Source organism: Anolis sagrei, chromosome 3, assembly GCF_037176765.1.
Source record: "Anolis sagrei isolate rAnoSag1 chromosome 3, rAnoSag1.mat, whole genome shotgun sequence".
NCBI classification, from domain to species: domain Eukaryota; kingdom Metazoa; phylum Chordata; class Lepidosauria; order Squamata; family Dactyloidae; genus Anolis; species Anolis sagrei.
Genome location: NC_090023.1, coordinates 214,428,635 through 214,556,607, shown reverse-complemented (window position 1 = coordinate 214,556,607; position 127,973 = coordinate 214,428,635). Strand labels below are relative to the sequence as shown.

Genomic DNA, 127,973 nt, shown 5'->3' with positions numbered 1-127,973 from the left:
TTAGTGACACTAATTCCCGTAGGAAAAACAGCCCAGCAAAGCCTGCCATTATCCATACAAGCTGTATCTGTAAATGTATCCAAAAAGGCTGCATGGCCTATCATTAACAAGATAGTACTTGAAACACACTGTTTGTGCCAGTGGTATTTCAAGTTGATGTGCCAATCCCAGGGCTGCATGACGCTGATCAGCCAGCTTGTTTACAGAAACTTGGCAAATACTAGTTTCATTGTTGGTAGTTCTACATGACGGGAACATTTCCTCAAGAACTGGAAGCTAAAGCTTGGCAAATTGGATTGCAGATCAATCGCGGGCAGAAATGCCAAAGTGGTGTCTTCATCTATTGCAATCCTCATAGACCCAATAACCCTGTAAAGAATTTTATTTTAGAACAGAGATAGGAGGACCAGCTTTGTGCGAATACCTAAAATTCTGTATGTATATTTGATAGACTTCCTATATCCTGCTACTGTGTTTTTCTTTTACAAATCAAACATCTTTACATTCTTTAGGATATCTATGAAATGTATAGCATCAATGTGAAATAATGTAGAGCATCCAAATGCTTTGGATGCTTTCAAAATGTTATCATATAACATTGACAATGATCCTGCAATGTAGATCAGTATTCTCCCTATACTGTCGATCAGGGACAAAAGCCTGAAAGAGTGGATTGCTAATGGGGTTGTTGAGGAGGTCAGATTTGAACTGGGGCTTTCATGCCATAACATGAAGAATTAATTAGCAGTAGGTAGATGCATTAAATAGAATAGGATGGGAATTCTGAAACCCTCCCAATGTTGATGAACTAAACAATTGACTATATTGGACTATTGGACTACAACTGCTGCGAGTTGCGGTGCAACAACATCTAGACCAGTGGTTGTCAACCTGTGGGTCCCCAGGTGTTTTGGCCTACAACTCCCCCCCAAAAAACCCAGCCAGTTTACCAGTTGTTAGAATTTCTGGGAGTTGAAGGTCAAAACATCTGGGGGCCCACAGATTGACAACCACTGATCTAGACAGCTGTATGATCCACACCTTTGATCCCATTTTTCTATTTATATGTCCTGAAAATTCCCAGTAGATAACATCTTTGGGACCAGAACAATGATGGAGATGTTCAAGCAAGATGGAGTAATAGACTGAGATAAAGACCAATTAAAGATCACAGTAAAAATCCAGCCAATTGGTTAACAGAGTCTTTAAGAACCCAACCAGAAATGCCATCTGATCTAGCAGCCTTCCTAGGATACACAGCCGTCAAAACACGCCTTACCTCATGTTCCTCCACAATGAGTTTAGAATTGTAACTGCCCCATGGCTGAATTCCCGCTACTTCTGGTGGACTTACTTCAAAGCAGTCAAAAAAGTGATTCTACTCCTCTGTCAATGAGGCATCCTCATCAGAAGGAATATAATTGTTTAGTTTACAGTTAGTAATTTGTTGAATCCCCTGCCACAATTGCCTTGCATAATTACTGTGGAAATTATCCTTGACCTTCCTCTTATACTCCATCTTGGCCTGCTGGATGCCTTTCTTGGGACTTGCTCTGGCATCACTGTATTCCACCTCATCCAGCAACACAAATGTTGGGTTGTTGTAGGTTTTTCCGGGCTATATGGCCATGTTCTGGAGGCAATTTTTCTCCTGACATTTCGCCTGCATCTATGGCAAGCATCCTCAGAGGTAGTGAGGTCACCTCTGAGGATGCTTGCCATAGATGCAGGCGAAACGTCAGGAGAAAAATTGCCTCCAGAACATGGCCATATAGCCCGGAAAAACCTACAACAACCCAGTGATTCCGGCCATGAAAGCCTTCGACAATACAACACAAATGTTGCTGGACTTCCTTGGTCATCCAGAGTTTCTGGTTAGGATAAATCCAGATGTGTTTGTCCACAGTGACATTATCTGTGCAGTATTTGATGTAGTTCAGAATAGTTACAGTATGTCCTTCCAGGTCTGGATGATTAAAAAATTAATATTCTTTCTAGGAAAATTGGGATATTTCAAAATTAAATATTAATGATCTGTGCCATAAATATAATTCATGTGTGCCCATACCAATGTCAGGAAGAAGAAGAAAAATACTTAAACAAGCCTTCTAATGCTTTTTCCATCCATACAGAATCGGATTTGATCAGTAATATGGTACTTGGAAGGGTTGTTTTACTCTTTCTCCCATGTCTTCCTACTCTAAATTTCCCTTTCCTCCCACTTTTCTTTCCTTGCCATGACATAAAGCTGCTAACCCTCAGAGATAGGACAGTCAGTAAAAAAATAGTAAACTACATAATCTCATTGAAGTGTGTTTACGGTATATTAGAAGGAGGAATTTTAACTATTATATTTACATAAAATTGCCTTTTAAATTTAAACTTCAATTATTTATTCCATTTCTCCCCTCGCAGTTCCAGCTTGGAAGAGATTGGGGCAACTGCATTAAAATCTGAAAACTTCACTTGTCACCCTCCCCAGCAAACTCTTTTCTTACATTCCATTCCTCCATTTCTTACAAGCATACGTTCTTATGTTCCTTCTTTCTCTATTCTATTGATTCCTATATGAATCCCAGCAAAACCCTGAGGGTTGAGAGCATCCAAACACAGGGGAAGGATGAGGAACTTATAAGGAGTGTCCAGCACAGAACATCGGAAGAAAATGACCTCCCTTTCCAAGCCACTTTTTGGTTTAAGAATTTGTAACCTTGGAATTAATTAATCCATTTTACTCCAAGCTTGAACAAAAACATATCACTATAGCCATTTGAGTTTGCAGTGGCTTTAGCCTTTTGAACTAAACATTGTAATTTCCAAACCCTGAATGACCAACAAAAAATAAGAAGAGCTAGGTTTGGGATAAAGAGAAATGTGTTGGTTCTTATAATGGTTCCCCATTTAATTCGTGAACTCAATAAACTTAATTGCAGAATTAAGCTAATGTTCAAAGTCTAATATAATAATGTAACTTTAAATACATTTGTTTAAGTTTCATTTTTTACTTTTAACATTTCTATCTTAGTTTCACTATGTTCAATAAAGGTAGAGGTGGTGGTTGTGTACCTTTTGACTTATGCACCTACAAGGGGCTTTAATTAAAGATTTCCCCTGACCCACTTCCTGTGGACTGAGAGCAATGAAAGTTGGCAGTTATTCGTCCTTGTCTACATAGGTGCTACCTTGGGATACACAGTTCTCCCATCTTTTTAAGCAACTGTAAACATCTCACTTGTAGAAGTCGACAGGTTGCTCCAAAAGCCATATTGTGACTTTGGAAATCAGAGTCCCGTCATCTGAAAAATGCTTGCCCTTCAAAAATAACTTCATTGTTGGAAAGAGGTGGAAGTCCGATGGTACAAGGTCAGGTGAATAAGGGGGGTACGGTAGAATTTCAAATCCACAGGAGCATGCTTACATTTGGGCAACATGTGAATTGTGAACTGGTGCATTGTCTTGCAGAGGGCGAACATCTTTGGTGTGCGTGCCACGTCTCATGGTTTTGATGGCCTTCTGCAATTTCTGCACCAGTGAAGCATAGTATGCCCCAGTGATCATGGTACCCTTTTCTAGGAAATCCATCAATACTACTCTGTGCTGGTCTCAAAATACTGTGAACATGACCTTGTCTGCAGAGAGTTGGGCATGTGCCTTCTTTGTAGGCTGTAAATCATGATGCTTCGATTGCATCGACTGGACTTCTGCCTCAGGATCATAGTGATGGACCCAGCTTTCATCCTGTGTGATCAGTCTGTTGTAAAAGTCCTCCTGGTTTCCATAGCACATCATCAATCAAACCTGAGAGCATTCGACTTGTTCCTGCTTCTGAAAAGGTGTGAGCTGCCAGGGGACCCAGCGAACTGATATCTTATGCATGTGATGATTGTCTTGGATTATTTTTTTCCAAGGACACCACATTAATCTTGACATTTTGAGCTAGGTGGCAAATGGTTAGGCAGCGATTTTCCAAAATGCCAGCCTCCACTTGCTGGATGGTGTTCATCAATAGGAGTGGGGTCACCATGGAATTGGAGCTGTTTGCACCGAAGTCTGACCACATTTGAATTGATGATGCCAGTTCATTACTACATCATATGATGGGGAATCATCACCAAACCTCTTTCATCTCATCAAATGTTTCCTTTGGTGTGCAGCCTTTCAAGTAAAGGAACTTGATGACTGCTCTGTATTTCACTAGGTTCATTATCATACATCACACCACTTCAGCACCTGTAAAATCAAAACCATCTGAGTTGTAAATTGGCATGTAACCTATAGAGCAGTGCTTCTCAACCTTGGGTCCCCAGATGTTTTTGGCCTAGAACTCCCAGAAATCCCAGCCAGTCTACCAGCTGTTAGGATTTCTGGGAATTGTAGGCCAAAAACATCTGGGGACCCCAGGTTGAGAACCACTGCTATAGAGGCTTACACATGTGCAGTTTCAGCATCCTGTGATAAATAGAAGTGGGTCAGAAGAAATGAATGCTCCTCGTATGGTGGAGATTTCTCTGCAAGGTTTCTTCAGAGCGGGTTTGCCATTGCTTTCTTCTGGGGCCAAGGCCCATCCTACACTATCATATATCCCAGTACCTGCCCCCAGATTATCTACTTTAAACAGGATTATATCAGTCTCCACTGCTAGATAATCTGGGATAAGAAGATAATCTGGGATCAGAGCCTGGGATATAGTGGCAGCGTGGAAAGGATCTGAGATAATGTGACTTGCCCAAGATCACCCATAGGACAAACCATAAGGTAGGAAGCAGTTATAGGCCCAAGGTGTTTTTTTTTTTTAATTATACAAGTACATTATCTATTTTCCCCACTAAATCAAATTGATGTCTTGTGGTGGATAAAATACTGGTGCCTCCCACACCTGGAAGAGCATTCCACAAACAGGGTATCAACATTAAAAGTTCCCTCCCTGGTTGCTAAACTTTTCACCTATCTAACCTCACCCAACTGGGGAATCTAAAGCAAGGGCCTCTAAGGCAGATCATACATTTCAGAAAACCTTATGGGACTGAGCAGCAACTATGCTTTGAAACTACAAAAACATCATGCGGTTTGCTTTTCCAGGGCTCAGTTGTTTTATTCCGCACTTTACAGAAGTACACAAGATTCGAGTATGGTAACTGTGTTGTTTTCTCACAGCTGAAGAAACAATCTTGCGGCACCTGAAAAACTGGAGGCCCTTCCACACAGCCCTATATCTCAGAATATCAAGGCAGAAAATCCCATATTATGTTTTGAACTGATTTATCTGAGTCCACACTTAGATAATGTGGGATTTTCTGCCTTGATATTCTGGAATATAGGGCTGTGTGGAAGGGCCCCCAGAATTTGAAAGCAGAAAAATCCCACAATATCTGTTTTGAACTGGGTCATCTGAGTCCACACTCAGATAATGTGGGGTTTTCTGCCTTCAAATTCTGGGATATAGGGCTGTGTGGAAGGACCCTGTGAGATGTTAGTTGACATAATCTTTTCAGCAAGTCCATGAAAACATATGACAAACAGACTATGATATTTTTATGTATTATTTAGAAGCAAGTTGTACATTAAGATGTCTTAATCCAAACCAGGACTTGACATTTTAGAAATTTATTTAAATCCGGAATAGGACACAGATTTTTCTTTAATTAAACATGAAAAATACAAGTATATACTATAACTGAATCCAGGAGTTAAGCCTTTGTGAATTATTAAGAAATGTCTGGATTTTGGATGGGTCTGTCAGTAGATGGGTTGTGTGTGTGTTTGTGTGCAGCTAGCCTCAATTTCTCACAGCTTTCAAGCACTGTATTCCGATTTCCCACATATGGGTTTAATCCTACTTTCTACATCATTACCTTTTCCCAGAAACATAACTTCCAAATCCTTTGAAGAGTCAGCTTCTTAAAAAGAAAAAAAAAGCCCAACTGCAATTGACATCTCTTGTTTTCAAACAAAACCTGGCTTGCAAGTGCATATTTGTGTCTTTGACTCACTACATTTCATTGCAACCAGAGAGGAAAAATAAACCCAAGCACATACATATTGCTATCTGCAGTCTCTGGTTTTGCAATGCCCGAGATATCTGGAGTGTTAAAGGAAACCGAAGCCGCCTAATACCATTGTAGGGAAAAACCCAAAAGATAGTGAACATATGAAACGATATGCAGTTCAACTACCTGGAATATACTTTTTAAGTATATTCCAGTTATGCAAATGCCTCTGAGTCCCTAAGAGTCCACCCTGGGTTTGGTGGAGTCTCTTCTGGAGATTTTTAAGCAGAAGCTGGATGGCCATCTGTCGAGACTGCTTTCATTGTGTATTCCTGAATAGCAGAATGGAGTTGGACTGGGGTCCCTTCTACACTGCCATATAAAATCCAGATTATCTGCTTTGAACATTATATGGTAGTGTAGACTCATACAGTGTGTAATCCACAACCGGGATTGTGGTGCAGCTGGCTGAGTGTCAGCTGCATTAACTCTGACCAAAAGGTCATGAGTTCGAAGCCAGCCCGGGTTGGAGTGGATTTCCAACCAATTGTGTAGCCTGTTGTCAACCTTTGTAACCCGAAAGACAGTTGCATCTGTCAAGTAGGAAAATTAGGTACTACCTTGTGTGGGGGGGCTAAATTAACTAATTTATGAGGCCATAAAAAAGACTCCAGCAAAAGCATGCGGGGAATGCAGAAGTACATCATCAGCCTTGCAGATGGACGATGAAAGCGACAGCTCCCCTGGCAGCCAGAAAAAGTTAAATAGCCTCTGTGTATGTCTGTATACGTTGTATGTCAAATTGGCATTGAATGTTTGCCATATATGTGTACACTGTAATCCGCCCTGAGTGGAACAAGGCCCAGGAAAAGCTACTTGGGCCTCTTCCACACAGCTGTATAAAATCCACATTGAACTGGATTATCTAGCGGTGTGGACTCAGGCCCTTCCACATAGCCATATAACCCAGATTATCAGGGCAGAAAATCCCACAATAACTGCTTTGAAGTGGGTTATCCGTGTCCACACTGCCATATATTCCAGATCTAAGCAGATAATGTGGGACTTTATTCAGCTGTGTGGAAGGGGATAGAGTTGTTCCTCCTCTTTTCTGTGCACTGTCTCTTTAAGAGCCTTAAATGACATCAACGCAATGCCTCTCCCTCACTCCTCGCACATTTCTGCCACACTCAAGAGGGCCGTCTCCTAGAGCCTTCCTCCAGAAGGCAGGAAGCGGCCCCAAATCCTCCAATCCTGACGCCCCGGTTTGAAGAGCAGGGGCGAGATCCAATGAGGGCGCGGAAGTCCCCTTTGCCGGCCAATGGCAAGCACGGGGAAGGTGGGCCAAGCCAAGCGGGGTGCTCCTGTTCCCGGGCCGGAGTAGCAGTGGCCGGGCGAGGCGAGCTGGGGAGCGGGGGGTGGGGGGGATGGAGCGGAGGCTGCTCCAAGCCATGGCGCTGCTCCTCTTCCAGGCCTTGCCCGAGGGGCTGCCGGCCAGCGTGGAGCCCGCGAAGGTAGGCAAAGGAGGCCGGGGCTGACACAGGAAGACCAGCAAGGCCTCGAGTTGGGATTCAGGTCCAGGGGTTGGGGCTCAGTTGTGAGGCTTTGCTCCACAAGGCCTTGAATGGGATGAGGGGGCTCTGCTTGGTGTTGTTGTTGTGGCCAATCATATATATTCTCCTGGCCTGATGCATTTAGTCAAGCCTTTCATTTTCATGAAAGATGGAAAGGAGATTCCATCTGAACATTAGGAAGAACTTCCTGACTGTGAGAGCCGTTCAGCAGTGGAACTCTCTGCCCCGAAGTGTGGTGGAGGCTCCTTCTTTGGGGGCTTTTAAACAGAGGCTAGATGGCCATCTGTCAGGGGTGCTTTGAATGCAATATCCCTGCTTCTTGACAGAGGGTTGGACTGGATGGCCCATGAGGTCTCTTTCAACTCTATAATGCTGGGAGATCACCCTGCCCACTTCATTATGGGGCCATCGTGTTATGGTCCCCATGGAAGCCAAGGTTCTTCCCAATTGGGAAAAAGGCACAATTGACTATTATGGTATGTATTTATATGCTGCTTTTTAACTCCTAAAAAAGACTCAGAGTGGTAAACAATACCAAAATAATGTAATGCACCACTTAGCGGTAGTTCTCAACCTGATGTTTTGGCCTTCAACTCCCAGAAGTCCTAACAGCTGGTAAACTGGCTGGGAGTTCTGGGAGTTGTAGGCCAAAACATCTGGGGATCCACTGACTTAAAGTCTAAAGCAGCGGTCTTCAAACTAAGGCCCGGGGGCCCGATACGGCCCTCCAAGGTAATTTACACGGCCCTCGCTCAGGGTCAACCTAAGTCTGAAACGACTTGAAAGCACACAATAATAATAACAACAACAATAGTCCTATCTCATAAGCCAAAAGCAGGCCCACACTTCCCACTGAAATACTAATAAGTTTATATTTCTTTAAATTGTTCTCCATTTTAATTATTGTATATTTCGAAGTGTGTTTTGCACTACAAATAAGATGCGTGCAGTGTGCATAGGAATTCATTCGGCCCTCCAACAGTTTGAGGGACTGTGACCTGGCCTTCTGCTTAAAAAGTTTGAGGACCCCTGGTCTAAACCGTATAGACCAGGTACAGGGAGACTTTGGTCCTCCAGGTGTTTTGGACTTCAACTCCCACAATTCCTAACAGCCAATAGGCTGTTAGGAATTGTGGGAGTTGAAGTCCAAAACACCTGGAGGGCCAAAGTCTGCCTGTGCCTGGTATAGACTACTGGACTGTTTGCCTTCCTCAGGAGGCAGGTGAAAGGCTGTTTTGAGTGAAGTCCGTTTGACAGATAAAGGCTTCCATGTAAATCAGTAATTCCCAACCTTTTTTTGACCAGGGACCACTTTGACCAGGGAGCGCTCTCCCAACATTGGTACCAAAAGGGTTACGAATCAGTTTTTGGTCAACTTCAGATTTGGTTTGGTTATTTGGGGTGCTGATTCAGCAAATTGCATTGGATAGGCCACATCAGCTCTAGTTTCCGATACAGAACATATGCCATCCAGTAGTCGCCCTCTGCTCATCCACAGAAAACCATATTTAATAATCTAGAGCTGATGCGGTCCATCCAATGCAATTTTCTGAATCAGCACCCTGAAATAACCCCAGGAACAGGCCTAAAAAACAAATACACCAAGACGCCCCCGTTTCCAGGCACCACATGGAACGGCTCCGCTCAGGTGGACGGAGGAGTAGAAGAAGCACCAGTCAGGAGGATTGTTGTCGTGCCTTTTGTGAGTAGTCAGCCTCTCCCCTCCCAACATCCCCGTTGTCTCAGCACTATAAGAGGGTTTCGCGAGACCAGTCGCTCTCATTGCAGTGGTGTTGTAACGGTGAGGCTGCGGACCATATTTTACTTCTTGTGACCACCGGTGGTCCATGGACCACAGGTTGGGAACCACTCGTGTAAATTATGGGAGGTCGTAAAGCCATCAAAGAAGAAGAAGCATCCAGAGTCAAAGGGTTTTCTCTTTCCTTGACTTGATATATCAGCTTTCCAAACATTTCATATAGGTGACACACTTTTTAGACAATTCATCATTTCATGACACGGTAATTCAGTTTTACTAGCAAACCAGAGGTTAAACTAACTCCTTATGAGAGATACAGAAATATACATAAATTGTAATAGAAAAATGTATGGGGACACAACATATCTCATGAAAACTTTTTAATTTTTTTAAATGCATGATTTATTGCTTATTTATGAAATACTCAGGTTTTTCATTATGTTTGTGCGACACACTTATGTGCAACATCTGACACACTAACATGTGACACACATTTTGGAAAGCTCTGTCCTATATATTGATCCATCAAAATAATAGGAAAAATTGAAATTCATATTATCATACCCTTCACTCCCCAGTGTGGGGCGGTTCTGCCCTTTGGTATGTGATTTAATTGTTCTGATGAAAATCCTGATTGGGTTTATTATTGTGTTGTTGAAGGTTTATTATTGTGTTGTTGATGGCCCGAATCACTGGGTTGCTGTGAGTTTTCAGGGCTGTATGACCATGTTCCAGAGACCTCACAACCTTTGAGGATGCCTGCCATAGATGTGGGTGAAACGTGAGGAGAAAATGTTTCTGGAACATGGCCATACAGCCCTGAAAATTCACAGCAACCCAGGGCTTATTACTGTTGCATGCTTGCAACAGTCTTGTAGAATAAATGCATTTGATCACTTTAACAGTTATGCTTCAGTGATACGGAATCATGGGAATTGTAGTTTTACAAGATGGTAGCCTCCTCTGCCAAAGAGTGCCTCTCCAAACCACAACTCCCATGGTTCCATAGCATTGAGTCTTGGTAGCTAAAGTGGTTTGAATTACAAAAATAATTACAATAATCCCACAATATAAGATGTACCAACTTTTGGTGATCCTAAAATGAACCTGCCCTGGGGTATTCTTGGCAAGATTTGCTCAGAGAGGGGTTCTATTTACCTCCCTTTGAGGTTGAGAGAGTGAGAGTTGACCAAAGTCACCCAATAGTTTTCCATCACTGAGCAAAGAGTCGAACCCTAGTCCCTAATCATTCCAATACTAATCACTACATTATGCTGACTCTCCCCCACCAACTGTACACTTACCCTTTATTTCCTCTCCACTTCTTCACTTTCACTTTATATCTTTTAAATGCATAAGTGTGTAGTCACATATTCAGCTTTTCACATAGCAATTTCCATGTGGGATGAAGTATCAGTACACACAACATTTTTATAACTTCAGTTATAAAGCACACACAGATATTACGAGGTTAAAAATCATACTTAGTTGTTTCTATGATGCCTGATAGCAATAGTTCAAGCCTTGTCCAGATGCTGCTGCTGTGAATTTTAAAAGATGTGAGCATGTGCCTTAAAGTCACCTGTTGACCTATGACAGATCCATAAGGCAAGGAATACTCTAGTGGTTTTGGCAGTTCCTGCTCAGAGAGAAAGCCTACAGTCCCTGGTATTCAAGTACTGTCCAGGCCATTCATAATGAAAACTTTCTACTGAAAAGCTGCTCGAATTACAAAGAATGACAAAATATGAACCGCTTCTAAGTCCAGAAAAGTTTTGTCTGTGGTAACAAAAAATATCACACAAAAGCATTATCTTACTGAGGCCGTGAAGCTTCCATAGCGACAAGTTCATCAGGTGTATGAAGTGGCGTGTAAGCCAAATGGGACGGTCTCTTTGTGAATGAATGGATATGGCTTTGATGTTGCAAATGGAAACCTACAGACAGCACTGGGAGAACACTGTGTTCTCGGAAGGCATTTTATCTCTGACCTTAAGGTCACTGTGCTTAAATTAAAAATGCTACATGGAAGCTTCAGAATGAGTGTCAACCTTGTTCATGGTTGTAATCTCATTCTCTGTAACAGCAATGGCACACAATTGTTTAATATTTGTGCCATTGTGTTCTACTAAATGCAACCTGCACATTGTATCCTTACTTTAAGAATGTGTTTCTTGATGAATTCAGCTCCCTTGCCATTTTCCTTCATGGGCAAAAAACTTTTTTTTACTAATATAACTGAGCAACGTTGGATTCCTATAGAAAAGTATGAGGCCTCAAACTTAATTGTAACCATATTTATGGAGAACAGTTGGCTCTTCACTTTTGCAGGTTTGACTTCTGTGGATATTATTATTCATGGATATGATTAAAATATTTTTTCTAGGAATCTCCAGGTCCTCCAGTGGGATCCTTTGGAAACTGTTTGCAATTCCTAGTGAGAATATGTCTTTAGGAATCTTTCAATGTGATTCTGTGGCCAGCATCCAGTGAAGGTTGACTATAGAGCCTTTAATTTAAGCTGCTTATGATTGTTGGTTATATGATATGTCCTGTCTTTTTGCTTTTGCTTAGGTATATGTTATGATTTTAATTTTGTTGTAAGCTACCCCAAGTCCTTTTGGAGAGGGGGCGGGATATAAATAAAGTTTATTATTATTATCTAGGAATTCCTAGAAATATGTTCGTTCAGCTAAAAAGATATCAGCTTTTTTCTTTCAATTTTTATCCAGTGCCCTCTGCAGGTGTGTAGGGATGACTGTCTAAAATTATTGAGTGCTGGAATTATTTACAATATGCAGTCTGATTCCACTTTAACTGGCATGGCTCCATCCATTAGAATCCTGGGATTTGCAATTGGGGAAAGGCACTTAGAGTACTTAACTCAGAGGTGTCAATCTTGTGGCCCTTCAGTTCCCAGAAACCCTAGGCAGCTTATCCAATGGTATGGAAGTTTGGGAGTGAAGTCCAAAAGTCCCGAAAAGCCACGAGTTTGACAACTCTGGGTTACCAAGAATGGTAATGGAACTACCAATCCCAAAAGTCCATTGAATGGAACCATGACAATTTAAAGTAGAATCATAGTACTATACAGACAGTCCCTGGGTTACAAACATTCAATTTACAAATGACTTAAAATTAAGAATAGAGGCGAGACAACAAGAAATCTACTCCTAGGAAGGGACATTCACTCTGGAAAAGAATTATCCAAATATCATGGGGTCAGAAAGTGAGGTGAAATCTTCTGAACAGGGGCACAGACAGCAAAACAAACACCACAGGGATGTTAACCCTTCCCTGTGCTATCTAAAGCCCCCCCCCCCTAGATATGAAAATTAATATAAATGCTGTCATTTTTGAAGATTTACAATCTAGAGCTGTACGCATGAAGTTGGTAATTATGATACGAAAACACTTAACTTAGGCTAAAGAGGGATGTGTCAAGGGCAGAGGGGTTTTTGTGATGGAATCAAATGCCAGTTATGCATGTCTGAACAATTGTGTTGGGGGCTAGTGAGCCATCCCTCCCAATTCCCCATGTGGTAATTTCCCCACAGCAAGCCATAATGGCAACAGGAAGCAGTGTTGCTTTGGGTGATTGGTGGGGACTTCAGGGTTACAAAATGAAGTTCATGCAACCTGTAGGTCTCAACCCTGGTATTGTAGATCCATTTACAACTTTTAGCAATGTGAAATGGAACTAGAATATTCCCAAAGGAAAAAAAATCACATAAACGGTAGAGAAAGTTCACGTAAGAGCATGGCCTGGTTTTGTCCCATTGATACGAACTTTGAAGTCAAGACCGAGCTTTAAGTTAGGATAAATGTGTAGGATGTTTAGCTGTGGAAAGTTGGAAATCGGGGCAAGTTTTCTAAACAATAGGATATCAGAAAGGTTGCCAGTGAGATAGGTGGGAGAGACAGAGAAGCAAGATGCCATTTTTTTTTAAAAGGAGCTCTGGAAAAGTATAGGAAGAAAGGAGAGTTTGTATGCTGTTATTGGGTGTGAAAGAGGTCTGGCAAATGACTTGGCAGTTAAGTTCTATATGCTGAAATGAAATAAGTGGTTACATTTTTGGCTGTAAGTCTCTCATGGAACATGCTGCTTGGAGTGTTCTTTATGCAAACTGTGAAATAACGTAATCTGTTGCAGGATTTATACTTTGTAATTTTGCTTTGCCATTGTGTTTGAAAACACAGTTGATTGTTTAATGTAAATCTGCATGCTGATTGAATTAAACAGTATGGCCACAATTTTACATTATAATGAGTTATGTATGTGTAACTAAGAGCACATCTACACTGACAATTCAGTGTCCTGAAGGAAATGGTTTTGCCATGCAGAAATAGTGGAACCAGTTTAAATACAGCCATTTGCTGGGGTTAGGGGCACAGAACCTCCGTGAAAGTGGAAAAACCATGTACAGTCAGTCTGTGGGTTACAAACATCTGACTTATAAAGGACTCATAGTTAAGAATGGGGGTGAGATGACAGGAAGTGAGAGAAATTTACCCCAGAAAGGGAAATTCACTCCTGAAAAGAGTTATCAGGGGAAAAGGTATCTCCACTGAAGCTTTCTCGCAATTTGTTGTTTCCACAACAAACTAAATTTTTCAATATCCAATTATCCCAGTAACAAAAAGTCAGATGAAATCTTCTGAACAGGGGCACAGACAGCAAAACAGAGAAGGGTAATCTGTCTGTAAGAGTGAGTACTGAACATGGAATGAAAGAATGTGAATGAAGGTTTGTGGTAGTGATTCGCTCCTGATACGTTAAATAAATAAATAAAATGTTCTCAGAAAACATTATAACGTTCTTCTTTGTATAAGAAAATATGAATGAGATGAGTGGAAATCACATTACAGAAGAATACTACAATTGCATTATCATAGAAAACTGGAATACAAAATAATAAAACAGAAATTTGTGAAAAATATAGAAAATCATACATTAAAATTTAATATATTTAAAAGTAATATATAATTTTGCAATTCAACAGTTAAAACCAATACTAAAATACAGTAAAATTACAAAATGTTGAGACTATAACATGCATAGACACTGCAAATGAACCAATATTAGCAAATGCCTGCCAAAAATGAAAATCATTGCCACATTGTCCTAATGTTCACTGTGTCCATACAGCATGCTTTGGAGTATTCTTCTAAAACTAGCTCCAATTTTGAGAACCTATTACTAAGAAATCAATCTATTTAGCAATGTCAACCTTTTACGTAAAGCTGTAAACCAGCCTAGTTAATCCTGTCTTCTTCTGAATACCACTCTGTGTTTTTGGTCATGTCCAATCTTGCAAGACAAAGTAGGGTCAAAAAAGGTCAGTCTTGAAATGCCAGGATCCAGCAGGTGGCATTCGTACTTTGGACTGAATTCTGTCTGGTCCTAGACAGGATCATTTGTCGAGATCTGTCCCGACCACCTATTTATAGATGACTATTTCTTCAAAGTAATGGGAACACCCCCTCCCCCCAAATTTATTTACTCGCTTCAGGTTTGCTATTTCTGGGCTCGAGATGCTAACAGATCAGAACAAGTAATATCAACATTGGCCAAATAACAAGACAGAAAGTCAGAACAGTAGAGTAAAACAAATGTTAACATCTTTCTTTCCCTAAAGTAAAGCAAAATATGTCATGGTTTAGAGCAGGGGTGCAAAACATGTACTCTTTGAGGCCTTTTGAGATTACAACTCTTAGCATTCCTCACAATTAGCTGGGGCTCCTAGGAATAGCAATTCATCAGCCTCTGTAGAGCCACACAGTTTCCATTCCAAGTCATAGTACTAGTTGATTTTAGAATTTTATAGGAAAACAGTTATATAACTGTGAACAACAGAGATATCAATGATTTTAATGAATTAATTGAGTTTGAGACCATGAGAAAGAGTGGGCGATGAAACAAAAGGAACGATTCATGGGAATTTATCAGTAAAAATAATACTGTAAATTTGTAAAAGTTTCATCCCTACCATTTCTGGAGTAAAGTTGTTGAAATTGACTCTTAAGAAGAGACCTATACATGTGAAAGATTTATATAAAGGCTTCTCATTTAACTCAAATATTGAGCTGAGAAATCAGTTGCACAATTTGCCAGTACAATAGCTGGAGGTCTTTCAGATTTCTTATTTTATTTTTCATTCAGAAGTGAAGGCAGCTGCACAAAGACCTAGCCTGCTTTGAATCAATACTTTCAAAGTGTTGTGGCTATATCAGAAGATGGATTTAGCTTAAATATATTAATTGAAGCTACCTTTGGTAGCTGCTCTGGAATGAGCTTAGTTTGGGAAAGGGAACTGGTGTGCTCATAGAGGAAGTTCTGTGGAATAATGTCATAGTTTCCATCCTTTGGTCCTCCAGGTATATTGGACTTCAGCTCCCAGTCCAATGTACCTCCAGGTGTATTGGACTTCAGCTCCCAGAATTTCTGACAATTGGCTAAGCTAACTGGAGCCTTTGGAAATTGAATACCCAAACACTTGGAGATATAAGAAAGATATAGGGTCTTGCTTTTAGCTATTAGTTTTTGCTCTAATGTCCACTAATTCTGGTTGTTGACTTTCAAGGAAATCTCAAAAAATACCATGTTCCTACAAGACCTTAGGTGAGCATATGTTCAAGGAGATCTAGTCACTCTTACAAATAATGGTCTGACATGTTTCTTGTGTGTTGCAACTACACTACAGTAGAGTTTTGCTTATCCAACCTTCATTCATCCAACATTCTGTATTACCCAACGCAGTCTGCCTCCTGCCTGGATTCATAGCTGTTACAATACATTGCGATGTTTTGGTGCTAAATTCATAAATACAGTAATTACTACATAATGTTACTGCTTTTTCTGTCAATTTGTTGTAAAACATGATGTTTTGGTTCTTAATTTGTAAAATTATAATGTAATTTGATGTTTAATGGCTTTTCCTTAATCCCTCATTATCCAACATTTTCACTTATCCAATGTTCTGCTGGCCTATTTATGTTGGCTAAGCGAGACTCTACTGTATTGATATTAAAAATTGGAGGGAAGAGGGCCGACAACATGGCGATTAGTACTTATAGAGAATTTAACTGCACAAGTCAAAAAATAAAAAGTGACCAGATAAATGGCTTATTTAATGAAACCTGATGGCCTTTTATTACATATCCAAATAATAATAATATAAATTTACTATCCCTGTGTAACTCACAGTAACCTTCTGTTAGCCTAATCTACTTTATACAGTATTACCAATCTTTCTTGTGATATTTCTGCCTTGTTCTTCGTGTTCATTTATTTTATATTTCTGCTGTTACTTGTTCTGTCAACAGAATGCAGTCATAAAGGATTGATACAATAAAGATTAAAAACCTACTCTTTAAAATCTTTTTCGTTTTCTCCTACATATCTTACATTCATCTTGCTAGTAATATGAGTAGCAGGCAGTGTTTTCATGTTGTGACGAACTTCAGTTTGGTTTGTTCAAGATGTGTGGTGTGTTAGACTGGGATCTGAAGCAAGGTCCAGGTGTTCAAAGGGCAGACCCCACTGTCCCTGTGCTTTGTCTTGCTTAAACAACAGCCTAGCTTTAAATGAACTGGAGGTCATTTGGAGTCACAGAGAAATGTGAAAACTATGCTTCTTTCTGGGTAATTCTAGACTTAGGAAAACTAACATAGGAAAATTGTGTTGGGTTACTTTATCTTGACTTTCTTTTCCTTGTCACACAGGTTTGGGCAGGCAGGTAGTGTTTGTGTTGATCAAGTGTTCAAGGTTGCATTCTTTGAGCGAACAGAATCGCACAGCTCTGTATTTAGTGGGCTGTAATGAAAAGATGATATAAGATGAGCAAATGTATTGTCTAAGGCAGTGTTGCCTAAACTCTGATCTTCCAAGTGTTTTAGACTTCAACTCTCAGACTACTTGATCATTGACTAAGAGAGCTGAGGTGGCTCGGGGCTGACGTCCAAAATATTTGGAAGTTTAGAGTTTGAGTATCATTGGTCTAAGGAACTTTGATTTCAGAGATATTTAGGGGTCAGAAGGGGAGACAGTGGAATATGACCAACCTATTGCTATTTTAGCATATAATTTTAGAAAGTGGTTTTTAAGCCTCTGGAAGCAATCTTTACACACAGATTCACTATTTATGGTTTTACTTACCCACAGTACAAAAATATTCCCCCCCTGGAAGTGTTTGTGGGTCTTTGTAGGCCCTCCAATATGATTCTGTGGTATACTTCAGGCCCAAATAAATAAAAAAATACAAGGTTTGCTATTATCCATAGTTTCAGATATCCTTTTGCCTTGGAATGCATCCCTCATAGAGATGGGAGTAATACTATATTTGCTTTTGATAAAAATAATAGAAAATTATGGGTTGATTCCAAAGCTCTAGGGCAGTGGTTCTCAACCTGTGGGTCTTCAGGTGTTTTGGCCTACAACTCCCAGAAATCCAAGTCAGTTTACCAGCTGTTAGGATTTCTGGGAGATGAAGGCCAAAACATCTGGGGACCCACAGGTTGAGAACCACTGCTCTAGGGCATTGCTGTTCTGCTTAAAGAAGGACTCTTTGACACCATTTATCTGAATGTTGTGTGAGAAAGGTGAAATGCAGTCTAAGTATGACATCTTGCTTATGCGTGAGAAGAAGCTTGGGATAGAAGGCACCTTGCTGGAGTTTTTAAATATTTGCAGAACATTCCTAGTGGCTATTTTGCATATACTTACTGGTTCTCAGTGTTATATTCAGTTTTGGACAGCGCAACTGGAACAGATTTTTTTTTTTAAAAAGAAAAGGATAGTGTGAGACAAAACAGTAATTTCTGAGAGAAGGCTAAAAGGATTAGAAATATCTAATTCCTACTAGCATCAAATAAATATTCTGATTTAGTGTGATAAAATTCTGCAGCTTATTTTAATTTGCATTTCAACAAAAAGCAATCAGTGTTCCATTTTTTGTAGTTATGCAAATTCTAATCATATAAATTTAGATGACTGCCAGTGCTTTCCCTAGAGAGTGTTGGCATCTAGTCTGGCTGCTGAAAATTCTTCATCAGGGATTCCTGTCCCTTTTAGAAAATCCAAGTGCTTAGTGTCCTTTGGCAGGGAGCCATAGCAATTTAAACATCTTTAAAACTAAATTTATTTTGTATGATGTCCTGCCCAAGTACACTTTTTTTTTTTTTACAAAGGCTGAATTTTATCTGCTGAGAGAACTTTTACATATCTGGAATGCTCCCCAGGGACACAGCACTGTACTGTAAACAAAAATAAACATCCCACTGTGCTTCAAAAGTTTAGTTTGTTTAGTCAAACGTTGGACAGCATGGAATATGTCTTCCTCACAGTAGTAGTTGAATGTAGAATTGAAATATCTGCTTCCCTGCAGTTCGTGTTTATAACCTGATCTTGAAAAGTAGTCAAAAGGCTAAATTTGATTAACTTAATTATCCTTTTCTCTCTTTTAATGAAGCAGATTCCACAATTAGAAGTTAATTTAGGCTACATGGACTTTAAATCCAAGTTACTTCTTTAGCTCTTTATGTTGGATTGTTAGTCTCAACAAAGAACTTTGATTTGTGTATTAGATACTGTGTAATATGAAATATGAATATTTTCATTGTGGAGGATAGGAGTGTATTGTCATTTGAGGACACTGCAGTTAGAAAAAAACTAAACATAAACCAAGTAGCAGAAATCCCAAATTCCAGACTGTTTTATAGTTTTAACAACAAACTAAGTCCTGTTGCTGTTTTGATCATTTAAAATCTCAACTCTTGCAACTTTTTATTGTATATGCTCATATATGATTTTTTTTTAATGGTCAAAAATTGACTGAGAAAATCTGGTTTAATTTATACATAGGTTAATGTAGTACCTCTGTCCACTGCAGTGCCACTTTTAACCTTCCTTGAAAATATGACAGTGGATATTTCTGGCTTCCTGGCCATGGTGGAGAGGACAATATGAGTGACCATTTCTTCTAGGCTTTTTAAGTGCAGACTATGTTCTCAGACTCCCAAGAGTTAAATCCAGGTTAGAAGACCCTGAATGGTTCCTACTGTTCCTTTTCTGGAGGCTCTGTTGCAGCTTCCTAGCTGCAGTGGAAAGAATTCAGAGGAGGTAGATGCGTCTACTTTCATTAGTCTTTGGTCTGGTGTCACCAGTATTGTTCCTCCTTTCACCCAATGGACTCATTCTTGGAGCATGGTGGGCTGAATAGTTCCTCCTCCCTTTGATGAGTGAATGAGAAGGTGGAACATTTTGAATTCATCCATCCAGATTAGAATCACATGATCAATTTAATGCTAAGGGAAAGGGGATTATCCACCCAAGAGTCATCTGAGTCTCCTTCCATTGGTGTCTGGCCTGTTGCTGTTTTTCCTGTTCATGAATCTGGTAGACTTGTTCCTGGAGTGGACCTGGAGTATGGAGGGCCACATAGTTTCCCTTTCTACTGGTGAATCAGGTAGAAGATGATTTAATTTGAATTTGTCCCTCTGGGTTACAATCACATGCATCGAGGGATGACTTTTCCTTTCACTAAACTCCACTTTGGCTAGAGAAGAATCCTGTTCTTTTTCCAGCTCAGGTTTACTTAAGATAACACTCTTGCAACCCAATACTAAACAGATAACAACCCTCCTTTGCTATTCTCTCAAAGTTAATGCTCCTACAATTCTTCTAAATAGAAACAGGATGTGAAGGAAAAGGGGACTTGATGAGGCAAACAAGACTTTATGAAAGGAGCTTCTATGTCAGCTGGGGTAAACCTGTATTTACTTCAATCTAACAAACTCTTCCTCAGGTGCTTCATGATCAGCTCCTCCTTCCCAGCTCCCAAATATCAGAATCTTCCCAATCTGTTCTTAATTCTTTCTATCTGCCCCCTTCCTGATCACATCCTTATATCTACCTGTTCTCCTTCTTTCTCTGACAATTAAATACCAAACCAATTCATTTAAATAGCCAAACCGATTAAACTATCAAAAATCTAATCTCTTCTTGTGTACTGAAGTATGGCGGGTCTGATTTTTTTTCTAGAATCACGAATCTCCATGTTGAAACAGCAAATGGCCACCGATTTAATAATAATAATAATTAGAATCATAGTAGCAGGAAAAGCACAATCAAACAGATGGGCATCCAGCCTCTGTTTAAAAACTTCCAAGGAAAGAGCTTTCACCACACCCCAAGGCAGAGAGTTCCAGTGCTCAATATCTCTTACAGTCAGGAAGTTCTTCCTAATGTTCAGGTGGAATTTCTCTGGACACCTTCCAGCTTGTTAATATCTCTTTTAAACTGTGGTGCTCAGAATTGGACACAGTATTCCAGATGAGGTCTAACCAAAGCCGAATAGAGAGGCACCATGACTTCCCTCAAACTAGACACTACCCCCTTTGATGCAGCCCAAAATCCCTTTGGCTTTTTTAGCTGCTGCATCACACTGTTGTCTACTCCAAGATCTTTTTCACATGAACTGTTGTTGAGCCAGGCATCCCCCATTCTGTATCTTTGCATTTCATTTTTTTTCTGCCTAAGTGTAGTATCTTACATTTCTCCTTGTTGAAATTCATTTTGTTCCCTCCCAATTTGGTGTCATATGTAAACTTGATAAGCATGCCCTCTAAACCTTCATCCAAATCATTAATAAAGATGACGAACAGCCCAGGACTGAACCATGTGGCACTCCACTAGTCACTTCTTTCCAGGATGAAGAGGAACCATTGGTGAGTTTGGTTGCTTAACCAATTACAGATTCATCAAATTTGCTAAGTACTTCCTTAATTTTTTTTAAAAAATCTGGACCTGGTTCCTTTGAAGAAAAAGGCAGATGGAGCTGCAGTATATGTTTCTCACTATTTTCTAGTTATGTGGAGAATCTGTCATGAAATTGTAAACATGGACATGGAGTTCTCTTCTACCAGTCTCAAATAACATCAACTCCTCATGGAAAATTCTGCTGTACTCGGTCTTGCTACTCATGCCACCTTCCTGGCAGAACTGATGTTGTGAAATGAAGTAGGGGGTAAATCTAAATTCTAAAGGTAACAAGTTGATTTCACATCTTGAAGGTATTACTTGTTAGCTGTGGATTAGATGAACCAATTGAAGCTGTTTCTCGCTATAATCTGGCAGAACAGCTGGAGAGTCATCCACACAGAGATGAGAGACATATTAGTTATATGCTGTTTCTACTTTACCCAGTGTAAAAAAATTGGGTGGGAGTGGGGCACCTGTTTATGAGATGAACTTTCGTTCATGAAATGAAATCTGTTCAGTAAATGATGACCTAATCTCACCCAAAATTGAGTGTAAGTCTGTTGCTGTAAAGCAAACATGTGGACTGCAGATCTAGCACAAATCTTGTACCTCTTGATACTACTACTTGTCCTTCAACTTCCACATAAAGAAACTCTGTATAATAATTCCACTAGCCATCTCATTCCCTCTGTAATGCATCATTAATAACAAAAAGTTGCAATGAAGGAAAAACTTTGATAGTACCAACAACTGGTGTAGCTGTGTGCAGTGTTGCATGGTCTCTTATAATTTTGTATAGTGGATCCCTTCCCATCTATGCGGGCCTTTTGTCATCAAAGCTAATGACATCTGTGCTACACTTTGCGCTACCCTACTAGTCAACGTCCTCCTCTGGAAGATTCAAAGTCATGCTTCCTATAGTTTTTTTAAGCAGTGATAGTTATATTACGCAATGACAGCCCACAATATCAGAGAATGGAGGAAAGCTCTTATCTTACTTAGGGTGAAAATTTAGCAAGGTGCAAGTAAATGAATGTCCTCGTGCTTTCGAGGTTTGTGATGTATAGTCCTATACAAGTTGTGGATAGAGCCTCGCAGCCTTAACTCTGGCCCTAAATCAGACAGGTTTTTCCCCTTTATGGTCACCTCTTGTGTTTATTTGTATGTGTCTTCAAGTTACCTATCAACATGTGGGCCAAGGAATACTTGCCAGTTCCCTCCTCTAAAATATAACTTACCGTATCTGGTATTGGAGTCATATTCAAACATATGTCCATGTTTTGAATGAGTTGGCAGAGTTTATCTCCAGGCCAATTTCCATTATTCCAGCTGTCATGTTTTGTTTTCAGTCAACCCTTAAAGAATGAATTAATCTTTAAGACATAAAAGAAATACCTTACCTATATTGTAAAGTTACAACAATAACTCACCCTGAAGACGCAGGTTTGCAGCTTGGGTGTGATCCTGGATTCATCGCTGAGCCTGGAACCCCAGGTTTCGGCGGTGACCAGGGGAGCATTTGCACAACTAAAACTTGTGCGCCAGCTGCGCCTGTACCTTGGGAAGTCTGACTTGGCCACGGTAGTCCACACTCTGGTTACATCCCGCATAGATTACTGCAACGCGCTCTACGTGGGGTTGCCTTTGAAGACGGCCCGGAAGCTTAAAATGGTCCAGTGTGCGGCAGCCAGGTTGCTAACAGGAGCGGCGCTCAGGGAGCACACAACTCCTCTGCTGCATCAGCTCCACTGGCTGTCAGTTTGCTACCGGGCTCAATTCAAAGTGCTGGCTTTAGCCTATAAAGCCCTAAACGGTTCCGGCCCAGCCTACCTATCCGAACGCATCTCTTCTTACGAACCCTCCAGGAAGTTAAGATCATCTGAGGAGGCCCTTCTCTCGATCCCGTCTGCTTCGCAAGCATGCTTGGCGGGGACGAGGGACAGGGCCTTCTCTGTGGTGGCCCCTCGGCTGTGGAACTCCCTGCCTAGGGATATTAGATCAGCCCCGTCCCTCCTGACTTTTCGGAAGAAAGTAAAAACCTGGCTCTTCGAGCAAGCATTCGGAACGCCAGAATAGATAGTCAAGCTTGAGATAGAGAATGACCCAGGAACGGCCAAGACGATGAAACGGATGAGGATTGGAATGAGAGGATATAGCTCTTTTTAAATTGTTATTGTCTTTTTTGTCTAAATGCACTTAATTGTTTTTGCTGTTGTATTGTATTGATGGCATCGAATTGTGCTGATATGTAGACTGCCCTGAGTCGCCTGCTGGCTGATATGGGCGGGATATAAGTGATGTAAATAAATAAATAATTAATAAACAATAAACAAAACATATAGTGAACAGGAACATAGCATTTCATTTTGCTTCATACAGAGAGCCTCCCAGGAATTTTGGACTGATCTTTGAGGAAATCCAAAGATCTTTCACAGAAGATATTTTGTTGGTAGATCTCTGATGAAGGCAGTTGTAGTCTTCCAGATCTGGCTTTTGTAATGATAGGAAAGATACATCTATGCATGGCCCTGACCTTCAAAAGAACATTTTGCTAGTGGTAATAATGATGGCATTTTATACATTTATCTAAAGGCTTAATCACCCAGCAGAGGATCAAAGGGAGTTAGTGTTCTCTCTGAGGACAGTTGGCTGATAAAACTAGTGATCTGGAATGCATCAGTACTGTTGGATACAAAATGCTGGAAACCTCCACTCATTTTTATCATGCAAGTTTCCTTGCAGCGGGGTTGTTCTCCCTCTCCTGCAAGATCAAAGGAATTTTGCTGAAATTTCTTTTGTAACACTTGGCCTTCTATTTACTAAAATGTGTGTATTTACCTCGAAATGTATCTGATCGGGAATAATGTTTATTCTGTTGCATTCTATTTTTATATATATACACAAAATTTTATTTACATACATTAATAGCTTACAGTATAAACAGAACACGAAACAATAAACATTTTACAAACACATAACCCCACCACCAAGACCTGAATAAGTATGATTTCCTTTGCTGGAAATTTATGAATCAACCAGTAAACAAATGTCATATCCAAAATTCCTGACCAACAAAGTTGTATTGATTTCCTTTTTCACTCTCTAAAACATATTTAATAAAAACCTACCAGTATGAATCAAAATCTGATCTGTTAGTTTCGCCCCCGAACGCCTTCATTTCCATTGATAGTTTATCATTTAAGACTACGTTCCATACTTCCCCATACCATGCTTCCAGCGTGAGATTGGTTACTATCTTCCAATTCCTTGCAATTCTAAGTCTCATCATTGTAAGTAAAATAATCACCAGTTCTTTCTTTTCCATTTCTAAATTCAACTTTGTGGCGTCCATTAGTAATGCTAACATAGTATCCGGAGTGATGCTTAGTCCTATAATGTTACCTATTTTCATAATTAGGTTGTTCCAAAAACTTTTCAATTGGGGGCTTTCCCACCATAAATGAAAATATTCCCTTTATACGTGCCACATCTCCAGCAGATGTTACTTTACTTTCTATCCATCTGGTGTAGTTTAACCGATACCATCACCATATGACTTTGTGCACTTTTTCTTTTAATCTTATTGACAGATTCTTAAACTGCTGTCCACTTTAGAACCCTTTTCCAATTGAGATCCGTTAGAGGCCCTAGGTCTCCTTCCCATACCTTTTCTAACAGCTTCAGCCCAATTTCTTCGCCTATTAATCCATTGTATATTTTCCGAGTTAATCCTTTCCCACATATTTCTTCCTTTTTAAGTTCACTTAGCCATTGTTCATATTTATTCAACTCTCTACATCTAGGATTTTTACCTAACCAATTTTTTCCAATTATATAGCTGTTGCCTTTCAAACCAATTTAGGACACCTTGTTGTTCTAACTTGTTAAGCTTGCCCATCAAATTTTGTATCCATTCCTTCAAAGAAAGAGCAGTTTCTACCTCCAATTTTTAAAAGTTTAATTCTTAGGTCTTCTGGGAAATTTTCCAAGAAAACTATTGGGGTTAGGGGAGAAATTCCTGGAAATATATTGTTTTTTAACTTAATCCATGTCCCTATAACATCTTTAGCCAGGTTATGTTTTACACCCCTTAATTACTTTGCCTGTTTTTGACATGAAAAACATTTCCCTATAATCTCTTTGCTAACCTTTATCTCTCAGTTCTCACCAGATTAATTTAGGGTCCTAGAGTAGCCTAAACACTGTCTGATGGTAGGTTTTTAGTTCTGTTGCATTCTATTCAGTTGCTTGGTTTGGGCAGTTTCATCCTCTGATATACAGTATAGACTGCAACACCTAGTATTCACTAGTGGCCTACCATCCAAATACTAACCAGGCATGATACTCCTTAGCTTTCAAGATCAGACAGGATATCTTACCATTAGGCTATTTTAGTAGGCTACCCCATCCATACCTAGGAGATCTTTTTCTGATGCCAAATCTGATGGAGCATTAACTAAAGTAAATCATTCAGTAACTAGCGAAGAGTCATTTTTAGCACTCTCCCTACAACAGAAAGGTATGGATTATTTCCACTACTTGTGATCACTGGACCTGTGCCTAGTTTGGAAACTCCAGTTGGTTCAAAATATGGCAGCCAGATTGGTTACAAGAACATTCAGAAATAAGTTTTAATATGCATTCATATTTTATAGAATGTTTACAATGATTATGTGTTTTAATCATGTCGTAACCCGCCTCGAGCCATGAGGAGAAGTGGGTAAGAAATACTATTATTATTATTACTACTACTACTACTACTACTACTATGTCCTTTAGGGACCAATTTTGACCTTAATGCTGTAGCACGATCTTTCAAGACCAGTTGCAAGTTTATTATTGGCTAAACTGTGGTTCTTTTCCCTTGGCCTAATTTTCAAAATCCTCTTACATATTCTTGAGAATGTGCTTTTTTCCCTAGCAGATGACTTTGATGGGAAGGAAGGGAGGGACAGTTATTCTGCTTTGTTTCTACCCCCATCTACTGCTGGCATGTGGTCCAGGACAAGGAATGCAGCACTTGGCAGAAGAAAAGGTCATCCACCTCTACCCTGGTTCAGAAATATATAGGGAATTGCGTTGCATAGTTTCCCCAAAGTTATGGAACTTTTTCTACAAATTTTTCAATACTTGTGTTTGTTTAGAGCAGGGGTCCTCAAACTAAGGCCCGGGGGCCGGATGCGGCCCTCCAAGGTCATTTACCCGGGCCTCGCTCAGGGTCAACCTAAGTCTGAAACGACTTGAAAGCACATAACAACAACAATCCTATCTCATCAGCCAAAAGCAGGCCCACAATTCCCATTGAAATACGAATAAGTTTATATTTGTTAGCATTGTTCCTCATTTTAATTATTGTATTGTTTTAAAGTATTTTTTACACTACAAATAAGGTATGTGCAGTGTGCATAGGAATTCATGTGTGTTTTTTTTTCAAATTATAATCTGGCCCCCCAGCAGTCTGAGGGACTGTGACCTGGCCCTCTGTTTAAAAAGTTTGAGGACCGCTGGTTTAGAGCTATCTTGTTATGGATTCCTATGCATTCTACTTTGTATGTGGTCCAGCAGATAAGTCATGTGTAGCAGTGAGGAACATGTACAGTCCATGTACTGTATCTCAGAGGATGTGTCCTGGATATTGCATGGATACGTCAAACCTTGGATAATAGTGAACCCTGTTGAAATGAAGGACTTTAGGCCCCAAAATACCATAGAATCATGATGGACTGCCTAGAAAATGTTTGAGATTATGTACTTTTGGATGTGAATAAATGAAACTGCTGATACCAGTCCTACAGTTGTGTGTGTGTGGGGTGTGTGTGTGTGTGTGTGTCATACTGCATACAGGCAGTCCCCAAGTTACAAACAAAATAAGTTGTGTAGGTTTGCTCTTAAGTTGAATGTATATGTAAGTCAGAACAGGTACATTTTTAAGTGTACCTCCAGATATAGATAGATAGATAGATAGATAGATAGATAGATAGCTTTGGATAGCATAGGGACGGGTTTGCATCCCTGTGGTGTTTGTTTTGCTGTCTAGGCCCCTGTTCCGAAGATTTTGCCTCACTTTCTGTTCCTGTGATTATTAGATTTTGAAAAATTTGGCTTGTGTGGAAACAAGGATTGGTGATAAAGCTTCCGTGGAGACACCTTTTCCACATGATAACTCTTCCAGGAGTGAATTTCCCTTCCAAAGGGCATATTTCTCTCACTTCCTGTTGTCTCAGCCCCACTCTTAACCATGAGTTAAGTCAGATGTTTGTAACTTGGGTACTGCCTATATAGGATAAGACATTTGTAATGTGAGTTGTCTATATAGGGATTTAAACCATTATTGTCAACTCTTGGTATATTAGTAAGCTTCTTCCCTCTTGTGCTTCAGCTTACTACATAATTCATAAAAAGGTGCTTTACATGTATAGGATCATTTGGGATCAGAATTGTTTACAAGCAGTGTTTCTCAAACTCCTCCTCCTCCAGGTGTTTTGGGCTTTGAGTGTCAGAAATCCCTGCCAGCTTACCAGCTGATAGGAATGGTGGGAGCTGATGTCCATAACATCTGGAGGAGCACAGTTTGAGAAACACTGGGTTACACAAAAGAATGTGTTTAAGATATAAAATGAAAGAATTCTGGGGGCCTATCTGCACTGCCATGTAATGCAGTTTGAAACTGCGTTATATGGTCAGTGTAGACTCCTATAATGCAGTTTAACTAGAATTAACTGCATTATATGAGTCCACACTGACCATATAATGCAATTTGAAACTTCATTATATGGCACTGTACATGAGGCCTGTTTCTTGCCAAATAATTGTGGTTCTAATAGTGAACAGGTGTAAATCAGGGAGCAGTGTTTTGTGCCTGTGAATAAATGCTGGAATAAATGTCTAGAGCAGTATTTCTCAACCTGCTTAATTCTGTGACACCTTAATACAGTTCCTCATGTTGTGGTGACCCCCAAATATAAAATTATTTTCATTTCTACTTCATAACTTGGCACTTGGAGTGCTTCTGTGAACTGCCCCGGGTATTGTTGTTGTTGTTGTTGTTGTTGTTATAACTGTAATTTTGCTACTGTTATGAATTGGAGTGCTTCTGTGAGCCGACCCGAGTAACATCATTGTCATCATTATCATCATTATTGCAATTTTGAATTGTAACTTAAATATCTGCAATTTTGCTACTGTTACGAATTGTAATTTAAATATCTGATATGCAAGGTGTATTTTCATTCACTGGACCAAATTTGGCACAAATATGCAATATGCCCAAATTTGAATACTGGTGGGGTTGGGATGGGGGGATTGATTTTATCATTTGGGAGCTGTAGTTGCTGGGATTTATAGTTAACCTACAATCAGAGAGCATTCTGAACTCCACTAATGATGGAATTGGACCAAACTTGGCACACAGAACTCCCACGACTAACAGAAAAGCCTGGAAGGATTTGGAGGCCGTTGACCTTGAGTTTTGGGCGGTAATTCACTTACACCCAGAGACACTGTGGACTCAAACAATGATAGATCTAGACCAAACTTGGCATGAATACTCAATATGCCCAAATATGAACACTAGTAGAGTTTGGGGAAAATAGACCTTGACATTTGGGAGTTGTTGTTGCTAGGATTCATAGTTCACCTATGATCAAAGCATTCTGAACCCTACCAATGATAGAATTGGGCCAAACTTCCCACAAAGAACCACCTTGCCTCCCTCCAGCCTCACATGCTCTCCCTCATGTGCACATGTGCAGCACGCCTGCTCCCCTCTCTTCTTGAAATCTCAGAAACAGCCCCCCTTGCCTGAGAGGCTGGCTGAGAGGCTGGCCAATCACAGCAGAGGAGGGCTTTTGGTGAGAGGATTCATCTGTTTCCAAAAAGGAAGCGAAGGACAGGTGGAGAGATCTTTAGCCTTCTCTGCCAAAGGGGTTCTAAGACCATCAGAAATATATGTTTTCTGGTGGTCTTTGGGAACCCCTCTGAAACCCCCTCACGATCCTCCCAGGGGTCCTGACCACCAGGTTGAGAAACTCAGGTCTAGAGAAAGGAATGTAAGCTGTATGTTTTCTTTCCCTTGCACAACAAGCTTGAGCCTACTTTGTATGATGTGGGTATCTTCTATTTAACAAAGGTGCATACGTTTTCCTATCCTTTCCTTATTATAGCCTGGGCAGTGTACAGTACTTCAAGTATTGGGAATCTCTAGAAAGAAGGAATTGCTTACTAAGTGCAAGCAGTGTCCTGACTTCATGCACAGGTTTCACACCAGGTTTGTAACTTCTTGAACTCCCTTTTAAAAAAGTTGGCCTGAAATCTCTTTAAAATTGAAAGAGAAGGGGAAAACTTGACAGCCTATGATAAATATGTATTCACAGAGTCCAGCCATGGGAGTGGCAGGCCTTCCAGCCTGGCATGTGACAGGCGAGAACAGCTGCTGATTTAAGAGAAGCACAAAAAAGATTACTGAACTTTTAAAGCAGAGGTATAGCAGAGTTAAATTTAGATTACTTTTTTCATATCATCTCTTGTCCCTTTGGAACTTGCTGTGCTCCATTGCTCACAAGAAGACAAACTGTATTTGAGAAACAATTTTTCACTGGTATGAAACTGAGACGAGCACTAAGGCTCAGCAGAAAAACCCATCTTTTGAATAAGCAGCACATTCCTTCTGGGCTTCCAACAGTTGTATTCCATTTCCTGGAAAATGTTTTGGGTTTTTCTTTTTTCTGTGGGTTTCAACTGCAGAATCTCCCAGTTGTTTGGGGAGTCTATCTTGTAGTCTACATAAAAAGGCTTGCAAGCTGCTTTATATTGGAAAGCAGGGACACTACTAGGCCATAGTGCATGAGGATTTTGCCCTATATATCCCAGAGCATCAAGTATTCCTTCTGGGACTGTTCACCACATTTCCTAATTAGTTTCTCATAAGATTATGGTTGCATTGTCTTCAGTCCAATAGCTTATAACGACTGTTGATCAGATACTTCCTAAATTTGCATAAGTACAATCCCCATTCTCCTGGGACCAGTACCCATGATTTCACCTATCTGCATCTGACAATATAAATATATACCCTCTCTAAGAATTTTCTAGACCTTCTAGACAATTCGATAGTATGATTCTGACAAACATTACCATGGAGTTGCATTGGAGGATCTAACAAGTACCTGGAAATGATACCACTTTTGGAATGTTCTAGGTCTTCCAAGATGATGACACAGCTTCTTTGGAGGCTTTTAAACAAAGTCTGGATGGCCATCTGTTGGGGGTGCTTTGAATGCTATTTTCCTGCTTCTTGGCGGGGACATGGACTGGAAGGCCCATGAAGTCTCTTCCAATTCTATGATTCTATGGCTACTTTTTGCAGAAATTGTTCAGTTTGCTATTATTCGCAGTTTCCTGTTTCTACAGTAAGTATTGCCCATAGATATGGGAGTTGTACTGCATATATAGTGATATATATGTTAACATACAGGTTTTATTTCCAAGAAATCTGTTCCTTGACTCTTACATGCCTAGAAGTGCCCTAGCAATACAATGATTGGAAAGCTACGCTTGAATTCCTTTCAGATTAGAATACAAAAATTACATAAAGGCTGACTAGTTTACTACTGAATTAGCTCTGCTGGGGAACAATTGCTGGTCTATAAAAGTGATCAGAGTCTCATCATCTGATGCGAATATGGGAATAAGGGAATAAGGTCAATGGAGTAATGCTTGAAAATAGATGCCAGTCAAGGAGGAGTCTTAAAGATGAAAGCATGAGGCATAGAGCCAAGGTGATAACCAGTGCAAATCTTTCAAAAGTGGTATATGTTCTCATCAGCTTGTACCTGTTAACAAGTAGACAGTGTCAATCTCTAATGCCTCTGAACAGGTTTTCAAAGGACGTCCAACACAGATCTTGTGCAGTCTGTGTTTTGTAGATCAGCATAATATGAATGTAGTTATGGCTCTTTAACAAAAATATTGCTGGGGAAAAATCTCTGCAATACATCCCCATGTTTTTTTAAACTGAATGTGGCTGTCAATCTGAGCAGCCAAGTATAAGTGCTAAAAAGCTATTTTACTATTAAATATGAATATGACAGCTAGAATCTGGGCAGCTGCATTTGATGGGTCCTAAATAAAATTTAGTTTCTTTCTCCTTTAAATTACAGGATACCATTTATATTTGAAATTTAACATTGTTTAAGAAGATATTTTCTGGGAGTTTTGTGGAGTGTTGATATTGGAAGCTCCAAGGCCAAATCTTAACTGGAACTCAGGACTGGAAATTTTGTTTTTGGGCTGATGTCAGTGCATCGTCTCATGTCGTGCTCACTCTATGCAGAGATAATAATAATAATAATAATAATAACAACAACAACCACAACAACTATTTTTCTACAACAACAACTATTTTTCCACCCCGCCTCCATCTCCCTGAAGAGACTCGGGGTAGCCCACAAAGGGACATGCCCAACAAAACAGGTTAAAATAAGCATTAAAAAACAAGCAATATCAAACATCAATAAAAATAAAAACAGACAACATTATAAAAATGATTAAAAGCTAACATGGCAGAGCAAATAAAAGTGCTGAGATGAGGGGGGTTTTTGGACTTCAATTCCCAGAATCATCCAACCAACTCTGTTACTGACTGGAGGATTCTGGGAGTTGTATTACAAAAATAACAGTAACAAAATTTGAAAAAACATTTCTGTTCCTGGTTTGAAAGTGTTATTTCTTGCAGTACTTACTTTGAAAGTAGTTGTTGTGCTCCAGAAACTTTGTTTTTGTGGTTGCCACGAACTGTGTAGAATTGGTTGAAAAACTATAGCAAAATATGCTGCAGGATATGCCGCAAAAACAAAGTATTTGCAGTTTAGAAACTTTTTACATGTTTTTATGGTATAACCAATTAGGAAATGACATTTATAACCCAGGAACAAAAACTGTGTTACATAGTGTAATCCTTCCAAGCCTAAATATAAATCTCTGGAGGTTTGATTAAGGGTTTACTTCATGGATCTAATTTTAGTGATGCCATTTTGTTTAAAGTTAGATACAATTATCTGCTAGCTTCTTAATAAATTAAGATTTACCTAACTTCCTTGGGTGGATCTTTAAAGCTTTATACGTACACAGTAGAATGCTTAGGTGCTCTCTAGACATTTTTCATAGGTTCATGAAACAGCCCAAGCTGTTATGATGGAAATAATCTAAAAAGTAGTCATATTTTATTTGTAAAAACACAAATTATTGTAGGATTATGTTTCGCTACCAGATTATCAAAGTATATCTGACAGAGATAAGTAGAACATGAAATAACATTCTGCAAAGTGGAGTCTTCAGAGATCCAGCTCATGAGGCTGGTTTTTTCAAGGATATCCTATTTGGGGCACCATCTCATTCTAGCAACTTCTGGAGCCATTAAGCACCAGTCCATTATTCATTTGAGCCCCTGATTATGCTTGGTTCATTTTTAAAACTGAATGTTACAGGATTACAAGCATCTTGTAGGGCTTGGGTTAACTCATGTTTTCCCCTGTTTGAGGAACACTCAATTAAAAACCTTTATAGTGGACCTGTGCCAAAGGATCTAGAGATCCTTTATTTAAAGATCCAAAAGATCCCCCCAGGGAGGAAGCAGCCAAGCTTTGAAACTGCAAGGTTATCCAATGCTAATCAAGGTAATCAATTGCATCATTCACACTTGTCTCAAACAGACAAGAGTTCTTTCTCCCACACTGGACATTCCACATATATATAAACCCTACTTACTTAGTCTCCAACAAACCTCAAAACCTCTGAGGATGCCTGTGGGTGAAATGTCAGGAAAGAATGCTTCTGGAATATGGCCATACAGCCTGGAAAACTCACAGCAACCTAGAAATTACTATAAGGGACATATTAATCAAATCCACACATAATCAAGTCTGCAGAAGTTGAACCTCCAAATGTGGAGGACTGACTGTAATTAGTTTTCTGACTATATGATATTGGCATCTAGCCTTCATTGAACAATTCTCTAACTGAAATACTTTGGGGAAGTGATATCAAATACATTAAGATACATTCTGTCTCACATTTCACTGAGAAAATGGCTAATCAGAAAAGGAAATGAGTTAGTCTGGCACACTATTGTAATACTTGAATACAACCAGTTTTGGGGGGAATAAGTTTCATTCAGCAAGAATAACAAAAGGGAAGGCTCTCAACCAAAGGTCCTGTAGTAGTGATCCAGGACTGAGAGTGGGTACTTTTGCAATAAAGTTATCATATGAGGATTTTTCAGGGTCATCAATTAGTATATTTGAGTGTAATGGATCCCCCTTCCATCTAGCCCTGCAGTTCTAACCCATGGACTACTATCACTCTCCCTGCCCTTCTTTGTCCAATTAATCCCTTCCTGGATTGCATATCAGGCCCTCAAGGTGACCCCTTGTATGACCGGTAACTGTCTTAATTTAGTAGGCTCCTTGTGGTAGGCTTGACCTGACACCTTATCAAGCTTGATGGGAATAGAAAGAGACAGTTGTCAAACAAACTAACAGTTGTAAAATAAACAATAATGTGGAATTTTATTAAGACGCAGAAAACTGCACATTAATATGTGAACACTTTATTCACTCACACCTTCCCAAAACCAGAGTCATTCTCTCTCTCTCTGACTGACTCCTTCCTGCCTCCCTGAAATCTTAAAGCTCCATCTAGTCAAATCTAACCCTGTCGTCCTTTGATGGGGAGAAGCCTCTGGTCTGGAAAAATTCTCCCCGCAGCCTCCTCCATTCACAAAGTTCCCTGAGCCAATATTGCCTGCTTTCAGATAACTTGCCCTGCTCCGTCCTTGCATTTGGATTCAAATTCAGATTAGGAATAAGTACAAGGTGCTACACAGAAAGAACTGACAAAACCATTTCTGAGTAATCCTTGCCTAAGAAAACTTTATGAAATTTGTGGGGTCACCATAAGCTGACAGGTGACTTGAATGCATACACACACACAAAGAAAATATAGTACAGGCATTCTCTGAGTCACAAACTTCCAATTTACACCTTACTCATAGTTAAGAACAGAGGTGAGACAATAGGAAGTGAGAGAAATCTGCCTCTAAGAAGGGAAACTCACTCCTTGAAGAGTTATCATGGGGAAAATGTGTCTCCACTGAAGCTTTTTCACCAATCCTTATTTCCATAAGACAAATTTTTCAAAATCTAATTATAATAGAGACAGAAAGTGAGGTGAAATCTTCTGAACAAGGGCACAGACAACAAAACAAACAAGCCCTTTCCTATGATATCCAAAGGTTTGGTGTGTGTATGTATGTACGCGCGCGCGCGCGCACACACACACACACACAACTCAGGGACTGCTTGTACCCAGAAAATGTGGTCTCTTGAAACACTTTCCTTTCATTCCTTTGAACTTGCTGTGTTAAACCAGTGAAACATCTGCCTGGGTCCACATTTTGATCGTATTTGCCAGTAAGTTTTGACTAGTGTTGCTTTTGTGTCATTCAGCACTCTGATAGATAATAAAAGTTGGCAGTGATACCAATATAGTCTTGTGTACCTGTAAATTTTGTGACTTGAATCTTGCTCTCATACTGGATATTAAATGCGCTTCCACATCAGATAGCTAGTGGGCTTCATAGTGAATTTTATTCCATTTTTAAAACAATGCAAGATTTAGCATGTTTTATATCTATTGTATCCCATTTGTGTGCTTCTGTCAACACCATATTGCATATTTGGGCATTCTGCCAGGTGTTCTAGAGCCAGGATGTACTGTACACTCATATTTACATGATACCTTGACGCATGTACGTAAACTATCTTGACAGGAGAACAAAATCCATGCAAGTTAGAAGAGGTGTGTCTTGAACTGACTTTTTGTATAATACTAGCTGCCCCCCTGCCACGCTTTGCTGTGGCCCAGACTGGGCTCTGGAATATAAAGTAATGAGAAAGTGTTGGTTTCTAATATATGTAATTTCTTTATGCTTGTGGGTAAACAGTATTTTTTGCTGTTTCTTTGTCAGTGTTGATGTGGCTGGTTTGCCCACCCTGGAACATGCAACATACCATTGTCCTTCTTTAAGGGTCCCTTTCAAATCTATGATACTATATCTCTCTGTGTGTGAATCATATCTATCTATCATCTATCTATCTATCTATCTATCTATCTATCTATCTATCTATCTATATCGATGGCTGGATGGCTGTTTGTCAGGAGGACTTTGATTACGTTTTCTTGCCCTGATGAAGGGAGTTGGATTGGCTGGCCTTAAGTATGTTTTGTTGGTCATGGGGGTTCTGTATGGGAAATTTACCTTGATTCTGTCGTTCGTGGGGTTCAGAATGCTCTTTGATTGTATGTTTACTGTGAATCCCAGTGACTACAACTCCCAAATGTCAAGGTTTAGATTGAAATATTAACTGGGTTTTTTGTAGTCATTGAATGACCACAATGCTTTTGTATTGATTTTTGCCTTCTCGTTTCAAGTGGTTTCTGTTTGTTAACTCCAGTGCATTTTCTCTAGCAGAGCAGGCCTTGTTGAGTTGTTAATCAGCAGCTGTCTGAGGCTTTTTTTCCCCCTTGCGGCGCTTCTACTGATGTCACTTCCCCCTTGGCAAGCGCTCCTCCGGCAGCTCTGCTGCTCCTGAGATTGGTCACGGGGAGGAGAAAGAGAGAGACAGAGACGGAGGGAGTGCATGCTGCTGTGGCCTGGGACCCTGTTTACTTAACATTCCCAGCCAAGGAAGCCCGGGTTTAAATAGGATTGCGGATGCAGTCCATCACTATCAGATGAGGAAATGATAATTGTGGGATTTGAGACATTCTTTTCTTGAAATCCTTTTCGTGGATTATGAGAATGCAGAATGCCTTTCCTTTTGGGGCTGCGGCAGGTAACTTGTTCTTGGTTTTTCTGTTATTGATGGTTAGAGTGAAGAGTGTGAGATTTTGCTGCTTTTTCAAACAAGAAGTTTCCTTGCCTGGTCAAGTTAGTGATTGCAGCAAAATCCTCCCTCTCACCTCCCCCACCCTTTGTCTGTGTGTGTATATGAAAAGGAGATACTTCTTTTATTTGACATTGAACTTTTTTTCTGGCAGACAGGTCATCATGGAGATACGATTTTTCCTCAGGTTGTATTTTGTAGCTTTCTGTTCTGGAATTTTTTAATTTATTGATAAAAATCAATATTTTAACATTTTCATTTTTTTAGAGAAGGCTAGCATTTCTGTTTTTCTTTGTGTGTTGACATCATTCTGCTTTACAGGCTGAAAATGGAAACAAACACTCTGATGCTTAAAGATGTTAGAAACATATTTCTCAATTTGTGATGCTTTGCTGAAGTCTTTAAAGCATTGCTATTTTTACAATTGCTAATATAGTCTGATATGGACTTCTCCTTGAGTGGCATAAGATGGCACGTGTGATGCAAATTCTGAAGTTTTCTTATCTTTGGAGTCGTATTCTGTTCCTGTTTGCTCTAGGAGCAAAATGTGATTTCTTGCTTTTATCACATACTCGGTTGAAAATAAGAAGTTTTGGGGGAATATTGAGTATTTAGCTGCAAAACCTATAAAAATATTTTCATTCTATTGCTATTCTATTTCTATTTATGTATTACAGGTTTTACTTTCAGTAAAATATTTTATAGGAAGTGCCATGGCTAGCCTTACTTTATCATTGACTGATAAATTTTTAACCAAATCTTTCATCTTGTGTAAAGTGATTTTAGAAACGAGGCAAGAACTACCTCTAGTACAATGACCTTTTTCAGTTGTGATGTAGGCAAAGTCAGCTGAATTTCACATTATCTATAAAGTTCTAGATAAAAGTAGAATTACTGTGTGGTCCTTGCTTTCCCAGAGAGAAAAATTCAAGGATGCAACGGTAAGATCAGAACAATTCAAGTTTTGGTTGATATGCTAAGGTACCTAAGAAATGTTGAAATTTCATTAAAATTCTTCTAAACCATGTTACATTGAAATTACATCAGCCACAGATAGTTACGTGACTTGAAAATGATATATTCCATGCATATCTCCTTAAAGGAAATTTGGGCACCTTCTGGCCTGCTATTGTATTTGTTGCTGTTAAGCTCTTGTTTACTGACAAGCCAAGTCTCAGAGGAGATAAAGCAGATAATGAAAATAGTTTGTTTAGTAATCATTATTTAGGTGTTTTTTGTCCAGAGCACCTTATTGCTTAATATTTGCCCTTGTCTATTGTTTGCAGATTCGAATTACCTCCTTTTCCAGAAGCCAGTTGATGTTTCTCTTAACTGAAATATGCATATGTTATTATGTTAAATATAAGAAATAGCTTTTGAGAATGAGAGAATGAAGTTGGCAGGTGGCTGACTGGATAGTCAAGGCTTCAGCATTCTGATTATCTTTCAAAGTCACATACTTTGTTTGCAAAACTTGTAAATATTCTGCTTGGGGATCTTGAGACACTTTTATTTTCCTAGAAGATTTTCCAAAATGGAAGCTTATTGCATTTCTAATAAATGAATTGTTCACATTTTCTGGTTTTGACAACAGAGCACCAGAAACAATTGCTGTATTCATTACTGTCTATTTGAACACATAGCAGTTTCTTTCCACTATAAACAACTCTGCCCTTTGTCAATATGATCGGCACTCTATTCTGTGTAAGCTCCTGGTTTAGTGCTACATTATTACATTTTCTGATTTCATAAGTTAATTTGTATGGTTGAATGTTAGAGATGTAAATGATAGAAACTTTAAGTCATGCTGAAAAATGGTAGAGGCACCCAGAAGAAGGAATTAGCTACATTTGCCTTAGGTTTCCTATTGACTTAACTATAAGCAAATACATTCAAGTTATTATTGGATATTTTTCTTTGTTTCAAGACAACTGGCTTTTTTGAATGAGCTATGGTACATTGCTTAAAAACTGTCAGAGAAATATGAATGTCTTAAACAGCAACTCTTGGTGGGGTAGTATGAAGTGGTGAAAGATCCACCACTGTTTAACTTCTACCAGTTTATTCTAGACAAAATGACAAATGTTTAAAGGTATGTTTGCATGACATAGAGCAATGGTTCCCAACTTTTTTTTTGACCAGGGACCACTTGACCAAAGACCACTTTGACCAGGGACCAGTCTCCAACATTAGTACCAAAAGGGCTACGAATCTGTTTTTGGTCAATTTTAGATTCGGTTTGGTTATTTGGGGTAACTATGATACAGAACATATGCCATCCAGTAGTCGCCATCTGCTCACCTCGGCATTTTAATAGGGTTTTGTGAGACCAGTTGTGCTTGTTGCAACAATGTGGTAACAGTGAGGCCGCGAACCATATTTTAGTTCTTGCAGACCACTGGTGGTCCATGGACCATAGGTTGGGAACCACTGACATAGAGGGTATTTGTCGTTCAAGTTCTTCTCTTTTGGATAAGGAATGCTCAACCTGTATTACCAATGAAGACTTTCCTTAGAGTGTTCCATAGGTATACTATATGCCTTGAGTGAATGTGGAGCCCTTTTGTCTCATGCTTGCTTCATTTCATGGCTTCCTGAGAAGTGTAAGATTGCTCTTCCTGGCGCATAGCTTAAATAAATACATTGTATATACAGATGTGAAAGCATTAATATATTATCTACATAGGTTTCTCTGGAAACTTGTAAAGTTTTTCTAAACAAGGCAGATAACATGCCTTGGTGTTAAGCGGTTCAAACTGTACCTTACAGTAAATCTGAAACAAGGAAACACCTCTATGAATTAAAGTAATTCTTTGGAAAACACAGTGGTGATTTTTTTTTGTTATTATTAACGTGTCAGAAATACATCTGCCTTCTTTTCTTTATTTATCCACTACATTAAATTGAAAATAAGGTGTGTAGATTGTGTGATCTTTTGGTGGGAGGAAAGAGAATTAAAGATGTGGGTGATGCTTCTGAATGTATAAAGTTATGATTTTGCAGCAGTGAGCACCAAATGCAGTGGCCTGTGGACAAATTTTTCATACTATGGTGAGCTGTACTTCTTGAATTTCAGCCATAACTCCACTCAAAAATTGCTGGAAGCGTAATTGGAGTTTATACATCCCAACTTAGTTAGCCAATTTTCAGCTAAACCCTTGTTTTCATTTAGTTTTAAAGGTAGAGTTAAGGTGTGTTTAGAAGACACATACTGCTCCAGGCAGCAATTTAAAAATGTTATATGAGTATTTATTATTCCCTCCACATCCCACAAAATTTTCGCAGGGCATTGGTAGCTCTGAAAGGACCAAGAAGAGAGAGTTGCTCATGAGCTGCCAGTTTTGTGGGGAGGACCAAGTACTACCACTGCCATCCAAACTGCAGTGAAAGAAGAGATCTACATGTGAAGAATGTGGCCATCTTTAGTGCAACTACCTTTCCAGGAAATCTATGATCCCACTTTAAGATATTTGGCCGTTCCACAAGTTGTAATTTGATTCTGCATCATTACTTAACATGAAGGAGCAATGGCCATTTTTGGAGGCAAAATCTTTAAGAAAAATAACATTTTAAATTATACATTTCCATCTCAGTGATGGTTTATAAGAGTAATGCAATCAGAATATCAGATTGGCAAGAAGTAGCATTTGCAGGTTGCTCAACTTCATTCAGCATTCAGGATTCCTTAAGTGTGTATATCTGAGGGGATCCTTTATTTCTAATGATGCTTTGGTTCTTAGTAATGCATTTTGTTAGCCAGTGTTTGATTTCTGAAGCAGATGGAGTTAGCAGCAAAGTTTGGATTTCTCAGCTTTGCCATCTTGAACACATTTATTTATTTATTTTATTTAGTATATTTATATACCGCCCCTTTCAGCCTTCCGGCGACTCAGAGCGGTTTACAAGGCAAAAATTCAATGCCATTAAAAACATAAATGCAATATACAGTATAAAAGATCAACAACAATAAAATCATCACATTATAATAAAACATACTTCAATCGATGCTCATTAAAACAATGTCCAGTCCCGTCATATAGTTGTTCCGTTATTATATCCGTTACTCAGTATTCACAAATACCTGTGTTAAGATTCTTCCGAAATGATAGGAGCGAAGAAGCCGATGTAATCTCCCTAGGAAGTGCATTCCATAGCCGAGGGGCCACCACTGAGAAGGCCCTGTCTCTTGTCCCCACCGGCCGTACTTGTGATGGTGGTGGGACCGAGAAAAGGGCCTCTCCAGATGATCTTAAAGTCCTTGCAGGTTCGTAAGGGGAGATTCGTTCAGACAGGTAAGTTGGGCCAGAACATACCTACTATGCCTGATTTGAAAAGCTAATCAAGATTAGACCTGGTTAGTACTCGGATCAGAAACTATCAAGGAAAATGCTACAGTTTCATTTATTGGGGCAGAACTAGGAAGAAATCTTGACTGAAACCTGACACTCAGAGCTCATAGAACTTAGCCCAGTTAACCAATACACAAGGACTTGATCCTTTGTGATCTTGAAAACTAAACAAGGTCAGCTGTAGTTAGTACTTGAAAGTGAAACCACCCATGAATACTGTACTGTGGTCTATATTTCAGAGGGAGGAACTGACAAAAGTACTTCTGAGTATTCTTGCCTCAGAAAATTAATGAAGTCACCATAGATTGACACACTGACGCAGTATAAGACTGTTTCCCATGATCCTGTGTCCCCATATCACACTGTCCTATCCCATCTGTGCCTCTGGGCAACGTTGCTCAGCATTTCTTTGAATCCAGTTCTTCCCAATGGAAAAGCTGGATAAGGAAGCATTTCTCTCCTTTGCCTAACTTTCCTGTTCCTGAACAAGAAACACAGCTGAGCTGTGTGTGTGTGTCTATTACATGTTTGTACACGCATCTGCATGTGCTCTGGTTTGTGTGCTCACAGTTTTAGCCACTCCTGTTCCCTCAGCAGTAGGTGATGTCACATTACCAGTGGCAAAAACAACAAGCAGATTTATTGAAGTCTAGACATCAGTTATGTTTTCTGGATATCATATCCTTTATCTCTTCTCAGAAGCTCACAAATACATTTTCAGCTAGCCATACCGTAGGATGAGTTGAAAGTTGGTGATGTTCTTCATTGTGGTTCTCATGAGGATTCTCATCTTTTGAATGTTAAGATTTTAACTGAGATCAAGCCCCAACAATGCCTGGTACAAAGAAGAATTTTAGGACATATCGTTTGTTATAGAAGAACCTAAATATTTTCATTAATAAATAAGCAACATGTAAAATGCAAATCAAGGCCTTCCATAGAGATATGTGAGAACACTGTAGCTGTTCAGCAAAAACTCTTGTCTGGAATAAAGTGCTATCCAACACAATACATTTATTTAGATCAGGGTGTTGTTGGAGATTAATCAGTTGTGTCTGTATTTTAGACAGTTTACTGCATCCCATTTATTTATTTACTTTGTTTTATATCCCACCCTCTCATCCTCGTTGAGCGGCTAACATACAACAACATATGGCAACAATTTGATGTGGGCCCAATTCAAAGTGCTGACTTTGGCCTATAAAGCCCTAAACGATTCAGGCCCAACATACCAGTCTGAACGCATCTCCCCTTAGGAACCATTGAGAACCTTAAGATTGTCTGGGGAGACCTTGCTCTCGGTCCCGCCTTTGTCAGAAGTACGAAGGCAGGATGAGAGACAGGGCCTTCTCAGTGTCAGCGCTTCGGTTATGGAATGCCCTCCCTAAGGAGATTAGACTGGCTTCTTCATTCCTAACATCCCAGAAAAAACTCAAGACATGGCTGTTCAAGCAAGCATTTGCAAATATTGAGTAACGGACATAGGAAAACGGAACAACTATACGATGGGACTGGACAATGTTTTAATAAGGATTTATCTACATATGTTTTATTACTGTTGTTAGGATTTTATTGATGTTAAAGTTTTTAAATTGTACTTGTGCTTTTGTGGCATTGAATTTTGCCTTGTAAACCACCTCGAGTCGGCGGAAGGCTGAGAGGGGCAATATACAAATACAATCAAATAAATAAATAAATAAATGCATATAAATAAAACATATCAAAAGTTATACACTAATCTAAGAACAATAATGTGAAATAAGATATATCTAAAACAATTTCAATGTCCACGAAGTGCTTATTGGATGATTTTCATTGTTGGGCTTTTCCGGAAGCATTGTCACCAGTAGGAAAATGATCCTTGTGTGAATAATTGTTGGCACCATCAAAAATAGAAAATTTAAGTTCCAAAGCCAAATTTCCCTTTGTGATGTTTGAGAGTTCACCCTGTGTTCACCCAAAAGATACTAACAATTCCATGTCAAGACCTAATAGGGGGGAAAAAGGAAGCTGACTAGTGTTTGTCCATCCAGCCCAGTATTGTCTACTCTGTAGTCTTTGGCAGAGGCCGTTCACAACACCTGCTACCTTTTCCTTTCAATAGAGACACCAGAAATGGAGCCTGGGGTTTTCTGTTAGCTGAATTGCTAAATTATACCCTCTTAGTTGTAGTTGTTTCTCAGAAACCGTTTTTAGTTTTTAAGTAACATGTCTATCTGAATATTTAGGGTGAAAGACTAGTGCAATGATATAATAACTTTGGGAGTATGTTCATTTCAAACCACTGACAAGAAACTACCATATTTTGCTTCTTGTGCTACTGGTTCCATAGAAAACATAGCATGTATTATTATAGGGCTACATATAGGGCTATTACATTTCTGCACAATCAGGCAGATATAGCTCCAAGGACAAAGTGATGATAACCTAGAAGTAATTTCATTGCATTGTCGAGAGATTTCTTGACCAGAACCATTGGGTTCTTGTGAGTTGTTTTTTTTTTTTTTTTTTTTTGCTGTATGGCCATGTTCCAGTAGCATTCTTTCCTGACGTTTCACCTGCATTTCATTGTCTTTCACAATCAAAGTTCATTTCTTCTTAGGTATGTTTTTGTATTGAAAGAGGCAATATTCTGAATTATGTTTAATTTTTATTCTGTAAAATTGCTAATGATTCTGTTTTGAAATTTGAGAGTTTGATTTGAAAAAAGTGTTTAAAATGTAAGTCCCTCCCAACTCTATGATTCTGTGAAACTACTCAGTGGACACACTACCAGGAGGGATATGTGTTGTCTGTAAACTGGTATAGTCTGGTCGAGTAAGGGCTTTTCCAGCTTCTCTTTTTTATGCTTGCAAGGAAGCATATGCATAAAAATGAAGAACCATTTTAATTTCAAGCCATAGTTTTAAGCTCTAGTTTAGTTTACAAAAGTGATGGGCAATTTGACCAGTCATGGGCCAGATTTCTATCCCAGGACGCCTTCAGAGGCTGTATAGGCTGCCAAAAATACTCCTCAACCTGGAAATTCTACTTTTGGTGTTATATACTAGATATTTTAATATATTTTATTCAGTTTAAACAGTACTTGGCAGTCCTACAGTTCATTTAAAACAGTGGTCCCCAACCTTTGGGCCTCCAGGTGTTTTGGACTTCAACTCCCAGAAATCTCAGCCAGCTTACCAACTATTAGGAACTGTGGGAACTAAAGTCCAAAACATCTGGAGGCCCAAAGGTTGGGAACCACTGGTTTAAAAGGTGGATCTCTGCTTAGGTAGATAGGCTTTGAGGAATGCAACTTCTTGTTTTTGCCAGAAGAAGCATCATCTGTGAGGCTGGAGACCATGAAACAGACTCAGGGCCATACATTTCCTATTCTAGTATTGAAAAGGACTCAAGTTATCTCCTATTCCTTGTTATCCATCTGGAATGTGCTTTACATGAAAAGTTGTAGTTCTGAGCATTGTAAGATGCCATTTATTTCAACCACAGTTATTACATAGTTTGGCTGCTGTTGCTTAATAATGTTTAACTCTTCTCTCTCAAAAAAGACCCATGGTGTTTATAGCAATCAAAATAGATTAAAATGTGGTATACAAATCTGAAAAGAAGAACAAAATTATTTTCTTTTGCCGTAATGTAACAACTGGGTGTTTTGAGTTTCTGGGAACTGTTTTGTCAAAATAAGGGAGAGATCGTCTGTTGGTGTTCTTTTGGAGCTCTTATGCCTGCTATCTTCCCTCCATCAATACCCCATTGCAATGGTTAGTTTTGAAAAGTGCTTTGTCACAGCACTGGCAGAGGTTCAAGCTTGATCTGGACAGTACAGAATGTGACTGCCTTGTTTATTGTCCAGAGACTCTTCTTTCTGGATCATTTTTAAGAGTCAGAGGGAACTCAGTAGCAACTGGCATTTCATGAGCCACAGACAGGCTAGAGATATACTTCAGTCTTAATAGGAATGTTAGCAACAATCATACTTCAGCAGTTGTTTGACAACCTTCCCAGTGGGCTTCCTAGATGTCTAGAAAATTTCCCAGTAGCTGAAAAATTAATCTTCAATATGTTTTTGCCAGATTGTTTATCCTATTTGAAAAACAATATGATATATGGAGAAAAGGTGATTTCAGTACATGCTGATGAAGCCCATGTGGTTTCTTTGAGCTTGTTATGGATGAAATTGAGAAGTTTCTCTTCTTTAGTATAAGAAGATGCAAGAGGTGTTTCCTCTTTTAGTAACCCATCTTTGCACTTTGATGTGGACATTTTGAAAAGGAAACCAGATGTCTCCCTTTTTTGCCGGGTGCTAACTCCTATTGGGGTAGTGGATGTTGGTGGGAATGTTAATACTGATATCCATGTCTCTGGATCCAAAAATAGACTGCATCTCCTTTAGGAATAACAGACTATGTGGCCTTATTTACACGAGACAAAATTGTGATGGAAATTTCAGAGGAAAGTGTGAAAAAAGCCCTTGTAGGTATAGGTGTATACATGTTTAAACCTCATAGATGAAATAATTTAAAAGCAAATATTTTTTTCAAGAAGAAAAATAGAGCAGTGTTGTGTATTAATATTATTTTGGGTCCAAAATTGGTATTGTCTTACTTAAAAGGTAGATAAGTAGATGTCCACATTAATTTACTACTTTGTGTATGAATGTGCTCTGAATGAATTAAGGTGACCTTTTCCACAAAAATTAGAGATTAATGATTAGAAACTACATATTGTAGTTATTGTTTATTAGTGGAATGGAATGGAGTTTTATCTCCTGAAAAAGATAGGACTTTTGTTGAAGCAGTCAACATACCACAAGGTAAATTACCAAAGGTGTGTTTAAAAATGTGAAGACTAATATTCAGTTAATATTTAGACTTTTTCTTTTGGGTTTGATGGACAAACTGTTAGAAAGGAACAATGGAAGAAAATATCATTTTATGATAATAGTTGCAAGAATATTATACAACCAGAAATGGAAGACAAGGGGTTTTTTTTAGAATCCAAAGAAGACTAATTAAAAGCGATTGATTTTGCGGAAATGGACAAACTATTTATTTTGATTAACGAAAAACCATTAACAATGTTTTTGAAAAACTGGAGCCTCCTGATTGACTTTTTTAATCAGGAAGAGGGCAATTTGATAGGTGTTGGTTTTGTTAATTAGCATGACTAAATGTATAGATGAAATATGACTTACAGTGAAAGTAGAGAATTCTGAGGAAAAAATATGCCTAGAGAAAAAAGGATGGAAGTAATCATTTTTCCCCTATTTCGTTAGTTGTGTTTTTTATCTAGTCAAGTTGTGTGTTTTGTTCTTTTTTTCATTTATAGCATTTCTGCTAGATTTTATTAATTTTTAATTGTATGTAGAATTTTATTAAATAGACATGATATGTTGCATGATTTTAAATAAAGGGTTTTAGGGTTTTATTGTGTTTTAATGATTGTTTTAATGCTTATGTTTTATTCTGTGTGGGGGGTGGGTTTGGCATCAAATTGTTGCCTATATATGTAAGCCGCCTTGAGTCCCCTACAAGGTTGAGAAGGGCAGGATATAAATGCAGCAAATAAATAAATAATATGTAGGGGAAAATAGTGGACACAATGCAGCAGGAAGTGTGGAAGAAAGAGTTAAAAAGAGCAGGATCTTCTGTCTGTTGTCTGTGGAGGGACAGAAAAGAAAAAGAGACACGGTAACCTAATAATAGGTACATTAATATTCTGTCTTAATCTGTCATCTGTAGGAAACTCTTACTTCTCCAGGAATTAGCTTCATTAGATGCTAGAAACATCCATCTAGACCAGGGGTGGCCACTGCACAGGAGGCGGAGTGTATTTTTTAGCCCAATGGTTCTCAACCTGTGGGTCCCAGGTGTATTGGCCTACAACTCCCAAAAATCCCAGTCAGTTTACCAGCTGTTAGGATTTCTTGGAGTTTAAGGCCAAAATATCTGACTACCCACAGGTTGGGAACCACTGCTCAAGGCACTGCTCAATATAATAAAAGCAAGGTGGTAGCAATGTCACTTCTAGCTTTCCTTTTGCCTGATATTTGGGCAGTCTTTAGCTTCAGTGGCTGCATTTAGGGATCCCAAGGATCACAGGATTACCTTCAGTTAGACAAGCTGAAAGGTAATTAAGTGACCAGTTCTGTGGTTTCTAGCTTTGAATATGTGTTAGTGGATTTTAAATGTGATTTTTAAAATACTGTTTATATTTATTTCTGTTTTAATGTTTGCATATTTGTATATTTTAAATTGTATGTTTTTATGTCAAGCTGCTTTGAGTCTCCTCCAGGAGAGATAAAGTGGGGAATAATAATAATAATAATGATAATAATAATAATAATAATACATCACATAGTCCTAGACACTTGGGAAGTGTCTGACGTGTGATCCAATACAACAACCAGCAGAGTGATCTTGTTTGCTGTGTACTAATCTTATTGTGTTTCAAATAATAATAATAACAATAATAATAATAATAATTCCCAGCTTCTGAAGTAGGTCAGAAGGTAGAATTACTGATAGGTCTCTTGAGTGATTTCCAATACATCATAGAGGGTTTTGAATGTTAAATTGTTTATCAGCAACCACAACCCCCCCCCCCCCCCAACCAATCTAGGCTGTTCAGGTAGAAGAAAGCTCAGTGAACCAGTATGAGGAGTGGGCTTCTGTGCAGCACAATTATGCATATCAGGAATATCTTTGTTCCTTCTTTCTGAAAATAGGTGCCCTCACTGTTGAGATACTGTTTGGCTTTGATCAGCTTCAGGATTCTAGTAAGAAAACAAAGTATTTCACCCAAACATTATTTCTGCCATTAAGTCTCATGTTGATATAAAAATAATACCACTGCTTCCACCTTGCTTTTATTGTGTGTTGCATATTTAGACTAGAGCAGACATCTGTTTTGCTTTCTACAGAGTTACAGTCCAACTGTGACTTCATCTTCAAAGCAATGGAACAAGACTCCAGAAATTACTAGAACTCCCATATTATTTCTGCCCCCACATTACATCCTGGATAGGAAAATTGGTCCTATTGGGTGTTAGTTGTTTTCCATCTTTTAGCTGTCCAAAAAGCTGGCCTTCGTGAACTGTTATGTGATGACGATAAAATATAGCTGAATTGGCTTCCGTCCTGGACTGTAGGAGTATTCCAGGAACACATTTTATTGGAAAGCTTATTTTATTTTAAACTGAACTGTTAATTAGGCAAACATTGTTTCATACCAGAATTAGATAGGTAGTTAATGTTACTTGGTTACAAAAAAGTTCACAACATGAAGCCTCAAAATCTCACAAACATGAAATAACAACATTGTGCTTGAAACATACACTTTAAGTACATCACAGAATTCTCTGTGTTAAAATGCTAAAGTTGAAATATTAAATACTTGATTGATCTCAGTGTATTGGGCATAAACGCAAATACCTGATTGAAGATCAGAAATACTGGTATTTTTCTAAAAACAGCTCATCTCTCCTTTTCGTTTAGAACAATTTTCGTTGGGGAATCTGAAACCCCCCAAAAACAGGATTACTAAAGTTTGGAACTTCTGGGCTAAATGAAGCAACGTCTGCGTATAGTGCAAACATCCAGAGATGTTAGTGGATGCTAAAATGCTAGATTCTGTTACTAAGGCTCCTTCCTTATTTCCATATGTTCCTGTAACAGAAAATTTACCCATTAGCCTCTTGTTTACCTCTCTCTCTCTGCTTCCTTCCTTTTCCTGTTTCAAATTCTTTGCTAAAAGGAGCATAATAGAAATATTGTCGTCTTATCCTCTATTTGCTCTCATGATTTTCTTTTTGCAGTGCAGTTTTTGTGTACTGTTTCACACAAACAAGGTTTTGTTTATGTTCATACTGCTACTATTACTGTTGTTGTTTGTATGTGTGCATGTGTGTGTGTTCTCCAGCCAGAATTGTTGTTAGTGAGATACAGTAGCTTCAGGAACTAACTAATGCTGAGAGAAATGGAAATGTGTAATTTTTATACTGTGATAAAGCTTTGGGGTCTTGTGAGTCAAAAGGCTGGTCTCTCACTAAGTTATTCTGTTCCATTTAATGACATCTGGGAAATCTGGGCTTAAAGATATGGTCATTGAAGTTAGAAGCTTGGAATGTTTCTCTCAAGTGGGTCACAGGCTATCTATGACCTTGAACAGGTAACCCTGGGTTAATACATACCTCACAGGTAACTTAAGGCTTAGTGTTTATTTAAAGTACATAGTTTTTCACATTTTAAAATGCCGTTTCATTAACGTATTTCTCTCTCACATTCTAGGACAAAGAAACTTGCCTAGGAATCAACAATCAGAGTTATATTTGTGAAACAGGCCACTGCTGTGGACAGTCTCAATGCTGCAATTACTATTATGAGCTTTGGTGTAAGTCTCTTCTCAGTTTTTCTTTTGTTTTAAATATGTCTTTGCATAATCTGAGCCATGTCTGTTCTGCTTTTTTCTTTCTCCAACATTTGAAAATAGTTAGTGATGCTGTTCAATTCCTTGCTAAAATTTCAACAAAAATAATTATCAGAAGTTAGTTCATCCAGGCTCTAGGCCTGCATATAGGAAAGAAATTCCTTTGATTGTACTGATGGATAACCACCTTTGCTGGAAATAAACAGTTCTTCTTACCGTTGTGGTGACTTTCAGTGTCACAAGCTCTGGTATCCTTTTCTACCTCCTGTCAGCTTTATATCTGTATAGCTCCACTTAACTGTCTTTCTACTTTCCCTTGATCAGGTAGTTCCCAAAATTTGACTGTTGGGTGCCTTGGATGTTTATTTCCTCTCCTGCGTTATTTAATATCTATGTGAAGCCATTGGAAGAGGTCATACAAGGTTTTGTAGCTTACCAATGTCATCAGAATGCTGAACATACTCACTTCATATCTCTTCCTTCTTAGAGAGACAGCAGAGTCCTTGAACAGGTGTTGGGAGTCAGTAATGGGTGAGGTTGGTCAACTTCAAGCTCAGGCTAGACTGGACACTTAAGCAGGGATGTTTATGGATAATGGACCTATCAAATCGGGGTCAGTGTTTAGTACAGTCAGCCTTCCACATTTGTGGGGGCTTGGGGCACAAGACCTCAGGTGAAATTGAGAAATGGTGAATGTCTCTAGATTCCCTCACCAAACCATATTCAACACACTGTATGTAATGATACATTTGGCATGATCATCAAGTTCGCAGTCGACACCAAATTGGGAGGAGTAGCCAATACTCCAGAAGACAGGAGCAGAATTCAAAACAATCTTAACAGATTAGGGAGATGGGCCAGAATTAACAAAATGAAGCTCAACAGGGACAAATGCAAGATACTTGTTTTAGGCAGAAAAAATGAAATGCAAAGATACAGAATGAGGGACGCATGGCTCGACAGCAGTACATGTGAAAAGGTTCTTGAAGTCCTCATGAACAACAAATTAAACATGAGGCAACAATGTGATGCAGCAGCTTTAAAAGCCCATGGGATTTTGGTCTGTGTAAATAGGAGTACTGTATAGTGTCTAGATCCAGGGAAGTCACGCTACCCCTCTATTATGCCTTGTTCAGACCACACCTGGAATACTGTGTCCAATTCTGGGCACCACAGTTTAAGTGAGATGTTGACAAGCTGGAATGTGTCCAAGAGAGGGTGATTAAAATGATCAAGGGTCTGGAGAACAAGCTTTATGAGGAGCGGCTTAAAGAGCTAGCCTGAGAAAGAGAAGGCTGAGAGGAGACATGATAGCCATGTATAAATATGTGAAGGGGAAGTCATAGGGAGGAAGGAGCAGGTTTGTTTTCCGCTGCCCTGGAGATTTAAGATGCGGAACAATGGCTTCAAACTACAGGAAAGGAGATTCCACCTGAACATTAGGAAGAACTTCCTAACTGTGAGAGCTGTTCAGCAGTGGAACTCTCTGTCTCAGAGTGTGGTGGAGGCTCCTTCTTTGGAGGCTTTTAAACAGAGGCTGGATGTCCATTTGTCGGGGGTGCTTTGAATGCGATTTTCCTGCTTCTTAGCAGGGTGTTGGACTGGTTGACCCACAAGGTCTCTTCTAACTTTAGGATTCTATGATTTCTCCAGAAGTCTCCCTCAATACTTTTACTATGAGCTTCACCTTACCGACCAGTCTATAGTACCACTGGCAATTGCCCAGCATGCAGCTTAGGATACTTGACGATATGCACTTTGATCAATGTGAAGACATGCCTATAGCTGCCCTGAACTTCCACTCGGGTGTCTGACTATCCTCACTGCCTTAACCATCTCCTCCTCCTTTTCCTCTAGTATCAAGGAATAGGCAGTTGCTGGTAGTGTGGATTTTGGGACAGGTGGGAAAGCCAGACAGCCATTTAGCGCTACTGGTAGGGTTTCATCAGAGTGGGCAGGTTGCACTCGGCTTTGTATCAGACTTTGCTGATCTGTAGCATAGCACCAGCCGGTCAGGCTTCTGTTTTGGGCATGTCTTCGGCCATGCCTTGCCCATTCTGGAAGTAGAGGCACACGGAGGACAGAGGCAGGGGGAGCAGTTGGGTGATCACACTAGCATCAGCTTTTGCCCACATTTTATTTTTCTTGGCCACATTGATGTGGCCTTTACTGACATTGTTAGTGATGTAGGCAAGCAGAGTCAATAGCAAATAATCCACAAAAGTTTAACTTGCAAATATGGAGGAATAACTGTATATACAATCATTGTACATTGCTTGGAGTGCCAGATTGTTGAAATTCCCACAGTAGTAACAGTATCAGTATCTTATAGCAAACACACCTTAAACATTAGGAAACCTATAGCATAGGGTTTTGTGAACTTGATCCCCATTCAGCAGATTTACAAAAAATGCTACCATGTGTGAGTTTGAGACAGAGAAATATTTGTTAGATATTCCTGTAGCTAATCACTCCCAGACACAGACACACACGTACGAAGTATGCCTGGTAATAGCAATACTATATACTTATTTCTTAGTTGGAACTGTGTGGGGTGGAGACAGGTTCTAAAATGAGAAAAAGTCAATTTGCCTCCTGAAATGGAAATGAACTGTGATTGCATTGAGGTGCATTTCAGTTACTACATATGTATCATCAAAACAAGTTCAATTGTAAATCCTCTCTGTTGGTGATGAATATTAAAATCAAATTATTTCTGAAATTAAGCTTCTGATCTGACTGCTAATCCATTCTCCCTGCTATTCCAATGGTCTCTATGACTTAGTAGCTGATTCGATTTAAAGGCAGCATAAGTGATATGAAGATCTTGTTTTGTTAGGAGAGTCGTATAATTATATATTTGAAAGGTATGCCAAGGACCATCTAATCCAGTGGTTCTCAACCTGTGAGTCCCCAGGTGTTTTGGTCTACAATTCCCAGAATTACCAGTCATTTTTTTGTTGTTCATTTGTTCAGTCGTTTCCGACTCTTCGTGACTTCATGGACCAGTTCATGCCAGAGCTCCCTGTCAGTCGTCACCACCCCAACTCCTTCAAGGTCAATCCAGTCACTTCAAGGATACCATCCATCCATCCATCTTGCCCTTGGTCGGCCCCTCATCTTTTTTCCTTCCATTTTCCCCAGCATAATTGTCTTCTCTAAGCTTTCCTTTCTTCTCATGATGTGGCTAAAGTACTTCATCTTGGCCTCTACTATTCTTCCCTCCAATGAGCAGTCAGGCTTTATTTCTGGAAGTATGGACTGGTTGGATCTTCTCGCAGTCCAAGGCACTCTCAGAACTTTCCTCTAGCACCACAGTTCAAAAGCATCTATCTTTTGAATCAGCCTTCCCTATGGTCCAGCTCTCACATCCGTAGGTGACTATGGGGAATACCATTGCTTTTACTATGCGGGTCTTTGTTGCCAGTGTGATATTTCTACTTTTCACTTTTTTATCAAGATTGGTCATTGCTCTCCTCCCAAGAAGTAAGCGTCTCCTGATTTCCTGGCTGCAGTCTGCATCTGCAGTCACCTTTGCACCTAGAAAATTCATAAACATTTCTCATCTGCAATCTGAAATGGTCCAGTGCTTCTACCATCTCACTTTGCTGATAAATAATGTAAAGCAATTTCATGTAGATAAAACAGAGACAAAAAGTAGTGGTAGTTATAGGTCCAGATCTCTTCAGTTCACTCTGAAATGTTTCAGTGCTGCCACTACTTTGGCCGTCTTATTCATCTCTCCTTTTCAGGGATCAAAAGGAGAGGTGAAAGGAAGTGTACAAAGTTGGAAAGCATTCTGTTACACCCTGTGAAAAACTATCCAAAAACTCCACAAATTTCTTTGTAGATTCAACTAACTGGGCCAAATAGCTGGCTAATAGGGCCACCGCCTTTTGCTGCATTTGTAATAGTATAATACTTGTGTTTGTTGCAAGCTTGGACAAAATACTGCTATCCAAATTAGTTTTTACTTAATATGCGTAAGGTCTACAGAGCAACACTTTCTGGGAATTATGAAAGCTTGTGCATAACAAATTATTTGGGTTTCTTTTGAAAGTGAAACGTCAGCAGATTTTGATAGATGGCATCATTACAGGCTGCTGTGTAGCAATAGTGTAGCTCATCACATGGCTTGGTTTTAAGTGGGTTTAATGGAAGTGAGTGGCTGTGTGATTTGCCTTCCTGAAAACAGGTTGAAAGCATTTGATCTTAATCCCATTCAAATACAAAGACAGTTACCATTTTGTTTGTGAAGCAATACTTTTGGGTTACAAACAAAATGGTAACTTTCTTTGTATTTGATTTGTCTCAGATGGTCTTTGTTTTAGATGGTCTAAATCTATCTAACAGCTTGTGATCCCTTTATTTTTTTATCAGTTCTAGACTTATCTATGCAATTCTTTTGACACAAAATAAAACATTTTGTTTGATTTTCTGATTTAACATTGTGACACCACTGTGTCTCTAGCTGAAAATTGTATGCCCCTTCCTCGATATTTTTTGTTAAATTTTAGTTGTATTTATTTACCATAAGCAAAGATCTGGATTGGAACAGAAAGATAATATGTTCTGGATACACATTCCCCATGAAACACAAACTCCTGTTTTCAGCTGATGTAATTTGTCAACTGTTTTTTCCCCTTGTTTTTTATAATTAAACTGATAGGAAACTAAATTGGTAGTGACTGAGACATTATGGAATGGAGAGTCAGTAATGTAAAACTACAAGCATGTGAGCTGTACTTAGAATCAGGTACAGCTCACGTGCTTGCCCATCTTTATAACACAAAATCGAACTACTTTTTAAATACTGTTGCTAGTAGTAACTATAGAGGAAGGAGATATGAAGCATTAAAATTAATAAGGTGATATATAAAACCAGGTAATTGCATATATAAGACATATTGTGGGAAAATGTGCAACATTGTTTGAAAGATCATAAAAGTTTTAGACATTTGAAGTGGTAAAGCAGTGAGTGAGAAATAAGAGCTGGATATGGTTTAAAAATGCTGGGGAAAATGGAAGGAAAAAGGAAGAAGGGCCGACCAAGGGCAAGATGGATGGATGGGATCCTTGAAATTACTGGCTTGACCTTGAAGGAGCTGGGGGTGGTGACAGCCGACAGGGAGCTCTGGCGTGAGCTGGTCCATGAGGTCACAAAGAGTCGGAAACGACTGAACAAATGAACAACAACAAATGGTTTTAAAATGAAAAGATTTCAAGGAGTAAAGAGCATTAACAGTAAATGTAAGGAGTTTATGCAAAAGGTTATGGGAAACCAGTACTGAGATTTGAAGATATTGTCTTGAAAATGCTACTGTATGTTGTTTTAGTACTAAAACTCTGGATAAAAGTGAGAGTGATCAGCCTATTTCTGGGGCGAAGCTGTGACTCTGTAAAAGAATCCAGATTATTCTTTTACTGAGCCTATGAAAAAAGCTAAGTATTTCTTAAAAACGTGTTAAAAAGGATATCTATATTAGAAATTAGATATTTGTTTTGAAATAGATACCTCCCAGATTCACCAGGCTAAAAGTTACAAGAACTATCTCCACTGAGTGAGATTTGTAAGGTTTAAAGAGGGTGGAAGGTTGTCCATACAAATTGCACCATGCTATTTTGGCTTTAGTGTGATTTTCTTGCTCTGTCTTTAATTGTTCTGCTTTGGCATAGGAAGGAGGTTAATATTTATTGCTGCTATTTTATTGTTAAGTACAAAATAGAGACTAAAAAGAAAAAAAATCTATTTCTTGCTACTTCATCACACTAGAGACTGAATCCACTTTGAATCTGGTTTCTGCCTCCTGCAGAATTCTGGAGTTTGCAGTTTAATGAGGCTGTTAAAGGTTCCTCCCTAAACTACAAAACCCAGAATTCTCCAGGAAGCAGCAACCAGATTTAAAGTGGATTCATTCTCCAGTGTGATGAGATGACTAGTTTATGTTTGAGAGAAATTCCATATGACTATCCTCCCCAACACAATTAAAGACAGTTCCAGAAGATATACATCTGATAAAACTAGGTTGTTCAGGAAGAATAATCCAGTGATGAAGGTCTTTCTAAACTGGCTTTGTTTTACTAATTTGATTGTGTGTGTGTGTGCGCGCGCGCGCAACGCGCTTTGTTTTTACCTTAGTTGTATCATAACTTTGCAGTTCATAGTACAGGGGTCCTCAAACTAAGGCCCGGGGGCCGGATGCAGCCCTCCAAGGTCATTTACCCGGCCCTTGCTCAATGTCAACCTAAGTCTGAAACTACTTGAAAGCACACAACAACAACAACAACAACCCAATCTCATCAGCCAAAAGCAGGCCCACGCTTCCCAATGAAATACTAATAAGTTTATATTTGTTAAAATTGTTCTTCATTTTAATTATTGTATTCTAAAGTGTTTTTGCACTACAAATAAGATATGTGCAGTGTGCATAGGAATTCATTCATTTTTTTCGAATTATAATCCAGCCCTCCAACAGTTTGAAGGACAGTGACCCGGCCCTCTGTTTACAAAGTTTGAGGACCCCTGTCATAGTAGAAGAAAGATGTCTTTTCAAATTCACAGTATAGTCTCTTAACTAAGACAGCATTATTTGCTCATTGTGGTCTTGGATACAAAAAGAAATATTGCATAAAATACTTTTTCCATGTAGCAGAGAAGATTGCACAGAAGAATTTCTATATTTTGGGTAAAAAAAACAAAACTTTTGGTCTGGTGTGAGTATGTTTACATAAAATGTCCAGGAATGGGGAAGATCTTGTGGTGATATACAGCATTTTTAATAGGTTACATTGATGTATTGAGACAGTGTTACTCACTGAGGACAAGAAAACTGACAGTATAGTTCCTATCAATACTCTTAGCAGCTACACTGAAGTCATTATTTGCTAGTTGACTTCCTTGACCCTCTTTCAGGATAGGTAATCTAAATCTAAGGCCTTCACCTCATATGCTTCTTTTGTGGGTGGACAAACGATTTGCAATGCATTTTGGCTTGGCCATAGTGAGGTTTCCTGTCAATAAAGCAGTGGCTTCTACCCAAGTTTACTGTGAACTCTAGAGCAGACTATTCTGTTCCTGCTCTTGAGCACTAAATGGGAAAACATGTTTTCCCATTTTGCTGAGGATAAAAGGCACTGGCCTCAGTGAGACCTTTGCTTGGAGCCTTGCCACTGGGGAAACATGGAAATACATCCTTCAGTCTGGTAGAAGGCTTTTCTGTGTTTTTAATTTGCTGCGGAATAGAAAGCTTTAGCAGTTAAGGTCTTTATGGGACATCCTGACCAGTCCATTACGCGTGACATGACAGTCTGGAGACAGACTTCTATTCAGCATACATGTCTCGTATATACGGTGTTTCAAAATGATGGACCCAATTTCAAACACATCTATATATATGCATATTTATGTGGACCAATAAAATACTACCTAACATCTATATATTATTTGTATTTTACTATGCCTTTCCTTCTTCCCACCCCTAACACGACACGACACGACATGACACTAAAAAAACCAAAACAAAAAACAAAACCCTCCCAACTGTTTCTCTGTATGGTGGTGAAAATAATTTTTTTTAAAAAAATCGATGGAATAGTTTCTTTTTTTAATGAATCAAATGTTTAAGACCAGGTTTTCATATATTGCCTCTCCCCAAACTGCTTCTAAAAACTGTGTAACAGGAAGACCTTTGTAACACTGTATACAGGATCTGATGATTCCAATTCCTGTTCTTTGTTTCCCTCTCAGTCATTTTTATGGGAATGAGTGTCTTGTGTCTCCTTGGTACTGTGGGAAAAACTTGAAGAAGCAAAATAAGGTTCCAACATGTTGATTGACATGTTTGTATATTTCCTTTCCTGCTCATAATAAACTACAAAACGTAAGAGCTTCCTTACAGTTCAGGGTTCTTTGCGGTTCAGGATCTGTAACCAAAAAAAAGAGAGAGAAAAGAAACTTTGATTTGTAATTTTTGTCTGAATAAAATATGCTTTTCCTATAGCAAACATAATAATTCAATGTTGAAACAGAATTATATATAATAATTTTATTTTCCTAAAGTAACAGAGCAACTTTTAATTTTTCAATCTGTAAATCTAACATTGTTCATTTTTTTCATTTTTTTTTTAATTCAAAAAATTGAGGAAAAAATGCCCTCAAGATTGAAATTTTACACCATTAATCACATTGACTCATTATATTTACATAACGTAATTGCCATCCCTAATATGTTGATGATGCCCAACTCTATCACTCCTTTCAATTTGATACCTTTATAAAACTGATGCCTGGTCCTGGAATACACTAGATGAGGGCAAAAAATTGAGGCTTAATCCAGAGATAAGTATTTCAAGTCAGTCGAAAGACAGATCTGGGGATTCAGTCTGTGTTTACTGGGATTACATTCTCCAAGCAGTCTAGGAATTGGCAGCCTTTTGGTTAGATTTTATCATTGCTGGTGATTTACCAGCTGTGCTAAAGCCTGGCACAGTTAAAGCTAGTGAGCCAAATGTACCAGTTCCTGGAGAAATCACATCTGGATTACTATAGTGCACTTTCTGTAGTAAATGTTATAGTGCGAATAGTGCGAATAGAAACTTCAGTTGGCCCAAAGTGTAAAAGTCAGATTGGCTATGGGGAGCCCTGTGTATCTTGTGTCCAGAATGTTTGAAGGACCATATCTTCCTTTATGAATCCTTTGGAGGTCTAAAATCATTTGGAGAGATGCTTCTCATTGTACCACCACTTTCTCAGGATCATTTGATAGGAACAAAGGATAAGGCCTTTTCAGTGTCTGCTCCCAGACTTTGGCACTTGATCCCTAGGAAACGCATTGCTGTCTTTCTGTAACGTTAAAACATTGTCATGCTGCCAGGCTTCTCGAAACTGACGAGAGTGGGCATTGCTGTTTAATTAATGGTAATGAATTTAATGCGTTTTAATGTTTCACATTTTAATTGTATCAACTGTTTATGTGTGTGTGTGTGCTCTTATTGATTCTTTTGTACAGTTTTTATCCTTACTGTTTTTCTAACATGTAGTTAACCACCTTGAATATCATTAGTGAGAGGAAGGCAGACTGTAAATCATCATCATCCCACCTCCTTGGGTGATGTAAGAGCCCTGTGTTTCTATAGCTGACAAATCTTGCTTAGCTTCCTCTTACTCTTCAACATATCCTGTAAGCAGTTCTTACTGTTTCACTTCTCTTTCTTGAGACCAACTTACTGGGAACAATTGATGAAAGAGTTGTAGAAGAGGCACCAGAATATTTTGTCCTGGGAAACTTTTGTCATGTTGGGAAGGGGGTGTTGCTGCCCCTTGTGTTTTTGACATACTGCAGTTGCCCTTCTGGAATCTAGTATAGTTGACTGGTAAGGCTCTCTCCATCAACAATACATGGAATCAGGGTCTCCTTGTAGAGTTGTGAAGGTTTAAAGCTGTCAGAGCAGAACAAGAAAGTGGTATCTGTTATTAGCATTTTGTTCAACCCTTTTGTTTGGTCTTATCACTTGCATTGTGCTTGCAGGGTTCAATACAGAAATTGGTACATTCTCCAGGTGACTGGCCAGAACTGTAGGGTCACAAAATCCCTATTCCAGCTAAAAGAAAACCTCCCTTTTTTGCTGTGTCCAATAATGAATCAAAATTGAGACTCTGTGTCAAAACCCCTTTTTGAAAATCAAGCTGTAATCAGGATAGGGGCCTTCAGATCTTTCTGCTGATTTCAGGCTTCATTGAGTTCCCACTCCACCTTTTTGGGCTCCCCCCATCAAATAGTAATGTCCCTTATTATTCAATTTTTGTTGGTTTCCCAGCTTTTCCACACATACACACACACACAGAGTGTTTTGAATGTTGCCATGTATCAGTTTTATTGGCTCAAAAAGATTTGAACTAAATAATGCAATTTTTTACCTTTGGCCATTAGTATTGGAATTTGAACACCAAGAAGTTGAATGTGTTCCTTGAGTTGAAAGAGATACCACAATGTCTAGATAAATAACATTTACTTTGATTTATTTCCATTGTTTCATTCTTAGAACCTTTTTTGTCTAGAATTGCATTGTGTGATACCGAAGAATATAGCTGCTTATAGTTACCATCTCTGATACTGAATTATTTTAATTTATTACTATAATAACACAGTATTTTTATTTTCAGAAAACATACAAGATTGCTTTTTCTGTATTACCTGATACATTCAGTTTCCTCAAAATATTAAGGCTGGTTTGTTTAATGTATTGTCAAAGGCTTTCATGGCCGGGTTATTGTAGGTTTTTTGGGCTGAAGTTCTAGAAGCATTCTCCTAATGTTTCACCTGCATCTATGGCAGATATCCTCAGAGGTTGTGAGATCTGTTAGAAACTAGGAAAATTGCATTTATATGTCTTTGGAAAGAACTCTTGTCCCTTGGAGCTAAGTGTGAATGTTTCAATTGGCCACCTTGATTAACATTTGATGGCCTGACAGTTTTTAGGAGTGGCATGTTACTGCCTGGCAGAATCCTTTGTTGAGAGGTGATTAGCTGTCCCTGATTGTTTCTTGTCTGGAGTTCCCCTGTGTTTGAGTGTTGCTCTTTATTTAATGTTATAATTTTAGAGTTTTTAAATCCTGTAGCAAGATTTTGTTCATTTTTATGGTTTCTTCCTTTCTGTTGAAATTGTTGACATGCTTGTGGATTTCAGTGGCTTCTCTGTGTAGCCTGACATGGTAGTTGTCAGGCTACATTTCGGTGTTCTCAGATAATACTCTATGTCCAGGTTAGTTCATCAGGTGCTCTGCTATGGTTGACTTCTCTGGTTGAAGTAGTCTGCAGTGCCTAAATAAATAAAGAACAACACTCAAACACAGGGGAACTCCAGACAAGAAACAACCAGGGACAGCTAATCACCTCTTAACAAGGGATTCCCCCACAAGCCACACCTAAAAACCGTCAGGCCATCAAATGCTAATCAAGGTGGCTAATTGAAACATTCACACCTAGCTCCAACAGACAAGAGTTCTTTCCACATATATATAAACCTAATTTTCCTAGTTTCTAACAGACCTCATAACCTCTGAGGATGCCTGGTTTGGTAAGGCACTCTTCCAGGGAATTCTAAATGTCCCTCCTCTAAAAGTCCAAAATTCAAGATTCCATAGGATGTTGCCACGACAGTTAAAGTAGAAGCATAGCAGTATAACTGTGTAGTGTGAAAGAGCCATGGCTTTCCTCTCATGCATCAAAATTAAGGAAGGGCCGCATGATACCTTTTCAAGCACTGAGCTTAGTCTTTCTACTGAACTAAGATCAAGTTTCAAGACTGGATGTATTGCATCTTGATCTCAGACAATGTTTTGTGACATTTTTGCATGTCTAATTAGATATCTTCTTTTGGAGGAAATGAACACCTTTTAAGATGGACAGTTTCTATCATCTATTTGCATTATAGCTCAAAAACCCTTACGGTACCTTCTATCCATGATACAGCCCAAGGCAACAATGTATGAGATTGCCAAGTAGTTTCCCAACCATAAAAGTCATCACACTGATGCTGTTACCCCAGGAAAAAAGCCTCATCGATGATTTCAGGTCATAAAGAGAGTCTTGCCTAACCCTACACCCATCAAATGTTTTGTGCCTACAAGCCCAGTTGTCCCCAAAATACCATGACTAATGTGTGTTGCACATCATGAGGAGACAGGAAAGCCTAGAGAAGACAATTATGCTGGGGAAAGTGGAAGGCAAAAGGAAGAGGGGCTGACTAAGGACAAGATGAATGGATGGCATCCTTGAAGTGACTGGACTGACCTTGAAGGAGCTGGGGGTGGTGACGGCCGACAGGGAGCTCTGGCGTGGACTGTTCCATGAGGTCACGAAGAGTCGGAGACGACTGAACGAATGAACAACAACACAAATGTGTGTTGCTTGAGGATGATGGGAACTGTAGATGCATCTAGTGCATGCTAGGTTGAGAAGGATTCTGCTACACCTAATAAACTTGTATTTACTATCAGAAATATGAAAAATTAATTAGGTATTTTTAATTACAAAAATGTGAGTCAAGCACTGAAAGAGCTAGTAGGCCAAATCCTGCTAGAGTCAGTGGTCCAAAGCTAGTGTTGTCCTGAGGAGAGTGAATAGACCGAAGCCTGTTAGAGTTTGTGAGCCAAAGCTAGTGTCGTCCTGAGGAGTATGATGTAAACCTCTCTGTGAGAGAAGCCTCATGTGAGAAAGCTCCAGTATGAGAAAGCTCCAGTATGCTGTGTGTAAAGCTACTATGTGTTTGTTTATTTGTGTTATGGAAACCTTGTTGTTGTAAATAGTGCAACCACATTATTTTACTTCCTATGGAAGAGATAACATTGGTCTCTGTGTTTTTGTTCTTTTTATCACTTTGGGCTACTGGTGCTGGGTCATGCTGCTGCTAATAAGTTACTCTGCTGTACATTTATGAGAAGGGTCTTTTGTTGATAACCCCACTTGCCCAACATTTAGGTAAAGGTAAAGGTAGTCCCCTGACATTAAGTCCAGTCATGTCTGACTCTGGGGTGTGGTGCTCATCTCCATTTCTAAGCCGAAGAGCCAGCGTTGTCCGTAGACACTTCCAAGGTCATGTGGCCGGCATGACTGCATGGAGCGCTGTTACCTTCCCGCCCAACATTTACTACATGTTTATTACATAAGGGCCTTTCTTTTTGAAACAATTTTACTTTTCAAAGATTTGTATGCAGATAATTGCTTTCAAGCACGTTCTGTGTGTTCATCATGCAACTTCTTGGTGTCCTGTGTTGTTACTTGCTACTTTTATTTGCAGAGGCACATATTTTGTTACAGATCAATTAGCAAATAGTTATAATCATTCCAAATTTTATGTCATGCCAGGTTTTTAGTCTATAAGAGCCTAAAATGAAACTGTCTTTTCAGTAACTATTTGTTGTAGTAGAGCCTGTGGGTAACGTTATAAACAGTAGTATGGTTGCCAGAAGGGAGAAAAGGGTTATTCAGGGGCAGGAATCTGATGATGAGCAGCAGAGAAGGAGGATCCGGGACATATTTACAGCACCTACAGATGAGGAGTCATTTGAGGGATTCTCTGGGGATGATGGGTCAGTGAGTGAAGGAGAAGAAGGAGACACCATGGATTGGACTAAGATAAGGGAAGTGCAAGCTATTTGTGAGGAGCCAACAACTAGTGATACTTTATGGGGTTCTCTGGGGGTGAAGACTGGCAATCAAGGGATCCAACTAAGTCTTGGGGGAACCTAAGTCTTGAAAGGTGATGGAGGAATTGGAGGGAAGGACAAGGGAATTCACGTGGGGAGCTGGGAGCAGCTGCAGGGGATAATGATGGGGCGGTTGTCAGTTCATCTTCTGATGATGATTTGTAAATAAAAGTGAGTTCAGGGGTGATGGGTCCTTGCAGAATGCAAGGTGTTGATGAACGTTTGTGTGTTGGGTGCTGTGTATTGGAAAAGATTCTTGTAGACTTGCTGCTGCCTGTTTTGTGTTTGGCGTTGGTATAGGATCTGCAGTTAGGACCTCCTGATCGTTTTAGTGTTATTAACCCGGATTGGTGAATGTGGACTTCTCCCTTCCTGGACCTGGATTGGTTTGGCTAAAGACGCTGCTTCTGCGGATACTGGAGCAGCGCTGTTTCGGATTTCTCCAGCTTTAACCCTGGACTTCGGCTGACTGACGATGCTTCTCTTCCTGCGGCCCCTCCTTTTGTTAACCATTTGTGTACTGTGCCTTTCTGTTTTGCCCCAGAGCGCTTTGTTTGATTCGTTGGTTTTGCATCCAGTTAATCTGGATTATATTTCTGTTAACCTTTTTGGACCAGGTCTGGTTTGTTTCTTGAGTTTTGACCAGTTGCACTGCATTTAAGTACCTCTGCATCCTTTTTCTTTTGTTTTTATAAACTGTTTTGAAGCCACTTTTGAGTCTGGCCCTTTAAGGTGTCTGTGATTCCAACACTATGACTAGGTAAAGGTGGGATGAAGGCAGCTTCTGTTCTATAAAATGCATAATTCACACATCCGAAACAAAAATGTCCAAATGTGCCTGACAGATATTTATGAATCTATATATTATACAGGTATTCTCAGTAGACTGCTAGAATTGGCACATCTCTTGTATGTGTATAAACAAATGCCAAATGTGGATTTGTTGCTGCCTAAAATCCGAAGCTAGATGAGAGAGGAAGCAAAACAAATCTCAGAAACTCAAAATGGTACTGAAAATATATGTTGAACTTTAATAAAATAGAATTTTATTTATATCATTGACAGTTTTATTCTTGACAATTTTTGTGCTCCCCCACCTGCGCTCTTAGGCTATTAAGCTTAATGACTGTGAATTCCATATATTGAGTGCATTTTAAGAGGAATTACCTTTCTTAATCATACCTTCAGGATATGTGTATAAAGTGTTTATGAAGCAGAAATTAATTACAGGTTTAAACTTGGGTCCCTGCTCCAAAATATTTCATTATATAAAGACATACAAATGACAGCTATTCCAAAATCAGAAAAAAATATGAAATCCAAAATACTTCTGATCCCAAGAATTTTGGATAAGAGATATTTGACAAGTATGCGATTGCACCATAACTACATGTGCAGTTCTCTGTCCTTCCTCTTTCTCTTTCCACCACAGCTGACTACCAGTCAATCTAGATGGCATTAAGTCCCTGTGAAAGTTGTTATAATGCAATCTAATGTAACATTTTATGTCTGTTGTGGGGGCACCATGACCAGTGCCACTAGCTGTCATCACCCCATATTTTTGGCAGGCATCAAATTACTGGCCTGATATTCCAGTTTGAAATTAAAACTGTAACAACATTGAAGGTCAGATTCAAGGCTTCCCTTCAAAAGGATAGCAAATTTATTTAAATTAGCTTTCCTGAATCACTATAATGCCCTTGAATACATGGACGGGGTGATATCTCTTGAACGTGCACCTTTGAGAACTGCTTTGTCTCCCGTCCCACAGTAGCTGATCCATACAAGGTCTTGCAGCTGGTACACAATTCTGCCTAAAGATCACCTGGTTGCTTACATAGCTGCAGAATGTCTTCTCCTGAAGAAGAAACATGCCCACTGAAATTTACTCATCCAACACCCTCTTTCTTTGCTTTCTCCACAGGGTTCTGGCTAGTATGGACGATCATCATCATACTGAGTTGCTGTTGTGTTTGCCATCACCGACGCGCAAAGCATAGACTTCAGGCCCAACAACGGCAGCATGAGATTAACCTGATTGCCTACCGGGAAGCACATAACTACTCCACTCTGCCATTTTATTTCCGTATGTACTGCATGCAAGGAGCAGACTGCCTTTTAAAGAACAAGATCAAAACATTGCTGTGTTGGGTGGGTTCAACCTGTCCAGCTGAGAGTCACAGCCAAAGTGGTGGGAAGGGATGTAGAGGTGGGCGTGTGACTGGTGCGGAGAAGGTGGCACACGGTAGCTACCTAGAAGACTCAGCCCTGTCCTTCTTGTCATCTTGACTGAACTGGCTCAAATCAGCATTGCCTCTAACCCTGTTTTTAAAGCAAGGTCTGAATTCTGTGGATAAAATGACCAGGTTGCCTAGATAAAGATCTGAAGTGACTTTACCTTTGGCATTTGACTTATTTTCCAGCCTTTAACAGTTCATCAGATTGCTGTAAAAGGAGGAAGTGGTTTAGTGAATTGGGTTTTGATAGCAACAGTTACAAAGCTAAAGTTGAAATCTCCTTCCCACACGTTTTCCTTTGTAAAGTTGACACAGCAGTAGTGTGGTTGGAAGCAGTGTGTGCAAAGTGATAGGAGCAGACAATAATAATAATAATAATAATAATAATAATAATAATATAATAATAACAATAACAATAACAACAACAACTTTATTCAAAGGGACTCGGGGCAGCTAACGTGGGAACCAGGCCCAGAATAAACAAGGGTTACAAAGTAACACAATTAGAACATATAACAATAAAATACAAGTAAAAACAATAAAATCAAAACAGTAAAAATATCTTTAAAAATATTTCAATCAACATCATAACCAGTAGCCAGGAAAAGTGGGCATGCTCAGATTGGATAGGGCAGGGCAAGGCCTTGTACAAACGCAAAGCTATAGGGCTGGGCCGGAAGTAAAGTGCTAGGAAGTCAAAACCATAAGTTAGAGTTAGCAGTCTTAATCAGACGCTAAACCGTTATTCAAAGGAACATAACCAGTAGCCAGGAAAAGTGTGTATGGTCAGGTTTAATAAGGCAGGGCAAGGACTTGTGCAAATGCAAAATTGTAGGGCCGGGCCAGAAGTAAAGTGCTGGGAGGTCAAACCATTAGTTAAGGTTGGGCAGTCCTAATCAGGCACTAAACCATTATTCAAAGGCACATTGGAACATCCAGGTTTTCAAGTCTTTCTGGAAAGTGGACAGGGTTGGGGTTAATCTAATCTTCCTGGGGAGAGAATTCCAGAGCTGGGGGGCCATCACAGAAAAGGCCCTCTCTCTCATCCCCACCAACCGTGCTTGTGATGGAGGTGGGAGCAAGAGAAGGGCCTCCTCGGCAGATATTAGGGTTCATAAAGGGAGATACGCAGGAGATACGCAGGGCCGGAACCTTCCAGATCACATGTAGGGTGCTGTGACCAAAGGCATGGGTGAACTGTGGCTCTCCAGATGTTTTGGATTTCAACTCCCACAGCCTGTAAGCTGGCTGGGATTTCTTAAAATTGGTTCAAAATACCTGGGGGGCCAAAGTTTGTCCATTTGTACTGATGACTGATATCACCTTATTTTGCCTCTTCTGTTTCTAACAATTTTAAAAAATACAACAGAGGTGCTTCATCCATTCAATCTCCTTTCTTACCATATCCTATCTAAAAGGAGAAAATAAGATTGGGAGAGGGAAATGGTTTGCCAGAACAGGCAGAAAGATCAGGGATAAGAAGGGCTGTATTGTTGAAAAAAAAGAAGATAATGGTGTAAGGGGTAGTTTATTTCTGAGAAAACCCTCTGTAATTGTTGTTGTTATTATTATTACTATTATTTCTTACCTGCTTCTACCCATGGATCGAAGCATAAAACAACAACAGATGAAACATTTGACATCACAAAAAAGAGCCTATAAGACAAAAATGCATTCATGGGCAGTTTGTGGTTGCAGAGACAAAAGTGACTTCAAATGGGATCCATCTTTTTGAAGTCTATTGTTCAATATTGAATTCTTAGGCTTACGTTGGTAGCAGGACATCATACATTCATTCCGGTTCTTCCCAGATTCCCTCTCTGAACTTTTGTCTAGTCCCCAGAGAGACAATAGAAATCATATCTACATTAGAAGCTCCCAAAAATTTGTCTCAGATTATATATACAGCATCTGGGTTTAGGCTGTTTTGCTTGAATTTCTTCCATGTATAGAATGAGGCAGTTACTGCTTCCTAAAATATGTCAGAATGGGATTTTAAAAATCAGTGTAAATAATAGACAAATGCCAAAGGGGTGCTGCATTTTTAGAGGTATATCTGTTTTTTTGTCAACATTGAATTTTGATAGATCAAAATAATCTGGTAGTAACTTGTCCTCCCTGCCTCCCCATTTAGGATTTTTGCCAAATTATTTACTACCTCCCTATGAGGAAGTGGTGAATCGACCTCCGACCCCTCCCCCACCATATAGTGCCTTACATCAGCAATGTATCCCGCCTGGTGGTGGCAGTGCAACACCGGACACAAGAAACCTACAGCCATCCCAGACGGGGGGCTCTCTGTCGGGAGCAGGAAGCAATAACGGAAGCACGGACACCACTGCCTCCCTCAACATTGGGGATCCCGAATCCTCCGCCCCGCTAGATGAACGATCAACCACCAAAGCAGCCAGTGGTGAGCCAAGGAACTCCAACAGCCAAGCAGAGTTAGAAGAAGTTCCTGACCATGTATCCTGTCCTGATAAAGAGTCAGAGTGCAAGGAAGAACTGCTTAAAGATTACAACTCAGAAAGCTTAGACCACAGCAGCGCCTTCTCCGATGCTAAAGACAAGACTCCGGGCAGACACCGAAGGTTCACCGGTGACTCGGGCATTGAAATCTGCATCTGTAACCAGGACCACCATGACAGTGATCTCAAAGAGTTGGATGGACTCATTGATGACAGGCCCATGGATTTCTGTGACAGCTGCAGTGGCCGCCCTCCCCACGGGGATGAGGAAGAAGGGCTTTTCAATGTCTCGGATGAGCAGCAGCCAGAGCATAACCACCACCACCAACTTCCCCGACAGCCTGCATGCGTGCTTCTGAACACCATAAATGAGCAGGACTCTCCAAATTCTCATGCCAATACATCCCCCAGCTAAAACCATAATGGTTAGAAGGGAAGATCTAAAGGATAAATCCAACTTCACAACCAAAAACAAGTTGGTTCACATTTTTTCTTCGGATGTAACCATGGGAATAACTGTACATCTGTGGTGGAGAAGGCAGAAACTCCTAAGGTTTTCTTTTTCCTAAATGGACCCCCCTCTTCTCCATCTGGTTGGGGGCTTGAGATATAATGTGTGACAGGAGTGTGCAAGACTTTTTTCTGCTTCTGGTTTTGGTGATGGTTTAGTCGGTTAGTAGTTTTATTAAAAGTTTTCAAGATCTTTTTCATGTTATGGTCAGAAAGACTTGATCTGACCATATGAGAACAAGGACTAGCTTACCTTTCCAGGTGTCTTCCCAGAAGCTGGTGGCATTGGACGGCCTTGGCCGTTCTGTCTGGTTAGTGTTGTTGAAGGGTTAGAATTAATTCCCGGAGGTGTGTGGGTGGTTGTAGGTTTCTTTTTTTAAATCAATACAGTGCTGTAATCTTTGGTGCATTGTTGATTATAGCAACCTGTAAGAAACGTTTTCCTCTTGAAGCTGATGACTGTCAAGGACCAGTTTCTTCCTTTATCCCCAGTCCCCCCAAAGAACTCTTAGCCTGAAACATAATGTTTATGCAAAGAGGGGTTGCAGATTGTTGCCTTTTGTTTTTATTTTCATAGGCTGACGTATTCCTTCAGTTGATGCCTCTAAAGAGCACAGCTATGAATTGAGCCTCTCTGCCTTTTTCCAGTACTGTGGTCTCTTTAAATAACATTCAGCTGGTGTGCTTCAACGCAAAAGGGCAGGGACTTTGCAACTTTAGGCCAGCACACTAGTTAAAGTGACAAAACAAAACCAAACACATACACACAAACAAAGAACAGGGCTTTTTGGCCGGCGTGCCTTCAGGTTTCAGTGATGCTTGTTGAACAAATGGAGGCAAGACTCCGTCCACTGCAAAAGGATGACTTTCAGCATCAACGTGGAAGACCTGTGCAGTATTTTCTTTTCTAGTCCAAATGTTAGTGTGATTTTCAAAAGTGACCACTTTAAAAAGAACTGAGTGTCTGTGTTTCTCTCTCTTGATAGCAGCAACAGGCTACTGTATAATGTCTGTGAGTGTGTATGTGTGTCTGACTGCAGTACATGCATGTGTGTTTCCTATTGGTGACATGAAACTTGCTGCTGTAAGACTGCAAAAAGCAAACAAAAAAACCTGTTGCTTTGCTTTAACCAAACAGTGAACTTTTGTTAGTAATGACCCCAAAAGGGGAAAGGTGGAAAACCCTCAAAACAGCTGAAACTAACATTCCCTGGAGCGTTCCTGTGGAAGAGAGCAAGGCTTGGTTTCTATATTAGTGTGATAGAGTTTTGTTTTGGTTCCTCCTTTCCCCTCTTCTTTAATTACGGTTGTCTAGGTCATTTATTGTAATAAAACGGACTCAGATTTGATTGCTTGAAACCAAAATCCGTTTGGGACATGGTGTAATCCCAAATATAATGCCTTTTTTCTGATAATTTATGCTCTTGTGTCTCATTTTCGCTGCGGATAACCAGGGTTGTACATCTGGGTGAAAGAATAATCATTTATTTTTTGCGTTTTGCAAGACACATCTCAAGCATGAACTTTGTTTAGTCTATATTGTCTAGACATGGATTGACACAGAGAGAACACATGGTTATCTTTAATAGAGAATATAGATTATTCTTTAAGGTAGGTGTCTATATGTGTGCACGCCTGAAAGTAAATATATACAGTGTATTGGAGATAGGTTTAGCACTTCTCCACTCAACCATCCTTCATATATGTACTACAACAACCAGGGGCAGCTCAACCCATTACGCAAAGTAAGCATTTGCAGTATAGTTGATTTTGTCCAGGGATGCTCTTGAGGCGCTCTTGGGGGGAAATAGACCTTGACATATGCAAGTTGTAGTTACTGGGATGTATAGTTCACCTACAATCAAAGAGCATTCTGAACTCCACCAATGATGGAAATGAACCAAATATGGCACACAGAACTCCCACGTCGAACAGAAAATATATATCAGTGATAGGTTGGGGGGGGGGGGAATATTGTTCGCTTGCCATTGAAAATTACCCAGGGCCGCCTCTGACAACAACAATGGACTTCCATCCTCCATTTTTTAAATCAAAAGTTCCTTTCTTTACTGTAGAGGTGGACAACAATGGAGGGAACAGGGGCCATTTCTGCCCTGCATTCAGTGCCCACACAGGAGGCAACAGTGAGGCGTTTCATTAAGACAGAAGTGATGTGATGTCACTTCTGCTGCACTTTAGCTGATCTTTTTCTTTTTGAGAGTGGTTTGGAGGCTCTGCGGGGTTGAAGAAAAGAAACCATCAAATCTTCAATGTTTTTGGACAAAAAAAATCTTAGTGCATTGGAGGATACAGGATGGCACAGAGTCCCAAGGATCACACCTCATTCACCCCGATCGAATGGGTATGATACATTTTCTGCCTATTTAAATTCCCATCTCCCCAATTCTCAGGCAAGTCATTTTGCCAAAGCAGGAAATCCAACTGAAGTCAATTCCATTCTGGGTAATGTCAAGAAGACTCCATGGGTCTAGAACAATAAAATTGCTCCCTCTGGTCCCACAGAAAGCATGGGAAGCATTTCGATTTAAAAAGAAAAAAAATCCATAAACATTGTGGAGGGAATAGGGGAGGGAATAGTTACAGATAGGAATTGAAGTAGTTTCTCTGTACAGATAACAGAGCATCTTTCTTATAATCAACAGTTCATAGTCTAAAGCATCTCTCTGTTCTGAGAGTCTAATAGAGTCTCTGTCTAGTCTGAAAGTCCAGTGGAGTCCGAGATCTAAAATTGAGTTTGAGCTGAACAGGTTCCAGATCTGTTCACATGGTCTGTAGTCCCTCCCACAACATAGAGTTAAGGAAAACTGTATACCAACACAAATATACGTACAATACAGTAAGCAATCTGAATTATATATGTAACAAATAAGTAGTGGAGGCTTGAAGAAGCCTATTTCCAACAGTTCCCAGTGTAATACTTAGGGAAGACTGCATAACATGCCCAGAATGTATAGCATGTCACGTTTTGTTAAACTGAATAACAATTTAGATTCTAAGTATTTTTCCTGTATTATTGTTTTTCTTCTCCACAACATACAAAAAAGAGTGGAGAGTTTCAGGACTTCAACTCACTATGGACTGAGGTCAAGTGTTTTATTTATCTTTATCCTTTATGATTTCGTCTAGTGAGGAGGGGGCTCAGTACAACTCACAACATATTTTAAAAAATGCCTCTCCCTGAACAAAATTACAGTATTAAAACACAACTAAATAAAAGATCATTGTTAAAACAGCAGCTGTAGTAAGAAACACAACAGAAATGTAAATACACATACACATCTCATATTAATGAGAGTTATGGTTCAGCAATGGCTGAAGGGCAACAGATTCTTCATTTTTTTTGTATCCAGATAGATAACAAATCAAACGGCACATTTATTCACGCCAACTAATATGATTTGGAAAGCAAACCTGAATAAAGTGCTCCTCTGGATCAGACCAATTGCTTTTCTAGTCTTAACACATTTTCCCACCCCAGTAGCCAGCTCGATGTCTTTGAACAAAGCACTAATTGGGTTTGAAGGCCTAGCTCTCATCCGTACATGGTGCTCATCAATTGGATTCAGTGGCGTACTCCTTACTGTGCAATTCCATGTAATTATCATGCCTGACAATCATTGATTAGACCCAGTTTCCTTCATGGAATCTGTCCAACCATTTTCAAAACAACTACATTTCTGACCATCACATGATATAGTAGCAAGTCTCATATATCAGTGATGCCTTATGTGGAGTGTCTCCCTTTTCTGTCTTCAATCTCTGGGCAGTCATTTCCATTGGTTTTTCTACTACTGTGAATGAGAAAGAATTTCTCTCCCACTTTCTTCATTCTGTGCATTTTGTTTATATACCTTGTTATTGTGAAGTTTGTGAGTTTATAAGTCAAAATGCACAAACTGATTCAGTTTTTTTTAATTCTACGCTATTTCTTCTGAAAAGGACGATCAAGCTGTCAGTAATATTCCAAAGGTGATAGATAGATGATAGATAGATAGATAGATATAGTATATTTAATTCTTTCCTTTTCTTCAGAATCGCTAGCATGGAATTTGCCCCTTTTTTACCCACCACAAATGGAATTAATGTTTTTGTTGCACTATCAGCTATGGTGCCAAACTATTTCCTGGTTTAGTCTGTAGAGAGAAATATTGACTTGGGGAAATGTTGTGCCAACCAAATGTTTTATGGAGACGCTGAGGTGATAATACAAATGGCTGTTATTTTGTGAAAGCCCATAGGAAAGTAAGGAAGCCTGACCAGCTTACTTAAAAGGCACCTGTTTACTTAGCCCTTGTGAATGTATGGCTAGTGCACACATGCTTAGAGGTAAGTAAAGTGCAACAGCTCCCTCAAAGCCAGACTGTCTTCACTACATGTGGAATATGAGAAAGTATTTCTTTCTGGACTTGTTTGCAATTGGAGAGCAGCTGTGTTCCGAGGGCGCATGCTTTTCCAGTTCATCTGGCCCCATGCCCAGCTTAGAGGGCCCACAGGTATTTTGGTATTATTCTCTTGTGTCTGCTGTAAGAAAAACAACCAACTTGCTCTGTTCTTGCCTACGGTATCCCCTGGGACAGTTGTGTAACTTGGTGTAATTACCCAGGAGCCTGAAGCATCTTGAGAACCAGTATGGCTTCTGAAGAAACTGTCATAAACAGAGATTCCACTTGACATCAACAAACATTGCTCATAGAGTTGTTGGGTGGTTCTTTTAGCACTAATTAATTCGGTGATTGCCAAAAATGAACGGTAGAGTTTTCAAAACATTAAGTAGTTGCTTGTGAGGCAGATGTAGCCTGTTTTGGGAAGCTTTCGCTTGCTGTGACTTTAAGTTGTCACACTGAGTTCATGAGTTGAAAACCACCCTAATTTTCTTGCTCCTTATCACATGCTGTGAAACTGCTCTGGATAACAGAAAATGAATTTTCATTTCTAGAAACAGAATATATTTTTTCTGCCACTCCCTTAGCCACACTATAAAGCGGCATTTCTAAAACTGGGGGCTGGGACCCCGGGGGCGGTCACGAGGGGTTGTCAGAGGGGTCACCGAAGACCATTGGAAAACACAATTGTTTCTGTTGGTCATGTGGGTTTTGTGTGGGAAGTTTGGCCCAATTGTCTCATTGGTGGGGTTTAGAATGCTTCTTGGTTGTAGGTGAACTATAAATCTCAGCAACTACAACTCCCAAATGTCAAGGTCAATTTTCCCCAAACTGCATCAGTATTCACATTTGGGCACCTTGAGTATTTGTGCCAAATTTGGTCCAGAGCCATCATTGTTTGACTCCACAGTGCTCTCTGGATGTAGGTGAACTACAACTCCAAAACTCAAGGTCAGTGCTCACCAAACCCCTCCAGTATTTTCTGTTGGTCCTGGGAGTCCTGTGTGCCTAGTTTGGTTCAATTTCATCATTGGTGGAGTTCAGAATGCTCTTTGATTGTAGGTGAACTTTAAATCCCAGCAACTACAACCCTCAAATGACAAAAATCAAACCACCCCCCCCCCCCAACCCCATCAGTATTCCGATCTGGGCATATCAGATATTTGTGCCAAATTTGGTCCAGTGAATGAAAATACATCCTGCATATCAGATATTTACATTACGATTCATAACAGTAGCAAATTTACAGTTATGAAGAAGCAACAAAAATAATTTTGTGGTTGGGGATTACCACAACATGAGGAACTGTATTAAAGGGACTTCTGGCTCCATTTAATCTATATATATAAATTTGTTAGGGGCATCCATCGAGGAAACAAAACTCAAAAACCCCCCAACGAAACTTAACCAAAATTCCCATGCCCATAAAACAACCCACAAGGTACAAACATATCTACTCAAAATGAAAAACAACACAACAACACACTCACAAAACGGCAAAACAACAAAACTAAAAAAAAACCCAACGAAACTTAACCAAAATACCCGTGCCCATAACACAACCCACAAGGTACAAACATATCTACTCAAAATGAAAAACAACACAACAACACACTCACAAAACGGCAAAACAACAAAACTAAAAAAAAACCCAACGAAACTTAACCAAAATCCCCGTGCCCATAACACAACCCACAAGGTACAAACATATCTACTCAAAATGAAAAACAACACAACAACACACTCACAAAACGGCAAAACAACAAAACTCAAAAATCCCCCAACGAAACTTAACTAAAACCCCCGTGCCCATAACACAACCCACAAGGTACAAACATATCTACTCAAAATGAAAAACAACACAGCAACACACTCACAAAACGGCAAAAGAACAAAACTCAAAAAAACCCCAACGAAACTTAACCAAAATTCCCATACCCATAACACAACCCACAAGGTACAAACATATCTACTCAAAATGAAAAACAACACAACAACACACTCACAAAACGGCAAAACAACTGAGCATGCGCATTGGCGCCCAGCCGCAAGTTCCCTGGCACGTGCACATGGCCTTCTGGCCAACGTTCCCTCTGCGGAAACCATGCCCACTCCAAGCCCCGCCGCGCCGCTTCCCGCACACACACCCCCTGCCGCACACACACACGCAACCCCACGCTCCATCACTCCCCCCGCCGCCGCATACACACACGCAACCCCACTCCCCCCGCCGCCACACACACACACGCAACCCCACGCTCCATCACTCCCCCCACCGCCGCACACACACGCAACCCCACTCCCCCCGCCGCCGCACACACACATGCAACCCCACTCCCCCCGCCGCCGCACACACACACGCAACCCCACGCTCCATCACTCCCCCCGCTGCCGCACACACACACGCAACCCCACGTTCCATCACTCCCCTGCCCCAATCTTACCTCCTTTTACTTCACGCCACCTCCAAACCCCACCCCGCCCCTTCCCGCCCTGTCAAAATCTAGGAAAGACAGGAAGGAAGGAAAGAAGGAAGAAAGAGAAAGGGAGGTAAAGAAAAAGGGGGAAGGAAGGAAAGTTAGAGGAAGAAGAAAAGGAAAGAAAAGGAAAGATGGAAGGAAAGAAAAGAGAGACAGCAGAAGAGAAAGGAAAAAGGGGGAAGGAAGGAAAGAGATAGAGAAAGAAGAGGAGAAGGAAAGATGGGAAGGAAGGAAGGAAGGAAGGAAGGAAGGAAGGAAGGAAGGAGGGAGGGAGGGAGGGAAAGAAGGAAGATTGGCCACAGCAACACGTGGCGGGTAAAGGTTGTTATTTCTATTATTATTATTATGCTATTGTTCCTATGAGACCCTTTTAGGGGGAATGGGAGAGGTGTCAGGTCCTGGAGGCAATGCATTGCATTATTGTTATTGTTATGATGGTGGTGAAATAAAAGGAAATAAAAAGTGAAAGAAGGAAGCAAACAGGGAGGGAAGAAAGGCAAAGGAAGAAAGGGGGAGGGAATGAAGGAAAGAGAGAAGGATGAAACCAAGTAGTGAAAGAAGGAAAGAAAGAAAGAGGTAGAGAAGGAAGAAAGGAGAAAAAGGGGGAAGGAATAGGTAGGTACCTCTCTTTCATAATAGTCCAGATATCTACCTCAACTTTGATAAGTTTTACTATAGGCCACAGCAACGCGTGGCAGGGCACAGCTAGTAAATAATAATCATCATCATCATCATCATCATCATTTTATTTCTTGCTTACCTCTCCTCATGGCTCAAAGCTGAACTGTGCTCCGCCCTGAGTCCCCTTCAGGGTGAGAAGGGCAGAATATAAATGTTTTAAATAAATAAATAAATAAAACAAGTTCCAACATTGCTGAAACGCACAATCAAAACACATAATCATTTAAAAACACTAGAAAACACATATTAAAATATATTTCAATGCGATTCGGAGACGGAACACTACAGAAGTCCTATGGGGGCCATCACATGACATAAGGGCACTTTCAATGGGACACCGTGGGACTCTGTTTCCACAGCACATGAAAGTGAGCCAGAAAGGGCATGAAGTGGCTGGCCATTCCTGAAGATGGAGAAAAATGCCAGGGAACAGGATAAGAATTCTCTCCACTTTTTCCCCACCCATCTGATGAAGTCCAAAGATACAAATGAAAGGCCATGTGCCCCAAGTTTTGCTCACACAGTGGCCAATCGTTTGCCTAGCAGTGGTTTCCAACCTTTGGGCTTCCAGGTGTTCTGGGCTTCAGTTCCCAGAAATCCCAGCCAGCTTACCAGGTGTTAGGAACTGTGGGAGCTGAAGTCCAAAACACCTGGAGGCTCAAAGGTTGGTAACCACTGGAGGAAGTATGATAGCAGGAGACAACATCAATCACACCCTCCCTCACATGTTGTCCAGCAGCTGAAACCGGCATGTTCCTTCTGCTAACCAGAAATTGTATCTAGCCATCTTGACTAGTTGCTGCCGATGACACCATCCTGCATTAATGTATTTAGTCCTCATTTGACGCAATCCCAGCTGGCCATTACCATACACCCTGCGGTAATGTATTCCACGGTCTAACTATGAACTGTATGAAAGAGTACTTCATTTTATCTGTCCTGAATCTCATAGCATTGAATTTCATTGTATGTCCTCACATTCTAATATGATGAGAAAAGGAAAAAAGCTTGTATCACACACACACACACACACACACACACACACAAAAAAACAAGCCAAGGATCTAGCAGTTAAGATCTCCCTGGTCGGTGCACATATATGGAAAGATAATTGGAGGGCATTTGTGGAGTGCACACCCATGTTTAGAGCCGCTAATTGAGTCTAGGCAGCAAGCTCTTCAGTTTCCCTGCTGTTGCAAAGAATCCACTTTTACAGCGAGTATACAGTCTAGTGTTCCATATTTCCAATATGAAAGCCATCTCTGGAATGATAAACAGCAGCTGGAACATCCAGTGTTTGCTTGGGCTCAAGTTAAATATAGTTAGGAACCCTTGGATTTCCTCAATGCACGAATATTCTCCCTTTTGCTCCTCCTCATCTTACCAGTTGATTTTAAATTATTTGAGAGAGCTTTGTATTTCCCCCGATTAGGTTGCTATACACAGTCATTTGTCAATTCCTTTCCCTTTACCACTTATATAGAATTGTATTTGTTAAGTCACCTTCCCCATCAATCACCATAGGTTTGATGTACATATCTATGAATCAGTGGTGTAGTTTGTGGCTTTGTTGTTTAGCCTTTGGTTTGAGGCTTAATATATTAACATGGTTCTTTTACAAAATAAAGATTTTGATAGTGAACTCCAAAATATCAAAATATGGAGAGCATTAAAGAAGTGAAACCATGTAAAGGGGTCCAGTGATCTCTTTCCATCTAGATATAGGAAATATAGGGACACTAAAACACAAAACAAACCTACCAGATGGCAAGTTTAAGATCATGCAACTGCATGGCATTACTGCATACTGCAAAAAGATGACACAATCAAAAGTTTGAAAATATTCAGGGATTAAGTTGTCATTGGCAAGGGTCCTCTAAATTGCAATAGCTCATGTGGTCGGAACCACCTGTTGCAGAGAGTAGAAATATCAGGATGAGACTTTCCAGGAAGGACGATCCAGCATCCATCCATTCAGTGTACCTTTTCACTTGCTGCTTTAGCAATAGCCATGCGTCTGATTTGCTTCCAATCTTCTGCAAAAAGTCTGAATATAACATATAAAGGGTTTTATTTATTTAGGGTCAGGGTAGATGAAAGTACTTATACTAATATTGTTGTTTATTTATTCAGTCACTTCAGACTCTTCGTGACCTCATGGACCAGTTTACGCTAGAGCTCCCTGTTGGCCGTGGCCACCCCCAGTTCCTTCAAGGTCAAGCCAGTCACTTCAAGGATACCATCCATCCATCTTTCCCTTGGTTGGCCTCTCTTCCTTTTTCCTTCCATTTCCCCCAGCATCATTGTCTTCTCCAAGCTTTCCTGTCTTCTCATGATGTGGCCAAAGTACTTCATCTTTGCCTCTAATATCATTCGCTCCACTGAGCAGTCAGGTTTTATTTCCTGGAGTATGGACTGGTTTGATTTTCTTCCAGTCCAAGGCACCTTCAGAATTTTCCTAATATTTACTAATATTACTGCCAAATAATACAACATTAGGTAGGGTCTTCCAAATCTTTAGTAAAACATTAAATTAGGCAATTTGATAAGCCTATAAAACAATCTGAACTACACACATGGACACAGTGATATTTCATGTAGGGTAAGTTCACATTTTTGTTGTCATGTGCTATCAAGTAATTTCTAACTTTACATCAACCCTAATATGATTTTTTTTCTGACAAGAATTATTCAGAGGGAGTATGGCATGGCCTTCCTCTGAGGCTGAGAGAGTGTGAGTTTATCCAATCGATTTCCATGACCAATCAAAAATTTGAACCCTAGTCCCAAAGTATCTTAGTCCTTCTGTCACCAGTTTTGCTTCTTTAGTGCGATATTATTTTATTTATTTTTAATGAACTATTTTAATTCACCCTGCCTTCAAAGATAACAGGATGGTGTGCAAGATCGGAATAACATTAATCATATCATAAAATAGCACCACAAAAACAAACAAGGGGCTAAAATCGACATAAAATCTAAACAATAGCCTTAAAGTCAGGCATATGTTGGTGTCAAAAGGCTTGTAACTTTGAAAAGTGTGTAATAACATATTATTACAAGAAATACATTATGATGATGTACAAGGAGAAACTCTTAAATGAGAACATGCAGCAGCCCAACCATGTCAGAACATTCTAACCTCAGAGTGCTCTGACTCAGATATAAGAATGTATTGTAAAATGTCCATCCTAAAATGAAATCACTGTCCTTGGGTTATATTATAGCCAGTGGTGGTTTTCCTTTAATGGAATGGATTTCTTTCTGTGCAAAACGGGGCAGGCATTTTGTCCGATTCCCAATTCCCTTATCCATCTGTCCTGTGAGACTGTGGGGTTTGATAGCTGCCAGAGGTAGTGATACCACTTTCCTGAAAAGCAACAGTACCTTCTTCAGACCAAAATACTCTTGTGGGTAATCTTCTTGGGTCCAGATGCGCCCCCCACCACCACCACCACACACACACACTTAAGGCCATTCCATATTCTCAGGTGTATACAATGCATGCACACTTCCTCTTGTAAAGCAATGCTTTTGTGTTGGAAAGCTTAGCCATTTACAAGAAACGTTGCTCAGGGGACGCCCGACTGTATTTACTCAGTCTTCGAGGAGCTTTTTTTTTCTCATGTCCCCCTTTAATTTATCAGTTTTAGATAAAGTATTTTATCAGTTTTAGATAAACTATTTTATGCAATGCTTTTGACATGAAATAAATCAACACTTTCTCTGACATGTTCCTTTTCAAACAGGTATGTTTCAACCTGCTGTAGTGGATTAAGAGTTATGCATAGGCTTTATCAAAGGCTGAGAAGAAATAGACATTTCTGGCACTCTTTGTCCATCACAATCATATATGTCACTGTTCATTTAACATGGGGAGCCAGTCCAGGTGGTTATTATATAAGATTAAAATTTAACACAATGCCTCACAAATTCAGTGAGGCATTAGAACAGTGTTTCTCAACCTTCCTAATGCCGTGACCCCTTAATACAGCTTCTCATGTTGTGGTGACCCCCAACCAGGCCTGTAGCCAGGATTTTGATTCGGGGGGGGGGGGGCTGAGTCTGAGTGAAAGAGGGTCTACACTAGCAAACCTTTTGTATTGTTACCCCAATACCCCCATGCATATGGGATACATTGAGTATGGTGATCAGATCATGATATGAATAAACATAACAGTTTAAATAATGCACCAGTAAGGCCTTCTCGCGGACCACCATGAGAATTTCGAGGGGGGGGCTGAAGCCCCTCACTCCCCCCCCCCCCCGGCTACATGCCCGCCCCCAACCATAAAATTATTTTCATTGCTACTTCATAACTGTAATTTTGCTACTGTTATGAATCGTAATGTAAATACCTGATATGCAGGTCCAGTGAATATTCATTCACTGGACCAAATTTGGCACAAATACCCAATACACCCAAGTTTGAATATGGTGGGGTTGGGGTGGGGCTCAGTTTTGGCATTTGGGAGCTGTAGTTGCTGAGATTTATAGTTAACCTACAATCAGAGAGTATTCTGAACTCCACCAAGGATAGAATTTGGCCAAACTTGGCACACAGATCTCCCTTGACCAACAGAAAATACTGGAAGGGTTTGGTGGGCATTGACTTTGAGTTTTGGAGTTGTAGTTCACCTACATCCAGAGAGCACTGTGGACTCAAACAATGATGGATCTGACTAAACTTGGCATGATACTCAATATGCCCAATTGTGAACACTGGTGGAGTTTAGAGAAAATAGACATTGTCATTTGGGAGGTGTCGTTGCTGCAATTTATAGTTCATCTACAATCAAAGAGCATTCTGAACCCCACCAATGATAGAATTGGGCCAAACTTCCCACACAGGGAAATACTATTTTTTCTGATGATCTTTGCCAACCCCTCTGAAACCCCCTTGCAACCCCTCTCCCCAGGGTCCCAACCACCAGATTGAGAAACACTGCATTAGAAGCGATATAAGATCAATAAGATTCTCTTGCTCTTCATAATGCTATTACAACAGCCCTGTAGATGTTCAAACAGCAATATTTGTACAAGTTTTTTGCAGATTTATATAGCAGCTCTGCAAAATCATGGCCAATCTCTTGCACAATAAACAATCTCCTTTTATTCTAGTGAATTTCCTTACACCCATGGGTATTTGAGGGGGGAAAGCCCTTGGTCTTTCCTAAGCTCTGTTCAGAGGGAATGGATTGTGGTCTTTGAAAACAGGTCTTGTTAGTCTTAAAGGTGTCACAAGATTCTTTGCTTTTGACTGATACAGCCAAAACTGAGTGTCAATAAGTGTAGAACTTGGAGAGCTACTTCCGTCCATCTGATTTTATTTCTCTTGGTGTGTTTATAATGCCTCTGCTCTCCATGTAGCAGTGGCTGATACCAAATGAGAGATTCCTCCTGGGTACACAGAAGACTGGCTGACTTGGAAGGCACTGAACAGACTGTGCTCTGGCAACACAAGATGCAGAGCCAACCTTAAGAAATGGGACCACAAAGTGGAGTCCACAACATGCGAGTGGGGAGGAGAGCAAGCCACAGACCACCTATTACAATGCAGTCTGAGCCCTACCACATACACAGTGGAGGACCTTCTTATAGCAACACCAGAGGTACTCCAAGTGGCCAACTACTGGTCAAAACCATTTACTAAACTTTGTTTGTGTTTTTAAATACATCACAACTGTACCCTCGGTTCGCCTCTGATACGAAAAACAAATCCATGTAGACAGTTAAATCTGAACTTCAAAAAGCTGGGGCGAAAATATGGGAATTGAAGCCGAGAGGCAGCTGTTGGGGATATAAATACTGATACAAGTGATTCAGCAGGATCCTCACGACTCGCCTGCAGATCAACATTCCATTCGCAAGATTTCAGAGGGAGTGTTTACCAGCTAAGGGGACACCCAAGGTCATTAAATCATAAGCCAAAAAGACACCTCGGGTCTTTGATACTAAACCTGCGAGATGGGTTTATTTCAGGTCCAGCTAAATAGGTCAGGAACAAGGCCAGGGCTAAGCTTGTCAGGGGGGTGTAGGTGGCAAGCAGACAAAATGGAAGAAACCCACAAAAGCTAGAAAGAAATTGGGACTTTGGCTCTGTTGCTTTGATGTTTTGCTGCCTAAGGCAAAGGAAAGTGTCCCACCACACCTCATGTCCATATAAAGAAGCAATATAGTCACTGTAGGATGGTTAGAGATAATAGTCCAAATAATCAATCCTTCTGCAGGCTCTGGAAATGGGACATTGCTATCCACTGCACCCAGAGGATTAAAGCATGAAAACACTTTATGGATTATAGTAAGTCCCATGACACACACAGCTCTGCATCTTATAGTAGGGACTTACTAGGGGCAATGCAAAGGCATGCCCATTGACATTCTGCCCCAAAATCTTTATTCTGAGGTAGATGCCACCAGGTCCAATAGTAGGTTTAGCTATGCCTTATGGGACTGTACTATTCAATGCTCCATACTGAATGGCTTCGATGCTTAGAACAGAAACAGACTACAGTGTTCCCTCACTAATTCGCTATTCGTTTTCTGCAGACTCGCTGTTTTGCGGCTTTAAAAATGAATTTAAAATATACAAGTACAAGTAGTGAGGGAACACTGAGCAGAAATGTCCCGCCAGTGTGCTCTGGATGCAGATCTGGTGGTGGCAGTGGCAGTGGCAGTGGCAGCATAGGCTCAGCCTCCTCGTCTTCTTTATCTTCCTCCTCCTTGGCGCCTCCCTTCTTGCTGATTGAGTGAGTGAGAATGAGTGAGTGAGAGAGAGAGAGAGGCACCTCGTCGCCTCCTGGGCCTCTTGCCATTGCTTGGGCCCTGCGACGCCAGCAGCAAGAGACCCAGGTGGCGACAAGGTGCCTCTCTCTCACACTAACTCATTTCTCTCATTCACCCAATTGGCTCTCCTTCTTTCCTCCTGGGGCAGCTCTTCTTCCCTCCTCACCCTCTTTACCTTCCTGAAGCAGCAGAAGCGAGGAGGAGGAGGAGGAGGGTAAAGAGGACGAGGAGGGAGTGAGATGGGGGAGGGGCGTCCCTACTTCACGGAATTTCACTTATCGCGGCTGGTTCTGGAATGTAACACCCAGGATAAGTGAGGGAACACTGTATATCATGAAAACAACAGCTTGGATATAAATAAAAAGAATTGCCTAAATTGAGATTGTACAGAATTGTGACAATATGCTTTGAAGATTTTAATGAAAATATAAAACCCACTCAAAGCAAGCCATGTCACTAGTCAGAGTGATGTGGCTTCCTCAAGCAGCGCATGCTGGGGGGCTCCAAAAAGCTAACAAACATATTTGCATGCCACATGATCTCTTCTGAATTCCCCGCTCCCCCTATCTAGCCTGTTTTCCTGGGTGTGGTGGAACATGCTGTCTCACACATAGCGTTGAAATAAGATTCATGGGCCATGTGTAGATCATGCCATTTTGGTCTTCACAGCTTGATGTTTTTTTCTGGTCAAAATTGGGGGCAGGGAACTTAATTGATTCTCCTTGATCTCAACATCCCTATATCCTGCATTTCAGCTAGGAAGAATTCATCCCATTACATTTTACTTCTATTACTACACATTTAAAGACCAAGGCATAGGTTAAGGCTTCACACCTTCCATGCCTCTGTCTTTCATTTTCAACAAGAAGTTCTGATAAAAGCAGAAGCATGCCTAATATTTTGTGAAGTTTTGATTGTTTTTAGGAAAGGATTTATTTTGAGATTATAACCTTTTGGAAAACCAGAATCTCCATTGCCTTTTGGAAGCTTAAGCGGCTGAGGGGGAAAAGGAAAGGGCCCGAGGCTGGAAGGAATTGAGTGAGTTGGAATCCAAAACACCTGGGGGGCCAAAGTTTGCACATGCCTGTTTTAGACTGTGCTCCTATTCTTTCTTTGTCCCTATTAGCTTTGTGACGTAATGCAAAAATAAACCACGTGTAGTTCATGTTTGATCAGCCCACACACTGCCTTGCCGGAGAAAGCAAATATGCCATGCAGGTGAACAATCAAGAACAAGTAGTTTACTCTTCATAGTTCAAAACAACATATATACAAAGTGATTGGTTTCATCAACTCACATAAAGTCTTTTTTATGAGAGATTTAAAATGTTCTTTCTCTGTCCATGTCAGCAGTTCATGAAGCTGTTCATAAAGCAGGAGCACACTCCAAATTGTCTCTCTCTGCTTCTGTCTTCAAACACCTGCCTAGTTCAAGCCTAGAATGTAACAGTATCCAAAAGTCCCAGGCTCAGCCAGCTCTCTGACCAATCAGCTCTGTGCATCTTATTTCACACACACACATTAACTGATTCCTTGCATGATATATTAATATATATATTATCAATCCAACAGCTTTGATATATTAATGTGTTCTTAGTTCAGAAAAATTGAAATATTGATATCAACATGGAACACCAGACACTGAATATACATCTATGAATATGTGAAAGAGAGATTTAAAAATCAGAATGGTGTGTTACATGCAGCACAGTGAGAATAACAAAGGAGAAATCTGGGGTTTTCCCCTCTCTGTCTTGTAAATGTCATTTTAAACCCTGGATACAGTTAACTGAGATCCCATAATTCTTTCCTTTCAGTACATTGTGGTCCTTCTTTGTTGATAACCAACTGTTGGAGTTCCTGCATGGTGTTCTTAGGCTCCAGCATGGAGCTGATGAGTGTGGAGTTTTGCCATGAGGTTTGCCTTGTTTACTCCAGTTGAACAAATGCATGGACAAAGAAGTAGGTGATTGATCGCAATGTTTGTTAATTTAATTGGAGACAAAGTTGGCTAGGTTTCCGTGTTTTTTTCCTGGCGTGTTCCAGAGAGCATGTAGCGAATGAAAACCATGTGGTAAACAGAAGTATAACAGGTTTAGACTAGTCCTATGTCCTTGTTCTAATCTCAGTGTAACAGAATCTGTGTAAATTGAACTGGTACGGATGCTGGCTACTGACAGATGTCTCATTGGCTCCCTGACTAGAAAGCAGAGTCTTTCAGAGTTGCTGCTATGCCCCGTTTCCAGACATTGCACTGCTCTGAATTGTAGACCACTTGAGTTACTAGTTAGCTACTGGGATTAACTACAAATACAGTAATATCCACATCAGTTGTTAGAGAACAGAGATGATAAAGGAATTTAATTCTCCAAGATATGCCCCAGTACTTCTTTGGAAAGCATGAAAGACATGTCCAGAGATACTGCATATCGTTTTTGTGTGTGTCAGGAGCGACTAGAGAAACTGCAAGTTGCTTCTGATGTGAGAGAATTCGCCTTCTGCAAGGACATTGCCCAGGAGATGCCTGGATGTTTTACCATCCTGTGGGAGGCTTCTCTCATGTACCTGCATGAGGAGCTGGAGCTGACAGGCGGGAGCTCACCCCACTCCTTTCAGTCAGCAGTCCTGACAGCACAAGGGTTTAACCCATTGCACCACTAGGGGCTGAGTGAATACTTTTGGAATACTTATTTATTATTTATTTATTTAGAACTTTTATACCCCGTTCTTCTCTACCTCTGTGGAGGGACTCAGAACGGCTAACAGCAAGAATTCAATGCAAGACAATAAATACCAGTTTAAAACAACATACAAATGCAATAAGTTAAAATACATGTAAGTTAAAAATACATATAAACCAATTCACCAAGTTAAAACATCCAACTCAGTCTGCATATTGTGGTCCAATAGCACTTAGTCTTTACTGGTACCAACTATCACTCTGTAAATGCCTGATTCCATTGCCAAGTTTTCACTTGATTCCTGAAGGACAGGCGGGAGGGGGCAGACCTAATCTCAATTGGGAGAGCATTCCATAGCCGGGGGGTCACCACAAAGAAGGCCCTGTCGTCCCCACCAAACGCACCTGGGAAGGTGGTGGGACTGAGAGCAAGGCCTCTCCAGAAGATCTTAAAGCTCTTGATGGTTTATAGGGGAGAATACGTTCGGACAGGTAAACTGGGCTGGAACCATAAACGGTTTTGTAGGTTAAAACCAGTACTTTGAATTGTGCTCGGAAGCTAATTGGCAGCCAGTGGAGCTGGAGTAACAAGGGAGTTGTGCGCTTCCTGTACCCCGCTCCCGTGAGCAACCTGGCTGTCGAGTGTTGGACTAGTTGGAGCTTCCGGGCAGTCTTCAGAGACAACCCCATGTAGGGTGTGTTACAGTAGTCTATACGGGATGTAACCAGAGTGTGGACTATCGTGGCCAAGTCAGACTTCCTAAGGTACGAGCGCAGCTGGTGCACAAGCTTTAACTGTGCAAAAAACTTCCCTGGCTACTGCCAAGACCTGGGGTTCCAGGCTCAGCGATGAGTCCAGGATCACTCCCAAGCTGTGAACCTGTGCCTTCAGGGGGAGTGTAACCCCATCCAGTACAGGCTTTCACCCTATGCCCTGTTTGGCCTTGAGACTGACCAGGAGGACCTCTGTCTTGGCTGGATTTTGTTTCAATTTATTCACTCTCATCCATTTCGTTACAGCAGCATTTCGTTCAGGACTTGGACAGCCTCCTTAGTAGCAGGTGGGAAGGAGTGACAGAGTTGGACATCATCTGCGTACAGAATACTTACACAATGAATCCTTACGTTTTGATTATTTGCACTAATCTAAAGTGTAGTACTGGAGCGCATTTAGTGTGTTTTCATTTTCTCTTAGTTTCCTCTTCTGCTGCCTCAAAAAGGAAACAAATCCATTTAAGCACATTATTCGAAGTAAGCAGGATATGTGCAGCTCAGATTGCTGCAAAGTGTTAAAATCAGAATGTTATGCAGGAAAAATGCCACTTCCTCAATACATTTGCACAGTCTTTTCTACCATGTGTGTGTATTCATGCTTTAGATGGCATTGCACAATGTGCTCCTGTGACAAAAACCTCCTTTTTTAGTTTTGGCTTCGAGTCTTTTGTACTAAAGTGTTTATGTTCATTTCTGGAGCCTTCTGCACACAAAAAATACTGCTGTTCAGAGCACCGCCTCAGCAAATGGCTGGTATGACTAATGAGTCTATAATAGGCATGGGCAGACTTGGGCCCTCCAGGTGTTTTGGATTTCAACTCCTACAATTCCTAACAGCCTACAATTCCTAACAGCCTAAGTCCAAAACACCTGGAGGGCCAAAGTTTGCCCATGCCTGGTCTATAAAGTGCCAAAATACACCTCTCTGCTTTCCTTGTGTGAGCGGGCAGATGACACTGCAAGCAGGCTTTTAATGTGGGCTGTTCTCAGGGAGGAAAGGGGGGGGGGTGCCCACTTTTTATGCCTTTAACTTTTTTCCATTAAATTGCATTCCTTTTTTTGTTTTGCTTTTAACTGTATTCTTTTAATTATTTTATTTGTGATCTGGAGTCCCCGGTGGCGCAATGGGTTAGTGGTCTCAAATCCGGGTGTCTCCTGCGCGACGTCCTTGCAAATGGCCAATTCTCTCACACCAGAAGCAACTTGCAGTTTCTCAAGTCGCACCTGACACGAAAAAATGATCTGCCTTGAATCCCACTTAGGGAGAAAAGGGAGATATAAAATAAACTGTCTAGGTTATTCCTTTGAAAATTTTAAGTAGATGTAGGTCTGATGCCCTCTAGTGAGCTTTTTACAAAATTGACTGAGGTTAACATGAGACTTTATTTGTCTTCAGTGGTGTCATTCCATAGACAAATCTGTTTGGCTACATTTCACAGAGATATTATTATACTCATTGCATGAGTCCGAACTGGCTGCAATTGGGCAATAAAGAAATAATTGAATTTTAAAAATGAGGGATTCAGCCACAATGGTTGCAAACAAATGTAGAAAATGTGTTGTCGAAGGCTTTCTTGGCCGGAATCACTGGGTTGCTGTGAGTTTTCCGGGTTGTATGGCCATTTTCCAGAAGCATTCTCTCCTGACATTTTGCCCACATCTATGGCAGGTATCCTTAGAGGTTGTGAGGTTTGTTGGAAACAAGGCAAATGAGGTTTATATATCTGTGGAATAATGTTCAGAGTGGGAGAAAGGATTCTTGTCTATTTGAGGAAGGTGTGAATGTTGCAATTGACCACCTTGATTTGCAGAATTGACCACCTCAGTGGTGACTCCTCGGCTATGGAACTTCCTCCCCAGTGATATTAGATTGGCCTCCTCCCTCCTTTTCTTCAGGAAAAAAAGTGAAGGCCTGGCTTTGGAACCAGGTATTTGGGGAATAGTACAATATAGAACTGACTTGAATGCAGTAGCATGAAGGACAACCACAGGTTTAAGGCTTTGCTTTAACAGTTTAACAGTTTTATTGCATTTATTTGTTTATCCATTTTTAATCTAATGCGATGTATTAATACACTGCATATTTGCCACACTGTAAGCCACTCTGAGTCCCCTTCAGGGTGAGAAGAGCGGGGTAGAAATATAGCAAATAAATAAATTAAATAGAATAGTAGCATTATAGCCATTTAGTATGAATGAGACCCATATTCATTTTTATACTGGCAGAGTCCCCTTTTTGGTGGCTTTTAAACCAGAACTGGGTGGCTATCTGTTCTGGGGTGTTTTGATTGTGTTCCTGCATTGCAGGGGTTTGGATTGGATAGCCTTTGCAATCTCTTCCAATCCTAGGATTCTATGATTCATTATATGTCATTTAAATTCAACAGAGCGGATTTTTCGCTGACAGATGAATAAAAGAACATAGAATATTTCTGCTTGATTAAGATAATACATCCTCCAGTTCTTAGCCAATTTTAATTGATTTCAGGATAGATTTAGTCAGTTAAAAGTAGCCTTCTTTTTTTTGGGACTTCCGGTGGACTTGGCGACGGGATAGCCTCGTCGAGAGGGAGCTCCCGACGAGGACCAGCGTTGGGTGGTTAGGTAGAGCTAAAAAAGCTCCCCCCTTTGCCGGATTGAGTGCAAAGGTGTCGTGAACCCCAAGGACGCTTGAGGCCCCAAAGATCTCTCCCCCCTCAAGGAGGAGAAGTCGAGAGGGTCCGAGCGGGAAGGGGAAGCGAGCCAACCCGCAAGGATCAAGCCGCGAGGCTTGTCTAACCGCCGCCAAAACCACTCAAAATAGAAGAAGAGGAAGATAGAAGAAACCCCGGCTGGGGAAAGGAAAAAGAAAGACCCCAACCCCAGGTAACGGGAAGGTGTTCCCAAATTAATAATATCTGAAGGAAGGGAGGAACGGAGGGAAGAGAAAGACAAGGAAGGCTGAAGAAGGAACAAACAATAAGAATAAGAATAAAGAATACAGAATCAGAAAACAAAGACAATCAAGGAACATAAATTATATAAATTATATGTAGGTGATTTGATAACTTGGGCAAATTGGACTAAATTGGATAAGTGGAAATTTGGCGAAAATAGATTAAATTAATGGAAAATAAGTTGATCTACGGAAATTAATCTCTAATTTTTATATATATATTATAATTTACTACAAAAGAAGTAAGGAGGATAAAGAGCCCCCCACGCAATCTTAGGGGAGGCTCTCTTTGGAACCAGAGACGGAAGAAAGAAAGATAAACAACACCGACCTTGACGCCATTATTGTTGAGTCTACCCTAGCCTTCTCTATAAACAATCTGGCTGCATGAAATAAAGGAAGTGACGGAACAGGAACAGGAAGGCAGGAGACTCTGGAGGACTAAGAAAAGAGAGGAACCAAGAGGGGTCGGAAAGGAGTGAAGGAGGAAGTGACGGGGCAGAAGGAGAGCTGGCGCCATCTTGGATCATAGAGAAAAAACGTTATAGACCGGCAGAGAAGGAATTTGTGCATCTGGAAGACAGGGAGAATTGGAGGAGCAAAGGAGTGGCGGAGCAAGCATAAGAGTCATAAATAGAAGTGACAGAGAGGAGATACGAGGACGAGAAGAAGACGACGACGGACAAGGAAGAGAAGAAGACGGCGACGGACCAGGAAGAGAAGAAGACGACGACGGACCAGGAAGAGAAGAAGACGACATCGGACCAGGAAGAGAAGCAGATGAAAGTTACTATAATAGGGAGGAGATCTGGATGACAAACAATCATTGAAGGAACATACATAAAGAGGAATAGATAAGTAAAGGACTAATTTAAAATTTTGGTGCTCCCAAGTGGAGGAAAAGAGTTTGTGCTTCTTATCAGAAATTTGGTATTTTAGAAATTTTATATTTGTGATAAATTGATAACCCATTGTAGCCATTATATTATTATATGAAATTGGCTTCAGACAATATAGTGTCATATCCTTTTTAAGGGGGGAAATTAGAATAAAATAAATAAAATTAATTAAAATTAGTGAAAGTATTAGATTTCAAACTTTAGTGGGTAGATATATTATGAGTGAATGAATTAACTTTATAATTTGTCAACAATTGAATAATTGAAGACCTTTAAGAAGTAAGAAGCAAGAAGTAAGGAATTGGTTTACATCACAATCGATTACGAAATTAAATTAAATTGATGGACTTTCGCTTTGAAAATTAATACTATAATTGATAATAGATGAAATTAGAATAAAGATTTTTGGGAAATAAGAGGCAATTGGGAAATGACAACTCCAGGTAAAGCAGAGTCAAGAAGAGGATCATTGGATATAAATCCTAAAATGGACAACCTTTTAAAAGAGATCAAAAAGATATCGGAGAAACAAGATGCGTTGAAAACAGAATTGAAGGAGGAAATGAAGACTAAACATGAGGAGTATTATAAGAAACAAGAAGGAATAATTACCAAAATGACAGAAGAATTTAAAGTAATGAAAACAGAAATAAAAGAGGAATTTGGACAGATAAGGAAAGATATAACACAGCTGGATGGAGAAGTAAAGGAATTGAAAGCCTCTAAAGAGAAAATTGAAGGAACACAAAAGGAGATGACACAAAAAATAAAAGGATTAGATAGACAAAGGGAAAAAATAGAACTAGAACAAGAAAGACTACTGCAAATGCAAATGGATTTTCAATTGAGACTCAGAAATATAATGGAAGATGACAAAGAAGATGTAAGATTATTGATAATCAAAATTCTGGCAGATTGCTTGGAATGTGAGGGAGATGAATTAGAACAGGAAGTGGACCAAGTCTACAGGATATCATCATTTTATTCTAGAAGAAACAAGACAGACAGAGATGTGATAGTGAAATTTACAAGAAAGAAGGTACGAGATGATGTGCTCTATAACAATAATAAAAAACCAATCTTTTACAAAGGAAAGAAAATTGCGGTTCTGAAGGAATTCCCACAGGCAACCTTATCAAGAAGAAGAAAATATTTTTTCTTAACAGAAGAATTGAAGAAAAGAATGATAAGGTTCAGGTGGGAAAGAAAAGAAGGGATAATGGTGACATACAAGGAAGAAAGATATTGGTTGACAACAGAACATAAGGCCAAGATTTTTTATGAAAAACTTATGAAAGAGAAGGAAGGAGATGAAGAGCAAGGAGAAGAGGAAGAAGAAGAAGAACCAGGAGAAGAAGAAGAGGAAGAGGAAGCAGAGATAGAGGAAGGTGAAGAAAGAAGATTATCTACACCAAGGAAAGGAGTAAAGGCAAAAAAGGCAAGATATAAATCACCAAAGGATTATGGCTTTTTAGGAAAAGAACCAAAACCACAGAGAATGACACCACGGAAAAAGGAAGAAAAAGGAGGTCAGAGTTCGGAACAATCGGCAACTGGAACAATGGAATTGGCTTTTGGCGACACAGGATTGGGACCAGATAAGGATAAATAAAATGATGGAGAGACAAATAAAATGTTTTTCGAATAATATTAATGGTATGAACTCCCCCCAAAAACGGAAGAGAGTATGGAGGAGCCTGAAGAAACAGAACTTTGATGTAATAATGTTACAGGAAACGCACATCTGTGATAAACATGTGGCACACCTTCCGAATAAAAAATTAGGAAAGGAATATTATTCGGCCTATGAAAAAAAGAAAAGAGGAGTGGTTACATATGTAAAGGACTCAATAGACTCAGAATTGGCATTTAGAGATACAGAAGGAAGATGTGTGGCAGTGAAAATAATAATTGGAGATTCCAAAATATTGGTTTGTAATATATATGCTCCCAATGGACCGAAGAGAAAATTTGCTGAATTCTTAAATACTAAGTTAAAAGAAACAGAATTTGATGAACTGATCTTGGCAGGAGATTTTAATGGGGTCGTCGATTGTCAGATAGATAAAAGTTTGAAGAAAAAGAAGTTTAAGGGAGGGAAACTCCCCCAGAAATTCATGGATCTACAAAAAGACTTCGATCTTGAAGATGCATGGAGAATTAGAAATAAAGATAAAAGAGACTTTACCTTCTTCTCGAATAGACATCAATCCTGGTCTAGAATTGATATGGTTTGGATTACTAAGAACCTCTCTACTAAAGTGAAAGAGATTAATATTCTGCCACGAGACTTATCAGATCACTGCCCTCTGGAAATGGTCGTAAATCAAAAAAATTATCATAGAAAATGGAGATTAAATGAGAACTTAATAAAAACGGAAGATGACAAAGAATATTTCAAGAAGTTAATCCAGGACTATTTACAAATAAATAGATTAGATTCAATGGAGCCACGAGTGGTTTGGGATGCCTTTAAGGCAGTTATGAGAGGGCATTTTATCCAACAAGGAGCAAGAAGGAATAGAGAGAGAAATAAAAGAATAAACGAGTTGAGGGCAGAAATAGCAGTAAAAGAAATGGAGTTAAAGAAAAACCCATCTAAACGAATAGAGAAGCAATTGGTGACATTGAAACAGGAAAAAAATCATGTGGAGCTGGAATTCCAATCAAGACAGATGAAATTTCTAAAGCAACAGGCTTTTGAAAATGCTAACAAACCGGGTAAATGGTTGGCAAACCAGGTTAGAAAAAAGAGGCAAATCAACCATATTGCTAAAATAAGTACTAAGGACAAGGATTTGAAAACGGACAAAGAAATTTTGGAGGAGTTTCGGACTTTCTATACACAATTATATACAAAGGAGGACATAAAGAAAGAGGATATTATGGAATATATTGGACAAATGAAACTGGATAAAATAACAGATGAAGATAGAGAAGAATTGAACAAAGAAATAACAGAAGAGGAAATTGAGAAAGCTATAAGTAAAATGAATGCTGACAAAGCCCCGGGACCGGATGGGTTTACGGCAGGATTTTATAAAATGTTTAAACAGCAGTTGATACCCATTTTTAAAGTTATAGCGAATGAAGCTTTAAAATATCGAAAGGTTCCAGACTCCTGGAAGGAGGCAGAAATAACTGTGATACATAAAGAAGGATCACTGGAAAACGATATCAAAAATTACAGGCCGATCTCCTTGTTAAATATGGATTATAAATTGTTTGCAAATATTATGGCCACAAGATTAAAACTTTTTTTAAGCAAGTGGATTGGCGAAGAACAAACAGGTTTTCTTCCAAATAGACATATGAAAGAAAATATACGCAACGTTCTAGACCTTTTGGAATATTATGAGACTAATCATCAAAAAGAATTTGCCCTTTTGTCAATAGATGCTGAGAAAGCATTTGACAATTTGAATTGGGATTTCTTCAAGATTTTGATACAAGAGTTGGACATGGGAGAGAAATTTAATAATGCAATTAATGCTATTTATGAATTTCAAAAAGCTAAGGTAAAAGTGAATGGGCAAGTGACTCAAGAATTTGAAATCACGAAAGGCACGAGACAAGGTTGTCCACTCTCCCCATTAATTTTTGTTATGGCAGTGGAGATCCTGATGAAGAAAATCAGAGAAGATGAAAAGATTAAAGGAGCAAAAATTGGTAAATTTGAATACAAAATACGAGCGTTTGCAGATGATTTAATAGGTACAATTGAAAACCCGGAGAAAAATTTACAAAGTTGGATTAACAAAATAGAAGATTTTGGAAAGGTGGCAGGTTTTAAGATGAACATGAAGAAAACTAAACTTTTATTTAAGAATGTGAATAAGGAGAAACAAATAAAGATCCAACAACAGGTTGGAATAGAAGGTGTTAAGAAAATTAGATACCTAGGAGTCTGGATCACAGCCAGAAATGGACAACTTTTAAAGAATAATTATGAATTAGTTTGGAAGAAGGTCCAAAAGGATTTGCAGAACTGGGACCGGCTGAAACTATCTCTTCTGGGCAGAATATCCTTGATAAAAATGAATGTATTACCAAAATTTATGTTTTTGTTCCAGAATATACCGATAATAAGAAGTCAAACGCTGTTCAAACAGTGGAAGAAAGACTTAATGAAATTTGTCTGGAAAGGAAAAAGACCAAGAATTAATTATGTGAACTTAATAGATAAGAAAACAAGAGGAGGATTGGGATTTCCCGATCTGAAGACTTATCATGAGGCCTGCGCACTGTCCTGGATCAGGGATTGGATGACTTTAGATAAAGAGAAGTGCCTAAACTTAGAAGGTTATGACTTAAGAGTGGGATGGCACGCGTATATATGGTATAACAGAGAGGTGAAGGAGAAAAATTTCGGTAATCATTTCGTGCGAGCCTCCCTATTACGGACATGGATGAGGTATAAAGCTCTTTTTTATAAGACAACACCATTATGGATTTCAGCAATGGAGGCGCATCAAAGAAGACTACTAGGATGGAGGACATGGCCAAGATACAAGGATATATTGGTGAAGGGAACAACAGAGATGAAACCATTTGAACAATTAAAGACTTTATTTAGCAATATAACTTGGTTAAATTACCTACAAATTAAAGATTATTTTAAACAAGACCAAAAAACAGGTTTCGATTGGAATGAGAATACATGGGATAGAATACTAAAAACACAAAGGAAAACGGTTACAATATTATATAATAAATTGCTCCAGTGGATGACAGAAACAGAACAAGTGAAAACCTCTATGATTAAATGGGCAGAAAATATAAGAAGGCCCATACACTTTGGGGAATGGGAAAGGATATGGAATAAAAAATTGAAATATACATACGCTATGGGTTTAAAAGAAAATTGGTATAAAATGTTTTATAGGTGGTATTTAACTCCGAGTAGACTGAGCCATATGTATCAAAATATATCAGATAAGTGCTGGAAATGTAGTGAGCAAGTAGGCACTTTTTACCACATGTGGTGGACATGTAAAGAAACAACAAAGTTCTGGTCTATTATTCATGAGGAACTACAAAAAATATTAAAGAAAAGCTTTAAGAAGAAACCGGAATATTATCTTCTGGGATTTACAGATGATGACTGTAAATTGGATGAGAAAGAAGATAAATTATTCACTTACTGCACAACGGCGGCTAGGATGGTTTTTGCCAAATATTGGAAGAATGGTGAGGTCCCGAGTATTGAAGACTGGTGGAAGAAAATTAAAGAAATAAGAGACATGGACGAATTAACTTTTTTGTTGAGAAGAAATGAAGGAAGAGTTTTGAGGAGGACAGATTGGTCCCTGATATATGATTATGAGAAGAAAGCTGAAAAAACAATGGGATAAGAATAGATAATTAAGGTGAAGAAATATTTTGAAAAGATCCTGAGGTTGGAGTGGAAGTCATTTTAGAATAGTTTGAGTAGTTGTTTTGTATGTATTAGATGTTAGTTAGATATGGTGGGTTTTTTGTTCTTTTCTGTGTGTACCTTTCCCTTTCCTACTGATCTATCTTCTCGTTTTTTGTTTCCCCTCTTTCCTTGTGTGGATTGTGAAAAACTTAATAAAAATCATTTAAAAAAAAAGTAGCCTTCTTTTTTATTTGTTATTATGATTTTTATGATCTGAAAATATTGTGCTTTGATTCATCACACTATGGAAGGCTGGCTCCTCCCAATCCATTTGAATTGGGAAAACAGATGGGATATAGAAAAATTGTGCAAAATGGAATATTTCAGATATGTTCAAATCCTGTTCAGTGTTTTTTACATTCAATATGCTTTGTGACAATGCAGTCTGTTCTTCAGCTACCTCATTATTTAGTTAAATATTAAGAGCATTGGAGAGGAAATCGACCTAGCTTTCTGGCAGATGTGCACCTTGCACCTTGTGCTTTTATGGCCAAAGCAAATGGCCAAGCTCTTTATTTCAGCAAAAAGTGGCATAAATAGCTTAATCTGGCCAGAATCTTGAATGTCTGTGGATCATACAAGTATGACTTTCTAAAAGTTGTGAAAGCACTCTGCATCATGTATATATATAGAGAGGTAAGTGTCTGTCATCACACTGGGATATAATCCGTTTATATTGGTATGCATCCCGTATGTTCTTAGGACTGGATGCATACTATATTCAGATGGGACGCATACTGTCCTTAGCACACCTGATTATAATGATTCTTATGATCTGAAAATATTGTGCTTTGATTCATCACACCATGGAAGGCTGGCTCCTCCCAGTCCATTCAAATGGCTCCCTATGTCACTTTAAAAAATAATATTGCGCAGTGACATAGCCTGGAAGTCTCGAACTGAAATCTCACGACATTTTGCTGATGGAGTGCATACTGATTTTGCAATCACATGTAAAAACAGCACTTTAGCAACAAATAAAAATGTAGCAAATTTTAAAAATTCAATTAGACAAATTTTGTAGACAAATTTCATTTTGTAGACAAATTTCAATGGATTAGCCCAACTTCTGCCTACCTAGCAGTTTCAAAAATGACTATGTGAGTAGATAAATAGGTACTGCTTGGTGGGGAGGTATTGAAGGCACCCATAAGACACCCATGAGTCCCATTCGGGGTGAGAAGAGCGGAATATAAATACTGCAAATAAATAAATAAAATAAATTACTATGGAATGAGGAAAACATCTTGTCATAGGACCTGTTTAGAATCGTATTCAAAGACTCCGAGATGGAGTATATCCCAATGTGAGAAAGTCCTCTGTCACTATAGTAGGAAAAGCCAGTTAACTGAAAAGTCAACCCTCCAAGAAAGATTCTGTCTACAGTTGTATAGACAATAAATTTGAGACTAAATACCACTAAATACAAAAGGTTTTACTTCCAAATAAAAGTGCATCATATTATGTTGAACCCCTGCAACTTCCTGCATTTTAAAATTCCCAAACTTTCCTATTTCCTTGTTTTAATTCATTTAATTCTTATACTGTAAAAGAGTAATTGGTGTAAATCCCACTGAACACAGTAGGGTTTGCTTTCTTGTAAAACAGTGGCTCCCAGCCTCTTTTTTTTTTTTTTTTTTTGACCAGTGATCACTTTTACCAGAGACCACTCTCCAGCATTAGTACCAAAAGAGTTATGAATCATGTTTTGGTCAACTTTGGATTCGGTTCGATTATTTGGGATGCTGATTCAGAAAATTGCATTGGACAGACCACATCAGCTCTAGTTTCTGATCAGAACATAAGCCATCCACTAGCCGCCATCTGCTCACCCACAAAAAACTATATTTAATAAGCCTCGGCACTGTAAGAGGGTTTCGTGAGACCAGTCACTCTCATTGCAACGGGGTACCAACAGTGAGGCCACGAACCATATTTTAGTTTTTATGGACCATTGGTGGTCCATGGACCACAGATTGAGAACTATTGTTGTAAAAGAATTCAACAAGGAACATTTTCTTCAGCTGTGAATCCTCAGATTATTGTTTTTCTTCTCTCCGGCAAAGTTTTCTTCCTATCTTTTCTTCTATGCAAGCATTCCAGAAAAGTATTTTTTAACTAAAAACATGTGCTTCAATTTAGTTTTGTAAAGTTTTTAAAGCAAAATAAAAAACACAGGATTCTGCTAATGCTGAGAAAACATTATTTTATTATTTCTGTATATACAAAACATAGAGGAAAAAACTATATCCTACACCACATGTTTACAACAAATGAAAAGAATAATCTAAATACTAAGGCAAAATGCTCTGCTACTGACATTCAAGTGACGTTGAGGGATACACCATCATTATCATAATCAGCAGTTTATTAATATGTCACCTTTCTTCCAGTCTGGGACTCAAGGAATTTTATCAAAAGCATGAATACAATGGAAGTACATGTAGTTACAAACATACAAAAGTTGAGATTAAAACAGTACAAACTATAACAGAATTAAAATCTTTTAAAATATTACTTTACAACTAATGCCTTACATGACCTCAAGAACTCTGCCTTCCAGGCAGGCCCGTAGCCAGGATTTCATTTCGGGGGGGGGGGGGGGGCTAAAAAGTTTTCAGGGGGGGTTTTGGGGGGGACTGAGTTTCGGGGGGGGGGGCTGAGTCTGAGTGAAAGAGGGTCTAGCCTAGCAAACCTTTTGTATCATTACCCCAATATCCCCATGCATATGGGATGTATTGAGTATGGTGATCAGATCATGATATGAATAAACATAACAGTTTAAATAATGCACCAGTAAGGCCTTTTCGCGAACCACCATGAGAATTTCGGGGGGGGGGGGGGGGCTGAAGCCCCTCAAGCCCCCCCCCCCCCCCCCCGGCTACATGCCTGCTTCCAGGCACATTGAGAGAAAATAAACAGCCTCCTCAGTTTTCTTCTAGCTTGCCAGGAAGACACTCAGGAACGCCACAAATGTCTTGACTGCTGAGGTGAAGTGCTGATGAATTTATCAAGTTTCTTGAACAAGCTTGGAAAAAGTTCCCTTTTGGATTACAACTCTGGACATACTAGGTGGTGAACTCTGGAGGTTGTACTTTACTTGAGAGATAATAAGAGCATACAGTTCTATTTACCATGAAGGTACCAGATCCCATCTAATTGTGGTTGCTAAGCAGGAGCAGACTTGGTTGGGGACCATCAAGGAACAAGTGCTATACTCACAGTGGTTCTCAACCTGTGGATGTTTTGGCCTTCAACTCCCAAAAATCCTAACAGCTGGTAAACTGGCTTGGATCTCTGTGAATTGTAGGCCAAAACACCTGGGGACCCACAGGTTGAGAACCACTATAGAGGGAATAAATAACAGTACAGGACTATCTTAGGGAATTTCCTCCCTTCATTTCATTTTTTCTCTTTGTCAAAAAATAATGTTAATTTTAAAAATTAACACAATGAGTTATAGTGTCCTTTCTTCATTGATCCTATGAGTCTACTGTATTTTTGAAAAATTGCCTTTGTCTCCTATACCAGGCAGTTATTTTTCCTTCTTCACAGTCTCCTATGTATCCAGTAAACCTTTACTGGTTTGGATGAACAGGCACCCCCTTTCTTTTAAATTGATTAGGGCAGCTTCGTTATATCAAATTCCATAACTGACCCATTACTTTCCTTTCCAAGCTTCCCGCAGCATAGCTTTCACCTTGAACTTTGGCACTTGGAGCACAACTCCAAACTTGCCTTCTGGGGCAGGCAGCGTCTGGCCTTCAGGGATGCTCAGGGTAAATCTCTGCAAAATCCAGGAAATAAAGAGGAAGAGCTCCATCTTGGCCAGCGCTTCCCCCAAGCAAACTCGAACACCAGCTCCAAAAGGGAGGTAACTTGGAGAAGGGCTGTAGATTCGGTTCCCGTCCTCATCCAAGAAACGATCTGTGTACAGAAGGAAAGACAGGTCACCTTAGGAAACATGTCAAACTCTGTAGCGCACAATAGTAAAAGAAAATCATTGTGGGATTTCTGTCTAGAATTCTATCTTCCTTCTTCAAATAGACAACAGAACAAAGTGTGCAACAGGCCCTCCGCTTTCACGGGAGTTAGGGGTGTAGCACTGAAGATGGAAGGGATGTCCTGTTGAGAAGTCATATAAATCCTGGGTTGTTGTGAGTTTTCTGGGCTGTATTAGAACAGAGAGTTGAAAATCCTACATTTGGTGTAGGCAGCATTAGTATAGAAGCAGAGATCCCTGTTGTGAGGTTCAAGGGCTACAGAAAATGGAAAAATGGAATCAGATACCAGCAGTGAGGGAAGTTTTGCATGCCCACCTGGATTGAACTCGTGGTGTTTCTCCCACTCCTTTTCATCATGATGAATGGACCATAGGTTGATCACAACTTGAGCTCCCTTTGGGATGTCATATTCCCCAATGCTGTAGAACAGAAAACCCATCAGATAGACCTGGCTGCTATCTCCCCCTCCCACTGACTTTACAAGGGATGCCACTGATGGAAACAGGACTCACGTTGTATCTTCCAGTGCCACATGTGGGATAAGAAGTGGAGAGACAGGACGAATACGCAGAACTTCACTGATGGTAGCCTCCAAGTAAGGCAAATGCTGCCTGTCACTGAGCAAAGGATGCCTGCTGAAGCCAAGGTTCTGATCAATCTCCTCTTGGATCTTTCGCTGGACCTGGAAAGGGAGAAGGAATTCGACTACTCAGGAGCAATAACAATGGGGTAATGATTATCAACATAGCAGCCTTTTCCCACCTATTTCTTTCTTATTATTTTATTTATTATTTATTATTAACTTTATTTGTACCCCGCTAGCATCTCCCAAGGGATTCGATGCGGCTTACACAGGCTGAAGCCCCAAAAACACAATAAAACAATACAATATATAAAGCAAATTAAAAACAGTTAAGCAAGAAAGCAATAACAGTAACAATACAACGGGACACAATTTAAAACTGGGCCGGCCAGGGTAGGGGTACATGGTTAAAAGTGCTGATGTGGCAGGAGGAATGTAGGATTATAAAGTAAGGACAGTGTACAGTGTGCAGTGATCTGGTTCTACTAAAGTGCTTCAAGGACTTGGTGCTGGGGGTTCCTAATCTGAAAAGGCACATCGGAACAGCCAAGTCTTCAAATTCTTTCTGAAGACTGCCAATGTAGGGGCCTGTCTGAGATCTTTCGGGAGGGCGTTCCAAAGTTGGGGGGGCACCACAGAAAAGGCCCTGTCTCGTGTCCCTGCCAAGCGTGCTTGTGACGCGGGCAGGACAATGAGCAGGGCCTCTCCAGATGACCGGAGTGAACGTGTGGGTTCGTAGACAACGATGCGGTCACGCAGGTAGGGTGGCCCCAAACCGTTCAGGGCTTCCCAACCGTTCTTCCCAAGAGCTCAAATAGAGCAGAAGGATTTGGTACCTTTGGGTAGTGTAGGAGATAGAGGACAGTCCATTTCAATACAGTAGTGGTGGTTTCCACACCTGCACCAAAAATGTCAGCTACCGTCATGAGCAGGTAGTCATCTGTCAGCCCCTGCCGAGATAATATGTGGCTGTTGTTGTTCTCTGCATTCAGTTTGGCTCTCAGAAGCGCATCCATGAGGTCATTGACAGAATCACTGCTGAACTCTTCCTGGAGAGGAGGAGGAGGAGGAGGAGAAAGAGAAGGAGGAGCAGGAGGAGCAGGAAGAAGAAAAGGAGGAGGAGGAGGAGGAAGAAAAGGAGGAGGAAGAAGAAAAAGAGGAGGAGGAGAAGGAGAAGGTGAGGTCTGTGGGCTAAGACTGAGGCATATCGGAGGAGCTACAGAACAAAGTTGGTCTCCATGGTGGAGCAGTAAATAAAAATGGAAGCATTTCACGAATACATGTTCTTGGCAACAGATTATTTCATTATGATATAGGGCATATGGAGTGCTTGAGCCAGTAAGATGTGCAGCAAAATATACCCTTCCTCCTCATCTATTCATAGAATCATGGCAATAAAATCCTGGCTGCCAAACATCAGAAGAAAGGACAGAGTGCAAGTCCAGTTGTGATGTAGTAAAAATGTAACCTAACCATACAACAAAACATTGGCCTGTAGCACAAAAGTAGCAAGAACTTGAGGCCATGTGCATTCTTTAACTTGTAAAGTAAATAAACCACTGCTACAGTTTACTGGCTCCCTGGTGGCGCAGCAGGTTAAACCTCTGAGCTGCTGAACTTACTGACCAAAAGGTTGGCAGTTTGAAGCCGGGGAGCTGGGTGAGCTCCCGCTGTTAGACCCAGCTTCTGCCAACCTAGCAGTTTAAAATGCAAATGTGAGTAGATCAATAGGTACCGCCTTGGCGGGAAGGTAACAGCGCTCCATGCACTCATGCTGGCCATGTGATCTTGGAAGTGTCTACGGACAACGCCGGCTCTTCAGCTTAGAAATGGAGATGAGCACCACCCCCCAGAGTCGGACACAACTAGACTTAAAGTCAGGGGAAACCTTTTCTTTGCAGCTTTACTGGAAAAGACATGAAGCTGTCTCTTCCTACACCTTATGCCAATAATGTAACTTGGATATCTCTTAATTATCAAAAAATAACAAGCCATTTGTTAGTTGTAGTCAGTTACTCTGATTACCACTAGCAGCCTGTCTATTTCAGAGGAGTCGTGTCTAAAATAGACAGGATACTCCTATAATCCTATGTTTGTTGCCCTGCATTTTCTGAGTGGTGATACTTACTTTATGTTTTTCAAACTTCTGTTGTAGAAGCTGATCTCTCATCCCCACACACTTCCTCAGCAATGCCAATTCTTTATTGGGTAAAAACTGTGGGGAAAAGATTGAAAACTATATGTCAAGTTCCTCTTTTGACTGCATTCATGCCTCACAATCCTAGAATGTGCTAACATTGAGATTTAGATAAGAACGAATTCAGTTGCCTATTGATTTTTCTAACACAAAAGTAGGTGCTTCTGTCTTTTTACACATTTCTTGCATCCTGCATTTGCCTCCAATTCTCATAAAAATATGGAGAATTTCTCTTCCAGAAAAGCCTTATTGATCTATTGGCCTTTCCATACAAAGTATACATTCTGTGCAGAAAAAAGCACACATGTGTAAATGTTTGCATTACATTGATGTTATTCAAGCAGGTAACATTGATTTTCTCCTCTTGATCAATGCAATATTGAAGACAGAATTAAAGGTAGCACTCCCTGCACCACCCAAAGTATGGGATGTATTTTGTCGAAAATACCGTCTATCCTCCTATGGTTTTTCTGATTACAAAAGTGAAATTGTGGGATGACTCAATCGTCAGCTGTAGGAAGGGATCTCTACCAGATCTAGGTAGATTTATTGATTGATTTTTGAGATGGGGCTATCAACTTTCCCATTTCTGGAAGCTCTACCTGAGGAATAGAATATTTGTTGTCATTGCTGCATGTTCCCCACTAAAGTGCTCACCTGAAGCCAAGGAAAGATATCCACCATGCCTTGTCTGGCAACCGTGTCTACGATGCCTTGACTGTATTTTAGCATATCCTCAAATTCAGGATCCCCACGTTGATAGGATGAGTTAAAGCAAAGGGAACAAACCACATTCGTCACAGCCCGTGTCAGCTCAGGTGACATGTCCAGAGGTGCATCCTGGGCAGCACTCAGAGTTTCACACAAGCAATTCGCTTCTTGGCAGACTAGAAGAATAGTGCAGAGGAAGAGACACAGGAAGAAACTATGAATTCTTTAGAAATGGGAATTAAAGGAGAGGTGCATAAGGGAGGAGATACAGGAACGTTGTGTTGTTGAAGGCTTTCATGGCCAGAATCACTGGGTTGCTATGAGTTTTCCGGGCTATATGGCCATGATCCAGAAGCATTCTCTCCTGACGTTTCACCCACATCTATGGCAGGCATTCTCAGAAGTTGTGAGGTCTTTTGGAAATTAGGCAAGGAGGTTTATATATCTGTGGATATCCAAGGTGAGAGAAAAAACTCCTGTCTGTTTGAATGTTGCAACTGATTAGCATTGAATATCCTTAGCTTCCTGCCTGGGGGAATCCTTTGGATCTCTAAATAAATAAATGATCTCTAAATCCTTTAGCACAGCTCTAGAGTCAACTTCTGTTGGACCAGGCCCACTATAAAGGTTATTAACAGAGTGTTCCTCAAACAGGAGAAAACATGACTTGGCAATTGGCCACCCCGATTAGAATTTAATGGCCTTGCAGCTTTAAAGCCTGATGGCTTCCTGCTGGGGGGAATCCTTTGTTGGAAGGTGTTAGCTAGTCCTGATTGATTCTTCTCTGGAATTCCACTCTAACAACAACCATGTCAGAATATACAGAGAAGCTATTGAAATCCACAAGCATGTGGAAAATTTCAACAGAAAGGAGGAAAACATAAAAATGAACAAAATCTGGCTACCAGTGTTAAGAAAAAACTCTAAAATCAGGACAGTATATAAAAAGCAGCATTCAAAAAGTAGGGGAATTCCAGACAAGAATCAATCAGGGCTAGCTAACGCTTCCCAACAAAGGATCCTCCCAGGCAGGAAGCAGTCAGTCTTTCAAGCTGCAAGGCCATTAAATGCTAATCAAAGTGGCCAATTGCAGCATTCACACTTGCCTCCAATAGACAAGAGTTCTTTCTCCCACCCTGGACATTCCACAGATATATAAACCTCACTTGCCTAGTTTCCAAGAGACCTTGCAACCTCTGAGGATGCTTGCCATAGATGTGGGTGAATGGATGTTCTGATGTTTTACCATCCTTGTGAGAGGCTTCTCTCATGTTCCCACATGGAGAGCTGGAGCTGACAGAGGGAGCTTATCCATGAATTCGAACCGGAAACCTTCAGGGCAGCAACCCAACCTTCAGGTCAGCAGTCCTGCCAGCATAACAACAATTCAGTCATGGTGTCCTGCTATATTGTATTCCCTGGAGTTTCTTTGGAGTCAAGAAACCATGAGGTTTTACAACATATGAACCCTAAACAATATTTGGATGAGAGAAACATCAAAAGTGGAGAGGAAATTCGTATAACCCTACCACATTGCTACACCTCTGATGTTGTGATTTCATGCCCGAAACCATTGAAAGTGTAGATCTTGAATCCATGTGCCCCCGCCCCCAGACCCCAAGATAGCAATGCCCCAGAATAAAGCATGAACTGTGTCCACAGTATTCAGTAAACAGTATACTTGAAAGATTTAAATAGATATCATTTTATTTAACATGTTTGCACACATGTCAACAAGCTCAAACATTTATAATTTATCCTTCTTTTTGTACTCCCCGAGTGCTTAAAAGAAACGCTTAACTATTGTTAAATGCTTAGCAGTTATGCCAAGATGGTAGAGGGTTATAGAGTTGTACTGGGACTTGGAAGAGCCAGGCAAGAAAAACACTGAGCCAGTTCGCCTTCCAATTTGATCTGCCTCACAGGTTGTTGCAAATTAAGCCTAATGCCACTGTGAGATGCTTCTCTCCCTGGCATACTTGGTTTATATTCCTTTGGAAGCACCCCAGCATTTAAACTGGATCACTTACTTATCTTCTGCAGGGCTAGAGATCCCTCCCCAAACATGGCAAGGGCAGAGTGCACTAGCTTGCGCTGGTATTTCCAAATTGGACTGTAGGGGGCAAAGGCAATGTCTTTTGCGTTCCTTGTCAGCAGGTCTGTGGTTACCTGGAATGAAAGGGGTGAGAAAAGCAAGAGGGTTTGTGTCAATTTGATTGTTCTTCTAGGTATAGTACGTGTCACATGTATACTGCCAGGTTTCCTCAGATAATGCATTTAATTCATTTTAAAATAATTTCACAGTGCTGATTGTTTTATCTGGTAAATGAGTTTTTTTTTCATGTCAGGAGCAACTTAAGAAACTGCAAATTGCTTCTGGTGTGAGAGAATTGGCTGTCTGCAAGAACGTTGCCCAGGGGATGCCTGGATGTTTGATTTTTTTTTACCATCCTTGTGAGAGGCTTCTCTCATGTCCCTGCATGGGGAGCTGGAGCTGACAGAGGGAGCTCAACCTGCTCTCCTCGGATTCGAACCGCTGACCTGTCGGTCAGCAATCCTTCCGGCATAAGGATTTAACCCATTGCACCAGGAGGGGCTCCACAAATGAGACTTATTTGATTCTAAGTCTTGATTTTAATTAATATTACTACCAGAAATTTTCACTGTGCTCCATTTTAATGGTTGATAAATATGCAGAGGGTTTATATAACTATGAAAGCCAAACTCTCCTAGGAAAAGACATGTGCAGGTTAGTCTTATTAATAAAGTGAAAAATGTTCTTTGGAGAATTTGCCTTTAAAGACTGCTTTGATACAAGGAGAGCAGCTCCTTCCACTTCAGAGGATGGAGACAAGAGAAAAAGCCCCCAGCAACCTATTTCTAAAATGTAAAGAAAAAGGGGGAGCATTCTGTTTTAATCCTGCCAGATAACTTTTCACTGAGGAGGCAAAGACCTTGTATCTGTGGAAGACACATTCCAAGAACACTACCAGCCATGGATACCTGAAACTATGAATAATACTGAACCCTATGCTTTGATTACACTTGGACCAGACTCATACCATAGGATCACACTGGAGGACCTAGAGAGGCCTACAAACAATTCCAGTTGAATTTTTTTGAATCATGGATAAGTGAAATCATGGATGATAAGTCAATGGATAAGGTGTTCATACAGTATACAGGGGTACTCTCTGGTGGCGCAGTGGGTTAAACCACTGAGCTGCTGACCTTGCTGACTGAATGGTTTGTGGTTTGAATCTGGGGAGCAGGATGAGCTCCCACTGTTAGGCCCAGCTTCTGCCAACCTAGCAGTTCAAAAACATGCAAATGTGAGTAGATCAATAGGTACCACCTTGGCAGGAAGGTAACAGCGTTCCATGCAGTCATGCTGGCCACATAAACTTGGACGTGTCTATGGACAATGCCAGCTCTTTGGCTTAGAAATTAAGATGAACACCAACCCCCAGAGTCGGACACGAGTAGACAATGTCAGGGGAAACGTTTACCTTTACCTTACTGTATACAAGGAGGATACAGGACCTATAGCATAGGTGCTTCAGGACGAGGTTTTATTTTGACGTGGGGGGGGGGGGTCTACATGAGGTCATTTTCTTTTGTAACCTTCCAATTTTCCAACAGTTGTATCCATATTTTTGCCTATCTCTAAGAAAATCCATTGTTATACAGCAGGCATGGGGAAACTTGGACCGCCCAGGAGTTTTGGACTTCAACTCCCACAATTCCTAACAGCCTCAGGCCCTTTCCTTTTGAATGCTGTTATTCACAATTCTCAACAGCCTCAGGCTTAAGTGGTTGAGGGGGGAAAGGAAAGGGCCCGAAGCTGTTAGGAATTGTGGGAGTTGAAGTCCAAAACTCCTGGATGGCCCAAATTTGCCTATGCCTGTTATAGCAGGAAATATTAAATAACAGCATAGAGACTTTTAATTGTTAGTGCTAGGGAACTCCATATGAAAGCATCCTGCATGTCTTGCTCCTAGAACTGTATTCACAGGCAAAGGAAACATACAATGTGCATACAATGTGCAGTTTGGAAAATATTTTAAATATTATAAATAAAAAAGTTTCTAAACAACCCTTCCAACAATCTCTAAAGCATCTCTGAAATCCAAAAAGAAACATTACATATTAAAATTGTCTAGCATTGCAAATTCGACTGTAAACCTCATTCTTATTAATAGCAAAAATAAGTTCTTCCTGTTAGATTTTCCTAACTAGGTGTATCCTAATCTGAGTAACATTCTATATTCAGAACTGAAAAAACTGGTGTACAACTGCCAAATGAGTAGGAAAAGTTTTTGTGTGTGTGTGTCAGGAGTGACTTGAGAAACTGCAAGTTGCTTCTGGTGTGAGAAAATTGGTTGTCTGCAAGGACGCTGCTCAGGGGATGCCTGGATGTTTTACCATCCTGTGGAAAGCTTCTCTCATGTCCCCGCAAGAGAAGCTGGAGCTGACAGATGGGAGCTCACCGCCAACCTTTAAAGAATTGAAGGCAATGCTCACACATAATTCTAGCATCAGCAGCTGTTCTGTTCTATCAAGTTGCAGCACAGACAGAAAAAAGAAACATGACAAATTATAATTTGTCATGTAGACATGACAAATTATATATTCAGCCAAAATTTAAATATTTACTGAATAATACATTTCAACAAGAAACTATAAACTCCTAGTTATGTAAAGCTTCAGGTCTAATTAAAGATATGTATGTATTATTTAAGGTGGCAATCAAAACTAAACAGCACCTTTTTTCCCTTACACAATATGAGAAATATTTGTGTAGGACAGAAAATAGTCATAACCACACCATAATTGCCCCCAAATAAACTGCTTCAAAATGTGATTCCTCTTGGCTGTATATTTCTTCAGTTCTCTTCCTGCAAAGTAAACCATCTAAAGAAGACTTCATCTGCTATATGCAAAGGGAAGTTCATAGGCAATAACCTTAAAACATTATCAAAAAGGGTCAGTGGTGGAACACATGCTTCAAGTGTTGAAGAGGTTCATTTTTTCATATTGCCATTCAAAGGATCTCAACTAGCGGCAGGGAATCTACCAAAGATATTGAGAAGCTGCTGCCAAGATACTATCAGATGAGCAGGATGAATGATTTGCCTCTCTACGTATATGGAGGCGAAATGATGTGGCCATGAATTATATTGTAAACCTACACACACATATGTGCAAATGTCATTCCCCATAGCTATCCAAACTAAAGCACATAGAACTTAATATCACCCATTGCATGTGAGGCAGATAATCTTGGAAGTACAACTCCCACCATTCCTGAATGTCGGCCATGCTTTTTGGAGTTTGTAGGAACCAACTGATGGGGAAATGACATGTTCCCACCCACTGGCATAGATTTAAAAAACCTTAAATACTAATGGTTTGCTTACTGTTCTAGGCCTTCCACCAAAGATCTTCCCTTTCTTTAGCAGGACCTCTTTGGCATGGAGATAGCTGTTCACCACCACCACATACTCAGAGCCCATGTAGAGAGAGTAGAGGCTGCCATACTTCTGCTGCAATCTGTGGAAGAGAAGGTGAGGCTTTGTATCTCCCATAAAATGCAACAGGCTCCCAATGAGTGGCAAGGAAGGAAGGCTCTTGGGGTAGTTGCGCTTGCGTTTCAGCTTCACCTGGGCCTTCATTGAGAAGGACAGGAAGGACAGCATCACAAAAAAGAGGATCAAAAGAACCAGCATTGTTCCTCTGTTTGCCCTGAAGTTTGTTCTGGGAGCCAAGAACAAGCGGTCAAGGAAGGCAATTGCCTCGCAACAGCCAATGTTTGGATTCTTATAAGGGCTTGTTGTGACATCACCTTGCCTTGGGTTTCTGCCTTGCCTTGTTAATTAATAGCTGGGAGATAACTGTAATCTGGAGCTTAAACTTAACCTTGCCTTTAACCCCAGAGGTTTTAGCAATCCCAAGCCAAAGAAATAATCAAAATTAAGGCTATTTCTTTGCTTGCATTTTTTTTTTCAAATGACATTTTCATCCTAAGAGAGTTCTTGTTATCTTCTCTTGGATAGCACTCCACATCAAGGACTGTAAGGATGAGTGCTGATTCAAGCCAGAATTAAAGAACCACTGGGACTTAGAAGATGCTGTCTTTTCTCCCCAAGGATTCTTCCTTCTCACACATAATTCTAACATCAGCAGTTGTTCTGTTCTATCAAGTTGCAGCACAGAGAAAAAAAGGAAAAGAGGGAAAACTGCCTAATTTCTTTGGCAGGGTGGGATGGAGAAGGAGATATTTGATATGAATTTCTGTGGATTTCTGTATTCCCCCATGTATTCTCCTTATTCTTGCCCTGACACCCAAAAACCTGTCACTCCTTCCCCCTCCCCTTGGGTAAATCAATCCAGGGAGCGGCCAGCTGTTGAAGGGGCAATCAGAGGCAACAAAAGAAACTCATATCCCAGAACTCTGGCGAGGACAATGGAACCTGGAAACTTTGTTTACTTTATTCAAAACCGAACATTTCCCCAGCCTCCCCTTTGGTGCCTTATCTGATTGTGGCAGGAAGGCCAGGATGGAAGTAATCAAGGGTCATCGCAACTTCACTCAAGGACAATAGACTGGGCATCGCATCCATTGATTCATTTGCCGGCTCACTGTTTCTGTTTTCATCCCGCCTCTCTCAAGGCGCTGAAGCAGGGAAAGCTCTCCCATTGGAGGGAAGAGGGAGGGAGTTTTGAAACTTTCAAACCCATATTTTGCTATAAATATGCCTCTGATCAATGTACTGGTGTGCTTTGTGTGCTATCTATCACCACATTGCATCCGTCTCAGCTGAATCACTCATTAAAACCTCGGTGCCACTTCTTCGCTTTGGCAAGAGTCTCATTTCAATTTTTAATATTAATAAATTTGCTGGAATCAGGCTTCTCTGAAGGCTTGCCAAGGTAGTGTTCCCTCTTTGGTGGGAACTAAGGGTCATCTCCCCTTGGAGTTTACCCCCCTAAAGTCTAGTTTGACTTCACCCCCATGAGAAGCTGAAGCTGACAGCCAAGAGCTCACCCCACTCCCCAGATAATCTACCCATTGTGCCACTGGGGGCTCCAACTATATGACATCAGAATGGCATAATAACTACCTAGGCGATGGAATCTCAGCTTGCTTTCTTTTCATACACTTCATTGTTCCTTTCATCAGGTGGAATTAGTGAATCCATCCCCTTGGTGGATTGTCACCTTGTCATGGTGAGGGGTCTTGCATCTTCCAATGAACCTGCAGGTATAACCACTGGAGTCATGCACTCCCCGTAGGGGCTGCAGGGGATGTTAGGCCAACCGCAATCTAAAGACCTCAATAGCAGATCAGGTGGAAGGCAACACGATACATATTACAAAGGCTGTGAAGGCGGAAGAAGGCTGCAACACATTGAGAACCCACTGTTGTTGTGTTAACCACCCTCATTCTGTGGGACCCTCATTCTGTGAAGACTGTGTGTTGACTGGCCATGCACCGACATCCACACATTAAAAAAACCCACGCACAGGCATCTTCCAAGAATTTGGAAGGCCATTATACTTGGACAAAGAAGGATCGCCTAAGAAGAAGAAGTCCCTTTCTAAAGTGAATATGGTTACCTTAGTAACATTCCTTTGTAGACTACAATTCCCACAATCCCACTGGGCAACATTCAGTGAATTTACTGATTGGTGATTCCAGCAGGTAGACACTGTTGTGGCCTGCTGCTACCATATCAAGGTGCAGTAAATATCCTCTGAATTTTATTCCAGACTCTAAAGGAACTGTTCAAGGTGCTGAACAATTTAACAGAGAATGTTAGCCTGAGTATCTCTATCATAGTATAACACACTAACAACCGCACCATGATAACTGATTTGCACAACTGTTATTCCTGCAGATAACATTGTTATTGTGAGAAAAAGAAGCCAATATTCCAGAATAAATCTCACCAAGTTGAAGCAGAAGTCACCGAGGTATTTATTTATTTCAGCTGAAAGTGATGCCAGCCTACAGTAATCTGCCCAAGATAAGCTGAGATAAATTGTATAGCAAAACAGGTATTTTTATACATGTCAGATTCAAAGTTCCCACCACCCCCAGCTGGACCCAGCTTTGGCCATGATTGGCCAAGCCTGCATGACATCAACGAGGTCTTCCTGCGGAAGTGGGAGTCCGGCACGCCCCAGCCAATGGGAGAGTGCTGCCTGCCTCCGATGTAGATTTCCCTCTGTGCAATGATGAATAATAGGTGCAAGAAATGACTTGTAATGGGATTAACAGTCCCTGGTGTACGAACACAATGACCCTGATGGGTCTTCCAAAACCTTTATGGTCCCGTATGTATTCAGTCCTGATCGAACCCAGGGCCCTGAACACCGGGCTCCCACACAAGTTCCTGCAGAAAGCATTGTCCATCCTTAGAAGGATAAATGTTCAATGGCTAGGAGTAAAAAAGGGGAAATTGCCTTTCCAAAGTCAGTGGCATGGTTTCTCGTGACTCTGAACTCCATACCAGAATGACAAATGTCACGTATTGTCCAAGCAGCAATGCAAAGGCTGATTGGTCCTCCTGGCTCTGACTGACCTTTGTGACACTTGGGTCTTATGGGTTGCATGGAGGTAGCTGACTGAATCCAATCAAATGCAAATTAAGCCTGGCAAGATGTTGGCCAATCTTCCCTGGACAGGAAAAATGTGAGCAGGCTAGGTTGGAACTTCTCCAATAATTTTATAAAGTGATAAAAAAGCATAAACAAGAGTAAACATATACGAGTGAGGGGGCATCATTGCAGGGGTATCCTTACCGGAAGCCTGGTTTCCATGAGTTGGGGGTTTACATACAGATTGGGATACATAATGCTCCCTAAGGGGCTCCTATCTTCCTTGATCCTCTTATGGGGAAGAAATATGAAATTATGGAAAAGGATAGTGGGACAGCCACATGAGGGTTCCAGGAAGGCAAGGACATCTAGACACTAGATGGGTTGACCGCCCCCCCCCCCTTGAGAAGGAAAACACATCCTTGAGAAGGAAAACACATGTGGGTGAAGAAGGGAGATTCTCTAGGTCTCCATATCTTCAGGGGAGTTAGGTTGACACAGGTGATGGGAAAGGGAATCCAACGCAAGGGGGGGGATTATGGGTTCGGTAGTTAATGGGAGAGAGGGGGGGATGAATGGCAAAGGGGAAAAGGAAGCAAAATGGGGCTTGGGATGTTTTTGAAAGACTATCTGGTGGATGATGGTTTAGCTATATACTGTATGTGTGTGTGTTTTAGTAGGGTCCAGAAAAGGTGAGTCAAAGATCATAAAGAGAGGCAAGATTAGGCAGAAAAGATACATTTTGGATTTGAGAAATAAGGGCAAGATTATCAAATATATATTGTTTACTTGGCTTTCTCCCTTTTGTTTAGCCTTCAGCCTAAAGCCTAGAAATGTAAATTTTCCTCAGCCCAACCTTAGACAAAAGATCTTGGAGTCCCTTTGTTTGAGAACCACTGATTGGGGTAGGGAACAATTAACAGAGTTATTTGTTCTAGCTCAACAAAGGTCAAATACCTTTTGTGACATGGTTTCCAGTAAATTACAATAAATACCAGTAAATATAGCAGTTACCTTCTGCTATTCGTTGTTGTTGTTTATTCGTTCAGTTGCTTCCGACTCTTTATGACCTCATGGACCAGCCCACATCAGACCTCCCTGTCAGCCGTTGCCACCCTCAGCTCCTTCAGAGTAAAGCCAAGATGGAAGGATACCATCCACCATCTTGCCCTTGGTCGGCCCCTCTTCCTTTTTCCTTCCATTTTCCCCAGCATCATTGCCTTCTCTAAGCTTTCTTGTCTTCTCATTATGTGGCTAAATTACCTTATCTTTGCCTCTAATATCCTTCCCTCCAATGAGCAGTCGAGCTTTAGTTCCTGAAGTATGGACTGGCTGGATCTTCTCACGGTGCAAGGCACTCTCAGAATTTTCCTCCAACACCACAGTTCAAAAGCGTCCATCTTCCTTCGTTCCGCCTTCCTTATGGTCCAGCTCTCACATCCACAGGTTACTACGGGGAATACCATTGCCTTTAACTATGCGGATCTTTGTTGCCAGTCTGATGTCACTACTCTTCACTATTTTATCAAGATTGGCCATTGCTCTCCTCCCACCTTCTGCAAGAACATAAAGCCTTGATTAAATGTACACACTATCTAATATGGGAATGGTCCTTGTTGTTGTTGTTGTTGTTGTTAGAATCATAGATCATAGAATCATAGAATCAAAGAGTTGGAAGAGACCTCATGGGCCATCCAGTCCAACCCCCTGCCAAGAAGCAGGAATGTTGCATTCAAATCACCCCTTAGTACCTTTACAAATTGGCCAAGACTCAACCCTTATTATATCAGTCCAGACTAGTGTCCTTGGCAAAACTATAAGTTCCCTGATTATAAACTATCTTTAATTGGGGGTGAGGAGTGTGTGGATAATGCATGACCACATTAATTGAAGCCAAACTGAAAACATATAACAGCAATTTACAGCCTTCTGTAGGTGCTCTCTATGAGAGTCTAGAATTTTGTGCTGAAAATGTTGCCATTCTCTATATACCAGTGGTTCTCAATCTGTGGGTCCCTGGATGTTTTGGCCTTCAGCTCCCAGAAATCCACAGCCAGGTAAACTGGCTGGGATTTCTGAGAGTTGTAGGGCAAAACCCACAGGCTGAGAACCACTGCTATAGACCAAGTGTTGTTCATGGCTTCTCTGTTTTAATTACTAATTTTAACTGGTTGGTTTTATTCCAACTAAATTATGTTCTTGCTAGACATGCAGATCAATATTTGGAATGAACCAACTCAGACAGCTATAAAATGTCAAGAGACACATTTATCCTACAAGGTTGTGCTTAAGCACATGGGCATGGGGTGGTGACTCTCAGGCCAGGCAAATGTTTCTTGGAAAGTAAGCAGTCTAGAAAATTATGACGGGACTTATTATGGATCAATCAACCAACCATTTCCTGGGTGTTGTGTACACAAACACAACAACTGTTCTTGAAAACACAATGTACCAAGTCATTCTTCTTCCAACTTGGCTGTAAATACAGCTGAGAGCAGGAAGCTTCTTCACCTCCCAACCAGTACAGGGCTGAGCCATTGACTGACGGATCAGAAAAAGGTGATAGATACCCTCTGTGCTGAGAAGAGGAAGTGGCTGGTGAACAGGATCTCTTAACTAGCTGGCATTGCCCCCACCCCCGATGTGCGATGGGAAGTTGCTGCTAACTGTAAGAGAAATAAGGTTGAACACTGTGAAAGCCATCCACTGCATGGCTATCAGCCTCCTCCCAGTAGACTCAAATCAAGGACAAGCTTAATGAGAACCACCACTCCTCTTAATGTTCCCCCAGCAACAGCAAGACTATCTTTCTGAGCAGCTAAACCAGGAAATCACAAATGGATGACTCCCCATGAGGATCTTCCTCCAGGGGCAAACCAAGAATGGGCAACTTGGAAGTCTCTGAATAGACTCAGAAGTGGGGTGGACAGATCAAAAGACAATCTGGCAACCTGGAAGAATCCTTCGCCTTGTGTGACTGTGGACCAGAACAAACTACTCAGAACAAACAGCTCAGCATTGGTATGTTTGCCCACGATGCCTTGCCTCATGAACAGAGGAAGAATGGTTAGCAGTGGTTCTCAGCCTTTCTAATGCCGTGAACCCTTAATACAGTTCATCATATTGTGGTGACCCCCCAACCACAACATTATTTCGTTACTACTTCATAACTTAAATTTTTGCTACTGATATGAATTGTAATGTAAATATCTGATATGCAGAATGCATTTTCATTCACTGGACCAAATTTGGCCAGTACACCCAAATTTGAATACTACTGGGGCTGCGGGGGGATTGATTTTTTCATTTGGGAGTTTAGTTGCTGGGATTTATAGTTAACCTACAATCAAAGAGCATTCTGAACTCCACCAATGATGGAAACTTCACACACTGAACTCTCATGACTAACAAAAAACGATGGAAGGGTTTGGTGGGCATTGACCTTGAGTTATGGAGTTGTTGTTCACCTAAATCCAGAGAGCACTATGGACTCAAACAATGATGGATCTGGACCAAACTTGGCATGAATACTCAATATGATCAAATGTGAACAGCGGTGGAGTGTGGGGAAAACAGACCTTGACATTTGGGAGTTGTAGTTCACCTACAATCAAACAGCCCCTTGAACTCCACCAATGATGGAACTGGGCTAAACTTCCCATACAGAACCCACATGACCAACAGAAAATACCGTGTTTTCTGATGGTCTTTGGTGACCGCTCTGGCACTCCCCTTGCAACTCCCCCCCTCCCCCCAGGTTGAGAAATGCTGGTTTAAAGCTACAGACAATGCAGTTGTTGTTGCCCAGTTTTGGTCAAAAATTATTTAGCCACTTGTGCTCCTTGCTAGCTACATGACCTAGGAAGTATTTACGGACAACGCCGGCTCTTTGGCTTAGAAATGAAAATGAGTACCACCCCCCAGAGTTGGACACGACTAGGGAAAAGCTTAACATTTACCTTTAATCCATAGAACCTTCACCTGTGCTTTTCATGAAGTCCAATGCTATCACTTGATTGCTTTCTGACCAGGATTTGTGACCATGAGCTCATTGTCATGAGATTCTGCAAGACTTATGAGATTCCAAGAGGCAAGCCTTCAAGACAATGTTTGTGTTTTTCAATACCTACCTGTCGTGTCAGCAATTGACACATAATCTTAAAATCCAGCATGTAAGTGCTAAGCATATGGACAAAGGTATACTGTAGTTTTATCCTGGTTCAGGGCAATGGGATTTTCCCAAGGACCACTCTACACATGTGCAAGACCAAGCCATAAGACCAGCCTTGCAGGGTTTGCTCTGGACTATCAGCGTGAACCATTGTCAAACTGGTGTTATGGTTATGTTCACAATTATATTTTTTTTTTCTTTATTTGCCGTTGTTTACCTTCACAGAGCTCTTGTGCCCCTAACCCCACTGAATGTGGAGGGCTGACTATAGTCAGTACTTAGATCAGTGTTTCTCAACCTGGGGGTCCCCTGAGGGGGGGGTCATGAGGGGGTGCCAAAGGGGTCACCAAAGATCATAGGAAAACACAGTATTTTCTGTAGGTCATGGGAATTCTGTGTTCTGCACCCGTACCTTGGGAAGTCTGACTTGGCCACGGTAGTCCATGCTCTGGTTACAGTAGACTACAGTAGACTACTGCAACGCTCTCTACGTGGGGTTGCCCATGGCTGCCGCACGTTGGACTAATTGAAGCTTCCGGGCCGGAAGCTTCAATTAGTCCAACGTGCGGCAGCCATGATTCTAACAGGAGCAGAACGCAGGGAGCATACAACCCCCCTGTTGCGCCAGCTCCATTGGCTACCGATCTGCTACCGGGCTCAATTCAAGGTGCTGGCGTTGGCCTATAAAGCCTTAAACGGTTCCGGCCCAAGCTACCTATCCGATCGCATCTCTGCCTATGAACCCACCAGGACTTTGAGATCTTCCAGGGAGGCCCTACTCTCGATCCCGCCTGCTTCTCAAGCACGGCTGGTGGGGACGAGAGATAGGGCCTTCTCGGTGGTGGCTCCTCGGCTGTGGAACACCCTTCCCACGGACATTAGACTAGCACCATCTCTAATGGTATTCCGCAAAAAAGTGAAGACCTGGCTGTTTGAGCAGGCGTTCGAATAATTAGTGCAATGATTGGTAATGAACATAGGAATGGAACAATGGATGACGAATCTGGATTATGTTTTTGATGATTTGACGATAGTGAATGGTTATTGTAGTAATTGTTTATTAATTGTGTAATGTGTTAGGTTGTTAACTGTTTTTTACACTGTAGCATTGAATTTTTGCTGTTCTTATTTGTTGTGAACCGCCGTGAGTCACCTTCGGACTGAGAACAGCGGTATATAAGTAAGATAAATAAATAAATAATAATAAATTTGACTGTAGGTGAACTATAAATCCCAGCAACGATAACTCCCAAATGTCAATGTCTGTTTTCTCCAAACTCCACATTTGGGCATATTGAGTACTGAATATTGAACCAAGAAGTATTCATACTGGAAGCATCTGGAAGAGCCTGACAGAACAGTAAGTGTCCTCCTCACTTTCAAGGCCTTTGGGCTGAGTGTTTAAAAAAAAAAATAACACGACTTAGTTAAAGCCAAACTGATGTGAGTTGAGATCTCTTATCCCCTCTGTCTTTCCCTTAAAAGCAGCCGCATGGTGAAGCAGCCATTATCATAAGGGTTAATTTTTAGGAACAGCCTCAATAACTAGGTTCTTGTGGGTTTTTTCAAGCTATATGGCCATGTTCAAGAGGCATTTTCTCCTGACGTTTCGCCTGCATCTATGGCAAGCATCCTCAGATGAACAAAATCTGGCTACCAGTATTAAAAAACTCAAAAATTACAACAGCAAAACAGCAGAGAGGAAACAACCAGGCACATCTTAACACCTCTCAACAAAAGATTCCTCCAGGCTCAGCCAGGCCTTCAAATGCTAATGAAGGTGGTCAGTTGAAACATTCACACCTAGCTCCAGCAGAGAAGGGCTCTTTACCCCACCCCAGTCATTCCACAGATATATAAACCCATTTTCCTAATTCCAACAGAACTCACTACCTCTGAGGATGCTTGCCATAGATGCAGGCGAAACGTCAGGAGGAAATGCCTCTAGAACATGGTCATATAGCCCGAAAAAACCCACAAGAACCTAGTGATTCCAGCCATGAAAGCCTTCGACAATACATTGAACATCTCTACGGGGAGCCTCAATAACTACTGAAACTTCAGAAAGATATTTCATGTATTTGAATTAAAACAAATGTCCTTTTTTGTTTTGTTTTGTTTTTTTAAAGGAAGGGGCCTGAGACTGTCAGGGATTGTGGGAGTTGAAGCCCTTAAGTCTTAAAATTAACAGAGCTGTAAATTAAAATAAAGAAAAGCATTTTAACTCTGCTTTTTGGGGTTTTTTTATCATCAACTCCCTTCCTTTTACATGAACACCATAAAGGCATCTTAACAGAAACAAGAACTCTTCCTCACTGGCTTTAACACTGCAACATCACGTGGTCCCCTGCATTCACAGCTGCAAACTGCTTTGCGCTTCCTTCTCTTTTGCCTCCTTCCGCCTGCCGTCCCTCTGTGCCAGGGGTCAAGATGGCGGCCACCGCGGCGGGGAGTGTGGTGGATGTCCAGGCTCGGTTTGGCCACTCGGTGAAGGGCCTGCTGACTGAGAAGGTGACCAGCTGCGGCACGGATGTCATCGCCCTCACCAAGCAAGTGCTGAAGGGCTCTCGCAGCGCCGAGGTAGGGCTGGACTACGAAGTCCATCATGCACTGCGCGGGAGAGCATGCACTAGACAAGGAGAAGCGCCGCGCAGTGCATGCTGGGATGTGATGTTTGCTTGTCAGTGTTGTCAAAGGAACTCTAGTGAAAGCTTCAGGTGCCTCAGTCCTTGGCTTACTCTCATTTCAGCAGCTGGGCAAAGCTTTCTGGCTGCCACCTGGCACAAGCAAGGAAATGGAAGGGTTTCAGTGGGACTGATGGCGTTCCCTTTGTCCTGATTTACATCTACACCAGCCCTGGGCAAGCTTGGGACCTCCAGGGGTTTTGGACTGCAGCTCCCATCACTCCTAACAGCCTCAGGCCCCTTCCTTCCTTTTGGACTGCAGCTCCCATCATTCCTAACAGAATCAGCCCCTTCCTTCCTTTTGGACTGCAGCTCCCATCATTCCTAACAGAATCAGCCCCTTCCTTTTGGACTGCAGCTCCTAACAGCCTCAATCCCCTTCCTTCCTTTTGGACGGCAGCTCCCACCATTCCTAACAGCCTCAGGCCCCTTCCTTCCTTTTGGACTGCAGCTCCCATCATTCCTAACAGCCTCAGGCCCCTTCCTTCCTTTTGGACTGCAGCTCCCACCATTCCTAACAGCCTCAATCCCCTTCCTTCCTTTTGGACTGCAGCTCCCATCATTCCTAACAGCCTCAGGCCCCTTCCTTCCTTTTGGACTGCAGCTCCCACCATTCCTAACAGCCTCAGGCCCCTTCCTTCCTTTTGGACTACAGCTCCCATCATTCCTAACAGAATCAGCCCCTTCCTTCCTTTTGGACTGCAGCTCCCATCATTCCTAACAGAATCAGCCCCTTCCTTTTGGACTGCAGCTCCTAACAGCCTCAATCCCCTTCCTTCCTTTTGGACTGCAGCTCCCACCATTCCTAACAGCCTCAGGCCCCTTCCTTCCTTTTGGACTGCAGCTCCCATCATTCCTAACAGCCTCAGGCCCCTTCCTTCCTTTTGGACTGCAGCTCCCATCATTCCTAACAGCCTCAGGCCCCTTCCTTCCTTTTGGACTGCAGCTCCCACCATTCCTAACAGCCTCAGGCCCCTTCCTTCCTTTTGGACTGCAGCTCCCATCATTCCTAACAGAATCAGCCCCTTCCTTCCTTTTGGACTGCAGCTCCCATCATTCCTAACAGAATCAGCCCCTTCCTTTTGGACTGCAGCTCCTAACAGCCTCAATCCCCTTCCTTCCTTTTGGACTGCAGCTCCCACCATTCCTAACAGCCTCAGGCCCCTTCCTTCCTTTTGGACTGCAGCTCCCATCATTCCTAACAGCCTCAGGCCCCTTCCTTCCTTTTGGACTGCAGCTCCCACCATTCCTAACAGCCTCAGGCCCCTTCCTTCCTTTTGGACGGCAGCTCCCACCATTCCTAACAGCCTCAGGCCCCTTAAGCAGCTGAGGGGGGAAAGGAAAGGGCCTGAGGCTGTTAGGAATGGTGGGAGCTGCAGTCCAACACCCCTGGAGGGCCCAGGCTTGCCCAGGCCTGATGTAGACCTAGTGGGTGCCCACATGGTAGAGTTAATGCAGTTTGACACCACTTTAACTGCGTGCCAGCCCTTCAGAGCATGAAACTTGTCTCCTTGACTATGGATTTTGTGTCTTTTAAGTTCTTAGGACAAGCTGCCAGAAATATGGTGATGCAAGAGGATGCTATCCTGCACTCGGAAGATGTAAGGGATGGTTCATCAATTTGAAACTTGTAATTTAAAAGTGGATGTTTTCCCTGGTAGTACTCAACATATTTCATCACAGAATAGTCACCACCATTTAATAATTGCAACCCAATTTTTTAGATCTGAAATATTTTCTTCTCTGTCCTCCTTGTCTCCAGAGCAGCAGAAAACAAGCTTGTTCCCACCTCCCTATGACTTTCCCTCACATATTTATACATAGCCATCATGTATCCTTTCAGCTTTCTTTTCTGCAGGCTAAACATGGCCAGCTCTTTAAGATGTTCCTCATAGGGTAGATAATCCAAAATATCTGCTTTGAACTGGGTTATCTGTGTCCACACTACCATACGATGCAGTTCAGTGTGGATTTCTCCAGGTGTTTTGGAATTCAGCTCCCACAATTCCTAACAGCTGGTAAGATAGCTGGGATTTCTGGGAGTTGAAGTCTAAAACAACTGGAAGACCAAAGATTGGGAACCACTGGTTTAAGCAAACACGGAGCTGTCTTTCCCTCCCCAATGGCCCCTTTTACACAGCTGTACAAAATCCAGATTATCTGCTTTGAACTGGATTATGTGGCAGTGTAGATTCAAATAATCCTGTTCAAATCAAATAATGTGGATTTTCTACTTTGATGATCTGGACTATATGGCAGTGTAGACTCAGGGGGGTGAAACAGTCCTTTTTTTAAAAAAAAGCCCAAACCAGCAAACACAAGGCACCAATTTTATTTCATTGCCTAATAGTTTCATCCCCTTTTTCCAACAACAAAAAGATATAAATGCAACAATTGTGTGAAGAAATACAGTAATGTTTTGTGAACTGCAAGAATGATCTAAAACACAATTTGCTTTGACAATTTTTAGAGAAATTTGCAAAACCTACTTTTCTATTAAAGCATAATTGTAAAAGCCCATGGATACTTCAGTGCAACTTTAACTGTCACTAGCATAATCTAGCATGCAATAACTTCTGAGTAATTTACAGTGCCTGATGTAATTATTGAACTGACCGACAAAATGACATTTCATATATTGTTATTTGCAGAGTTTAAGGAAAATGGCGATTATAACAACTCATCTACAATATCAGTAAGTGTACATGTTGTGTATTCTTGGTCTGATGAGCTAGTGTGGGTGTAAAGTTGTGTCTTCTGTAGTCCCCACATTGCATGCACAGACCACTTTACATCAGAGGCAGGGAATCTCTGCAAAACAAAATTGAAACTGAACCCAAGATTATTGAAATTATTCTACTAATAGTATTCTAGAACACCCTGTTTGATTCATTACTAGGGTAGAGTTAGTGCATAGTCTTATATTCTGAAGATCTGGTAAGTGGCATTAAAATGGGCCTTTTAGACTTGCCCCTAAACAAATATATTTCTCAGGCTTCTTTGTGTCTTTCATACCAACCTTAGGGCTTTCTATTTCGATATTACGACAGGAACATGTGCTTAAGTATTCTTTATCGGAATTCCTTGTAATGTTTTTCTCCCTTCTGCATTTTTCTAGGCAAGAAGCTATTCAGAAAAAGTGAGTATCTTCTGATTTTTTTAGTGTGGGAGATTAGATTTTACATTTCCAGTTCTTCTTGTTTATAGCAGGCATGGGCAAACTTCAGCCCTCCAGATGTCTTGGACTTCCGGCTGTTAGGTTAGGAATTTTGGAAGTGCAAAACACCTGGAAGGCTGAAGTTTGCCCATTCCTGCTATAAACAAACATTCTTCTCTCCTTGGAGCCAATGTGACAAGTAGTTTAAGTGCTAGACTGTGTCTCTGGAGAACAGTGTTTAAATTGTTAAATAAATAATATAAAGCCTTTGACAACACAGTGTTTCAATTTTCCACTCGACCAAGTCAAACAGTCTTATTCTCGGAAAACTCTTTAGGGTCACCATGTGCCAAATTACTTGAAGGCACATAATAACAACAACAACAATTATTTTTATTCATTCTATTTTAACATAGTCCAATAGTCCAATGTCATAGTTATAGTCCAATGCAGTTATAGTCCAATGTAGTTCCCACCCCTGAGCCTATGTCATCTCTATACTATGCTGAGAACACTACTGATGTCACATAAATGTTGAAGAATGCAACAGATCATACATTAAAAAAAAATATTCCTTGCTATACCATTAACAACATATGTGAAAAGAGATGAGTAAAAGTCCAAGATTTTTTTAAAAATGTGACTATGGATTAATGATGGTCAAGAAGAGCACATTCTGCATTGCTTTGCATATTTCCACCATATAAGTATCTTGCTATCTAAATATGAGAGTACAAACAAACACATCTGCCATTCAGTGCATTGGGACTTTCTACATAGGTACATAGGATCACACTTTAATAGTTCCTCTCAAATGACATTTGAGTCACTGAAGATCAGACTCATTCTGCCAGTGTGCATCATTGTTATGGTTTTAGTAGAAAACATAGTATTTTAGTAGAAATCACAGTATCTTTTGCTTACTTTGGGTTGTTTCCTTACTGTCAGAACATGTGCATTTCAATCCTACGTTTGGTATTCAGGAGTAAGCTGGAAAATAGTCTCCAAGTAAGTTTCCAGTGGACTGCAATTTTTTGTCATCTGCTGGTTGATGAGGGTTGTTTGCAAACTTGCATCCTAGCAACAAACTTGTTTAGCTGGTTTTTCAGATGTTTTTACATCTTAATAAAATGCGTATTGTGGCATTTTAAAGTGCTGCAAAAACTTTTCATTTATTCAGTGTGGCATTCCATGTTAGTAATGGTTTTGAGATGGATGTATCTGTTTCCTGCCTTTGTATATGTTTTCCGGCTCATACACCAAAACACAGAATTAGCTTAGACCAGGCACGGGCAAACTTCAACCTTCTGGGTGTTTTGGACTTAAACTTCCACAATTTCTAACACACGACCGGCTGTTAGGAATTGTGACGGTTGAAGTGCAAAATCCCCCGGAGGGCCAAAGTTTGCCCATTTTGGCTTAGACTGTTGCCAGTAATTGTCTGATATATCCATAACAATCTTTTGACATTTTCCTTTTCCTCCTCAGTGTTGAACAGTCTTCAAATCTGAGAGATCAACTGAGCCACCTTCTGAAGTGAAGGGAAAGCGCTGGATAGTATTTAAGATCAGCTAGAAACAAAACACATCTTGAGGAGCAAAATCCCCATACCTTTGCCAGCTTCAGTAGCCACATTTTTTGTAACTGCACTAATCCAAGTTGAGCAAATGGAAAGTCAACATTGTTCTGTGCACAACTCAGGCATGGAGTGGCAATTACTTTTTTTTAACAACAGATGTATTCTTTGTAAATGTATAGGTATTTTATGTTTAGTTACAGACTTCAATTCTCTGTGTTTATGTTATTTTCTCTTGAGAAATCTAAGGCATAGCAGGATTCATTTCCATGAGTTTTTTTTACTTCTGCAGTTCAGAAATCATGCATCTTGTTTAGTGCTTTGAAAGGGTAAAAGTTTTCCTCTTTTAGATAATACAAAAACCCAAAGGAATATGGATGTAAAGTTCTTCCTTTACCCAAGAGAGCAATAGAAATCTCTTTGAAATTGCTACATGCTTCAAGGACTGGCACCACGTTGTGCCCATTGGCCACAACTGTTTCTTTAAATCCTGGAAACCTATATCAAGCTGTCAGCAAACAGCTTGTGGATCAGTATTGTGCTGTGAACCACTATTTTGTAGCACTGAGGTATAGGTTTAACCTTGGAACATGTCATGTCTAAACTACCTATAAAACGGTTTACAGAAGGCAGAAGTGTGAGTAAAAAGTTGACCTGTACAAGACTTCCAATAGAGCATATGATTTTGTGTGGGTTGTATATCTACCTTTTCCCTGGACAATAGGAGTAGAAAGTGCTGAATGGAAATCAAGGCACTTTCTATATTTGCTTTCAATGCCTAACTTCATACTGTTTATAAAAATTATGCTTCTAAACATGGCCATACAGCCCGAAAAACATATAACGCCAAATTATGCCTACTTCATTACAAGTAGTAGTAATACTAATACTTTATTTATATTCCACCTTATATCCCCGAGGGGCCTCAAGACAGATTCCAACAAACAAAAAAGGCAAACATTCAATGCTTTTGATTTCTTATTATTTGGGAAATTTTCCCACAACTGTATGAATGCTCGCTGTTATGTACATCTCATTAAATATAAAAATTAATTTTAAATAAACATGCTTAGGAAGATGCTGCTCTTTTGTCACTGTACTCAATATACAGTATATGCTGTGTGATTGTTAGCAGTGCTGGAACAGCTCCAGTGTGTGCATACAGTCATTTTGGCAGAAAAAAAGGTTTAAAATGTACTCCCTTAAAAGCTGTGCATCTGTTGTCGGTTTTGACCTTGGGTTGCAATCTTATACATTCATCACTGCCCTGCGTCTTGATTAAGTAGCCTTGGCTTCATTATGTAATTCTCTGCAGATCCAGGAATCTGTAGATATACAGTTGGAGAAGTTTTGAAGATATCTCATTTCTACAAGCTGTTCTGAGCCAATTTAAATCAGAATTATTTCTACTAACCGCGTTTAATATATACCTGCATTTCTTGGAAATGACATTTTCACTTTGTTCACATGAGTTGAGGAGAGGTGTATTTTTACTTGTTAAGAGAAGACACAACTAGAAAATAATAAAGTTTAATATGTTTTGCATAATAAAAAATATTTCTGGTTTTTCTGAGGGGGTCCATTGCTTATGTAAACTATGGCATTGAGATCCTGTACTTAGCAGTGGTTGGACATGATATACCACAAGGCCACTTCCATCTCAGTGATTCCTTCTCTTGCAAAACATATAAAAATATGTTGTCGAAGGTTTTCATGGCTGGAATCACTGGGTTGCTGTGAGTTTTCTGGGCTGTGTGGCCATGTTCCAGAAGCATTCCAGAATCATACCTCACAACCTCTGAGGATGCCTGCCATAGATGTGGATGAAACATCAGGAGAGAATGCTTCTGGAACATGGCCATACAGCACAGAAAACTCACAGCAACCCATATAAAAATATTTATGAGAAAAATTAGCAGTGGACTGTGGCATGCTCACCATCTTATTTCTTTAGCAGAGCAGACAACACAGGTTTTTGTTTCTATTCCACACTAGTAATGTTATTGAAGAATTCTATCCTATTGTTCCTCGGTGTTGTTATTTGGCTCAGATTTCAAGAAAAGCCTCCACTCTTCTCTCTTGGGCAAGAAATACAATGGACTATTGAGATGGGCAGTTGGCACATTAAACACATTACAACATTTTGTTGTGTCCCTGTTGTGTTTTTCAATTTTGGCCATTTCATTCTTACACAAAGATGAAAGCAAAGTTTAAAAAATATCTTGTTTTGAAAGTACAATTTTCTCAGATCAGAATTATTTATTACATCATGATGCATAGAGGTTTGTGGACATGCGTGTGGGAGAGATGTGTTATTTCATATATACTGTGCACCATATCAGGAAATGGTTTTAAATCCAAGGCTTTTAAGATTTTTATACATATTACTGTGGGACCAAGCAGTCAACCAGTAAATAGTGCAATAAACATAATTGTAGAGAAATGTTTATTATAAAGTGTTTATTATACTGTGTTTAAACTGTATTTGTGGTTTACATTTGTTGCCATGGCCTAGCTGTGAGGGATAGGTTGCCATGGTGACAAGACAAGGCAGCAGAGGAGGTGGGCGGAGCTTAAGGAGAAAAAGGTTTGAAAGTGACAGTTAAGTTTCAGTCAGGAGGAAGAGACCCTGAGAAGAGGAGCAGAGCCAGTTAAGGGCTCTGGGAGAGTAGCAGAGTCGGGAAAGGACTCTGGGAAAAGTAGTTTCAGTCAGGAGGATGAGACCCTGAGAAGAGGGCAGAGTCAGTTAGGGCTCTGTGGTGTGAAGATTAGATAGATTCAGTTAGTTTTAGTGTTTGTGAATATTTCTTCAGCAAGGGAGCTGAAGGGAAACCTAGTTAGATTGCTTTGAGGAAAAAGAATCTAACAGAGGAGGTTTTAGGATCGCCAGTAGTGTAAGACTGGAGATCAGTGGTTTGATCCGGTATAGGACAAACAGTGTGAATATTCACAATAGGGAACACTGAAATGATAAAGCACTTCACTGAAGAAGGAGTTTATAAGATTGTAACATCTAAAGCCTGAATGTATCTCAACCAAGCCATATTGTAACCATCAAACATATGCCAAGCTCAATCTCTCAATATTGCAACAATTACGCTTTGTTTAACAATAAACTTGTTCTCTTTGTATTTTAAACCTGCCTCCTCCATTGATTTTACGTTTGGTGCTTTCCACTCTACCAAAGTTACCTCACAACGCAAATAGGGATAAACAGAGACTTTAAGACCAGCGTCTCTAAACATATTGGTGGCAGTTTAATTTAATAGCAGTCTAGGAACTTCCTTACATTTTTGGTGATCCCATTTGGTGGGATTAACACCACATCTTTACATTTTATTGGTGGCATTGATACGTTCTTTACAGTTTTTGGTGGCATCCAGTGAGATAAGCGCTTCTTTACAATAATGAACTAATGGAATTGACAGTTGGACAGGCCATGGAATACGATCTGAATTACATGATTTTACTTGATGTTTTAATAATTGATGTTTAATTGTATGGTTTTTAATTGTATTTGTTTATTTTTATATTTATAAGTATTGGCATTGAATCGCTGCCTGTGGTAAGGACGCCCTGAGTCCCCTTTTAGGGTGAGAAAGGCAGGATACAAATAAGTGACCGCTCTAACTGGAAGTCAGCTGTGACCAGCAGTGTTGCAGAATTCAAAGGGCAAAAATGGAGGGCAAAAGGGAGAAATGTGCCAAGAACAAGGCGCATCAAGCCAACCCTGACCAGGACTGCCTTCCACCTGGAAACCGATGCCCTAACTGCAGGAGAACATGCGGATTAAGAATAGGGCTCCACAGCCACCTACAGACCCACCGCCAAGACACTACACATGGAGGACCATCATCCTTAGGCTACGCAGAATTGCCTAAGAATAAGAAAAAAATATGTGAAATAAATAAATATTAATTTTGTAACCAGCTTGTTCTAAATAGGAATAAAATTAATTAGACTGAACATCTATGCAGTTGGTCTCTCACACATACACATACACATCTAAGCTCAGAGACTTGATACTAATTAAATTCATTTATGCCAGATGGGCATTATTAGCCCTGCTATTCCCAATATGAAATAAGCAGTCACAATATAATTGGCCATTAATGGTCCAAAGTGCAATGTTTTTTTTTATATTGACCAGGTATTACATTGCATTCCGTAGAAGGAAAAAGATTGTAGTTTTTCTGGAATGATTTTCTGAGAACTCACTGCCTGATGCGTGCTTATCGTCTCCCTGTATCATAATGGTTTTATATACAGATTTGAGTATTCCTGATCCAAAATAAATAAAAATAAAATCCAGAAATGCTTTGTATTGGGGATTTTGAATTGTATTTGCATATAGGTACATATTGAGATGTCTTGGAGGTGGAATGAAATTCATTTATGTTTCATAGTATGCCTTACACATATCCCGGCATGGCCCTCCAGGTGTTTTGGACTTCAACTCCCACAATTCCTAACAGCCAAGGCTGTTAAGAATTGTGGGAGTTGAAGTTCAAAACACCCGGAGGGCTGAAATTTGCCTATGCCTGATATAGGCTAAATATAATTTTATACAGTGTTTTTAATAACGTGCAAGGTTTTTGTACATCAGTGAGCAAAGTTTTCACTGTCTCAATCACCCATGTGGATAATTTTGGAGGATTTTGGAATTCCAGGTATGTTCAGCTTGTACTGCCTCAAAACCTTAAAAAGAGACACAATAAATATATTGTTGAAGGCTTTCATGGCCAGAATCACTGGGTTGTTGTGTGTTTTCCAGGATGTATGGCCATGTTCCAGAAGCATTCTCTTGATTTGTGCTCATTGGTGTGTTTGGTGCTCCCTATGTAGATTTGTCCACCTCTGCAGGAATCTACTGTATACCATGTAGCTGTGGATAACTCTACAAAGGGACCACCAAATGCAGCATTACCCAAACATGAATCAAGGAACACCAAAGGCAAGTGTGAATGTTGCAATTAGCCACCTTGATTCACATTGAATGGCCTTGCAGCTTCAAAGCCTGGCTGTTTCCTGCCATGTCTACCATGCAGCTGTGGACAAGTCTTTATAGGGACCACCAAACGCAGCATTGCCCAAATACGAATCAAGGATCACGAAAGGCACTGCAGACTAATTCAACCAGAGAATTCAGCTATAGCAGAGCACCTGATGAACCAACCTGGACACGGTATATTATTTGAGAACACAGAAATGCTGGGTGGCTCTAACAACCACCATGTCAGACTACGCAGAGAAGCCATTGAAGCCCACAAGCATGTGGACAATTTCAACAGAAAGGAAGAAACCATGAAAATGAACAAAATCTGGCTACCAGTATTAAAAAACTCTAAAATCATAACAGTAAATAAAGAACAACACTCAAAAACAGGAGAATCCCAGACAAGAAACAATCATAATATAATATAATAATATAATATTTATTTATTTTATTTATTTATTTGACTTGTATACCGCTACTCCCAATTTGGCTCGGAGCAGTTTACAGCAGTAGATTAAAACAATACAATTAACTTTAAAATACAATAAAACTAGAACAGACATAGTCCCGAGTTATTAACCCATCGAAAGAGAAGAAGAAAGAGAAAGAGAGAAAGGTTTTACAGGCTTTCCAAAAAGCAAGTAGGTCTCGGATGGTTCAGGTTTCAACTGGCAAGGCATTCCATAAATAAGGGGCCACAATTGAGAAGGCTCTCTGCCTAGAAGAGGACAGATGATAAGTCCGGATGTTGGGGACTTCAAGCAAATTTCGGTCTTCGGACCGAAGTAATCTCTGGGGTTGGTAGGGGGATAAGTGGGCCCTCAGGTACGCCGGCCCCAGACCATATAAGGCCTTAAAGGTTAGTACCAGCACCTTGAAAGTAATCCAGTACTCAATCTGTAGCCAGTGCAGCTGTTGTAGAATTGGAGTGATACGACACCTCGCCGGCACTCCGGTGAGAAGACGAGTCGCTGCATTTTGCACGAGCTTCAGTTTCCGGATCACTGACAAA

The 127,973-nt window shown here is 40.3% G+C and overlaps 3 protein-coding genes across 4 annotated transcripts; 2 read left to right on the top strand and 1 right to left on the bottom strand.

Moving 5' to 3' along the window:
* The first annotated feature begins 7,387 nt into the window (after positions 1–7,387).
* On the top strand, positions 7,388–68,636 carry WBP1L (WW domain binding protein 1 like). 2 transcript variants are annotated; one of them, XM_060768303.2, is made up of 4 exons: positions 7,388–7,501; positions 48,661–48,763; positions 63,931–64,092; positions 66,378–68,636. In XM_060768303.2, exons 1-4 carry the CDS (start codon positions 7,415–7,417, stop codon positions 67,124–67,126), a joined length of 1,101 nt encoding a protein of 366 aa, XP_060624286.2. In that variant the 5' UTR covers positions 7,388–7,414; the 3' UTR covers positions 67,127–68,636. The 2 variants fall into 2 exon arrangements, with proteins under 2 accessions (XP_060624286.2, XP_060624287.2); XM_060768304.2 differs by lacking the exon at positions 7,388–7,501 and adding an exon at positions 35,709–35,972.
* A 29,112-nt stretch (positions 68,637–97,748) lies between these two features.
* CYP17A1 (cytochrome P450 family 17 subfamily A member 1) lies at positions 97,749–107,537 on the bottom strand. The gene is made up of 8 exons (XM_060766810.2): positions 107,194–107,537; positions 103,804–103,942; positions 101,720–101,949; positions 100,994–101,080; positions 99,702–99,914; positions 98,795–98,964; positions 98,598–98,701; positions 97,749–98,205 (listed from the first exon to the last, which is right to left on the bottom strand). The coding sequence occupies exons 1-8, from the start codon at positions 107,500–107,502 to the stop codon at positions 97,940–97,942; spliced, it is 1,518 nt and encodes a 505-aa protein (XP_060622793.2). The 5' UTR covers positions 107,503–107,537; the 3' UTR covers positions 97,749–97,939.
* A 9,390-nt stretch (positions 107,538–116,927) lies between these two features.
* On the top strand, positions 116,928–124,106 carry BORCS7 (BLOC-1 related complex subunit 7). Its single transcript, XM_060768305.2, has 5 exons — positions 116,928–117,128; positions 118,771–118,833; positions 119,884–119,927; positions 120,351–120,371; positions 121,878–124,106. Exons 1-5 carry the CDS (start codon positions 116,979–116,981, stop codon positions 121,927–121,929), a joined length of 330 nt encoding a protein of 109 aa, XP_060624288.1. The 5' UTR covers positions 116,928–116,978; the 3' UTR covers positions 121,930–124,106.
* The last annotated feature ends 3,867 nt before the right edge of the window (positions 124,107–127,973 follow it).

Excerpts from the sequence above, each read along its gene's own strand:
- CYP17A1 (XM_060766810.2), bottom strand. The coding sequence starts at position 107,502 with ATGCTGGTTCTTTTGATCCTCTTTTTTGTGATGCTGTCCTTCCTGTCC. Across the intron at positions 98,965-99,701 it reads ATCTCCTACACTACCCAAAG|GTCCAGCGAAAGATCCAAGA; the intron begins GTACCAAATCCT and ends CTCCCTTTCCAG. Across the intron at positions 98,702-98,794 it reads GTGGCACTGGAAGATACAAC|CATTGGGGAATATGACATCC; the intron begins GTGAGTCCTGTT and ends TCTGTTCTACAG.
- WBP1L (XM_060768303.2), top strand. The coding sequence starts at position 7,415 with ATGGAGCGGAGGCTGCTCCAAGCCATGGCGCTGCTCCTCTTCCAGGCC. Across the intron at positions 7,502-48,660 it reads CCAGCGTGGAGCCCGCGAAG|GACAAAGAAACTTGCCTAGG; the intron begins GTAGGCAAAGGA and ends CTCACATTCTAG. Across the intron at positions 48,764-63,930 it reads TTACTATTATGAGCTTTGGT|GGTTCTGGCTAGTATGGACG; the intron begins GTAAGTCTCTTC and ends CTTTCTCCACAG.
- BORCS7 (XM_060768305.2), top strand. The coding sequence starts at position 116,979 with ATGGCGGCCACCGCGGCGGGGAGTGTGGTGGATGTCCAGGCTCGGTTT. Across the intron at positions 119,928-120,350 it reads ACAACTCATCTACAATATCA|GCAAGAAGCTATTCAGAAAA; the intron begins GTAAGTGTACAT and ends GCATTTTTCTAG. Across the intron at positions 120,372-121,877 it reads CAAGAAGCTATTCAGAAAAA|TGTTGAACAGTCTTCAAATC; the intron begins GTGAGTATCTTC and ends TTTCCTCCTCAG.